This window comes from Aulonocara sp. 'chitande type north' Nkhata Bay, linkage group LG15 (genome assembly GCF_057382095.1).
Source record: "Aulonocara sp. 'chitande type north' Nkhata Bay isolate Kocher_YH1m ecotype deep benthic linkage group LG15, A_spYH_male_GT1.1, whole genome shotgun sequence".
Classification (NCBI taxonomy): Eukaryota; Metazoa; Chordata; class Actinopteri; order Cichliformes; family Cichlidae; genus Aulonocara; species Aulonocara sp. 'chitande type north' Nkhata Bay.
Genome location: NC_141358.1, coordinates 21,544,562 through 21,686,245, shown reverse-complemented (window position 1 = coordinate 21,686,245; position 141,684 = coordinate 21,544,562). Strand labels below are relative to the sequence as shown.

Below are 141,684 nucleotides of genomic sequence, written 5' to 3'. Positions count from 1 at the left end.
CATCTTTTGCCATCTTACAATGCTGTGATAGCAGCTATTCCCCAACTCTCTGTGAATGGTACTCATGGCCCTTGATCAGTGGTCCTTGATCAATGGCCATTGATTGATGGGCTTTTATCAGTGACTGTTGATCAATGGTCATAACAATTTGCATATTAATGATCAAGGAACTGACCTCCCAGCCCACTGTTCATTCACTGAGCTAGTTTCAGTTATTGTGCAATTTACTGTTTATGAGGTTGAGGAAACCTGCAGTCAGCTGAGGCTGAAGAAGTCCTTGGATGACTGATGAAAATTTTCTCCCATTGAAAACGCTACGTCCAGATGAACAGAATCAACCTTTTAGGATTTATTTAGTTGGATGACTGAGCATGCATGAAGACAACCACAGTTTTGGTTCTTGTGCAGTCATTTCCCTTGTTGGAGAGTTTAAAAAAATGACGGTCTTGATTTTTGTAAAGGAGTCGCTCTCATGACTCATCAAGTGACACCACTCACTGGCCAAATGGTAATATTGAGGAGGGGCTCAGCATAAAACCACTACCCTTTTTGTTAAAAAGAGCCAGCCAGTCTGATTCAGTTTTCTGACAAGTGTTCCTCCTACTGAGAGGAGACATCAGGCAGGATACTGAACACGTTGGACAGATCGACGTTTGGCTTGGATATGGTTTGGTATCCACCCTAAACAGCTGGAGGCACAGGTTTAAATCTTGGCTCAATACATACTTCCCCAAAGAAATTAAAGGAACACTCTGAAAACACATGAGATCTAAATGAGAAAAATAAAATCATGTTGGGTGTCCATACTGATATGAAATGGGTAAGGTTTTAGAAACAAAAAGAAGAAAACAATTTGATTGTTTGATAAAAATTGTTTGATAAAATTTTCATTTCATTTATTGATTGAAAATAAAAATTAGCAGCCTGCAGAGGCCTGACCTCAAAAACCCACCAAAAATCTGAGTGAAGAAATGATGCAGCAGCCTTGTAGCAATTCAAACTGGTACTCACGGTGTGACGTAAAGCGGCAGTTAGACACGGCATGGCGTAAATCTGCACAAACATTTACAAATACGCTTGTACTTCTTGAAGTCCACATATGAGTCACACACAGTGCTCCTGTACATGTTTTAACAAGTTTACACTGTATGTTTGTCTTGTGACTGTGCATGTATTTCTGTGTGTGCGTGTGTGTGCGTGTGTGTGTGTGTGTGTGTGTGTGTGTGTGTGTGTGCGTGTGTGGGTGCGCAGGTCCACAGGCAGCAGGTGGAGGCTCTTCAGCAGCAGTTTAAACAGAGAGACAGTTTGTAATCAAATGGCAGCTGCTGAGTGAAAACTGCCCTAATTAGAAAACTCTGTTATGCCACACTGCTGACTAGTGGTCAGATTATGTACTGCCCCATCAACTACTGAATGCAGACTGGCATACAGCAGACTGTAAAGTAAAATACAGTCTGTGACTTTGTCTGATGTAAATGTATCACATTCGAAACAGTTTTTGAGTATCCAGAACTGTGAACTATTGTTGCTTATCTGAAATAAAATATTTTCTGACAAAATAGTGTCATAAACTATAGCAATACAAAGCTCAGTATACAGGCCAAAAGTTCAGTTTCTTTCTTTAATTTTTCACCTGTCAACTGTGTCTCATCCTCACTGCTCACTATGAATTTAACCAAAAGTCCTTCTAAAAGCATGCCTTGCTGACCGGAGAGCATCAGTTTGAAAAAATAATTTTTAAAAACCACTCAAAGTTTGATAAATTAGCCTCAAAAGATTTCCTTTGGATGGCAAAATTCCACATTAAGGCTTCAGCAGCATGATCAACATATCTGGTTGAGCCCATTACAGCACATTGTGAATGTCGAGCAAGCAGGAAAGAGAAACTATATACAGACAACCACAAGTAATTAGCAGAGTAGTACGTAGCAGGCTGCTGGACCACAGATATTTATGTTACCACACAGTTTAAACTGGTCTGAATCTACTGTGCACGTGCACGAGTGCAACAGCACCATTTGCAACAATCTGCAGCATGTCAGAATTATCCATAGAGCTGAAAGAATTTCATGGACAAGCGGCCACAAGCAATAATCACCTTTAGATTCACCTCTTCAGATTGTTGAACCTGATTAGAGCCACCTGATCAAAAGCTCATGCACATTCACTCATTTGCACAATCAGCACCGCAACAAACTCATATAAGGCTGACCTTTCTGCTCCGTTTGTGAGGCGTTCATCTCACAAAAAAGGAGATTACAGTTTTTGCCCGTTGCCTGAACACATTTTGCAAAACTTTGCTCATTGTGCCAAAACCCTAAACACAAGTAAACATGACACAACACTGGGAAATATACCATTCACATCTGCACCAAATTGAAACTCTACTCTCAAAACCTAAACTCTGCTATCAAAACCTAACATTCCTTTGTCAAAATGTAACTCTGTTGACAAAATGACACATACTTGCATCATATGCAAACACTTACAGAGCAGGGGGAACACACTAGTCTACTTTATATAAAGCACTGCAGTCTTTGATTTCCATTGTTCATTCAGAAGGCATATTGGTACATATTCAGCTCGAAGTCCTTTGACCCTGTCACTGTTCCTCTCAAATGGGACTCTGTAGAGCTGCTTCATGGTGATGCTGTGTTTTCCCAAGATGCGTCTGATGGTGGTGATGCTCACATGGTTTATGCTGTTGAACACTTGCCTGTCTGCAAGTATTTGCTTTCGTAGCTGGTGGAGACGGATGGCATTGTCTGCCCTCACTAGGTCCACAACGGCAAGTTCCTGCCGTTGTGTGAACAGGCGTTGGCGTCCTCCCCCAGAAGGTCTTCGAGTCATTCTAGAGAAATACAACCACATATTGTCATCGGTTTGCTTATTTTTCTTACAGTACTTTACTGTATATACTGTATCATCCACTGTACAACACTGTACTTCAATATAAGTAATCATGGTACGTTTCACAGAAACTACCACTTTGGCTGCAAAAGGAGCATTAGCACCCTGCAGTACGCTGTACACTTGATATGGTGATATACTGTAGAACAGTACTATAAAACCATCTGAGTGGAGTAGAAGGCAGTGAGATGAAGACAGACCTGTTTTCTAGTCGGAATTTTCTTATTACAGATGCCACTGTGAAGCGGCTTAGATGTGGGTGGACTCTCTGCCCAGCTTCCCTCATAGTCAGGCCGTGGTTGATGACACCAAAGTTGCTCTTATCTTATCAGAAATATGGGTCTGTGCATGGCCTCTTTGACCTCCTACTCCTCTTCCTCTTGCTCTCCCTCCCTCCATGCTTGCAAAGTTCTTGAAATGGCTAAACTGAGGGCTTTTTGTGGTTGGCTAATTGGTGTTCAGTTTTGCAAGTAAGTGCCTTCAGGTGTATATTTGAGTGGTTGCAATTACCCGATGTGTTTTGTATTTTGGATACATGTGTTTTCCAAATGGCACCCTGAAATTTCATTTTTGAACGAAGTGTCTTATGTATGAAATAGAGTGTAGCATGCAGGACCATGTGTGTTGCATAAAGGAGTAAGTGTGTTGCATAATTGCAACCAGAGTGCAAAGCAGCACTTTTGTTTAAGGTATGGGTACATGTGTTTGAGGTATGGTAACAAAAGCTTCAAGTTGTGTTACTTTAGTCTAAGCATGGGTTTATAGTGTTCAAGCAATGAGCAAAAACTGTAAAAAGAATCTCACACTACAGGGCTTTAAATAGTTTCTGATCTCAGCAAGCAAAAGGATGATGGGATTATCAGTGCTGTAACATCTCTCTGCTTACATATTGTGCTTTTGTGCCTGTTCTCACCTTCGCCAAGTGCTTTTTCAGAGAGAAATGACTGTAGTTCAGATATCTTTGTTGATGTCTGTGTCTTGTGTAAAATTCATGCATACTGAGGCATTTTGCACGTGTTCCCAACAACAAATGGAACAATTTAAGAATTCATAGTATTAATCGTATTTAAATGTCAGATAAGAAATGAAAGTTCATACAAGTGGTTTTTATTCCTGGCATTGCAAACCCTAAAACTCAACACCAAAACAGTAGATAGCCACTCAGACAAGCTGTGCTTTGAGGTCACTTTTTTCTTAACCAGCTATTAACTGAACAAATGACATTGTGGCTTCTGTGGTACTGTTTTCCTGGTGCCTTTCAGACATTCATGTACTCTACAGAGACAGAGAAGGACTCACTTGTGTTGTTATGACTATTCTCCACGCTGCCCTCTGCTGATGCCACTTTCTCTGATAAAGAGAGATTTACTGGAAAGACAATTTTACATCTCAGAAATATATTAAGCATTTATTATTTGAGTAAGTATGCCTAACATGCCATGGAAGACAGGAAATGGACTGAGATATGCAATAATAGATTCCAAGTGTGTATCATGTTGCTGAATATGCTTGTTTTAATGTTTTTCCCCCCTTTACAACTTGTTTATATTGTACAGAAATTCTAGAGTCCACCTTTGTGTCTGCAGTGCAAATCTTGTCAGTATCAAATTATCCAGGTATATAAAGGACTGTTAAGTGGTTATTAAGCACCCCAGCAATAATTTATGTGAAAGGACAAAAGATGATGTCAAAGCACTGACTGACCTCATTATAAGTTCATGTGGTGCAAACTGATATGTTCCCTGTGTCAGTTCAGTCGCTGCACAAACTTGATTTTTACTTCCCAAAGTGCATTAGTTCCTCACATGGAGCATAAAAACATGATTTTAAAAAAAATTTAAATTGCAGCAGCATAGTGTAAATAAGTCAGTTGACTAACATTTAAGCTAACGTTTCAAACTAATACATCAGATCCTCCCCTCCCGTGTCCATTATGTTTGCATTCAAAAATCAAACCTAGTTGATTGTGAAAAACCCAGCCGAAGGCTTCATAAATGGGGTTTAACTAACCCAGTGATTGACCTCACGATGGCTGCATCTGTCTTTTATATACAGTCTGTGTGTAGAGCTGATCATGACACACATGTAACAGCTAGCATATGTAAGGTGGAGCTGTGGCAACCAGACACACTGTTAGTCACGTGGCGAGTCAAGGCAGATGTGGGTCATATCTGGGCCTTAACATTTATTGTTTTCTGCTTTATAGCGTAAACCAGAGAAATATCACCTACACATACAGTTTCCTTCTGATATTTGAAGCTTTGCACTGAGTTGTAACTCATTATTATGACAACAAGCAAACTCTACACAGAAAGTTCCCAGCCAGATGGTTGAGTAGAGCAGGGCGATATGACCAAAAATATTTATCACGATATACATTTGAAAGTTTGCGATAACGATATAACTGACGATATAATTGACACAAAATACTTCACAATTCCACAATTTTATTAGTGCAAAAAAAAAAGAAGAACCCATCAATGTATTTTCACTTAAACAAGCAGCTGTTTTTTGCATTAAAGTTATATAAAAATTTAACAGTGCAAATGCAAATTCCTTGCTGACAGTTTAACCAAAAGGCATTTCCGGTGGAAATTGGCCGACATATCCTCAGCATAACCATGTATAATATCCACAAAACTTAAAAAGAGGTTATACACACACAATACGCCGCCGTGCCTTTTTCGCCATGTGCATATGAAAACAAAGGCACTGCGCATGCACGTTTTACCCATATTCTATCGTGATATTTCATTTTCTTATCGTTGCATGAAATTATACCGGTATTATCGTGAACAGTATGACATGGCCCAGCCCTATGGTAGAGTCAAACTCAGGTCCTTCTTGCTGTGAGGCAATAGTGCTAACCACTGTTCCACTCAGCTTTAATGCTATATACCTGTCCTTCTGGCAACTTTGTAGAACTTTTGAAGCCTTAGTGATCTCCGTAGAAGTCCACATTTTCACCAGTTTTGTGCAGAACCAGATCAGATGCGTGAGAGCAGCAGAGTTCATGGCAAATCCCCTCTTTCTAATAGATGTTTTCAAAGTTTCAAACAACTTAAAGAGCCACAGTACATTTCAGAGCCACACGACAAAAATGTGTACATTAACTACTTTAATTAGAAAAGAGTCACTGTCTCACAGCCCATTAAAATATGTGTTCACGTGTGAGTCTGTCAAAGTCCACTACTAACCAATAACGCTTTTTTATAATCATAAAAACAATCAATCACAGATACGTTTGTCTAAAAGTTTCTTTAACAACCACAGGTTTTCGTGTGGGTCGTGTGTTCTAACATAAAAGCTAATCTTGTTCCCGTGACTACAGCATATAAAGAAACTCAATTTACCAGCAAATTTGATCATATTTAACATATAAATGAAATATGTTCTGATGCAAGCTACACAAAGGGCTGTAGGATCCTCACTAATGATGTGTTAGGTCAAATAAACAAACCAACCCAGAAAAAAACAGCCTATCAGAGCCTCCAACCCTAAAGAAAACAGTAGAAAAGCACCATGCAGTATAAGTGAGTATTCATTTACACCAGCTAGAGTATGCCACAGGTTAAGTTGATTTGAAGCATTGGCTGATCAATGGAGGATCTTTTGGTCCCCACAACAGCGAATCAAAGTCAGTATCAGCATCCTTATCTGCTGTCACCTTCTCTTCTCTCCTGCTCTTCATCTTGTGTCCTTTGCCTGAAACCAACTGTCCAGTTAGGCTCTGAATCTCCTGTAGGACTGTCCTTATGTCCAGTTCGTGCTGCGAGGCTTTCAGAGTAGCCCTGTTAAATGGAAACGTCCTTATGAAGTCTCCAACCTTCACTGGTGGAATATTTTGTCCATTCCCTGTGGTTTTCTCCGCAGTGATCCGAACTGGCTTTGTGCTGTGAACGTTTGAAAAGAGTCAATTGTCATCCCTTTTTAAAAAAATTTAAAGGTTCTCAAACTGGCTTCAGTTTTATGAATTTCAAGGCATAAAAATGCAATTTTCACCAAAATTGTAAAATATTCCAAGTCAGAAGTAATTTAAGCAATAGTAATAGGTCAAACTTTCCACTTTTAAAACCAACGATTTGTTCTTCGTTTGACATTTTGCAAATTTACAGTACCTGTAAATGTTTGGGAGCTTCCAGGACGCAGCAGGCCGTGTGAACGCTTCCTCACTCTCCTGGGTGTCAGGTGTCAAAGAGGAAACGTCTGTCTCTCCTGAGCGCTGCCTCTCAGCTTCAGTTTCAGAGTTGTCATGGTTTGTAACATCAGACCTGTAAAGAGACCCGTTGTTCATGAGGTACGATACAAGAGGCTGACGAGACTGTCTGTTCAACGCTGACTCATTTGTCCTTGAATCCTGGCCCAGTATCGGGTTTTGGGTCTGGTTGGTGTGGAGTTTGATAGCACTGGTGTTAATTATTCTGCATCTAGCTTCACGCATCTTCGATAATTCAAAAGGCGGAAGGCATCTTTGGTAGTTGGCTTCAAGGTCACGCTGTTTAAGCTTACCCCGTTTTGTCTTTTCAGGCTGATGAGACGTTTTTAGCAGAGGGAGAATTTGAGTGTGCGAGCCCTTGTTACCTCTCTTTTTCTTCTGATGGTTTAACGTTGAGAGCACAGGTGCAGACGGGTGGTTCGCCTTAAAACAAGGTTGCTTGTACCTATGTTTCCGATAAGCTCTGTCTCTTAAGCTGTCGGTCGATGTGTAGTTCATCATATCAATGACATCACTGACTAGCTTTTTCTTCACTGAAATATCAGCTTGGCAGTCCAGTGTGAGTGCAGGGCTGTAGTTGACCTCCAGCAGCCAGGGCTTAAACTTGGCATCTATGAGGATGTCAAATCCAAACAACTCCACACAGTTAGGACAGGAGGGCACTGATGTAGCAATGGCGAGGAGGGTCAGAGTGACAATGTTGTTGATCCTCTGCCACAGAAGCAGCTCGTTGATCTGTTGACTGTGGAGAAAATGTCTGAATTTGCTCATGGTCCACTTACATCCCCGGCCCACTCTTCCTTTTTCGGTTTTGTAGAAGGGACCGAACTTGTTGATGCTGGTGTTAGTGAGGTGAGCATACAGGTTATGCAGAGATGACAGGTTGAACTTCTCAGTGGCAAAACGCACCAGGCCTTCTTGATGAATGTACACAGTCAGTGGATGAAAGCTCTTCACACACACGTAAATCCTCAAGTCAAACTTGTAGCCGGAGATCAGCAGAGAGCTGCTAATGTACCTCTGAATGACAACAGAGCAATCATAAACCAAGTCTTTAATATCCTCGAAGATGAAGATCCCTCGGCCTCTGGAGAGATCCACAGGCTTAACTATCCAGTAGACCGATGTTCCTCTGGCCAGACGCAGTCTATTGTACTCAGCCAGGAAGCAGGTGTAGTCATTGGGGAGGATGAAAGTGGTGGGACTGAAGTCATAGAGAGCTGAACCAAATGTTGCTTTCATTCTCCTCAGGTTGCGTGCCAAGCAATCCTAAAGAAATCCGAAAGAAATGCAAATAATTCATTTGGTATAAATTCAGGTTTTCTTTTTAAAAATTACTTTGTTGAAAATGATGTAAAATCTTCCCAAATTAACTAAAACTATCAACAGAATGTGAAGAGACAACCACTGACTTTATATCACAAACATTTATGTGGTGTGCTGAAGATATTTCAGAAGTTGAAGTCAAAGGGCAGTAGATTACCACTTTGCACCACAGGATCATGAGAAAGTGAATCAATACAACCTGTATTTAACAAGGAAAGTCATTAAGAATGTTGTTAATTGCATTTTCCACCAGAAAAGACGAAGCCTGTTCAGGAAATAAGGGCAGGGAAAATAAGAAATATCAAAGAGAACAGCACGTCTGAAAATCAAACACTGGTATAATGCTGACCCCTGGTGATAAAAGTTTAATCAGCAGAGGGTAACGACAAAAAGTACATTTCTAACGGACCTGTTATGCTCTTCCTTGTTGTTCTCATGTACATACTATTACACTTGGTTGAAGTTTCAGATGAAGTGAGCGTATGTACAAGTAGTCAGAGTCTACTAATCATCCATTTACAATTTTTTTCTTTAATATTTTGCATTCCTGCCCAGATGGCACAGTGGTAGAGTAATTACCACGGACCCTCACTGCAGGAAGGTTCTAGGTTTGAATTTCCTGGTCCAAAATCATGCTTGTTAGTTGAACTGGTTGCAGATGTGTGAATCCCAGAAGTTATGCTTTGTGCTTTTCCAACATTTCAAGCACTGACACAAAAAATTTTAAACAGCTCAAGAGCTGAGTTTTGTTGTACGAGAGTCGTTTACATTTCTCGACGTAGGAATGAGATTCAAATGAACAGTTTCTTTTTCTGGTAATACGTCTGTCATGACATGAAGTTAAAAAAAAAAATCTATGTAGACGTGCACCTTGCGTGTGATGCCAACAGTTTTAGGATGGTGGTTGAGGCGTTGCCACGGCAGCAGGTTGTGATATTGTGAGGTCTGAAATAAAGAGCCTCTCCAGTAAAGGTTCCAGTCTTCCTCCTCACGCTCTCCTTCATTATACTCCTCCCAGCCTCGCTCCAGAAGCACCTCCCTCACCAGCTCGGGGCCTCTGTCGTGCAGTCTGAACACCAAGGATGCAGCCATGCAGCATCACCCACTATAGATACAACAGAATAACGTCAGAATTTTATTGTAACTTAATTTAATAACCTTACATTAGCATTTTAGCATTTATAAAATTGGAGGATGTGGTGTGATATAAAAGGAAATTTAGCATGATAAAGTGCCATATAGGAGAAATAGTCATCACTTTATCAAATATTGGCAGACCATAAAACGTGCACGGATATCATCCAAAAAAAACCAACATCCAAATGCATCGCAAAAACATAAGAGAACCTAAAAAAAATAGAGCTGTTTTCCTAAAACACTAACAGTTTAAGCTTTCCAGAAAGTTTTATTTACATTTGATCAAAAGGTGTCATGTCCAAAATTATTCATACCCTTTACAAACTTTCACAGTCTCTGGGAAAATCCAAAGTTCTATATTATTCCAAAAAATCCAAGATGTTCTAAAGCATCCTAAATACCCTGATTAATTGGGAATAGCTGTTTTAATCAGCTCAACAGGTGAAAAAGAGCAGTTCTCTGCAGTTGGCTTGTGGACAGTCATGGCTGGGACAAAGAAGCTCAGGGAGGACCTGCAGCTTTGCATTGTGGCTGTTCACAAGTCAGGAAGGGGCTACAAGGCCATATCTAAATGTTTTCAAGTTCCAGTGGCTACAGTGCAAAGTATTATTAAAAAATACAAGGTGTTCCACGCTGTGGAAAATTGCAGAGGACGTGGTTGGAAGCCAAAAATAACACCTGTGTTGGCGAGGAGGATAGTGAGAGAGGTGAAAATGAATCACCACCAAGGCCATCCTGGTGAATCTGTGCTCTGCTGGTGACAATGTCTCTAGGCAGGCACTCCAACGGACTCTGACACTGCTTGGTTCCATGAATGCAGACCAAGGAGGACGCCACTTCTCCAGATAAGGCACACAAAAGCCCGCCTGGCCTTTGTAAAGGGTCATCTGGACAAAGAAGACGACTTCTGGTCTTCTGTGTTATGGTCAGATGAAACAAAAATTTAATTGTTTGTCCACAATGATGTTTCCTTCATTTAGTGTGAAAAATGAGAAGCCTTCCACCTTAAGGAGACCATCCCCACTGTCATGTGGGAACTTAATGCTTTGGGGGTGTTTTGATGGACCAGGAACCCTAATCACAGTAAATGGCACCATGGAAAAAAGAGCATATATATCGAACAGGTTTGATTACACAGAGCTGCCAGATGTGCCAACTCAAATCTGCGTCAAAATATAAGCATCCATTTGCTTGGCATGTTGATCACAGGCACACCAGTGAGTTTGTGAGCAAAATTACTAGATTTTGAGTGGGAAAATTTCCACATCCTTTTTGTATCTTCTAGGCAAAATTCAACTACAGTTCAAAGGTTTCAAACAACGTTGAGCTGCCACTTAACAGTTTATCTCTTGGCTGGACACTCAGCACCTTGTGTGTAATCCAAAGCATTTACAAGCTAAATCTGAGACGCCCAAACAAAACCGACACTTTGTCCACCGTCTGCCAAGAAAGAGGGATCAGACTGAAGCTCCAGTATGCCAGCTTACCAATAGGCTCCTATTTAAAAGGGGGACTATGCTGCATTCCAGACTTTGAAAACCTCTTAAAAACATTTGAACATATGATTGCTTCTTCTCACACAAAACAAAAACAGTGGCAAGGATATTTCCTCACAATGTTTGCAGCAAAGGACAAAATGCAAGAAAGTCTTCATCTGCACTGCTTAAAGAAAATGCACTAATGGATGAAAATTGAATATAAATGTCAAATTTACTGAGCTTACCTTTAAACTGAGTTGACTTTAAAAGCCGTTGTTTCCTGACAGATAAATGAAAGGTAGGATGCAAAAGTCTTTCTTCTCTGATCACGTTACCCACAGCTTAATACCGACAGGCTTCCTGTTCTCTTAGCTCCTCCTACAGACCAAACTAGACTCTCAGCCTGCTACTGTTGATCGTTGTGGATATATGAAGTACATTTAGAATACAGCACTGGATGTCTATGTTCATATTACACAGTCTCCTTTTCAGACTGGACAAACTTCCCCACAATACCTCCATCACTCGATGTCGAGTCATGACTGATCATCATATACAGCTTTTCAAATGTCAATATTGAGCCTGAATCGCTCTAAACTTTTTTGCTTGCCCCTTCTGCTTTTACAAATTTCATCTTTTGATTCTTGCATGTGGCATGATGCTACTGTAGTGTTTCTGTTGTTCATAAGAAGATGACCATGGTGGCAACAAAAGTTATTGCAACACAGATAAATTTGACTACTTTGCTTAGGCAACAGTTGGATTTCCATTTGTACTGAAGCGAGACCTGCAAGACAGATGGGGTGGGGGTCCAGAGTCTGTTTCAAGTACTTAAAAAATTGGAAATCATGAAATAAGGATGACTTCAACTTACAGCGGGTAGTGCATTATAGAGCTGGGATCATATTTTAGGTTTTGAGTGTTTCCATGCTTCACCTTGAGGTTATTTTCTTTCCCTTTAAGGAAAAAGACAGTAATGGTTGAATAAACAGAACAAATGGCTCAGAAGTGCATTTTTTTGTTTATTGCTGCGCGTCAGTATCCCGATATTTAGCCTGCTCCGGCAGTTTGTTTTAGAGGAGCTGCAATACCAACCATCCTGGGATTTACAAAGGAGTAAAGAAAATTAAATTAGTAAAGGAATTCATATTCTACTAATGTAAAGTAATCCAAGTCACTCAATGAACACCAACCTGCAGCTGAGCTGGTGGTATTCACGGTTCTATTGTATCACAATAGAAGTGTTAGAAATTCTTTAAGTCATCATTGTGTTCTAGCAAATCTAAAAATAGTGCAAGTGCATTAACTGATCACCAGTCTGGAGCAGAGCTGGTGGCATTGTGGGTGCAATTTTAAACAAAAGAAAAACAAATAAAAGCATAATCTCATATCATATTAGAACTCTTAAAATAAGGGGAATTGCTGGATATTTCATACCGCATCCACTCTGAAATCTACATGCATGTAGTCTGCACCAACATCCAACCTGATGAGTATCTTTAGAAAAAAAAATAAAAGGACACCAACTGAAAGTTAAACTTTAAACATAAATACACTTTAAATGTTACTGATTATAAATAAAAATAACCTCTAGAGCAGTGGTGTCCAAACCCAGGCCTCGAGGGCTGGTGTCCTGCAGGTTTTAGAGGTGTTCTTGATCCATTACAGCTGATTTAAATGGTTAAATTTAAATCAGCAGGTTTGGCCATCACACACTAGAACAGACTCTTAAATAAAAATGAGAAAGGGCTACTTTAAATGCATCATGTTTTTAATTTGCAAGTTCATAAGCATTTTCCCTTTCCATTTCACAATCAATTCTACCCCCAGATCAGAAATAGGTCTGGGAAAATGTCCCTAATATAATATTATTTATAAATACACCCATCTAGCGGTTAATTGCATGGAGGCAGGACCTCACAGCAGAAGCATACTCCATAATGTGTTGTACATTATATGTACTGTGGTATTTTTCAATTATTGTATTTACCAACATCAAGAAGACATAAGCAAAGAAAGACCACACAATGGTGCATGTTTAAACAAGGAGAATTTACTGGTCAAAATTATTTATTAAACAAATAAACACTTTTTTTAAACCACCAACAAATACACGTTCAAAGCAACAACGGCAGCCCAATATCAGACAGAATTCCACTCTGCAGAGTGAGCAATCATTATGAAGCAGTTGGTTCTCTTTTGTGGATTCAAGCTGCTCTTCATATTTTTGGCCAGAAGATGTCACCAGAGAGGACTGTTGAAAAGCTTCGAGTAATGAACTGTTTTTTCCAATACAAGCTTCAGAAAGCTTCATTTGGCCATCACTAATTATTAATATTCAGCTAAAAATCCACACTTTGTAGTACGTATGTTTTTATGCTGTACCTGTTGACATGCAGAAGGCAGCCAGCAGCCGCAGAAGGCAGCAAGGAATCTTTTGAGAAAGAAAAGTTGTAAAAGCTTTTGTCTCTCGGATATATACATGTTACCATCTCCACAGGTGTCATCACTTCCACTGATTACAGCGTTGCAAATTACAATTAAACCACAAGATGCTACATTATTCCTGTTTGGCTGTGATAGAAGAGACATTTTACAGGGAGGAGACATACACTCAATCTTGAACTGATATTATGGGAGAGACAGCAAAATGTCATTTATTATGCATTTGAGCTGAAGGGGAAACTCCTGAGATTAATAATTGATTTTTTTTCTTTACCCTTCTGAACCAATCTATAAAATAATACGCTGGGTATAGAATTTTTTTGTGAAAGTATGTCTTTTTATTTTTTTAAATGAAAACATGTTATGTCATGTATTTGTTCTCTAATGCCCTTCCTATGTGGAAGTCATGGGAATCTAATGTGCTTGCAAGATGTGTATTCTCTCCCCCCCCCCCATCACCTGTGAATCTGTCCAGTAAAATCCAAATAAACAACTACCTCGAACTCTTCATATGTATTCTGGAGATATGACTGCTTAAATGAATATTTGAATGATTACTGGAAAAGTATTTTAAAATGACTGCTGTGCAGCATAGTGATGTAGTGATTAACACTGTTGGCTCACAGCAAGGTGTTGGGTTGAATACACTAGCTGAAGGATTTCATATTTGTGTGGTGTCTCTCCACTTCCTCCCATGATGCAAAGATTTGCCTGGGTTAGGTTATGGTAACAATAACAACAGTGTTAAGACAAACTACTCCTGTCAGGCAGGAGGTACTGCAGTATCCGACCTAAGATAAGACCTGAAAGAAATTTCAGGGTTGCTTTTGTCTGTGCCACATTTACTGTCAATTCAACATGTAATGGTTATAAAATGAAACACGCAATTGTTTAGTTTCACAATTTACCACAGCTGTAGAGTTTATTCAATCTTTCTATGTCCAGCTGGCTCAGATGTTTCCTCTGACCTATCTCCACACCACTCTGCTTAGGCAACACAGTTGGATTTCCATTTGTACTGAAGAAATCCCTGCAAGACCAGGGGGGAGGGTAAACTTATCTGGAGTCTGTTTCAAGTACTTTAAAATTAGAAAATAAAATGAGGAAGTCGTCAACTTACCGCCCGTAGTGCATTATGGACGCGAGATCATATGGTAGGTTTTGAGTGTTTCCATGCTTCACCTTGAAGTTATTTTCTTTACCTTTAAGGAAAAAGAAATCCAAAATGGCATAGTTGAACATGATGCACCTACTGTATCACAATAATAGCCAAAGTAATTTCTTCATACTCAAGTTAATGTTCCTTTTTTGATGTGCATTACAAGAGACAGTTATAGTTCTTGTTTCAAGAAGATGAAGGCTTTGACAAGGAGGGACTGAGTTGGCAGGAGAGGATCTTAACATTCATGTGCACAAAGTCATACTTTACATTCCATCAACACCACTGGGGGCATATTTTCCATTATACAAACCAAGAGGTCTCACTTTTACTGACCAAAGACTTCAATTGCATCCAAAGGAACTGGGCTGAGTGAACAATCTGGATACAACTTGTTTTTAACTGCATTACAACTAATGCAAAAAGCAAACAAGCTTGTGTACCTGCCACAATATTCTGCCAGTTCACTGTGACATATTTATCCCGGTCTTCACGAGTGTGTTCATGATACAGTCCCAGAGCATGGAGCAGTTCATGGCAAAGGTTCCCCACGGTGCACTCTGAAGCAAAGAAGAGCCGCTGGGCTCCTCCTTGACAACCAACGAATGAGGCACAGCTAGGTGCAAAATAAATAAATGTTAGAGTTCAACCACTCAGTTCTGACCTGAGATTCTCCCTTAATGTCTGAATATATGGATAATGGAGGCTGAAGCCAAAATGTACCAAATTGAATGGAACAGGCCTCAATTTGTGTCACAAACTAGTAATAAGATTAAATAATTGTTGGGTAGGCTTTAATGAGTGCCTACTTTATGGGCTTTCCCTTTTGCTGCCAAGCATGTCGTTTCCCCATCTATTAATCTTTCATTAAAGCTTTTCTTCCCCATCCCTTTCTAGTATCCAGTGTTCAAGTCTCTAGTGAAACCACCACAGTATAAAATGGGATTGAATGATTGAAGCCTTTAGAGACAGACCTGTAATAAAAACAGGAGTGGCAAAGGGCAGGCCCGCAAATGCTGGAAGTTTCTGATTTTCCTTACTGTTGCTTTGCCATAACAAATTGTTTCCAAGGAAACAATTTGTTATGGCAATTTCCTGTACTGCTTCATCTTTAACAAAATAACGAACCTACCCAGAGATAGTTGACTTCTTACCCATTGCCAGTCACAAGCTTCAAATAGCTCGACTCTGTGTCTCGTTTCTTAAAACGAATACATGTGACATCCGATATCATCTTAAAGGCAGCTTTAATTTCTGCCTCTCGGGAAACTGTTGGAGTCAAAACCAAATCAGTTATCATTCAGTAATCAAATATCTGGTCCTATTTGAGGGACAACAACCTACCCAGTTCATCAGTAATGATGTAAGAGGTGGTGGCATCCGGCCACAGAGTGTGTACAGCATTTCTGCTCTCCTGCAAGTTTAAACATACAGCAATCAGCAGTACCACACAAAACATAAATAAATATAAAACCCCTCCATCTTACCGGAATTAGAATATCTCCCTCCTGGACTGGCATGTCTTGATCAAACTCTGACAAAGTGCAGGATTTAAAAATCAGAAAAAGTAGTCATTGGACATGAAAATTAAGTGGTTTAGTGTGGCCCACTAATCAAGAGGCTGGTTTTTCCATCTGGAGTAAGGCTCAATTTTGTGATTGGCTGTTCCATGGCCATATGTGCAAGGCAAGAGGCAGCGAGATAAGAAAGATCCCACAACAGAGCCAGCTGATTGGACATCGATTAACTGAAATAGTGCTTGATGGGATCTGACTATCTCATCTGGGCTGGCTAAAGCATCTTAAATACTGTCTATAATAGGATGTTTATAAGTGCTAACACTAGCTAATCTGCCAGGATTGTGGCCAGTCTAATCTCATGCTATGCTCAAGTTTTACCTTTCAAAGTTTCTGCACTCTTATTCTTTGAAGATTCAGGTTCTGGAGCTGCAGCACCTGCAGACAGCCACATATTTAGAACACCTCAAACATAAAACCTGACAGTCTGAAGTCCTGTGAAAACAGACCTGGAGCAGAGCCAGTTGTATTTGAAGTAATGTGGGTGTCATTGAAAGATGTGGCGTAGTCTGAAACAGAAACGCATTCAACGTCCATCATGTTTCCACTTTTAAGCATGTACAAAATACTAATACTAAAAACTAATTGTGAAGATGTAAACCACAAAAATAATGACCAACCTGCAGCAGGACTGGTGGCATTCAGGGCATCAGTTAAAAATCGTGGACCAACTAAACCAACTACAAGTACGCACAATGTTTTTAAATCAAGAAGGATACAATTAATCTGCAGGAGCTGTCTGTCAATGTCTAATCTTAGAACAGTAGACTAGTGCAAGTGAGTCAAGCCAACACAAAACTGTAGCAGAGTCTGTATTATTGTGGGTGTCATTCAAATTTAAGGGATAATCTGAAACAAACATCCAATATTGACCATCTTTCCAATTTTTAAGCATGTACACAGTAAACTAACACTAATGGCCTTCCAATGACAAAGCAATTATTTGCACCAACCTTCAGCAAGACTGGTGATATTCAGAGCATAATTTAAAGGAGTTGCACCACCTGAAATATAAAGCACATCCAGGGTTTACATTGTGCAGTACAGATTCCATATAAATGACCGTAACAATACAAAAAAATAATAATAATCAAAGAATTTCACACACCAACCATCCTGGGATTTACAAGGGAGTTAAGAATAATGATGGAATTCATATTCTACCAATGGAAAATAATCTGAGTCACTCAGTGACCACCAACCTGGAGCAGAGCTGATGGTATTAAAGGTGTCATTTAAATATATGGCATTGTCTGAAACAAACATCAAGTTTCGCTTTTTGAACAGGCAGAGTTATATTAACACTGATGACTTTCCAATGACATAACCCACAGAAACACATTAGCACAAACGTTCAGCAAGACTGCTTGCATTCAGGGCATCATTTAAAGGAGCTGTGCCAACCGAAATGGAAGCAGTGTTTATAAAGCGCACGAAACAAAATACTAAATCTGTTCTTTGGTTATACATAACCATAGAAATGGTACAATTCCCAAAACAATTTTCTTAATTAGAGAAAGTAACAAATGTATAAGGGTGCTAGTGAATTAACCAGATGCCAACCTGGAACAGAGCTCGTAGCGTTCAGAGTGTTTTCTAAAAAAATATGATCTGAAAGGCAAAGACCAGTATTGACAATTTCCACTTTTAAGCATGTACAAAATATATTGGACAATAATGGCTTTCCAAAGACATAACTCTAAAATAATTCCGAACCAACCTTCAGCAAGACTGCTGGCATTCAGAGCATCATTTAAAGGAGTTGCACCCACTGAAATGAAAATCCAGTACATATATTTCATATAAATGACCGTAACGATACCAGAATCAAATATTCTGGGTTACTGGACAGCCATTGTATGCAGTGGTCCACACTAAATACTACCAGATGCACAACAACCACCCTGGAGACAGTTAAGTGGACTGGATTCATGATCTAGCAAATGAAAAATATTCTGAGTGATTCAGTGAGCACCAACCTGGAGCAGAGCTGGTGGTATTCATGGTGGGATTTAGAGAAAAGGCATAATCTGAAATAAAAATACAGCTAATATCAATGATGTTTCCACTTATTTTAAGGGTGTAAAGAACTTTCAGCATATGACACAAATACCGGGGACCCATGAAGCAAAAAATATTCTGTCTGTAGAAACTTCTATTGTATCAAGTGTTAGAAAATCTTTAAGTCATCATTGTATTCTAGCAAATCTAAAAACAGTGCAAGTGCATAAACTGATCACAAGTCTGGAGCAGAGCTGGTGGCATTGTGGGCGTAATTAAAAAAAAAAACATCACATCAAAAATCTATCATGTCACAAGTAAGGGGAACTGCTGCACATCTCACACTGCATCCACCCTGAAATCCACACACACCCCCACACCCACACAAAAATAGGCACTAACTGAAAGTGACACTTTCAATATCTTAACTACATTTGGAAATGTTATTGATTATGAATTAAAAAAACAAACAAACTCTGGAGCTTACCTCTTGGAGTCGCTGCAGTGGTGCTCTCATACCCACCCGTGGTAGTGGCATTTAAAGAAACATTACCTACAAAAATGTAGAATCCTCAGATTTGATATGTTGCAGCATATGCAAATCAAACATGCAAATGAATTTAATGAGCACCAACCTGCGAAAGGACCGGCGGGACTGATGGGAACACTGCCAACTACATACACACAAAAACATTATCACTATTAAGCTAAAAATCCATACTTTGCAGTACATATGTTTTTAGGCTGTACCTGTTGACAGGCAGAAGGCGGCCAGCAGCCACATAATGCAGCAAGACATCTTTTGGCAAAGAGAAAAGCTGTAACAGGTGTTGTCTCTCTGATATAGACATGTTACTGTCTCCACAGGTGTCATCACTTCCACTGATTACAACGGTCCAAACTAAAATTAAACCACTAGATGGTGCTACATTATTTTTGGTTGGCAGTGTAGGAAGAGACATTTCACAAGGAGGCGATATAACACTCAAACAATCTTGAATTGAGATTATGGGAGAGACAGCAAAATGTCATTTATTATGCATTTGAGCTGGATATCATGCCTTTTTTTAATGTGTCATATCATGTATTTGTTCTCTAATGCCCTTGCTTTGTGGAGGTCATGGGACTCTAATGTGGTTGCAAAATATATGTGTTCACCTTTTTGTCCACCTGTGACTCACCTGTAAATCTGCTGTCCAATAAAATCCAAATAAACAAGAACTACTTTTAAAGGACCCTCATAGCTCTTCAACTCTTCTTCATATATATTCTGGAGATCTATGACTGCTTAAATTAATTTTTTTTTAATGAATACTGGAAGAGAAAGTACTTTTAAATAAATGACTGCTGTGCAGCAGTGGTGGCGTGGTTAGCACTGTTGGCTCACAGCAAGAAGGTCCTGGGTATGAATACACTGGCTAAAGTATTTCATGTTTGTGTGGCGTCTCTCCACTTCCTCCCATAATGCAACGATGTGCCTAGGTTAGGTTGCTGTAACAATAACAGCAGTAAATACCTCAGATTGCTTAGCTGGCTCTGAACCAAGGTTGTCAAACACAGGGACCTGAACCAGCTTGCAAACAAATGTAATCTGGATATTTTTGCAAAGGTGAATATTTTTTGGATTTCATTATATCTTCACTGTTAATTTCATCCAAATCACAGGCCTGAATTATTGCTAATTTTATAGCCTTATTACTGACAGAGGCAGTACCCACAGCCTGGTATACTAAACTAACAAATAACAGATTAAATGTAATAAACTTTCAGTTTATTACTTTGTAAACAAGTAAGTCTGACACCTTTCCCAGTTTCGTTGCTCGAGCATGACCACAAGATGGCGCAAAATGAAAACCTAGAGAAGCTTATGTAATTGTATTTAATGTAATTTGGTCCTGAACTGCAGTTTAGTCACAGCTATGTTCGCTATCAGACTGAAGGATGTCTCACAGTAGAATCCTCTAATAAATGTTGTCAATGTTTCACGAGTGGAAGGTTAGAAGTCAATGAAGCGACTTCAGAACAGGATTGACCTGTAAGACAAACTTCAGGGGCTAAATACTTCGAGTCAACCTCTTGGCTATGTGTCATGAGAAATGTCGCATTCATGTAACGTCGGACATACAGTGACGTATTTGTAACTAGAAAAATTCAACTTGTTTATTCTGTCACTTGGAGAATCACAAGAGTGATAAAATCTTTTCTTGTTGTTAATTCATTTTTTAATCAATAGTGATGCATTGGGGTGATAAGTAGGTTTGATAGGTACATACGTTTGACAGTTACAATAGCTCAAGTCATGATTGTGTGACATGGGTTTTTTGTTAGTGAGTAGCACTGTGTTGTAAATTTGTTCTGTTGTGTATTTTCTTGATTAACTGAAAAAATGATTAAATCTAATTCAGCCCAATTACAGTTTGTTTATCTAAAACTACAGCCCAACAGTCGTCTCAAGTCATCAAATGCAAATATTAGCAATTAACTACGGTTTAGAGTTTGTGAAGTTTGAAGTGATGACTTGGAAAAGAATCTGGTTCAGCACAGCGCAAAACAGTTACAATAATAACAAATGGTTAAAAAAATATGTGTGATTTTTAGTTTAAAGTGGTTTATTGCATGTGGGGTTAAAAAAATATATCAATAAAACAACATCAGTAAGACACGTCATTTTTAGGATTTGTTGGACATCAATAAAAATATTTCAACACTTTAAAAAAATTAAAATTTTTAAAAATCCATATAATGTCTTACCCTTTAACACAAAAAATCATGAAAATGAAAGAAGAAGAGTTGATGTGACTGTTGTTACTGTTAATGCTACTTGTTGCTAGTTTCCACATTCATAAATGTAAATTTACAATTACTTTCTTGCTATATGTCCTCACGTATGATCATTTTCTCGTTATTTTGTTTGTCCTTTTCTGTTTGACACATTGCTTTTGTTTCTATTGTTTGTTGGTTTGTTTGATTTGTTTGGTGTGTGGTTTTTTTTTTTTTGTTTTTTTTTTCATTTGTAACCTTTCCTAATGGTTCGCTTGTGTATTGGCTTGCATGTTTACCTAACAAGCAGCAGATATCCGGGAGGAGACACAAATTCCTTCTGTGGCCACCTGTTGTGAAGAAGTAGGCAAAATTGTTTTATTACCCCTGGCTATTACTTACGTCACACTTGACACTTGACACTTTTTCACGCGTTTTCAGATGTCAGATTTTTCTCACAGACAGCGAACGCCCCTTCAGTCAACATTATGAGAGTCATGTGATGTCCTGTCATGTGATGAAGTCACTTCCTACTGATTTGGTGAGGAGCAGAGACACTCTGCTGTATCATGTCGTCTTAGTTAGGCTCCACAGACGTTACCCGGTACAGTAACCATTATGTTTGGGTATAAATGTTCTCGCTTCGAGCCTCTGAAGCTGGCTCTGTGGTTCGCGGCCTTTCTAGGCTGTTTGTTGGTTCGGTCCGGAACGACGGAGAACAACAGCCCGTGGTACCAGGACCTCTGCAGGTAACAACACACACATACACACCTTCTGGGGGTACAAACACTGCAGCTGCTGACAGATTAACAGCGTTAAAGGTGCAGCCGTTGTCCTCTCGTGTACACACATCGTCTAAATAAACTGAATTGAGAAATATGTCTACTAATGCTTATTTCCAGTCATAGGTAGTTTTATTTCTTATTTAGCAAACAGCCTAAATAAGTTTGATTCAGCTAGCAAACCAGTACAGCTGAATCAGACTACCCCTGAAACTCACATACCGTCGATGCTAGTTAGTTTTTCTTGTTCATCGAGGAAATAAGTGAAGCTTAGCTATAAATGCCGAAACGTGCACAAAACTGCCGTGCTTAATTGGGGAATGTTAAACCTTAACAACATTGCGTTTTTCTCACAGAGCAGCGGCGTATTTATATAAATAAACGCACCGGAAGAGAATAACAACATAAATATGGGAGTTAAAATAAAGTCAGCGTTGTCCTTCTTTAGTGGAGCGTTGTCTCAGTAGCTGCTGTTCAAATATTGACTCAGCAATAAAGCGCAAATGATAACCCGGTGACTCAACGCTTAGGTTCAGCCTGGGTTAATATTACCTCGATTTGGCAGCTTCCGAGGACCTTGGTTAGAAACACACATGGCTTACAGTTAACTTCTCCCTTAGTTTCTGTTCCTCGTCTGTTCCTTTACAGTCTGGTTTAGGTCAATATCCGTATTGATGTGTGGGATTACTCCTTACGTTCAGAGAACACGGTGTATTTGTGTATTTTTTAGGTTTTACAGCACCTGTTTTATTAGGAAAAACATAATATCACACAATACCATATCACGTTATACCCAACAGGGGGGAAATAATGATGCTAATGATCAATTCATATTTTAATAAAAGTGAAAATGACAAGAGCATTTCTGAACTGTTGGAATTTTTAGTATACAACCATTAAATACTGTCCTCACTTCTGTGTCATAAAAAGATTACTTCAATATTAGTTAAAAATCAGAAGTGAAACCGTGTGTGTGTAAGACTTGCACATGTGTTTTCCACACTCACTGAAATGGAAGCATGGGGCTTTTAAAAATTATTTTATGACCTCCTCCTTTCTTATCTCTGTTTTTAATCCCAGTTGGTTTAATCTCACTTAACTCAGATTAGTCCATTTTGTTTATTGTTATTGTTACATTTGTTTGTTAAAGAAAAGAATGCCTTAAATTTAAGTTTTAGGTATTTAGAGAAAGGCATCAGTTATTTTCTGCCAAGGATTGAAGTGGTAAATTTAGAAGAAGATCATTTAAAACTCGAAGGCACGTTTGTATTTCTTGTTTTGTCAAATCAGAAGTCAAAGCTTCAAATTTCCTCAAAGGTTGCGTGATGGAAAAAGCTGAAAAACGTACATTTGCAAAGCACGAACCGTAATTTTTACATAAATGCTGTACTTCTGTGAACCACTAGATATTTTAAACTGTCATTTATATGTCAGTGTGTTTTTGCTATACAGATGAGTGTGATTTATTTTATAGGAGAAATAAGTAAAAGAACACGAGTCACAGTATAAATTTTTAAAGATTCATTTCCCATTTGTTCATTGTAACTATTTTAACAATTTTCAAAAAAATTTACAGCCCAAAACAATGACTTATCTTTATAGTAGCAGTGGAAATGATAGTCATTTGTTGTCCCAGACTGTAATTTTGTGGGGTCGGGGCCAACAAGCTCATTTCCTGGGTATCTATTTGCTTATTGTCTTCTATTCCTTGTCTTGCAGATATAAATGGGAGGCAATAGATCAAGATAATAAAGTGAGATATACACTAAAGCTCTGTGACTCTTCACCACCAACCAGCTGTGGAGCTGACACTGCCATGTGTTTACGAAACCTCACAACCAACAAAGAGCAGTCTGTTGGTGAGTTTTCTGTCTGCCTTGTTCTTTATGTGGGTTATAGTGCCCACCAACCTGCCCACTGTTTGTTAGCTGTTCCTCCTCTTGCTGTCCCATCATGCTGAAGAATGACTGTTCTGCACAAATCATGATTCTGGTGCAGGGGGTAAAATGCTCAGTTCAGTGTTTTGTTTTGTTTTTTAAACCTGTCACTATCATCTTAAGCCTGAGATCCAGTATTAGTATCCATACAAAACACAATCATCATAGCAGGCTGGCTTCGTGTTACTAACTTTCTACATACACAGCAGACTAACCACAGCGATCAACTTCTCTTTGATTTCTTGTTGAATGGACAGGCAGTCATCTCACTCTCTCGGGTTATTTTCATGACTTTAGCTGATTAGCTGGCACTTGAAAAGTTTTTCATGCCAAACACTGCAAACTAAGCAAAACAACAAATTCACAATTCAGTTTGGGTGATGCACGATGTCATCCCCATTGAAAGTGGATGAGAGATGCTGATTTAAAGCCTGAAATGCATAATCCTGCATATGTTGCTCATCAAAAAAATGGATGACCTCTACCATACATTAAGATATGCTCCAGAAATGCCCCTAGAAGCACAAATGTGCTGGAGCGATGCAGTTAACTAATTTAAAGTAGAGAAGATGAGACCTACATGCATGTATCAGGACACCTGTCAGCCACAGCAGCCATGGCTTTAAAGCTTTAAGAAGATCCAAATGGAGAAGTTATTCCCTATATATACGGATAGACCGTAAAGATGCTTTTTAGTGCCGTTAGGTTGGGTATACAGCTTGATGGCTGTTGGCTTTGAGGTTTTTGTCCAAAGGATTTTGAAAACTCTCAACAGCAAAAAGGGTGGAAGATGCTTCATGTAGTAGAAAGCTAACACAAACAGTCTACTTCTTGAGTCAGACTGTTCTCACTACAACCTACTGAGACAGACATCCGCCCACCACTGGTCTGGTTTTATTTGGGATCCTTTCAACAATAGTGTAAAGTGCCCTGGGATGACTGATCTTATTATTTGGCTCTATATAAACAGCACTGAATTGATGTCAGTAGGACAGCGTCTTGAATCACAAATCAGCCAGGCATGGCAGCATCCAGATGGCTCATTATAGTAGTATAGTGCTAGTAATATAGAAACTCAGTATGTTGTCTTCAGCGTGAATACAGTGCAATTTCCATGATAGTACTACAGCAAGACGCTACGTTAAGTAACTTTCGCTGTTCTGAGAGCGATGTTTATTGTGTGGCCAGTGATAGCGCGCGTGTGTGTGTTTGGCTAAGAGTTAAAGGAAATGAGTTAATCTAATTCCTGCTAATTTGAGAGTTGAGTTTTAGGCGTTAGCTTTAGGCTTGTATGGAAAAACAAACAGGTTACTGCTGACTGAAAATCCTCATTAGTTGGTGTCCTGTGCACATTCAAGCATCTTATTGCTGTAAAAAGGATTTTATCTTACAATCATTTTGGTCTGTTTGCAAGCATGCTGTTAGCTGTGTCTCATGACAGTCACACGGCAGAGTGCTTTACAGATCGTTAATGGGGATGTGTTGAAAACGTGTACATCCTGTGGATGCTAAATATATTTTACGCACAATTTGGTAATATGTGCACTCTTCATTTTGTGTCTGAATGACGCATGAAACTGGACTTTGTCTTGAACCTTGAAGTCCTGCTAAAAGGCAAATGTTTTGTAGAGAAAAGTGTGTCTTCTGTAGAACTGATCTTTGTTTTGTTTTTTTGGTCTAGAATCCTAATATAACATGTGTCTTTACAGGGTCAAAATTGTGAAAAGTCAGAGGGAAGGAAAGTGTTTTATTTATGTACTTATTTAAAAAACTTTTCCTCATACAAATTATTTGCTAACTACAGCTTGCCTATATACAGTGGGGCAAAAAAGTATTTAGTCAGCCACCGATTGTGCAAGTTCCCCCACCTAAAATGATGACAGAGGTCAGTAATTTGCACCAGAGGTACACTTCAACTGTGAGAGACAGAATGTGAAAAAAAAATCCATGAATCCACATGGTAGGATTTGTAAAGAATTTATTCGTAAATCAGGGTGGAAAATAAGTATTTGGTCAATGACAAAAATACAACTCAATACTTTGTAACATAACCTTTGTTGGCAATAACAGAGGTCAAACGTTTACTATAGGTCTTTACCAGGTTTGCACACACAGTAGCTGGTATTTTGGCCCATTCCTCCATGCAGATCTTCTCGAGAGCAGTGATGTTTTGGGGCTGTCGCCGAGCAACACGGACTTTCAACTCCCGCCACAGATTTTCTATGGGGTTGAGGTCTGGAGACTGGCTAGGCCACTCCAGGACTTTCAAATGCTCCTTACAGAGCCACTCCTTTGTTGCCCGGGCGGTGTGTTTTGGATCATTGTCATGTTGGAAGACCCAGCCTCGTTTCATCTTCAGAGTTCTCACTGATGGAAGGAGGTTTTGGCTCAAAATCTCACGATACATGGCCCCATTCATTCTGTCCTTAACACGGATCAGTCGTCCTGTCCCCTTGGCAGAAAAACAGCCCCATAGCATGATGTTTCCACCCCCATGCTTCACAGTAGGTATGGTGTTCTTGGGATGCAACTCAGTATTCTTCTTTCTCCAAACACGACGAGTTGAGTTTATACCAAAAAGTTCTACTTTGGTTTCATCTGACCACATGACATTCTCCCAATCCTCTGCTGTATCATCCATGTGCTCTCTGGCAAACTTCAGACGGGCCTGGACATGCACTGGCTTCAGCAGCGGAACACGTCTGGCACTGCGGGATTTGATTCCCTGCCGTTGTAGTGTGTTACTGATGGTGACCTTTGTTACTTTGGTCCCAGCTCTCTGCAGGTCATTCACCAGGTCCCCCCGTGTGGTTCTGGGATCTTTGCTCACCGTTCTCATGATCATTTTGACCCCACGGGATGAGATCTTGCGTGGAGCCCCAGATCGAGGGAGATTATCAGTGGTCTTGTATGTCTTCCATTTTCTGATGATTGCTCCCACAGTTGGTTTTTTCACACCAAGCTGCTTGCCTATTGTAGATTCACTCTTCCCAGTCTGGTGCAGGTCTACAATACTTTTCCTGGTGTCCTTCGAAAGCTCTTTGGTCTTGGCCATGGCGGAGTTTGGAGTCTGACTGTTTGAGGCTGTGGACAGGTGTCTTTTATACAGATGATGAGTTCAAACAGGTGCCATTCATACAGGTAACGAGTGGGGGACAGAAAAGCTTCTTACAGAAGAAGTTACAGGTCTGTGAGAGCCAGAGATTTTCCTTGTTTGAGGTGACCAAATACTTATTTTCCACCCTGATTTACGAATAAATTCTTTACAAATCCTACCATGTGAATTCATGGATTTTTTTTTTTTTCACATTCTGTCTCTCACAGTTGAAGTGTACCTCTGGTGCAAATTACTGACCTCTGTCATCATTTTAAGTGGGGGAACTTGCGCAATCGGTGGCTGACTAAATACTTTTTTGCCCCACTGTAGGTAGCCTGTTAATGTGCTTATGATTTATTATTATTTATTGTCGGTGTCATTGTAATGTTGATGCCAGCTGTTCCCAAATGTGAGACTGCAGTGGCTCATTTCAAAGTCTGAAAACTTGCTGTGGCCTACCTAAACATTTAGTCACTAAACAATCGTTACAGAAACTTCACTGATTCCCTTCGATCCTCTAAAGATTTAATGGTTTCCATCACTTTACTTCTAGCCTCAGCACTGTGCCATTTCACTGCTAATGAAAGATGTAAGAAAAGTTCAGGAACAAAAAATACTTGAAAGTGGAGAAATTATTATAATTATTACTTTTTTCATTCTGCTTCAATTTTAAATGTCAACATTTCATGTTAATTAAACTTGAATGTTAAAAGTAGTTATGAAAGTCTACTTATTGCTAATAATGTCTCATGATCCATCTGCAGTACAGTCAAAGCCTGCACTTTGTAAGAATATATGAGTCTGTTTAAAAAAATTAGATAAGAGGGACACGAGAGGATGCTATCAAACAGAGCAACGCCAAAGGTTAAATACTGTTTACATATTAAAATGCCAGAATGAAACCCTCCTTTCACATAGTGCCGTTTGCTCATCTGTGACATTTAACTTCCATAAACTGAAAATGCAATAGTTCATCACGCTGTGAAGCGAATAAATTAATGCATAAACAGGCAGCTACAGCGTATTCTGCATGGTGTTGCCTCTATTGTCGCAGGAGCACTGATGGAGAAAGTTAATTTCAGATTTACTTTTAGTTTTTGAAGACCACAACCCCCCCCCAAAATGAAATCACAACATGCTTGAATATACTTTGGATTTTCCTTTCAATCATTTTTTTTTCCCTACAAGATGTCACAAAACGGTTTATAAATGCTCTTTAAAATGTGCAGTATTGTGTTTGAATATATTCAAATCACGTATAATAATTACTTTTCTGTTGATCGTGTCAAAGTATTAAAAAAGAAAAAAGGCTCATAATTACATAATTTTGAGTATAAATTTTTAATACTTTTGGAAGAGAGACCTTATTTGGTTTAGAAGGTGCATATATTATTGCACTTTCCTGTTTCGTAGGATGACAAGTGAGAACATTAGTACTGTTTTTCTTCTGGAAAATTTCAGTGTTGTTGCTGACAGCAGGGGTTACAGTGCTAATTGTCTTTCAGAGCTTCATCAGAGATCCCGTCTCTGTGCTGATCGGTCTGCTGATGCTGCCGATGCTGTGTGTCAGCAACATCCACAAACAGCATCTGTCTTTAAAGGCCTCTTGTGTCTCAGTGTCTTTATTCATCGTCCCCCAAATTGTTTGAGGGGTCCATCGTCTTTTTGCAATTCAGCCGAGCGAGTGGCTCTCCAACTTTTTCTGTCATGGTTTGTTTTTGGAAACAAAGAAAACGCTTTGTCTCAGGACCTGCAAAATTAATTAAGTTAAATAGAACTGGTGTAATCAAATGAAGACATCAAATCTATAAACTAGTCAAATAAGAATTACTTTGGAATCAATCTGATGATTGATGGCTTTATTAACCAAAAGTGCCTGTCAGGTCTTTTAAATGTGGTTCTTTGTTGGTTCTTCTAACCATTTAAAAAGTGACGTTGGGCTCTCAGAACTTGTAAGGTGATAAATCAAAACAAAAAGAAGTGTTATGAGAACTATTAGATCTCATAAAGTAGACATTTAGCAGAACAACACCTCTTTTTAGCTAAAAATGTTTTTAGTCTTTTAAAATGCCAGAATTTGACTTTCTTTTTTTCTATTACTTGATAATGAACTAAATATGTTTGTTTAGAGTAGTTCTTGGCCAAAATAAAACACTTCACCAGAGTAAATCATGAGCCACTAGAATTCATCACAGACCTTGTCGACCATTGTCTGTGTTATGCTCTGGTCTGCTTTGCTTTTCTGTTCTACTCCACTCCGTTACTTTTTTTTCCTGTTTACAGAACAAGTCTATTGTTCCTTTTACAGTCCAAGAAGTATTCATTCTGTCCTTCTGTTGAGAGGGGGAAAATGGTTTGGTACTCCTTAGAATTGATTCCAAAGTCAAGCTCAAGGAGTTGAATTTGTTTTCTGTTTTCTGGCCCAACACATCAGCTATTTTGATTCAAGATGATAACGATGATGTGAGATGAGACAATTTATCTTAAAAATTGTGAAGTTGTAGAAAAAGTGAAGATCTCAAAATCTAATATGATACAAAAGCTTGAATCTAAAATGAATGTAAATATTACAGGCTGAGGTGGTAACGATTTCCTGTATCTGCGACTAAGATTTTGGAGAGAGTGTTCAGTTGTATGGTCATTAAGTGGTGTTGAGGACCATCTGGACCCATTTATTATCCTCATCCATTCACACAGCCACAGTTGTTGGGATGAGCCTTGCATCAGCTGACAGAGGAATCCAAACGGTGTGTTGATTCAAACAGCAGCAGCAGCAATGACAAATTCCCTCAGCGAGTCACATGGATGCATTTCTTCAGCTTCAGTATTCAGGCCACAAATGTTTCTTTGCAGTAACATATCCAGGATGGCACCACGTTTCAATCACAGCTAGTGCAGTCTTGCCACATTCCTTCTTACCGCTCAGATTAATGTCCCAGTCCACCGGAGAAGCCTCGAAGCCATGTTTCGTTACACTGTATGAGTGTAGCATTGCCTCTTTGCAATGCTCAACAAAATGCATCAAACTGGACTCACGGTGCTGTTTAAGGCTTAATAAGCACCCTGAGAGATGCCTCATATTCCCCATGATGATCACTGAAACTTGTCTAGCATCGAAACCCCGTCATTGGCTGAGTAGCTCTTCGGGGAATAGTAAAGAGACTCCATTGCCAAGAACATGAGGAAAAAATTAGCATAAGCATACTCCTAATACTCAACTTTTATATGACTTACAAAACAAAGGATTTCCATTTCACCTTTGTATAAAAAACAATAAGCAATTAGTTTTAACTTCATCAGGAAGTAAAGTTATAAAAAAAAGCAATGGGAGCTGCTGCCGCAGGCTGTAACTCAGCAGATATGTGAAAGTAAATCTCAGACAAGATGTGTTTTGTCTTAATATCCTCACTTCATGTTTGACGAGTGTCACTTCTTTCCTTCTTAAAAATCCTCTAATTGATGAGAGGATTGAGATGGCATAAACAGCAGTTTATGCCATCTCAATGAATCTTGCAAGCAGGCGTGAATGCTCTCTTTCTTCTTTATTGTTCCCACATCAATCAGATTCATTCAGCTTTGGTTGTGCTCCACATTTTTTTTTCTCTCCCTGTGAGTGCAAACAGCCCAAAGCATTGGGCCGTCTGGGAGGAGGAATGCCCAACTGTTTAGAAACCACTAATAAAAGGGTTTGTTTGGACCAGGTGACCAATGTGCTGCTTCCATCATCGTTCATTAACAGACACGTTTGTGTTGCATTTGCACCTTTAATAAAGGGTTAATTAACACATGGTATTTAAAACCAGTTCTTTTCACTGAAATATTTAAAGAGATATTTATTTAATAAATCGCATCTTTATAGCCACTGTCGCTGATATGATGACATAAGCTCGCGGTGATTGTTTGAGGATTTTTCTCAACCTCAGTTATATCCCTGCCTTTGTTTTTTGTCTGGCTGCCAGACAGATTTATTTCAGTCCCACAACAACAACTTATCCTGCAGCTTGAGGTCATGACCTTCCTCTGGTGACAAAGTGGTGTATGGTACTGCTCGTCTGACTCCTGAGTGCATCTGTGGCCTGCATTTCCAGCTTATTTCATTAGATTGTCTTCATTAAGCTTTAGTTATTTTTCTTATGAGGAAGCGCCCACGTGTAAAGTGAAAAAAGACAAGCATGGACAACATGAAGTGCTGATCAGCTGAGCTGAAGTTCAGTCACATCAGCTGATTTATCACATGACCCGGGAACACATCATCAGGCATTCACGCTGACTAACACAGACATGACTCAGGCTTCCTCTCCCCCTCCTTCTCTCTTGTGCTGTTTACTGCCTGCTCGAGCCTTTATCCATGCTGTCTAGTGACTGTGCTCAGAAACCACGCACTGTTCTCTCACACACTTTGACATTCTCGTCTCCTGTACTTCCTGAAGTCAAAATCTTTGGAGCAATGAACGCTTCCTCCACTCTATAAGAGGAAAGTAGCTCTTAGGCTGATCCTAGGGTTTCACTGTCTTTTACTATTGTGTTTGCAAGGCTTTCAGCTTCTGTGTGTTCAATGTCATCTAAAAGACTGCCAAGAGAAATTTCCTGATACTTTGCAGAGAGGTAGACCGTGGACAAATAATAAAAATAAATAAATCTGTTTATTACAGTAAACTACAAGGAGAAAGCATTGCTAATTTTGTTGCTTTTCAAAATATGTGAACATTAATTTTCTTACAGCCAGCTTCTAAGCAGCATCTGAGCTCATCTAATCAAATTATGTAGATACATTTCTGTTAAATCCATACATGCTGCATACTGAATTTCATTGCTTCTTATCTATGTTGTGCCAGCTGCTAAAGAACAACAGATAACCACTGTAACTGAATATTACAGGCAGGGACGTGAGCCGTGTTTCAGCCAAGTTCAGTAGTTTGAAGACCTGCAGTAGCTGTCAGTGTTAGTAGGTCACATGGTTGTTTAGTTACACTCCTTTATTGTGTTCTCGTGATAGTAGTCTTATCAGAGCGTTCAGAGATCACGCTTTAATATGTCGCATCTAATGAAAACCTGTAAACCAGCTAAACTAAACCAATAAAAAAGTGTAAAACAACTAATTAAACCAGAGGAAGTAAAGGAAACCGAAGTCCCGGAAGGCAAAAATGAGGATCAATAAGCATTATATCTTGATTGTTTTATTTTAGTAATCGATGGAAGCTACAAGTGTTGCTAAATTTTCAAAATTAGATTGATTGCCCTAAACTCAAATGATCAATTAAACACACACAGCTCATCACTGAGGTCTTTGGATGTTTGATCCAGATTTGTTTTTTGAAGCTACACAGCATTTTTCAGCTTGTAACATTTTATTATCTTAGCTTTTCGTCTGCCTGACTTGCGGTGAGTTTATTTAACAGGCTGAGTCTTAAATCAAGTCAAATTCTTAACATGCACAAGACTTCCCACTGCTGCCAGTTTTCTGTTTTGTAGTGCTTTGAAATGATTAATGACAGTGTACAGACACCAGGGTCAAAATGTTAAGGTACCGTCTGGTGATTTGGAAATGCGATGCAGAGTTTACATTGACCTGCTGGGTCAGTGGATGTTGGAGGGCAACAACAACAACATTATTCTGCCAAACTGTCTCAGTGACTGTTTGGGATGAATGGTCTGAGAACGAGAGCCTGTGTATGTATGTTTGTTGTACCAACTGAACGATCTTTGTCATACCTTTTATTAGATAAATGTTTTCGTGCTGGCAAGCTCAGTGATCTATGTGATCTGTCCACATCAAGTTAAATGAATTTACATTGATCTAAAGGAAAGCTACCATTTCTGATGTTAAAATGAATCACCACTTCAAGGTTTCTCTGACCTGTTGTTATATTATGTAATTTAGGGTTTAATGATTTTCAGTCATTTAACTCTTTACATGCATGTTATTATTTTGTAATGACTGTTTTCTTTGTCTTTGCCAAATGTACAGGTGACCTTTCGCTGCAGAAGCTCTCTGACACTGTGCTGGATTTCAACAGCACGCAAACTTGTCCTGGAAGCAACAACAAGATTCAGACCAGCATCAGCTTCCAGTGTGGGAAAACCATGGTAAGACTGACAATCAGTAGAATATACCAAATATTCTTAGATGGATGATTACCTGTTGTTCAATAGCTGCGTTAATGGGAATGCACAGAAAATATCAAACTAACTGTTCGATGTTCTACATGAATTTCCTTTGTCCACTAACACCTGGTGTGTGCTGACGTGTTGTGCAGCAGCAGTCTCTGCAATCGTTCAGCCACTGATGTGCTGCAGTAACATTAGATGTAAACTTTTGACATAGTTTAGTCACATTGTGTGTTATATACATGGGTCAGAATGGAAGCATGGCATAGTAAACAGGTTCTGAATAATAAATCTTACTTGCAGCATGAATCATGGTGTCCACCAATTGGCATGTGAACTACTATTTTGAAGCCTTGGCTTCATCTTTATGGACACCTTTTCTTTTTTCATCTCTCGCTCTCTTTTTAACCTTTATGAACGATGAAGGGAGAAAGCAGAGCTCCCTGTGTAAGGAAAGCTACATGCAACCATGCATTGCTAATCACACTGCCACCTTGGCACATGCTCCTTTTTTAGGAGAGAGAATTCACCATATTTGGACAAGTTGAGTGTTAAGTTTTAGCTATAACACTAGCTTGGTGTGCAGAGTTTATCCATACACTTCCATACACAATGCTGATTAGTGCATGGAAATAACATACAAGTAAGCTAAATACATGGATGGATGGATCAAAAGACATTGTGTGTTGGCATTCTGTTGTTGCTCTTTTAATCCAAACATCATTAGTAAAACATAACATTAATCTTTAATAGCTGTGTGATGCATAGGAAGGTGGCAAGTGGAAATGATCTGTCCAGACTCTGTATTTGAATCAGGTTTTACACATGTCATTTTCAGCTCATATGTTCAAGGGCTTTCAGCAGGGGAGTCTGTGGAGTTAGCACTTGACATTGACATCATTATTTAGCCCCCAAAGGTTGCTGCTGTGCAGAGTGATTGCACAAATGATGGGTAATCCATTAGAGGAGGTAGGACATTTGTGATATTGTGATATTTGATTTTACGTAATTGTTCCTAAAGGCAGATTTTGTCAGTTGACACAGAGAGAGGGAAAAATGTTTTGGAAGATTATCTGTATTTTACAAACAGTGCAGCTCACCTATTCAAACAGACTTTAGAAATATGTTAAGTTTATAACAGGAAGACAAGTACAATCCACAAATGAATTTGAGGTTAATTACCTTATTTATTCTAAAATTAAGATGCACAGAAGGTCAAGTTTATTGCGTGTTTTTGCTGACACTTTCGATGTCTTTTGGATACAAAGTATTAAACATCCTGTTTTTCAACACAGGAAGTTAAATGGCGCTCTGTTGTTTCATCAGGTATTTGTGTCTGTGTGGAGAAATGTGCAAAAGACAAAAAACTAAAACACTAAGTTAATTGATTGAAAGTGAAACAAACATTTGGAAGTCGCTTTTGCTAAAACGAAACGTAACAACTCTAAGATGATGATTGTTGGATTCCTGTCGCTGCTTGTCAGTGAATCTGTGACTGGAAATGATGTAGAATAATGACTGATACCTCATAGCGTGATCCTGCTCGCTGCGTTGTGTGTATCTGTGGTTTTGATGGGGTGGGTGAGTGGTGGGTTGAAGTATCATTTCCTGTCGAGAAACAAAGAGGAGTTTTCTGTTTCAGAGTGTACGACGGGGAGAAACAAAAGTGGCTTCCACAATTTTTAGGGCAAATCACTAAATGCTGAAAAGAAGTGATGACAGCAAAATGCAGATTATAGTAGACGTTATCTTAACAGAACTGTGCCTTGTTTCAGACATGTTGCAAAAGAGTTTTAAAAAACCGAGCGCTTTAACGTTATTCCTATATTTACTTTGTTGTTGTAGTTTACCCCTCCTTTTTAAGTCCGGTCTAAATGGTAATGTTATAGATGTTATAGTTAAATCCTCTATCTCTATTTTTATCAGTACATTTAGGAAAATAAATAAAGGTTATTGGGCTAGAAGTTAATCCTTGATGTGTTTATTATTAATCACTTTTGGAATTTTCTAGCAAACAAATTATGTTCCTGTTTCCCTTTACTGTCATATGCCCAATATATATGTCTTTAAGTTTTTAAGTTTTTAATTTTACCTCTTTTTTTTACTACTTTTTTTTAATTGTTATTTATTGCTGTCTGAACAGGTCTCTCCTGTAAATGAGAAGCTGAGTCTCAATGGGGATTACCTGTTTAATAAAGGTTAAGGTTGCAATGTTCAGCATTGGCTTGAGGATCAGTGAAATGGAGTGACGTCTTGTGAAGCATTCAGAGATGTCCTTTCAGTCCACTAAAAAGGACTGCTAGAGTAGCACTGCACGATTCACAGCTCAAAATAATCCTGGTTTATCCAATACTTAGTTCACACCCGTTAATTCATCCATTGTCTCCAACAATTTTAACTCTTTACCTTTCTTCGAACCAACCAAACAGTGCCTGTGTGGGGGTATCAGCTCGCCTAAGGTGGCCCTATTAAGAATATCTGCTCTCATGTCACACAGCTATAGGCTGGCATTATTTGTACATGCACTGATCTTTTATGTCGTCATTTGAAATTTTAAGCATTTGTAATATTAGAATACACAATTATGACAGTAAAGTAAAAGGGATTAATGGGAGAAAATGTTGTTGTTTTTGACTCTGTAAAACAGCAGCTAAAATGTGGAGAATACCTGGAATTTAAAAAACAATGCTGCTGTCAAAGAGTTTTTGAGAAACTCTGAATGAAGCACTGAACCATCAGCAAATCCAGAAGCAGCAGCAGGCTGTGGTTGTGTTTGTTTGAGGCTCAACACTTACTTAGAAGTTCCTCCCCACAATATAACGACAACAAAGGTTAATACTCTGTATTTCTCTGTGATAATGGAAACAATGACACATTCAGCATCTTAAATGCTTAAATCTTTGATGTCATGGACGATGATGTGCCGTATACTTTAGCATGCATTCATCACCTGTGTCAACATGAAACTACCTTTCTTACTCATGTTCCTGTCTTTGTTCTGCAGGGGACTCCAGAGTTTGTGACCGTGTCTCAGTGCGTGCATTACTTTGAGTGGAAGACCTACGCTGCCTGCAAGAAAGACAAATTCAAGCCACATAAAGAGGTGCGGTGGAGCATCTGATGGGGTCGCTGACTCATTCAACAGACTTTTACATTTAGAAGAAAGAAGGAATGAAATCTTCACTGTGATTAAACACAATGAGCTGAAGAGGAAATGGAAAGCTGTATAACCATATTCCATCACTGCGAAGATGTTTACAGCGTTTATCTGTGCAGAAAATGGGTCACATGTTGTGACAGTGATCCTGTTAATGTGGAAACATTTGAAAAAATGTGTGAAATAAATTTGTTCAGGAAAATGTTAAAAGCAACAAAATAAACCAAAGAGTATGATATATCCATGATCACAGTTACTAAGTTGTGTATTATCAGATAGCTATAAACACACGTGCAAAGTTTGTGGTAACACAATAGTAAAACTGTTGAGGGGGGGCTTTTTTGTGAATGCAGCATAAAGTGGTGCACGAATACATCTGTATTGTAGAGTTAATCCAGCTCTTCTTTGCCCAGGTGCCCTGCTACGTGTTTGACTCTGATGGGAGGAAGCATGACCTCAGTCCTCTGATAAAACTGAAAGATGGCTATCTAGTGGACGACGGCGAAGACAGCATAGACTTCTACATCAACATCTGCCGCAGTCTCAGTGAGTACTTGAAGGAAAGGAAGTGATTGGATTCTGTAATAATGAGGGTTTTTTTTGTTTTGAGGAACACTACATTGACAAAGTGTGCACAGAGCAGAAAGGGAGCCTGTTTAAAGGCCCTTCTTCTTTGTTTTCATGTATTCCCTAAATCTAGGTCCATTCCTTGAAGGTCTATAGATGGTCATTACTATAACGTGGCACAATAAAATATTGCATAGCGTCGCCACATTGTATGTTAAACAAAGCAATTACTGGAAAGCAATAGAAATAGAAGCAATAGTGGTGCTTTTGCAAATTAAAATTTTCAATTTAAATGTAAAATAAAAAAAATCAAGGTGTTAAAATTAAATATATAATTACTTGTAGTTTTCATGTTTCTGTCATTTCATTTACATGGATTCCAGATTCCACTATTTACATGGTTTTAGCTCTGTGTTTGGCTTTGAGGGCTTGAAAAGAAGGCAGCTGGACAAAACTTCTGGTGTTAATAAGATGTTTTTTCTCTCATTAAGAGCCCGGTTCAGTTCTAAGACGACTGATGGAGACTGCCGGGTATTTAACCACTAATAGGGGAGGGCTGTCCCCTTGATTGTCTTGAAGGTGGTTAACCCACTATAAGTTGTCAAATAAGCTAAGGTGTGCAAAGGCATAGGTGATTATTCTCACTGGGGCCAGAGTTCTATTGAAGAGATGATTCTAAGTCTCTCACTGTTGAATTTAAAAACTGACATTCACAGAATTGACAGTGCTAAACAGGCCAATCACAATGCATCCTACTGAGTGGTTGCTTGGGTTCTGTTGTGTAAAAGTTGCAGCATTGCTCACTGCATTGCATAGCACACACTGTTGCCAAATTTTCCACGACATAGTCACTGTTTTTACGTTTATGCTGTTTGGTGCGGAGCAGATGGTGTAAAATACTCTTGAGGCTTTTTTTCTTTTTTCCCACTGAGATCAAGCTGTTTGCTTCAGTCAAAAAACAAAACACTAACACATTGGTGAGGGTGAACCAAAGAATTGTGTTCACCAAATGACACCAGTAGTGATGTGAAAAAATGTTGCTCGGAGGAACACCAAGCTCAGTGCTGTTTAACACCCGTTAAGCAGCTGTAAACAAAGGGGCAGGGACTTGTGACTGTTTACATGCTGTCCTGCATATCGTCATCACACTGAATTAGTTTTCTAACAAGAAGAAATTTAAGAATCTTTTTTTTTAAATCTCATGTTCTCCTCAATCGTCTCTCAGACCTTCCAGACAAAGGCTGTACAGAGGGCTCTGCAGCCTGCCTCGTCACACAAGATGGCTCATACAACATGGGTTTTCCTACCCAGCAGCTAGAGCTAATGACTGATGACAGGTACTTTCTTCATGTTTGTTTATGACAGTGAAGTTTGCAGGTATGGCTCTCCTGAAGCTTGTTTTTGGAGCTGTCTTCTAAGTCTGGTGCTTCAGGTTTAGAGTTGAAACTTGAAGTTAAATTCTAATCTTGGCAGTCTAAGAGGCAGTATATGCAGGAATAAAAGATTATCAGAAGGTCAAGAATGTGCAGATGTGCTATAGTCATGTTTTTAAATACATGTATGTGTTGACATAACCTTTGGTAAGTTTGAACACAGGTTAAGTCAGCACAGATTGGTTATATGAAAAAATAAACATGAAAAGAAGACCTTTTCTTAGTAGTTTTTCATACTTCTTGCACTTTTTCCTCTCCAGCTTGAGTTTACAGTATTCTTTAAGTGACGACTCGAATCCTCCAGCAATCTGTGGATCAAGCAAACCAGCAGTCAACATCACCTTCAGATGCCCATCAAGCAGGCATTTGGTAGGTTACGCTACAGTCTTCATGATGAATTGTTTGTTTCACTGCTTAAAATGTATTCATACTCATTGTTATCATTGTTATTATTGTTGTTGTTGTTTTTTTGGGAGGGGGGGTGTTTTGTTTTTGTTTTTTTGCACAGCTAGCAGAATGAACCATAACCCCTAACTTTACTTAATTTTCACATTCACAGAGCAGCCCTCCTACGATGATAGCTAAGCCAAACTGCCATTACGAGGTGGAGTGGGTCACTGAATACGCTTGTCACAGAGACTATCTGGAGAGCCATACCTGCAAACTGACCAGCGAACAGCATGACATCTCCATAGACCTAACTCCTCTCACTTTAGCCTGTAAGTTTTTGTTCCTCTAAAACATCTTAAACAGCTTAAACAACCTTTTATAAGTTATTCCTTATAGTTGTATGAAGAATGAAATGTCAATGGGGGAACTATTAAAATCAAATGCAAATAAAAATAAAGTAGTAGTAAACCACACTCAGCTGATGTCAGATTAACATGACGAGTTATTAGCTTTACAAATGCTGCCATGTGACAAATACATCCTTGTTCCTCAAACTGGTTTCTACAATTAGAAAAATAAGGTTGTAACTATCAAAGGGCTGCTAGTAAAAACAAAACTGTCAGTTGCCTTAAGGCAGCTGTTGTTTATATAAATAAAACTGAATTAAATTGAAGAAGTGTAGTGTAAAAGCAAAATAAAGCTCAAACATTGTATTTAGTTTTTTGGCAGTTACACAAAACTTGTTTTACATATTTAACTGTCTCATGTTGCTGCTTTTTTTAGGCCCATTTAGAGGAAGTGACTTTATGACTAAATGGTGTATGAACCTCCTGGTTTTGTTAGAAATGTGAAAGGTTTTTCCACTCACTGCCACAGTCCATTTGAAGTCTGTGTGCCACGATGCAGTCTGCAGTTCGGGACAAAAGGATAGTTTCAAGTGAAAAACTTAAGGAAAAAGATGTTTTTCTCATATTTGTTTTCAGATCTCGGCCTGCTTCATTTTTTGGTGTGACTGTATAAACATTTTTCTTGTTCTTTAAATTGACAAACTGCTTATTTCAAATCAATGGCCATCAGTGATTTTCTTCCCCCCCCCCTTTTTTTATGGATAAGATAAAAAGGCATCACATTTTCTTTTGTACACTGCTCAAAAAATTAAAGGAAGCCTATTAAATGTCTGGAATATTGACCTACTCAAATAAGTAGCAGAGGGGGTTGCTAATCATATTTGATGTCATGAAATTAAGAATAGGTGTGCTGGGGGCAATACGGTGACAACCCCCAAAACAGGAATGGTTCTATAGGTGGAGCCCACTGACATTTTTCTCCCCTCATCTTTTCTGACTGTTTTTTCACTAGTTCAGCCTCCTCAATGATGGCACATCAATATGTACCATTGCCACTAGGTTTATTGTGTTTCCAGCACAGTTTCAAGAGCATAATAGAGATTCCAGGATATAGACAGTTACTCCAGGAGAGCTGGACAAAGCCATAGAAAGTCCTTAACCGATCAGCAGGATGAGTATCTGCTCCTTTGTGCAAGGGTAGAACAGGATGAGCTCTACTAGAGCCTTACAAAATGACCTCCAGCAGGTCACTGGAGTGAGATCTGATGAGTTTTTTGAGCGCTGTGCTGAGATGCAGCCAGTATGCTTCCTTCATTTTTAGCTTAATAGAAAAAGTGGAAAAACCTTAAGAGGCTTTGATATTCTTCAACATTTTCAGGGTCCAGGAAATTCAAACATAGGTTTTATTCGACGGTTATTTAAAAACAAAACAAAACACATATACCAGGTGTTCGCAAATTCTTACATTATGTCCTGTTTTGATCTTCCACATATTAAGCAACAGTTTGTACAGTTTAATAAGAGTTTTAGAAGAGCTGCCTCCAGCCTTAGCTAAGCTAACTATCATCTAGCTATATGTATTATATATGTATAAACAAACATTATACACATACATATATGTGTAGTTATCATGTTGTCAGAATTTTGATATTGAAAAGTAGTTATTGGTTCTGTTGATATTCCTAATAGGTAATGTGCAGTAAGATAAAAATCAGTAACATGTTGACTGAAACTTTCAAATGCTTTCTTGTGTTTGTAGCTTCGGATCATCCATACTATACACAGTCTGGGCCCAGTGGCACACCTGACAGCTACATCTACTACCTGAACATATGTGGTAGGGTTCCCACTCAGGAATGTGGTGACGGGCCGTTCATATCATCCTGCCAGGTGAAGAATGGCGAAGGAAGGAAGATTGTGGCTGGACAATATCAGAACCAGACATTACGGTAATTTCTGTGTGTTTGTGAAGTGTGTGTATAGGAGTATGGGTGTGGAATAGTCCACTGGCCGTGATCACTATTCGTCAGAGAATCACGAAATACAAAAGGATCAAAGATGGTTTTATTATTAAAGTTGTAAATGGTTTTGAAAATAAGTTTTCTAATTTGATTTAATAAACTTGCTTGTTGAGATGTGTAAATTGTCAAAATGATATCCTGACATTGATCCATGAGCATGGAACTGTAGAGCAAATCTTGCTTTTCCAACCCCCTTACTTCCCCTTTCCATTGTTTTTCCTCCTCTTCAGTTATTCAGATGGAGATCTGACTCTGATCTATCCAGATGGCCTCAAATGCTCCTCTGGCTTTGAGAGAATGACCATCATCAACTTTCAGTGCAACAAGACTGCTTGTGAGTCAACTTGTTTCTGCTTTCTCACAGATGCTGAAATTCTTGGCACCACCTGGCAGTAGAATAAAAAACGGAGCGGACATATCTGTATAGTAAAAGAGTTACACGGTGTTCTGCCTTGTAAAACAAAGCAAATTGCACAGACAAGGCAAATAGGAGGTCAAACTCCAAAAAGGGAAATCGAAATAATATTTAGTTTTCATGAGCATCGTTGGAGTTGATCTCTAAGACAACTCTAATAAAATTCACATTCATAAAATAAATGCACAATTTCCATTTAAATAAATAAGAAATGATTGTAAGGCTCACCTTGTATAATTTGCACATTGTTCCTTTAATGTATAAATATGGAGTTTCAGGTGAAGTTCAGTCTTTATTAACTACTTCTATATTATTTGCCTTTAATTCTTGCAGCCCACGGCGGGCGAGGGAATCCAGTGTTTGCTGGGGAAACCGACTGCACTTATTATTTTAACTGGGATACGGCGTTTGCCTGCGTCAAAGAGAAGGAGGATCTGTTATGTCGGGTCACAGATGGCAACAAGCGTTATGACCTTTCACCCCTCACAAGATACCCAGGTGAGTTTTAACAGATCAGTTAAATTTCTCTTCCACTAATGGTTTTGCTTTTCCACCAAAAGCCTAGTTTTTGGCAGGTGGTGCCTTTTTAAATTCTTAATTTAGTGTTTAGCGGTGACTTGAGCACAATTTCTTCCCTGGTGCAACTTTTGGTGACTGTTAGGTTACATATGAGTGACACGGGATGATGATGATGATGATGAAATGACATAATATATCTTGGAAAATTAAAAGTATTGGGATTTATTATAATTTTTCATGTCGTTGTCGTGCAGTGATGTTGGTATTAAGTTTGGTTCAGATTGGCCGACCTGTTAAGGAGGAAATGGGGTACATAGCTACATAAATACATGTATATACCTAACTACAAATACCATATGCTTAAGTTTATTTACTCAGCATAAAGAATTTCTGTATTTCACTTTGAAAACTGTCGATCTAGCGTGTTTTGTCTCTTTAGGTTTACACACAATAATTTACTATGTGGTTCTAATTAAAATTATATTACTCTGTTTTCCCTGTTGCTTTTATTATAATTACTGTTAATTCACTTGGTTGTGCTCATAGCTTCTCATCGTAGCACCTGTTCAGTACCATGCTTTCAGGTGTGACTGAAAAATTAGGGGGAAAAAACAACTTTTTTTTTTTTTGTATGTTTGTTTTTTCTTTCTTGATTCAGAGTCAGAGGGCAGTGAGAACTGGGAGGTGGTGGATGATAAATCGTCAAAGGCAGACTCGCGTTACTACCTGAATGTTTGCCACAAAGTCATCCCTACAGGAAGGGCAGCTGGTTGTCCAGTGGATGCCGCCATGTGTGCCGTGGGTAAGAATGTCCACAAGGAGGGCGTTCTTAAAGATTAATCTGGTTGAATCTGAGTACTTTAATAGATTTGTTGACAAGTTATAGTATTTTGGTCCTCATGCATACTTCCCCCAATAAGTATGAGACAAACCGTATTTTTCTTGCAGTGAATATGACCATTGTGCTTTATGTATTGTCTCTTATTCAGATAAGAATAACAGAACTATCAGCCTGGGAAGCTTCCTCTCTTCTCCCCAGAAAACCAAAACTGGAAACGACATCAGGCTGGTGTATACTGATGGAAGTTTTTGCACCCAAAACAAGACAAGGATCAAAACTATCCTGACTCTCAAGTGCAAACCAGGTTTTTTTTTTTTTTTTTTAAACCCTCTTCTCCTCTGTTTTCTTAGTTATGTTTCTGCTACTTTTGACTCTTTTGCGTTTCTTTTTCCTGTACTCCTGCAGGAGATCTCGATAGTGCTCCTGTCCTTCTTGGCGTCTCATCTGATGAGTGTATTTATGAGTTGGAGTGGTACACAGCCGCCGCCTGCGTCCTCTCGAAGACGCAGGGAGACAACTGCAAGGTGGAGGACCCTCAAGCTGGTATGACACGCTCAGACAACTATAAAATATGTGTGGGCTTTTCCTCATTCGTTTTTAATTTGAGCAAGAAAAGGGATGGAAGAAAACAAGGTAGCAACAGGGTTAATAGAGGCTTTTAGGAAGGAGAAAATGGTATTTCTCAGCCACAAATCCATAAATACGTTTCTGTGTAAGTTTTTCCTTGAAAGATAAAAGAGGGTAATCATGATCCTTCACGTCTCACTTGGAAATCTGATCGTATATCTTTCTGAGCTCTTAAAATTTATTTCCACTGGCTACAGTCATGATATAGTTTGTTTTGGCTGTGAACTGCTAGAAAATGGTACAATTAATCCCGCACTTATATTGAATTTAAAAAATGATAACAAACAGAAACACATTTGTAAAAGTGCAAAAATCAGACCCATAAATCAGTTGACTGTCAACATCTCTGTAGAGTTACAGATTATAATAAACACTAACTGACTGCAGACTAAGTTGTAATTTTCTTCACTGATTCACACAGTAAAGCTCTTTAAAGATTTGCAAAGCAACTCTGGGCTAGTCTGCTTTACCTCAGTAGACAGTGAATGCATTGATCACATTTGTTTCACCCAGTTGTCCTTTCCAAGCAGGAGAACATAGTGTTGTATTTGAAAAACACTGCTGTTTGTAAAAGTCGGGGTAAACCTCTGTCAGTCGATAAGATGACTTAATGCTGACGTTAATGTCTCGCACTGAATTCAGTTAAGTTTAAATTTAACAGCAGTGAATTGAGATTAACTGACTACTGATTTTAGCTCTAATTAACACTGTTGCCTTCAGTGGGGCGCACCTACTCTGTATTTGTCTGCCAGCGTCAACATTCTCAACACAATCTGACAGTCTGTGTCAAATACAGCTGATTGTGCTTTGCTGTCAAATATACTTTACATGTGGAAGAAATGAAGGACAGGCAAAAAAATCACAATTCAAAGTTTTAAGTATTTCTTGATTTACAATTTTTTTTTTTTTTTTTTTTTTAAATCTGTTTTTTTTTTTCATCATCTTCCAGACAATTCAGTTTAGAGCTCATTGCATATCTTGTAGTTTTTATGCAGTTTAAATGAACTGTTATAAAAGAAAATAAAGAAAACACCTGTTGTCTTCTGATACAGTGGGGCAAAAAAGTATTTAGTCAGCCACCGATTGTGCAAGTTCCCCCACCTAAAATGATGACAGAGGTCAGTAATTTGCACCAGAGGTACACTTCAACTGTGAGAGACAGAATGTGAAAAAAAAATCCATGAATTCACATGGTAGGATTTGTAAAGAATTTATTCGTAAATTAGGGTGGAAAATAAGTATTTGGTCACCTCAAACAAGGAAAATCTCTGGCTCTCACAGACCTGTAACGTCTTCTGTAAGAAGCTTTTCTGTCCCCCACTCGTTACCTGTATGAATGGCACCTGTTTGAACTCATCATCTGTATAAAAGACACCTGTCCACAGCCTCAAACAGTCAGACTCCAAACTCCGCCATGGCCAAGACCAAAGAGCTTTCGAAGGACACCAGGAAAAGTATTGTAGACCTGCACCAGACTGGGAAGAGTGAATCTACAATAGGCAAGCAGCTTGGTGTGAAAAAATCAACTGTGGGAGCAATCATCAGAAAATGGAAGACATACAAGACCACTGATAATCTCCCTCGATCTGGGGCTCCACGCAAGATCTCATCCCGTGGGGTCAAAATGATCATGAGAACGGTGAGCAAAGATCCCAGAACCACACGGGGGGACCTGGTGAATGACCTGCAGAGAGCTGGGACCAAAGTAACAAAGGTCACCATCAGTAACACACTACAACGGCAGGGAATCAAATCCCGCAGTGCCAGACGTGTTCCGCTGCTGAAGCCAGTGCATGTCCAGGCCCGTCTGAAGTTTGCCAGAGAGCACATGGATGATACAGCAGAGGATTGGGAGAATGTCATGTGGTCAGATGAAACCAAAGTAGAACTTTTTGGTATAAACTCAACTCGTCATGTTTGGAGGAAGAAGAATGCTGAGTTGCATCCCAAGAACACCATACCTACTGTGAACCATGGTGGTGGAAACATCATGCTATGGGGCTGTTTTTCTGCCAAGGGGACAGGACGACTGATCCGTGTTAAGGACAGAATGAATGGGGCCATGTATCGTGAGATTTTGAGCCAAAACCTCCTTCCATCAGTGAGAACTTTGAAGATGAAACGAGGCTGGGTCTTCCAACATGACAATGATCCAAAACACACACCCCGGGCAACAAAGGAGTGGCTCCGTAAGAAGCATTTGAAAGTCCTGGAGTGGCCTAGCCAGTCTCCAGACCTCAACCCCATAGAAAATCTGTGGCGGGAGTTGAAAGTCCGTGTTGCTCGGCGACAGCCCCAAAACATCACTGCTCTCGAGAAGATCTGCATGGAGGAATGGGCCAAAATACCAGCTACTGTGTGTGCAAACCTGGTAAAGACCTATAGTAAACGTTTGACCTCTGTTATTGCCAACAAAGGTTATGTTACAAAGTATTGAGTTGTATTTTTGTCATTGACCAAATACTTATTTTCCACCCTGATTTACGAATAAATTCTTTACAAATCCTACCATGTGGATTCATGGATTTTTTTTTTTCACATTCTGTCTCTCACAGTTGAAGTGTACCTCTGGTGCAAATTACTGACCTCTGTCATCATTTTAGGTGGGGGAACTTGCACAATCGGTGGCTGACTAAATACTTTTTTGCCCCACTGTATATATAAATACAAAAAGGGGATAGAAAAGTGGATCTTGCTCCATTTAATATGTGATCGTTTTAAAAATTGATACTTCCAAATCCAAAATGAATTATGTTTTCTTAGCAATTAATTCCAGCTGTGTGCATCTGTCTGTGCATGTGTGTGCACACGCCAGGAATGACAAAATAATAATCTTGAAAAAGTTAATTAATAAAAAGTTATCTGATACCACCATGGTTTCACTACTCTTGCTCGATACTGCCACCTAGTGGAGAATGTAACACCTGTATCATGGTAGGTTACACGTGTGCCCTCTCACATGTTACTTTCATGATGGCAAACCAGGAAGAAAAAAACCTGTGGTTGCCTTTTTCTTGTCTCTTTACTTTAAATCCTCTTGTTAACCTCTAACTAACCTTAGCTTCTCCACAGGCTTCTCTTTCGACTTGTCGCCTCTCTCCAAGCCTCATGGTGGTTTTTACAACCTGACTAAAGGCATCTATCAGTATTACATCAACGTCTGTGGTCCAGTCAGTGTTTCGTCGTGTCCTGAGAAGGCCGGCGCATGCCAGGTGGAAAAGAAGTAAGACTACAGGCTACAAACATGCAAGAAGAATCGCACTTCTTTATTCTGTTCTGCCCCACTTTCTCAACTTTCACTCCACTTTTAAGCACTTTTAAAAACAACCGTGCTTAAAAAAATGAAGTGACGTGAATTTTCTCACAAATCTGAGAAATCAATGTAAATTATCCCTGAAGTATTCGTAGTGTGCTTTTGCTGTGTTACCTTAGTTTGCTAATTTTAATACCAATTGGATCAAGAATTCAATAATAATCTGCCTCCATCTGATTGCACTGCAAATTCCTGCTGTATTGAAGGTGTAGTGGAAAGAAGAGGGATAAATGAGCGTCACGCGTTGTGCAACAATGTATTTAGTTTAGGATCTATATTTTTTTGGAAGCCTAAGTTAAGCATTCCTTCTATCAATCTGCATTTTGTACATTATACTGGTCATTTTACATCCCAACACACAACATTGTGTGTAAAAAGTTTAGGTCAATATTGAATAACACACTCATTATTAAATTAAAGATCCTGAAACCGAGTGATTTAAATACACTCAGCAATGAAGAAACATGAATAAATTACAGCATATTTTTTCTTTAGTTTTTGGAGTCTTGGGGAACAGAACTCCCGTCTGTCGTACTACGATGGGCTGATTCAGCTGAACTACAGTAACGGCACCCCATACAACAACGAAGAGCACACTCCCAGATCTACGCTCATCTCTTTCCTCTGTGACCCACAAATTGGACCAGGAAACCCAGAATTCCAGGTAAAATCCTCCCTACCTCTTTGTCAGATTGTTTAAACAGTGTTTGATGTATTTTGTGTCTCCTGTATGATTTGTATATAAACATCTGTTTGTTAAAATCTTCGTTCAGATAGAAGACAAGTACACGTACAACTTCCGCTGGTATACCTCCTACGCGTGCCCTGAAAGACCCCATGAGTGTTTGGTGACCGATCCAGACACACTGGAACAGTATGACTTATCCAGGTAATGCTTTTAAAAAGCATTGTGCAGCAACTGCTTTACCAGTGTCTAAATCCAAGGCCATGAAAATAAGTACATCCAGTCCAGCACTGAATTGTTGCCAATCTGCTGTCCTCCTCGTCAAGCTTTTCTTCTTCAATTTCAGCCTGTCACACACCACCTCCAACTGGCAGGTGATGGACTTATCCGACAGCAATAATCTGAAGAAGTATTACATCAACGTATGCCGCCCCATCAGCCCTGTACATGGCTGCGACCGCGATGCATCCATCTGCGAGATGAAATATGTAACCAAACAGGTCTGTAACATTAAACACCTCCACTGAATCAGAGAGATGCGACATTACTGAGGAAGAACACACAGCTCATGTCAGTCTTCTGGTGAATACCAAACTTTCCCTGGTGGAGACCAGACGGTGAACTGCAGTAACACAAAGCATAGCTTGAGTATCATCCTCAAAACACCTTGTCAAAATCAGAATCTGGACACCAGTGAGTCCAGCCATACACCCCTTTGCCAACTCTGATTGGGTAGTCGAGGCCTGGATGGGATGCGTTTTTCAAAGGTCTTGAGGCAAATTTGACTTTGAATCTTTTCTCATTGCATTGAAATCTTGTGTATATATAGCCTGACCAGAAGGACTGTGAAACTGACTTGAAAGGGGGCCTTGTTGCAAATCCACTTCGGGTTTATGATTGATTGTGTTAATTTTTCTTGCTGGTTTTAGAGAATTGTGACTATACCACTATGGGCCAGATTTACTAATGTATTGCTCATGAAAAAAGAACTATCTGTATTTGCAAAGAGAACAGTGAGAGGTATGACTTTACCACTGGTTAAAGGAATTCAACCAAGAAGCAGTTTGCAGAGTGGACTGATTTGAACTTTAAATTTGTCTGGCTTTGTCTCTAACTACCATCCCTACATGTGTAATTGACAGTTACAGTCAACTCTGACAACAGAGCTGGCAACAACAAATTCCTCTTTTTCCATCATATAATTTATATTACAGTTGACAGAAACAATAATACTTATTTTGCTACACTATTTTTAATATGTTAATATTTATTGATTAGTCTAGTGTGCCTTTAGAGATGGAAAGATCTGGACATGAATATAGGCGTACCAAACATTTAATAACCCAGAAGAAAGTGACACAAAATATGATTTGCTATATTTTTGTAAACAAAGTCATTCGGCAAATGTTTTTTCTGTGTTGTTGCTGCTCTTTTTTTATTTTTTAATATTGCTTCCACCCATTTTATAATAACATGCTCAGGGTGAACATTTGAATAAGAATCTCAAAGTAACTGCAGAGTGTAACTGGTGTCTGATACTCAATTATTCACCTCTTCCCTCCTGCCTCCCCTCAGGGCTCTGTAGAGGAGGAGGTGTCAGTCAGTAACATGGGCATTTCAAAGCGAGGGCCGATCATCGAAGCACGGGACCGCCTTATGCTGGAGTTCACAGATGGCTCTGCCTGTGATTCGGACGGTCAGAAACTCTCGTATACAACGCGCATTCACCTGGTCTGCTCCAGAGGGACTCTCGTGAGTAAATGCAGTTTTGAGAAGAGAATGGCTTGTTGGCTGTCTACAGTGGTGGTTTGAGTGTAACAATGTTTGCACTCCGCACTATTCAGGTTAAGGGACCGCGATTCCTGATGTACCAGAACTGCACTGCCACCTTTATGTGGGAGACCAATGCAGCCTGTGCCATCAGAACCATCACAAACAATGTAAGTGTACTTGCATGGATCTTAAGTCTTAATTTGACTTAATTGTAATTGATACACTGTGGTAAACTTAACAAAATACTTGAAATGGTTGTAATCTGTGTGGGGTTTTTGGGTTGTTGTTTTTTTTGGCATATCAGACATGTGCTGTGGTGGACCCCAACACTGGCTTTGAGTACAACCTAACGCCCTTGGCTTCCAAGACGGGATACAATACAAGTGGGAATGGCAAGAAATTCCTGGTAAGACACTTCAACAATATTCTGCCAGCATACATAATTTCTGCAAATTATAGCTCTCAAGTGTTGCATAGAAGTGTCGCAGTGCTATGGAAAACATTACATTTTTGCATTTCAAGTGATATTTTCCAAATGGTTGTATTAAATTCTAATCAAATAAAGCATTGTGAGGAGGGAATTTAATTGCCAGCCGTGTAGGGTAACGATTAGAGCTATATAGCGCATTACGTAGCACTAAAACATGGCAGATGAAGCTTTCTGATTGTAGTTCATGAAACTTCAGAATAAGATGAAAAATGTTTATTGTCCTTATTTAGTTTATCTTAAAAAATGTGAAAGTATGAAACAATGTTTTTCTTTTAAATGCTACTAAAAAGGGTAATGAATTATATTAACGGATAAACCTTATGAATGCAGACTGATGAAAGAACAGTTTCAGCTTTAAAATGATTGCACATCATTTAACTTTGGGTGTAACTAGCACTTTTTTCTTCTTCTTTTAATTTTTTAACCTCTGCAGAGGTTTCTTCCTGTTGAAAGGGACGTTTTCTTTCTCTCTGTCGCCAAAGTGCTTGCTCATTAGAGGTTGTCTAACTGTTGGGGGTTTTTCTGTATTATTGCAGGGCCTTTACAATATAAAATGATTTGGTGCTATATAAATAAAATTGAATTTAACATTTTAAATAAAAATATAACCTATAAAAAAACAAACAAAAAACATTAAAACTATAAAACGTAAACACCAACATTTATAAGCTTTGGCAGGCAAGTGACTAAAATGATCCAAAATATTGTCTTTATACTGCTGATTTACCTGTTGTTGTTTTGTATTCTTTTTAGTTTTTGAATTGGCTGTGTGATGCTGGACTACATCATTCGATTGTGTATTCACAGACTTTGTCGTTAAGATGTTTACTTATTATATGGTATGAAATATCGCATAAAGCACACAAACTCAAAGTGGTATCCCACCTACCTGCAGGTAAACATCTGCTCAGATGTAGCTGAATGTGGTCAGGGAATGGCCGGCTGTGAGCTGGAGAACGAGCACCCCATCAGCCCTGTGGGGGAGGAGAAGACCCTCCAGTATTCAACTGACGGCATCCTCCAACTAACATACAGGGGACCTGTTGACGTTCCAACAGGTAGCAAAAGCACAATAGAAAATGTACAGAATAAAGCAGTTCACGCTGGATCTTGAAATGTGTCACACAGTGAGATCTGATGATGGACATGGCCAAGTGTCCATTCATTTTGTATTTTGATCAAACAACACTATGGTTATAAACAAAAATACTGATGCTATTTTTACGTTACAGTGGTGCACTTTTTGTGACTTTCCTCCATTTTTTTTATTTTTTTTTAAATTTTTTTTTTTGCTTTTTCATCAGCAACTCGGGACACCTTCCGGATTAATTTTGTGTGTGATCCAAAGTCTTACCCTGGATCCTTAAAACTGGTGCGAGAGGACATGAGTACTTCCCCTAAGCATGTGGTCCATGACGTCCTCTTTGAGTTCTCCACCGCTTTGGCCTGCATGCCTGCTCCAGTTGACTGCAGGATCACAGGTTTGGGCACACACACACAAATTATCATGGCTTCTTTTTTTTCAGGTGTCCCTTTTTTTTAGAATTTGTTAGATTACAAAAAAGTTTACTAACTTGAACATGTCTTCATTAATTAATGAAAAATCTGATTTATTTTTTTCACTTCTAGATTTGCATGGTAATGAGTATGACCTGAGTCACCTGATCCGGGATGAAGATGACTACCCGTGGAATCCCATAAACACAGATTCAGGCACATCAAGGAGGTTTTATATCAACGTCTGCAAACCCCTCCCACGTGTAGATGAGTGTCCAGGTGAGAAATTAACAGGTTTAGATAGACATAAGAGGATTTGACGTTGACGAGGATTTGACACAACTAGGGCTGCAACTATTCATTGATTATTTTTGAATAATTTGTTTATAAAAAATTCTCGATACGAAGTCTTCGATGCTTTGTTTGAGGCACGGCTCCGTAGCTCGCCATTGTCACCATGGAAATGCTAATGTGAGCGTTTCACCCACATTTGCGACTAAAGCAGACGTGCAATGCAAACATGTTTAGAGCAGCTAGTGAATAAAAATTCTGACAACATTAAGCCCACACAGGGTGCAGTTTTAAACAGAAACACCAACAACAGCAGCGGAGACTATGACGTTGGCACAGTTTAATGTGAAACCAGAGTCTGTTTACACACTGCAAAGAGACTGAGCCAGTGCTGAGAAGATGAGCGCAGGTAGAGTTAAAGAACACGTGTTTCTAGCGCCCAAAAAAGCTGCTGTTCTGGTGACCACCATTTAAACTTTTACTTTTACCAAAGCCCCTGATCAGCAAACTCCAATGTGGAGAAGACAAGCAAACTTTGTATCTGCTCCTTCCACAGCCAAACAGCGAAAAATCAGCAGTAAGCCTCCAGAAGTTGTATTAAAATATGCAGATGAACTGTTAACCTAGTCTGATACCACATTTAAACTGTACAGGTTGCTGGTTAACTGATTTGCCTTCATTTACAATTTATTGTTATAAAATACACCCAGTTAAGTCTGACATATGTTTTTTGATAGTCTTACTTCATTTACTTGGTGTAAATAAGCAGAGCAGAGAATAAGAAGAGTCTTCCATTGGAGATCGGTGATTAATATTGCTTTGAGTGGAACGGGTTAATGAACCCTAACTGATGCAGTGAGTAGCTTCTCTCTTTGTAAACAACCACGTTGCCATTCTGTGGGCGTAGAAGAGATTTTTCTCCGTTTCACAAGGGTCAAATTATTGGCCTGCATCAAGCAAAGAAAAAACGAAGAATATGAAACTACAGAAACTCGTTTAGAAACTGTGCAATGCATTTATGAAAATCTGTAACCAAAGTGGGGAAATGGAATCTGAGGAACTGATGCGGTCCAATTTAAAAAAAAAAAAAAAAAAAAAAAAAAAAAAAAACCAAATAATTAATAGAAATCAACATTTGAAATCACAGCTATGTTTAACATTCAGAGAGCACTTCTACTTACAAAGTCAATGACCAAGTTTTTCCACAAATGGAAAAAGCTTTATGCAGCTGTCTGACTTTTCCATCATCAATACAAGTTCTTAACATTTAATTCAGTTCTGGATGTAAATAAATGTTGTGATGTTTATAAAAATGATCTCATAGCAAATGCATGTTGTCATCAAAGCTAAATAAAAATATGAATGACTTTTTTTTGTTTTTGTTTTTTGGAAAGGCATTTTCCTAAATGCTAGACTGTAAGGATGGCACGGGATATTACTGGAAAAATGCAGGCAAATAGTTAGAGTATAACATTTTGTATTGTCTGCAGTGGGCTTTTTGGGATCCTGCGTTGTCATTGATGGCAAAGGATACAACCTGGGATACATCCAGTCCAGCCCACAGGCAGCAGAAGATGGCTCCATCAGCGTGGTGTACCAGAATGGAGACAAATGCGGGTCTTCGTCCCAGTACTCAACTCGCATCATCTTTCAGTGTGATGAAAACCCGGTGAGTGTTTTTAGACTCTTGAACTAACCCAGTCATAATGTTCACAAGATGACTATTTGATATTATTATAATATAAATGTTTTAGTTGTGTGGATCAGATTTGGTAGGAAAAATGTGATGTTTATTTTCTAGTTTCTAACTGCGATAGAGGCTAAGTGAGAAAACGTGTACTGTTTATTTTAGTGCTTTCTTCAGTAGCACTGTTAGACTTTAACTCACTAACTGAAAGCTACATTTTATGGTTACTTTGTTACCAAAAATACATAAAATAAGTTCCCCTTGAGGTATTTGCAAATGGATTTCATGATAGAGGCATACCTTCATTTTATTTGTTTGAGATGTGTACCGAATTAATCTCTGAATACCTTTTGTAGCTTTTTCTGGTCTTGTCTGTTTTAGGCAAATCACAAATAAAAATTCATTTTTGTCTTTTAAATGTTGCATGTTCAACTCCAGTAGCAATTTCTTTTAATCTAAATTTTGATTATTTGTGTCCATTTGTAATTACTTCAAGGGCTCTCCCATGTTTGACCGTATAGATGGTTGTGAATATGTCTTCATCTGGCGGACGTCCGAGGCCTGCCCTATCAGGAAGTCACAAGGTAAAAACGTCTGTGACAGTGGACAGAAACTGTTCCTTAAGGTTAAACATAGAGACAAAATCTGTACATTTTAGCATTTGATCCACCATGGAAATGGACAATAAATTATCCGAACTTTCCCTCATAGGTACTGACTGTCGAGTTCGTGACCCTAAGAGTGGCTATGAATTTGATCTGAGCTCTCTGAAGGGTAGAGATTACTTCCTAAATGCTGCCAAGTACACTTACTATCTTTCAATTTGCGGCGGACTCCAAAAAGATGTTTGCACCCACAAAAAGACAGAAGGTGAAACTGTCTCCTCCTGCCAAGTTGCCGGAGGAAAACATAAGATCGCAGGTATGAAAAGACAGATTAAACATTACACTGTATAAGAAACTCTGTCATTTTTACAGTACTCGTGTTTTTAAATTTTCGCTCGTGTGAACACAGGAATGGCAAACCAGGTGCTAACTTATGTTGGAGACCAGATCATCCTGAACTACACCAGTGGAGAGATCTGCCATAAAGTTTATGAGAGGTCTACCAATATCTACTTCTCCTGCAACCCTGACAGGAATCCTGTAAGTTTAACACACACAGAAATTCTGCTCCTCCTATGTAGCTTTGAAGGGGTTGTTAACAGAGAGCAACAGATCAGATATCTGTAAGACTGACTGGTGACTGAGTGACAGTTTTGCACTTGGAGATTTGTGGTTGAAAGAATCATCCTGTGGTTTGTCTCCACATAAATGACCACTGTGTTTCAGGGCCTGCCTTCTGCACACATTACTGTTAGTTGCAGAATTGATCTCTGAATAGATAAAAAATATAAACAAGATGTATACGAAATAAAAAAAAAAATTAACATCTCTCTGATTCCTTTTTTTTTTTTTTTTTTTTTTTTTTTTTAAACACATAATGTTGGGCCGTTATTTTTCACAACACACAGAGGTCTTCTAAGCTCTTAAGCAATTGTGTCTAATGCTACTTCACTTTTTCAGGGAGAACCGGAGTATATTAGGGAGACTCCAGACTGCACCTATTTGTTCAACTGGCCCACTGCACTGGCCTGTGTCCCAGTCAAGACCACCAGCTGCTCTTACAAGTAAGTCGTCCTCGTGTCATTATTGCCTTCCAATTTTATGTTCTAAAAGATAAGGCTGTGTGTGTGTGTGTGAGAGTGTGTGTGTGTGTGTGTGAGAGTGTGTGTGTTTGTGTTTGGGGGTGTGTGTTTGTGACCTCCTGCTCACCAAAAGGATCATAAAAGCAGGAAGATTACTAAGCAACAAACAGAACCCTCACATAGATGCCTACAATAAAACACTTCAGCCTCCCCCAGCAACAAACTGGCTGGAGAGGTGACAAAGGAACATCTTTGATCCTACAGTTTGAACTAAGACTTACAAATTTAAGTAACACAATGACAACATTTAACAATTTGACTCCAACACACGGACTTCTTTTTTTCTTATAGTGTATGTAGTTTGTGTAACTCAGTAGAATTTAATTATCATTTACAGAAAGGACCACAGTCCAGAATTTTCTCCTTTTTTCCTTTTCTCTTGTCAGTGATGATCAGGGTCGCTCGTACGACCTCTCACCTCTGGCTATGGACTCTGGGAACTGGGAGGCGGAACTTCCCACTGGGGACACGAATAAACAGTATTACATTAACGTCTGTAGGTCGCTGGTGAAGCAGAAAGGTTGGTGTAAAGGATACAGTAATGTCATTACATCTACCTCTGGTTTAGAGTTTAAATATAATTCTGGCCCAAATTTCTATGTCTTGAAATCCACTGAAAATCCTTCTCCTTGCTACAGACCCATGGAAGTGTCCCTCCACTGCAGCGTCATGCCTGAAGGTTGGAGATGAATATTGGAGTCTGGGTCAGGTCCATTCTGGTCCTACGTGGGACGGAAATGTCCTAATGCTGCAGTACACCAGCGGCCAGGCTTGTTCAAATGGAAGCCGCAACAGGATCAGTATCATCCGCTTCCAGTGTGACAAAAACAAAGTGGTAAGAACTGTACTCAAAAGATGGTCAGCTAAAATGTTTGATGGCAGTCAGGCTGTAAAACATGCAGTAAACAGTTTGAGCATCAAATGGCTTTCTAAACCACACGTGAGGTGGAATGTAGGATCCATGTAGAAGAGGCTCACTGCTTTTCCCCCGTAGGGTCCAAATTTGAGTTATTTTAAAATATAAAAAAAAAATAAAGAACAAACATGTATTTATATGCCCCACATAGAACTCTCGGCCTACTCTGATCTCTGACATTGAAGACTGTGTGTACACCTTCATGTGGAAAACAGCTGCTGCCTGCCCTCTAAATAGTGTCCAGCATGACAACTGCAGAGTCACCAACCCTGCTACAGGTCAGAAACACACACTTTCTCCTCATATCATCTTTGTTTATTTTGATATACCTGCTGGAGTAATAAAAGGAGAATGTTATGGTAATATGCATTTAAATTTAAGTTCTCAAAAAGCATCTGCTTTCCCTTTTTATTCCTCTTTATGTCTGCTGATCTCTGGTATTCTCTTAAGAGTGTGTAAAGATGTGCACAAGTTAAATATCTATTTCTAAATAGCCGCAGTGCTAAACCATGACATCTTCCATAGGTCATTTATTTGACCTGAACCCCTTGAAGAAGGATGAGGGTTACACTGTGCACCATCATAAGGACCAGAAGATGGTGTTCCGCATGAACATCTGTGGATCTGTGGCCAACACTGGTTGCAGCCCTGACACTGGTACGTCACTGCAATCGGCAAGTTGTTAATTTAGCCGCACCACATTTCTGGATTATATTAGCCAATTTCTCATTACAAAAAATGAAAGATCTACCAAGTTGAGAAGTATACTTGGATTATTTTAATTCTATGAATTGTGAAAAATCAGCAGTGGTGGTAGCTTTTATTTGGTATGCTGCTTCACATATTTCTCTGGTCTAGGGCCTCTCTCAGTTGAATATTATACAATTTGGCGCAGCAGATAAATTTGACTCTGTTGTGCAATCATGTCGATGGAAGTCTAGCAGATCATTTCTCTTCAGTCACTGAGACGATCAGAGGTCTCTGTTATGTCATCATTGAATCAGAGTGTATACAGGAGTCACTTTCAGGCAATCGGTTCTGCTTTTAACCAGTCAGTTACTTTATAAAGAAAACAAAGTGCCTCTGTAGTTAGGAGAGATTGCTTTCTTCAACTTTAATCTGGTTACTGTTTAGTCTTGATAGATATTCAGAAACTTTATGAAACGCCAAGAACGTCATAACTGTTTGTCTGCAACACAAGCAACGACTGAAACCCAAACAGACACTTGAATTTCCAGGTTCTCTCAAATTATTGACCGCTCGCTTACCAGAGAGTTAAAAAATGGTCTGGATTTGTAACTTATGATGGCTATGCTAAGAATGTTTAATCAGCATCAGATACACAGTGGGAGAGAATAATATGTGGCAATACAAGTGCAGTAAGGTCATGGTTCGAATGCTCAACAATGGGATATATTTGCAGTCCTGAAAAAAATACTATTAATTAAAAAGTAATAATAAAAATGAATCCCAGAGTCTGAGCTGAATTTGATCACTCACTCGCTAAGAAATATAAATATTTCCCAAAAAACTTTGAGCGTTCTGCAGATTTCCAGCTGGTAGAACAGATCTATGGAATATTTATATTTTTGTGTTTTACATTTAAAGCTTTCTGAATGATCTCCATGAATATGTGTTATAGCTGTGTGCATTAAGGAAGGCAGTGATGTGGTCAGTGGTGGTAAGGTGAGCAATAAGCTCTCATACAAGGACCATGTTCTGGAGCTCACCTATGAAGAAGGAAGTCCATGCCCTGCAAACCGTAGCCTCACCCACAGCACCGTCATCAGCTTCATCTGCAGGTACATTTTCCTCCATTTGCATCTTAATTTTCATCTATAACTACGTCAAGCATAGAGCATTCTCAGGAATCACATTTTCTCAAACCTGCGTTGTTCAGGAATAGCAAACTGAGATTTAAAGTGCCCCTTAAGAGAAAATTCATACCTGTATACATCGTGATACTGTGTGTCATTTGTTTCCTCCAATTTTCCTAAATATAAAACTAACTTGAATTAATCCTTTATTTCAGAATCTGGTAGTGATGGAAAAGCTAGTGTGAGAGCTTTATTGATGAAGTAGTGCTTCATCTTTTAAATAAGAGTAAACTCACTACAAGTATTTACAGATTTGTTAAACGCCTTTTTAATGCAACCTTGGTGATTTTAATATATTTATTTAGAATAAACGAGTGAATGTTGTTTGTTTGTTTGAATGTTTTGTGTTTGTGCAGGCCAGCTAGCATGAGCTCAGCCCCCTCAGAGCCAGTGCTGATTGGCTCAAACACTGAAACGTGCACGCACTTCTTCGCTTTCCACACACCGTTGGTTTGTGAGCAGCCTGTAAGTATGTTTGTGTGAGAGAAGACTCACCAGTCCATCACAGGTGGAAAAGGAATGTACTTTTGTAATAAGATTTAAAAATAAATAAAGTTAGTGTTTTCCCTTGTAGTAAATTAAGTAGAAAAGTGCTGTATAAAAACTACTCCAGCTCCCATGAGTACTCAAAGCGCTTGTCTCATTCACCCATTCATACAAGCACCTTAAGTGCTTTCTAGCTAACAATTAGCACACCAATGGATGCAACCGAATGAACCTTGGTGTCACTACCTGCACACATGCAGACCCCAACCTTCAGATTAGTAGACGACCTGCTCTACGGCCTGAGCTACAGCCTCACAGCTGATGAAAAATCATAAATGATTATAGCGTGTTTGTGTTTGCTGTGATATAACCAGCTGCTTACTGTTCACTGCACAGATGAGGGAGAAAATTGTTTAGACAGAAAGACTGCATACAGTCAATACAGCCTGTTGTTGCAGTGCTTCCTTTATGTTGAAAAGCTGTTTTGACATACTGCAGTTCAGTTGGAAAACAGGGTGTGCTCTTTCCTAATATGGCACATAATTTCCCAGAGAGAAGCAAACTTAAGTTAACAGAGGCAGACAGGTCACCTGAAGTCAGCTTCTTAGTCATCAAAGGAGCGGGGAATGTCCAATGATAAGCAGATGTCCCTGAAGCTTTTGTGTAGTCTCTAAAAGTTTGGTAACATTAGAAAATAAACATGGTTGAACTCCTGGACTCTAAAGTTGTAATTGTTTGATGGCTCATGACTTGCAGTACAGTTTTGTGCTCTAAAAAGGGATTTTTCTTTTCTGCTTTTCCTTTAATAAAAAGGTAACTTGTTCAGTCCAGAACGGCTCTGCTCTCATAGACCTGACTCCTCTGATTCATGTCAGCGGATACTACACAGCAACAGGTCAGTGAGACACAGGTTCACCTCTCACACCTATAGATATAGCAGAGTTGCATCATTTTGAGTTAAAATGACGAGTCCCTGTACAACAATATGCACTGTGTCAGTCCTTAACAGTCTGCATGTTCCTCCTTTGAGAATAGATGATGACATTGACCCGGATAACCCAGACTTCTACGTCAACATCTGCCAGCCTCTAAACCCCATCCCTGGGGTCAACTGCCCACCTGGAGCCGCTGTCTGCATGGATCCAAATGACGGACCACCTGTGGTGAGTTCTTTGACAAATGCTGTCCTTTACACTATTTAAAAAAAAAAAAAAAAAAAAAAAGTTTAATTGCTTTGATCTGCCTTACCAAGGCAGTGACATCACAAGGACTTAATGTTAATAAAATAATAAATTTCATTATTGTCTCTTGAAGGAAATTGGTCGCACCACCCGTGGTCCAGAGCTCAACAAATTAACAAGGGAGGTATCCATCACCTACAACAGCTCAACAAAGTGTGCTTTGGACCCTCTACAGAACTACACTTCAACCATTGTCTTTACCTGCCGGAGAGGCCTCGAGCTGGTCAGCAGAGCTATATAATAAGAGTATTTTACTTTTTGCCTGTTCTCTTTATCCTGGTTATTTTTTAACTACTTTCTATCTCTGAACAGGGCTCTCCGCAAATGCTGAGGCTGCAGGGCTGCGTCTATTTCTTTGAGTGGGCAACCCCGATAGTCTGTTCAGATGCCACTAACATCAGCGGCTGCCAGCTTACTGACTCTCAGCTCCAGTTTACATTTGACCTGTCAAACCTCTCCAAGGAAGTCCAGGTGAGCTGATGATATACTGAACACTTTCTAACCAAAGGAAGTCTATTTGATTCAAAAGTTTCACTGTAACAGAAATATTCTTTGTTTAGAAGCATAGGAAGGTCAGAGCTCTGTGTGTATGTCTAGGTAAACGGGAACTCGGGTACGTATCACATCAAAGTCTGCGGCTCAGTGGAAGTACCGGCCTGTGAGCAGAGTGCAGTGTGCCACGTTTCTGGTTCAGACAAGTTGGGGTTATCATTTGGCATCAGTAAAGCCATGACAATGGACTTCAAACACGAAGAGCAGGCTGTGCTGATGCAGTATGGTGGAGGATATCCCTGCGCACTAGGTAAAGTCTTCTGTAATTAGTAAAACTCTTATAGCTAGCTCAAAAACAAGGTATGATGTTAATGGGAAAAATGCTTCAAAAGAAAAAACTGAAAGAAAATGACGTTTTATTGTTCACAGCCTCAAAATATACACAATATGTCATACAAATTCGCAATAATGATATTAGTATTTATTTAAGAAAAATGACTGAACAGCATTTTTATTGGTCACCGCAGCTTGCAAATAGCAGCATTTATCAGAAGAAACAAATTAAGGAAGTTTTCCCTGCATGTTCTCCCTGCGTTTGCATGTGTTCTCTGTGGGTAGTCCAGCTTCCTTCCTTCAGTTGCTGAGTATTTTGAGGAGTTGATGTGAGAGGTTTGTTTCTTTTAGACATAAGCTGGGACATGGCAACACGAAAGCTGGGTAATAAGAAAATAAGCACACAAAAAAATATGATGGCTACTATAAAATATGAACTTTAACGTTGGTATTTTTTTATTTTAACTTCTAACTGCAGTTGTCACTATCAGTGGTCCAAAGCACAGATAAAAGTTTTACAGAATAGCTAATCTTGTGTTGTGTCAGCAGTGCAACACACATGAAGGAAAGTAATGATAAATTTTGTATAGGTGCAATATTTCTGATTAGAGCAATGCTTAGATGCACTTGTGAAAAGATTAAACTCTTTCTTTCTTCATGCATGGCGAAAACATTTTTATGTGTTTTAGCAGTCAGATTTAGTTTGTTTACTTTTAGAGAAATGACTTATAATCAATTGTGGCTTCATGTTGACGTGGGAAAAAATACAAAACTAAGAACTGTATATAAAAGATGGATGTCGCCTCTTTGATGATACCTGTTTAAACTCGAAATTATTGGAGGTGAGGCCAGAGGAGAGCTGCCCTTAACAACACACCTGAACCAGTTTATTATAAAGGGTAAAACTAAAGTCCCAGTCCTTACACCTGTTATGAATGAGGAAAACAAAACAATTTTTTTTATCAAGCTGTAAATGCTCATTTTTGGGCAACTTAGGATGGGGGTGGGCTTCTCGTTGTCTTCTTCTTCTGTCTAAATAAAGGCATTAACTCCTTCCTGATAGTTTAACATACTTATCCTAATGCTGTGTTGTCTTCACTTCCAAAACTGAAAATCTTTTGTTTTTCTTTTTATTTCCCTCTCTCTCTCCCAGCCTCGGCTAAGCATCAGTCCTCCATATTGTTTACATGCGACCATTCTGTAGGAAGTGGTTCTCCAGAGCTGCTCTCAGAGACAGCAGGTTGTACAGTCACTTTCCAGTGGCGCACCAATGCAGTTTGTACCCCAAGGAAGATGGAGTGTAAGCTCGTCAGCCAGCATAAGACCTTTGACCTCCGAGCACTTTCCTCCCTCACTGAGCCGTGGAAGTTCAGCTACAAAGGAGATTCGTAAGTGTGGTTTTGATTCCTTAATCGAAGGCAGTAAATCCACAGTTCGATTCTGGAGCTCGGCAGTCATTCTGCACACACTTTTGATGCTTTTCCAACTTTTCACTATTTATTAGATCTATTTATATTTAGCAATGCATATGCCTCATATAAGATGCATTAGCCCTTTCTTAAAAAGAATTTCTAAACTCATGCTGTGGTCTTATGATTCCTCACTCTTTAAAATTTGGCATCTTTGTTTCTGTGGCTTCAGGTATTTCATCAACCTGTGTCAGGGTATCCATGGTGGGCTGCCAGGCTGTCCTGAAGATGCAGCCGTATGCCGCCGCACAGCAGCAGGAAAAACCGAAGTCCTGGGCCGAGTTTACACGCAGAAAATGGAGTCCAGTGGTGTGCAAACCATTGCAAATACTTTACATTTATTTGGTGTCAGTTTGTGTAAAGGATATTTTATATAAATGTTTTTTACTACCATTATTATAAAAAATAAACTGAAAACAGTGTAGACTAAGAGTTAAATGTGTAAGCAAGGATCACTGATTAGACATTTGTTTGCCTTTAGGTCTTGTTTTCTTCTCTCACAGGAGTGTTTTTGATGTTAGAGAACTTTATCCCGACAGTCTCAAGAGATTTCCCTTCCTCTACAGGTGGGAAGATTTTTGTGAACTATTCAGCAGGAGATGAATTATGCCCTAAACACCAGAAAGCCAAGACCATAATCCAGCTGAGCTGCGGCTCCACAGTGGGACACCCCAAAGTTATCAGGTAACAAAACCTCTTTTAGAGATTTTTTTAATGTTTCCCTTCAGTAGAAATTTGATTAATTCATTTAATACAACATTGGTATTAAATTACTGTATCAAATTAACAGAATGTTTAAACTTTGAATCATTTATTATCCTGTTTATTTGTTTTAAGATTATAGCAAATTTTTTTAGCTATTTTTTCTTTTTTTTCTTGCTTTATTTCATAAACTTTAGTTTTAGTTAATTGAGTAACATAACATTTCTCAGCAGACTAAATGTTGTTCAGTTGCATCACATTGTCTGAAATTAATGCAACAAATGTTTCCTGTTAAATTGTCACGTTGTTTTTCCTGATCTGTATCTCTGTGTATATTCACATAAAAGTTGTGTTTACATTGCCTATTTTAAAACAATTTTAACTTGTGTTTCATTTGTCTTTTTTCCCACAAGTCTCAGTGCCCTTGTTTTGTTTTTGTTATTTTGTTATTTGAACTGGTCCTCTGCATCTTAAAGTAGACCTGTTATGCTTTATTCTTATTTGAATATCCTATATTCTCTTGTCTGTGCAGGGTTGATGAGGGTTCATGTGAGTTCTTGATAGGCTGGGAGACTCTGGAAGCTTGTGCAGTGAAACCAACGGAGGTACAGATGGTAAATGGAACCATAAAGGTTCCTAAAACTGGAGTCAGCTTCAGTCTGGGAGCACTCTACTTCAGGTAACAGAGTTCACCTGTGTCATCCACTCATTACACTTCACCTCATATAAATTTCAGTTTCAATCAGCAAGCAAAAAAACGCACTTCTAAAATTCTTTCTGTCATAAAAGTTTCATTTGGGTTTTTTTCTGCCTTTTAGCCACCATCAGGCGTCTGGAGACATTCGTAACAACGGCGACCGCTACATCTACCACATCCAGTTGTCTGGTATCACCAATAAATCCCTGTCTAAATGTCTTGGTGCCAACATCTGCCAGGTGAAACCGAATGACACCTACGGCCGCAAGATTGGCTCATCCAACAAAGCCAAGTACTACATAAAAGGTAAACAGAAGAGGATTTTGATCTATCATTCAAAACCCTTTGCAAAGCATGTGATTGACAATGACATCAGTGCAAAAAAAAAAAAAAACCCCACACCTGCATAAGAAACAAAGTGCCATTTCATTTTAGCGTGAGTCCTTCCATTTGGAGGTCACAGCATCTTAACATGTTTTTGTTTTTCCATCAGGAGGAAATGTGGATGTGATAGTGCCTTCTGAGTCAGAGTGTGGCCGCGTGAAGAACAAAACGGTTTCATCCACAATAAGGTTTCACTGTAACCCGTCAGCAGGTGTCGGCATCCCGGAGTTTATGCTGGAGACGGACAATTGCCAGTATCTGTTTGTGTGGCACACAAACGCTGTGTGCGATCTGATGTGAGTCCTTTTTTTTTTTTTTTTTTTTTACAATCTGACTTTAATCCCAAGAGCACAAAACACTAGATAAATATGTTGAAGTCTCCTCTCTGGATTGAATTTCAGGACTGTTGACAGGCAGATAAATGATGACGGTGAAGACACTCCGTCTCTGTCTAGGCGGAGCCAAGCAATGGGGGTGGTGCTGAGCCTCCTGTTGGTGGTTCTAATTGTGTGTCTGATGGGGCTTCTGCTGCACAAGAGAGAGAGGAGGTGAGACCATGAGTATCCATTTTTGGTACATATAAATATATATATATATTTTTAAAAATATATATTTTGTATGAAAGCCTCTTTCATAATCTCACCTGTCTGTGTCCAGGGAACTGGTGAGGCAGAAGATCGCTGGTTGTTGTAGGAGAGGAAACCAAGTCTCCTATAAATATTCCAAGGTTGGTTGAGCTAATGAATGAACGAGTTTCAAAGTTACTTTGTATTTTCCCCGGTCTAAAGATCAGAAAGCATAACGCAAGGAAGAGTCACGAGTGGGTTACTGGCACTGACAGGGAATAAAGCTGCTGCTCAGGGTGAAGCCAAGGCCAAAATAACAAATGGCACAATAAAACAAAACAAACAAAATAATTCAAAACTCCGACTCCAACATGATCCCTCATGTTATTTAAAGGGTTTCTGTAACTTGTAACTAGAGAAGGAACATGTTATGCTGCAGCCACTCCTAGGCTAATAATGGCTGGAGAAAGCAGCACAACCCAAATGAGTTCAACTTGGAGCAATTAACTGTCAGTCTTGTTGCCTTTGAAATGGTTGCTTCAAAGATGGGGACCAGTTGTGCTACCACTCGCAGTTAGTTTCTGCATTCAAAGCAACGTTGGTGCATCAAGGCTATCTGCTTGTGATTGAATGGGGGAAAGCTAGCAAATGCCTGGACTCTGACAATGATAAACGGTGATAAATCAGCGAAAATCACAAATCTGTTGCTGTCTACATACTCAGAAATTCACATCAACTCCTTAAAGAGTCAGAGTCCAGCCAGAAGAAAAATTAACAAATGCCTGCACAAATGAAGCAGCTGCAGGACATGGATTTAAATACAAATTGCCAAATGACAAAGCAGCTTTATTTTTGTGGCAACTTTGGTTTTATATAGAAATCTAACCAGAGTACAACCAGTTGGTAACCAGCGGAGTCGAGTCTGCGTTTACAACTAAATTTGTGCGAGAATACACTATTCCAATTTCAGCAAAGACATCTGAGTATTCACTGGTGCAGCCACGCCCACTTTGAAATGGCTGTATGAAGCTGTGGTAGCCGTGTCATATTCTAGCTGTACCTGAACTTGGACTTAAGTTTTTCTTAAGGTAATAATATAAAGTGATAAAGTAATCATATTAATAAATAAAAAAAGGACAACTTAAGGATTACATGTTACATCACTAATGATTAAACACTAAGATTATTTTTATAGCTTAGCGAATATTCAAAAAGCCATAGCATGCTACAAATCAGATACTCTAGTGAAGCTTTTTTTAAACAACCATGTAGATGAGTAAAAACTTAATATGCATCTTATTGTTTGTGCCTTTTAAATACTCAGGTCAGCACAGATGAAGAAGGAGGAGAGGAGGAGATGGAATGGCTGATGGAGGAGATCGATGCTCCTCCCACATCTTCATCGTCTTTGCACCGTGGCAAGAATAACCAAAGCAACGGTCACATCACGACCAAGCCTGTGAATACAGAGGGTCTGCGGTCGTTCTCGCTGGACGATCAGGATGACGACAGCGAGGACGAGGTGCTGAGTGTCCCCGGGGTACGTGTGATAAAATCGTCAGGACTCGCTAAGCACTCTACGGCTCATCGCAGCGCCTTCTTGCAAGTCAGTTCTTTGTCTTTTTCTCTGGTATCCTCTCAGTCGTTCATGGTAGCAATGATTGCACCCATTGCTCTCAAAAGCTCACAGAAGTCTTTCATTTCAGGAGGAGAGCGACGAGGACCTGGTGGGCCTCCTGGACGAGTCAGATAGGAAAAGGAAGAGCAGCAAACCTCGCTCTTCTGGCCTTAACCACGGTAACAACACGGCAGCGAACAAGAAACGGGAAGAAGACGACAGTGACGAGGACCTCCTCAGGGTGTGATGTCACTCTGTCCTTCCTGGTTCTCTCCATCCAATCCGAACTCTTCTCTCTCAGTGAATGTCTCCATAATAGCAACAGTGAAATGCCAACAACACACCGAAGACAGAAACCTTTCCTTTCTTTAGGGATATATTTTTATTGGGCTGCACCTTCATTCGGCTTACACCGACTCAGTCCAGTTCACCGTCCACATATAATTTTTATTTGACAGCTCATTTAAAGTGTTCTTAAGGTTCTTTTGAACTCCACCATATTGTCTTTCATAATCCCGATACTTCAGCCTTGCCACATTTGTCTGATGAAGAACGAACAGGCCAGCTCTTAAAATCGACTCTGGGAGCACACAAAGCTTCTTTCTAATGTGATTTCCAGCTTGATGTGTCAACTAGACATGTCACCATAACCATATGCACCAAACAGTAAACAATGATACCACAACACTATCATTACAAGAAGGGAAAATCTGATATCATCACTGAAATGAGGCATGATAAGATGTGAATGAAAATTAAGTTATATATGTATCTTCTATTTTCTTCTGGTGTTTTGAACTGAAGCTGTTTTCCTACCTTGATTAATGGTACTAACACTGGCTGTGTGTCTGCTTGTGGACTGTGTGAAGGTACTTAATAAGGAAGACTTTTTTTTTTTTCCTGTTTGGAGTTGTTTCTTTGCTCTCCATTGGCCCGCAGGTACTTTATGAAAAAACTGTCATGATATTTATTCCCATAGCTTAGGCAGTGAAGGTGCCAGCTTCTTTCTAAAAAGGGAATGAAGACACCAGTTTGTTTTCGTGCTGTTTACAGTTGCTTTTATAGCAGACCCGTTTTCCCCTTCTTTGCCCTCGAAAAGAAAGCACGATGCCTTCATACTGATGAATTTACTTTGCATTTTCATCTATGAATCATGTCCAGCAACGGATTGAATTTCTTTGATTGTCTTGATTTGATCAGAGACGTTGTAAATAGATGATAATGTTCTATAATATGGACGTTTCGTTTAGTCTTCACCGGTGAATTGTTCACACGTTTGTTTTGGTGATTATTTAACGGCTCGTCCGAGCTGATTACGTTTGTTTCTCTGTTCTGTGTGAAAATGGAGATGGCCTTAAGTATGAATGGATGGTTGAAGAAAGTTGAAAGTGAAACTGGAGGCGTTCCTTTGGATTGATTTGGTCCCCTCCCGTCCTGTTAAAGCCATATTTCTACTGCCACCCTTGGCACTAATGTAGGGAAATCGATTTTTATTTTTTTTCCCTTTTCATGCTCGTGTGCTCTTGTACTTTACAGGCTCGGTTGTTGTACTCAGATCTGATTGCTGCGTGAAAAGTGAAGCCAACTTTTCGTAGTGCTGAAATCCGCCCTGTTCAGCCAAATGCATGATGCAAAAGATGGTAGTGAAACTAAAATGCAGGCTGTTTTGCTTTTTCACAGAGGATGTCAGTAATAATGGAAACCTACTTTATGCCATATTTCCACATGAGAGTAATTAAATCTGTAAGCTTGCACAGTGTAAACACAGCGTGATTGAGATTGATTTTTCTACAACAGTTAGAGCTCAGACCGGGTGATTTTACAAAACAAACACACCTCAAATACGGTGATTTTATGGACACATGATCATCACAAAAAACAATTAGGTTGGATTATTCTGTTTTCACTTCACTCTTCTTTCTGATGTGCAGAGCAGCTGAAAACCAATAAAATAGCTCAATTTTTTCCAGTTAATTGGTTTAGAGAAAAGTAGCACACCCTCATAAAGGAAGGTGGACTTTTTGAAAATCGTTTAAAAAAACAAACAAACAAACAAACTGAAAGTCTATTTGGTAGGTTTCCACTAATTAATCAGATTTGGTTGGTTGGTCAAATTGACTGAAATGTCAGTTTAAAACTTTGCAAACTCCCTGAAGACATCAAGTCTAAAGATTTAGCCTAATTACTGCTAACAGGGAGGCACATTTAAAGCTAAAACGATTTTTTAATTAAAATAATCTGTACTATTCTTTGGTTTTGACTCCTCTACTATAAACAACTGTTTGCTTTCACTGGCAATAATAAGTTTTGAGTTTCAGCCTTGTAATTGGAACAAAAAATATATCTGAAAACTGTGTTGCTGCTTGTATAACCAGGAAGGGGTGAGCTGCAGCCCTTGGTAGCATAAATCTTTATCTCTGTACATCAGTAATAACTTCTCATTTTCTCCAACTGGGGAAAGGAGGTGAACAATCCTGAGCTTAATTAAATCACTTTGCAGTGCATTTGTTGATCCATAGCCAGACATTTACTACCATAAAAAAACGTGCCCTTGATCGTATATTCATCACATTAGTTGCCGTTGCATTGCTGGTGTAGATTAATATTTGTGTTTTCTCAGTATTCAAATGTGAGTTTGTTGCTAAAACCTCAATAACAAAGATTTGCCATTCAGGGTATTTCTAAAGCTTTGTACACATAATTGTTAAGCGCGTTTTTGTACGATGCCACGTGCCCAAAAAATACTGATAAAATAACGAGAAACAGCATTTAATAAAATAATTGTCATTTGCACTGTAAACTTCAGTGTTTCACAGAAAGGGGTTCGAGGAGTGTTGTGATAGCAAAGAGTAGAAACAGATCGCACTCCTCCTTTTACTTTTTCTGTTTCTCTCTGATTACAAACTGAACATTTCCAAAGCAGCTTTTGACATTTTAAAACTCTCTTAATAAACTCTCTTATCATATAATCATATTATTGTGCTACTGATCTGAAATTCTGAACAGTGCAAGTGTATCTACCTTTAACAGCTTAAAGAATGAGAGTACACGGCACATGGTCAGGTTTCCAGAAACATGACAATGACATTGGTAACAGGTGAAATATTTATGATCAGTATTTATCATAAAATATGATTGTAACGAAGACTTTTTATAAACTTTCCTTTTACGTGTTCGTTCATTCAGCGTGTGGTTTTGCTATATGAACTTGAGCTGTTCTTCTTAAAGTTTTTTTACCAGAATCCTGACCCTGTTAGTCTGAGAGGTGAATTGAAAGTGTCTGTGTTTGGCACTTTGTAGTCATCTCTCCCGAGTCTCAACATTGTAGCACTCCTCATTTCAGAGTAGCAGGAGGTAAAGTTTGTGAAGTTATTTGTTCATTGTTGCATTAAATTTGTTTCTGCTTTGCACCAAAGTTCCCGTGGCTCATCTGCATGGTACTGTACTGAACCATCTCTTTCTTGAAGTTATTACTGGACATTCTTGTGCTTTTTTTGTTTGTTTGTTTTTGTCCACAGTCGTGGAAACATTTGGGTATGATGAAACAAATTTAGTATGTGAGACTGACATCAAGCAGCACACAAACCAACTGAAAAAAGAGGGGAAAAAAAGCACAAGAAACTTTCTTCAATGATTTGGTATGATGGGATATCATCATTATGTTTTAGTTGATGTAAGGTTATGTTTGATGTTTTCAGCTCTTTGCCTGTTTTCCTATTTAAAATAAAAAATGTGTAAAATAATGCATTATTTGAATAAATAAGAGATCTGCTGTTTATTACTTTTGTGGTGTAATCTCATTTTATGTCTGACAAAATTTCTAAAAGAAAGAAATTATTTAAAAGTCATCTTTGGCAACATTGCAATTAAGTTCTTATTTGGACGAACTTGAGATTTGACCTGAAGACGTCCTGACATCTGGCTTGTGCTCAATAATTTGAAACTTATTTTTGTCATCTCATCTTGTCTGGACTGACTTACCGTATGAAAGAAGAACGAGCCTTGAACGTTGAATGAAATGAACTTGTCTTGAATGAGACTTCCTAACATCTATTCTTGGGTAAAATGAGGTTTTATCCAAGAATAGGTCTTAGGTCTTTAAAATTTGTCTCAAAGAAGCTGAGACTAAAACCTATGCAAATATTAAAATATTTCAGGTACAATGTGGTAGGAGAATTTTGGGTGGGGGGGAGAATCCTTTGCTCTTGTTTTCAATAACTTGATCCTGTCTCGGGCTTCAAGTTGCTTAAAAATGATTTCACACTAGTTAAGACTTGAGTCTTAGTTTGATCTGTCTTCAAAAGGATTTCCAGCAACACACGAGCTTGTCTTGAAGATTAAATCTTGATCCTGTTAAGTCAAGATTCAGGCTTAACTTGACTGACTTAACTTTAAGGCACGTTTAGTGTCAGTCCAAGTTCTTTAGACTTGTCTGAAAAGACTCAAGAAACTCAACTTTCTTTCAGCTGATCTTATCTTTCTCAGTTCTTAATGTCTAACAGATTCCAATGAAGTACCTCTTAAATGTTAACTGATTAAACATCATCACTGTGTCACCGTCCAGGCCAATGTGTCCACGCTGATGAATTTATGTAAATTAATCCCCAAAGCAGACGTTCTGCTGGGCTCTGACGTCAGTAAATTGGATAGCAAACGTCTTTTAATGCTCTATGGGAACAGGCGGTGCAGTACCAACGCATTTCTATGGACCTTTGCTCCTTCTTGTGCTGTTTAAAAACCCAGTGCATGTGCATTTCAATGGGCACTCTGCAGAGGGAAGCTCAGCATACAAATTAGACTCCGGCTGAGTGTTTTTTGCAGCTGGTTAAAGTAAAGAAACCCTTCTACAATCATGACCACTTTTGATGATATCTTAGAAGAAGCTGGGAAGTTTGGCCGCTGCCAGAAGCGTATCTTCATCCTGCTGTGTATGGTGTCCATGCCATGGGCAGGTGTGTATGTCGGGATAGTCTTCCAGGGTTTCACCCCTGATCACTGGTGTCGAGACCCTGCAGTGGTGGAGAGGAGAGAGGCATGCGGTTGGAACCTGGCAGAGAGTCGCAGGCTCACAGTACCTCTGGACAACAGCTCTGGTCAGCAGAGCAGCTGTGAGCAGTACGAGGTGGACTGGAATGCCACTGAGCTCACCTGTGACAAACAGGAGCTGGAGGACCTCAGCAGAACTCCCACAATCAGCTGCAAACATGGCTGGGAGTACGACTACGAGGGAAGACGGTCTTTTGTTACTGAGGTGGGGAACAAGAGGTCACAGCCAACACACACAGACCAAAAAACAAAACATAGACAAAATATTTTTTGAGTAAAAAAACTGAATTCAACAACATGACGCAGCTTGGAATATAGAAAACAGAAATAATGATTTGTTTTTTAAAAAAGGGGTCATTCAGTCTCGACTTAAAATAATTTTTTGCTTCTTTTGCACCTTGAAATCTGCGGCAGTGTCTGAACATGAATATCTCAAATAATATTAAAGGTAAAAGCCTGGAACTGTAATTTGGGGCAAATGCAAAAAAGGTCTGTGTTGGCTAATTAAAATATGCAAAAACAATTCAAGCCAATCTGTAAAGTCCCACGCTGATAAAGATATTTATATTTGTCTATATTTAAATATATTTATTTTGTTTTTTTAGTTATTTTATTGATTTATAATTGGTAAAATTTAGATTAAGTCTACTGCTATTGTTGCTTTTGTGGGGCAGCTTGTCATATTTGCTCAATCCAACATGAAAGTTGAATGAAAATTGCATTTTCTTTATTTTTGAGAAAGAATTTCTTAAAAAGATTCTGCATGCTTTATTTTTGCATTATAATGAAATGTAACTATATATCATTCAGAAAGCATTCTCTGGCAATGTGAAGTGTTTTTTAATTGGGTGCTCAAAGATTTTACAGAAAAATGTTCAGGCTTTTCTATTTAATAGATTTTAATGTGTGAAGGGAAAAAGTGGGTATATATATACATATCCATCTATCTTGTATGTGCAGATAACATTTTACAGCAATCATTGTAAGTGTTCTACTTTTCCTGTAATAAAATTGTTATGCATATATATATATATGACCTATGGGACCGGTATAGGAAATGAATGGGAATCCACTAATTGGTTATGAGAAGACCTGGATTGATTACGAGAAGGCCTGGATCCTGGGATGCCTAGATCTATACAAGATCAAAGGAAGGCTCTCAGGGGGCAACACTAGAGGCCAACTTCAAGCCCATAGCACAAGTCACCATCAAGGGATGGTGCGGGATCTACCAAGGAGATGCTCTGTTCCCACTGCTGTTCTGCACAGGCCTGAACCCCTGAGATCATTAACAAGACTGGCTACGGATACCGATACAGTTGTCAGCCATCTCCTGTACATGGATGACATCAAGCTATATGCCAAGAATGAATGAGGCATTGTTTTACTGATCCACACCCCCAGAATATACAGCAATGACATTGGAATGTCAGTCGGACTGGAGAAATGTAGTTGGATGATAACAAAGTACTAGAAGGCAACATTGCAGACATAGAGGACAGTTACAAGTACCTGGGGATTCCACAGATGAATGGGAACCATGAAGAGGCCGCTAGGAAAGCTGCAACCACCAACTTCCTGCAGAGGGTCAGGCAAGTCCTGAGGAGTCAGCTGAATGGTAAGAACATGATCCGGGCTATCAGCACCTACGCCCTGCCCGTGATCAGCTACCCTGCTGGGATAATAAGTGGGCCAAAGGAGGAGATAGAAGCCACTGACATCAACATCAGGAAACCCCTGACCATGCATGGAGGGTTTCACCCCAAGTCATGCACCCTGAGGCTGTACACTAAGCGGAAGGAAGGAGGCTGGGGACTAATGAGTGTCAGTACCCCAGACCAGGAGGACGCAGAAAACATCCAGGAATACATCAGGAAGATGGCCCCAACTGACAGCGTGCTCAGTGAATACCTCAGGCAACAGAAACCCTAGAATGACGAGGAAGAGGAGGAACCATCATGGAAGGACAGGCCCCTGCACGGTATGTACCACCGGCAGATAGAGAAGGTGGCTGATATCCAGAAATCCTACCAGTGGCTCCAGCAGATCCCAGGAACGACATCGGAGATCTCTGTCCAGCTAAGAGCTCAGATACAGCTGAGATACTGCGCAAGCCTCTCAAGCCCCCAGGCCTCTGGTAGAGGACCCGAGCTTGAAGGATTGACCGCCCGCAGGGGCGAGAGGGAATTTGTTTTTGTACACGTGTGTGTGTGTGTGTGTGTGTGTGTGTGTGTGTGTGTGTGTGTGTGTACACATAAATAAATACATAAATAAAAAGAGAACTGTGTTGCTCAGAGAATCTGACTACTTTGGTAAAACCTAAATATGTCCATATCCCAAGCAAAGATTTATTAATGACTAATATGGTAATTTTGTGTTGTTCATAAAATGAACAAAAACATGGGCAGCATGCCATACAATTTGTTTTGACAGATTCAGGACATTTTTCACTTTGTGTTTTCCCAGTTTGACCTGGTGTGCTCGGATGCATGGTTGGTGGACATGTTTCAGGCCACTCTGAACGTGGGGTTCCTGGTTGGAAGTATTGCCATTGGCTACCTGGCTGACAGGTTAGGCTATGATTGTGACAGTGATTGAAAATTGACTCAAAATACATTAAATTACTATCTATTTATATTTTTTTCTTGTTGTTTTTAGCACTTACATGACCAAATAATTGACATTATGTGAGACGGACTTACAGCAATGTGATGATTGTTGATGTCTGACTTCAGGTTTGGCAGGAAAATGAGCTTCCTCATATCCAACTTGCTGAATGGGGTTGCAGGGATCCTGGTGGCCGTGGCTCCAAACTACATATCTTTACTGGTTTTCAGGACTCTCTATGGGTTTGGAGTGAAAGGAGGCTGGGTAGCTGGATATGTGCTGAGTAAGACCACCTTATAACCTTTACCTTTGCTTTTCACCACAGTCAATCAAGGATAGTCATTCCCTGAACAGCTTTTACTTGCTAGCAAGGGAGACTGGTCAGAACCAGGGTTTTGGAGCTGAACGCCTTTTATTGAAAACAGTTACAGTACACACAAGCACCTCCCATAGTAAACCCCCCTATGGTTACAAAAGGGTGTGTGTGTGTGTGTGTGTGTGTGTGTGTGTGTGTGTGTGTGTGTGCGTGTGTGCGTGTGTGCGTGTGTGCGTGTGTGCGTGCGTGCGTGCGTGCGTGCGTGCGTGCGTGCGTGCGTGCGTGCGTGCAGGGTCATAAAGGCAGGAAGGTTACTAAACAACAAAACAGAACCCTCACACAGGATGTTCCATTAAATAAAACAATGCAGCCTCCCCCACCGTCCAACAGGCTGGAGAGGTGGTCAGAGACAAAGGCATGTCTTTGATCCTGCTGCTTGAACTAAGACTTACAAATTTAAGTAAAACAGTGACAACATTTAACAATTTGACTCCAACACACACCTTCCTCTATTCATCTCAGTCACAGAGATCGTGGGCGTGGAGTTCAGACGTACAGTCGGAGTAATTTACCAGATGTTCTTCAGTATCGGCATCCTCATCCTCCCTCTGCTCGCCTACTATATAACAGACTGGCGCTGGCTGCAGGTCGTCATCACCATCCCCTACATCCTGTTCCTGTCCTACTACTGGTAAGAGTCACCACAACCACATACAGCAGTATGAATGAAGTTTTATTAACCCATCTTTCAACTTTTATTTAACATATTTATTTGGGCTGTAGCCAATTTCAGTGACATGTAGGTGATTTTAAAATGTTAGAAATCTGTGTCTTGTAGTCATTTCCAAATGTTTTATAAAAGTGAGTAGTCTTCTCACTTATGCTAAAAAAAACATTATCCAGTTATTATATACATATTAATACATTTTAAATGCAGGTTTAGAATAAATGTTTTCTTTTGTAGAGCCAATGAGGGTATATTACACCAGAGGTACTGTGGAGAAAAGATATTATTACCTTTAGTTTTTTGCCGCTATGTCAACCTGTGCACCTTTAGCACTATATTTTATCAGATGCTACCCTTACGTGGGTTGTCTGTTTTGCCTGTTCTTTCTTTGTACGACCCATTAAACCTTAAAATAAAACCCAAAAATCTCTTTGTCTTAGTGAAAAAATACACGCACCTACTGATAATTTGTCATTATCAATTAAAAAAAGAAAGAATTTGTACCTTTAAATAGTTTTGTATTTAACAACAGATTTGTTGTTGACATTTTACATTTCCAGGTTCATCCCAGAGTCTCCGAGATGGCTTCTCTCTCAAAACCAAAACTCCAAAGCAGTGAAGATCACAGAGGACATAGCCAAAGAAAACAAGATGACTCTTTCCAACATCGAGGTAGCCATTGGACACAAAATCTCTGCATCTGTTACCTGGAATCAAAATCTATCAGCATATAACATGACAATTTGAAGTCTAATTCATTGTGACTTATTAAGTGAGATAAAACTTACCTTTTAGGAAATAGAAATAGATTTACATTCCTGTAAATGTGTGAGAACTGAAAATACCAGTTTGTGGACTTTGGAGAGAGAAATGTTGTCCCATTTGTGTCTGATGAAAATGTAGCTCCTCAACAGTTCTGGGTCTTGCTTGTTGTGTTTTTCATGTCATGATACACGAGATGTTTTTGGTTGGTGAAAGGTCTGGACTCCAGGCAAGCCAGTTCAGTAGCTGAACTCTTCTACTTTGAAGCCATGCTGTTTTAAAAGGTGCAATAAGCGGTTTCAAGCCTTCCATGAAAAAGACACGATCTGGATTGGATTAGACTGCATTATTTTTTGTGAGATTTTTTTTCATAGAGAAACATAGTAAAACAGGCTGAAGCTAAGGCATAAAAACAACCAGAAATACTTTTACTATGTGATGTTATATAAATGATCCTGCAGACCCTGAAAGATGATAACGCAGACTCAACCACCGCTTCCTTCATGGACCTGATCAGAACGCCAAACATGCGAAAACACACTTTTATCCTCAGCTATAACTGGTAAGGATTCAATTAAAGCAGGACACAACTGTTATTATAAATGACTCTTCTTTATCAAAAAAAAAAAAAAAATCTATTTAGGATAAAGTCTCCCAATTGCCAGTCTTGGTAGCCGGGAATCGGTCCGCCAGGACCTCCGCCTGACGCACATTGCACCAGACCCCTACGTGTGTCTCCTGCGGGTGGTGGGACTGCAGGAAGATGGGCCCATGTCCCTTTTTCGGGCTGTGCCCGGTCAGGCCCCATGGACTAAGGCCCGGCCACAAGACGCTTGGCCTTGGGCACCCTCCCCAGGCCCCTGTAACCCTATCCCGGGCAGGGTAAACTGTTCCCTTGATGTTTTCCTCACAAGGGTCTTCTGAATCGCTCTTTGTCTGGTCCCTCACCCAGGACCAATTTGCCATGGGAAACCCTACCAGGGGGCAAAAGCCCCCAGACAACATAGCCCCTGGGATCCCTTGGACAGACAAACCTCTCCACCAAGATAAGGTAGCGATTCACGGAGAGCTGAGTGTAAAAGCGAAGCTCTCAATTTACCGGTTGAGCTGTGCCCCTATGGCCACGAGCTGTGGGCAGTGACCGAAAGAACGAGATCGCGAATACAAGTGGCGGAAATGGGCTTCCTCCGAAGGGTGGCTGGCCTCTCCCTTAGAGATAGGGTGAGAAGTTCGGCCATTCGGGAGGGGCTCAGAGTAGAGCCACTGCTCCTCCACATCGAAAGGAGCCAGCTGAGGTGGTTCGGGCATCTGACAAGGATGCCCCCCTGGGCACCTCCTGGGCAAGGTTTTCCGGGCATGTCCCACTGGGAGGAGGCCCCGGGGCAGACCCAGGACACGCTGGAGAGATTATATCTCTCGGCTGGCCTGGGAACGCCTTGGTGTTCCCCCGGATAAGCTGGAGGAGGTGGCTGGGGAGAGGTAGGTCTGGGCTTCTCTGCTTGGGCTGCTGCCCCCGCGACCTGGCTCCAGATAAGCGGAAGAAAATGGATGGATGGAATTTAGGATAAAGATTCGAAGTTAATGAGATGTTTTTTCTCCCAGGTTCACCAGTGCTGTCGTCTACCAGGGTTTGATCATGAGGCTGGGCATTCTGGGAGGAAATGTCTATATCGACTTCCTCATCTCTGGCTTGGTGGAGTTTCCTGCCGCCTTCCTCATCCTGTTCACCATTGAGCGCATCGGCCGACGCCTCCCCTTCGCCACGGCCAATTTTGTAGCTGGAGTCTCCTGTTTCATCACTGCCTTTATTCCTGACAGTGAGTGATTTTATTTGGTGCTCTTGAACGTTGATTTCCAAGTTTTCTTTTAATGGTTCTGTCTGTTCTTGCAGGCATGTTTTGGTTTAAGACGGCAGTGGCATGCATCGGCCGATTGGGGATCACGATGACCTTTGAGATGGTGGTGTTTGTTAACACTGAGCTCTACCCGACGTTTGTCAGGTATAATACAGAAAATGTATTGTGTTTGGGATGAACAGGTATAATTTATACATCAACTAAGGTAATCAGTAAACAACAGTAAATTCTGTGTACAGTATAACAAAAGAACATCACAAATCACTATTGATAGAACTGTGCTCACAGAAAGCTTAGACTGCTGCCAAATCCGTTTGAAGCTGTACCTGGTAATATAAGTGTGAAACTGATCAAAATATGAACTTTTATCCTTTTCTTTTATGTCACAGTTTCAGAACCTGTCCAAATCCAGCTGTTTTTGTATTTGTATGTAGATAACTAATGTAACTGTGGATATTTAGCCTTTCAAACATGTCTTCGCATCAAAAGTTTAAAAAGTAAATATACTTTATTTTAGTAGATTAAAAGAAATGCTGTTTTTATGTCTTTAGGAACCTGGGAGTGTCTGTTTGTTCCACTCTGTGTGATGTTGGAGGCATTGTGGCTCCATTCCTGCTCTACAGACTGGCTGTGATCTGGCTGGAGCTGCCACTCATCATCTTTGGTGGGTTTTCTGAGAGTAAAAGTCAGATAAATCTGACTATCAAAGCTTAAATGCATTATTGAATTGTGTTGTGTAGGGTTTCTGGCTTTCCTGGCTGGAGGTTTGGTGCTGCTGCTCCCTGAGACCAGAGGCGTACCGCTGCCCGATACCATCGACGACATTGAGTTCCCAGAAAAGTGAGTAGTTAGTGCAGTAAGAAAATTAAGCCCCTTTAAATCCCGTCATATCTCTGTTATTGTATCTATAGTAAGTACAGATTGAGAGACTTTTTTCCCCAACACAGCACATTTAGTATTTTTGCTTAAACTGACTAAAACATATAATCAGTTATCAGAAAAGCTGTTGATTTATGTTCTGATTGACAATCAGATTTATGAATAATAATGCATGGGTGTTTTAGACTCGTAGCTTTGTAGTTGATGTGCATAACGCGACTTTGTGTTTTCAGAGCAAAGGAGAAAATCGGACTGAAGAACCAGCAGATGGTGAACCTGCTGCCCAACTACCAAAATACAGCGTCCAACAAAGATCGGGCAACTGTTTAAGCTCCTTTGCACACCAAAGTATTTATTTATGCTGTTTAACAGTGCTGCTTGTGGATATATTAGTTACTTCCTTGATTTTTATTTTAGGAGCCAATTTTAACAATTTCTCAGTTTTTCTTTGTGCACAGTGTTTAGTGTTTAGACTAACTTGTGTCTTTTTATGGAACCACGTCATACAGTTATTAAAGTTATCTTTAATGCAACCGAGCTTCAAGTATTTTCATTTAAAACATTTACTGTTATAAGATTTAAAGTGCGCCATCATCTGTGCCTTCACTTAATTAATAACCTCAGTAAACACTTTTCATATGAGTTTATGTTTTCAGTTGTCTCTTTCAACTCTTTTGTAAGCTGATGTTAACCTTTTGCATTTAGGTTTCAGAGTTTTCCACGGTACAGAAACCGTTTTAGTGAAAGTTACAAATGATCTTCTCATGGCCTCTGACAGTGGACTCATCTCTGTGCTTGTCCTGTTAGACCTCAGTGCAGCTTTCAATACTGTTGATCATAATATTTTATTACATCAATTAGAGCGTGCTATTTGTATTACAGGTACTGTGCTGCAGTGGTCTAATAGACTCCAATTTGTTCATGTTGTGGAGATCAGGGAAATATTTTACTGCTACTATTCATAACCATTATCATTAACCATTGCATTAATTCTTATTCTCATCAAAAACATTGATTGACGCTGTTGGTATTATGTTATAATTTGTATTACTGGTGTTATCATAATCACGTACTAACCTTTTCATTACAGGTGTAGTTGTAATCATTTTATATACACTTTGCATTTCTGTGCTTATTTAAAGAGTTGAAGCTCAGTCAGGTAGTTGAAGGTCGTGAACTTTGGCGCTATGATCAGACAATACGTGGTGTAAGGGATGTTGAGCTATGGAAAGAACACACAACACATATTTTACATTCTAATGGTGAGTCCTCTTCACACACACTAAGGTTAATTATGGATTTCCACAGGATTCTGTGCTAGGAGCAATTCTGCTTATACATGCTTCCCTTGGGCAGTATCATCAGAAGGCATAGTATACATTTTAACTGCTATGCTGATGACACCCAGCTTTATCTATGAAGACAGATAACACACACCAATTGGTTAAACTGTAGGAATGTCTTAAAACTAAATTAAGTCACACACAATCAAGTAGGAAACAACAACTGAATCTTTATCTTGTATTTCACTCAATGTAACCACAAAGAAGTAGATTTGTAATGCATTTTCTGTAAAGCATGGCTTCTAAAAAAAAAAAAAAAAGTTTAACCTGTTACAGAAACATTTTCATTGCTTTTGAAACCAGTAAGCTGCTCTGCTTTTAGTCTATCCACTTCAGGAGAGAATAGAAAACCGAAAAACTCCATGTCATGAAGTCAATCATTGCCAGAGCAGAACAATATATACAGGTTAAGACATCCTCAGTAAACACACTGCAGATGATAGCTTTTAGTTGGCTTTGATGGTTGTGTCTAACCAGTCCTTAAACTTAGACACTCGAGCGTAGACACCAGGTTTCATGGCATTGGCGCAGCCCAGACCCCACGATGTGACACCCTGCACGACGAACTTGTTCTGCTCATAGCACACCAGAGGACCACCGCTGTCACCCTACAGGAGGAGAACACATGTGTAGAAATAACTACAGTTTTTGATTATGTTTAAGTTAACAGCTGCTGAAACCAGCCTAAAAAAGAGCAGGAAACACGAAGGAAGTTGGGTTTTTTTCTGCATTATTGTGTAAGCAATAAACTAGTGCATATTTGCCAAATAAACAAACTATTTGGAATATTAAAAATCTCTTTCTTAGAAAGTAAACATATTTGTGTTAAAATGATGGGGGTAAAAGTGAGAATGGCTCAGGAAATAAGCCAAATACCTGAAACTACAAAAACAAAACATTCGTATTTAGTTATTTCCCATCCATTTTAGAAGCAACACAAATTTTCTATGTCTACAGTCCACACTGTAAATATTTGGGCTTGTTTTTCCATGTTTCCATGTCTAATGAATGTGTATGTTTAATCAAAATATGTTTGTGCCAATACTGAAAGTGATGTGTGCTGTTTAGCCTTTTTAACACACAATAGACAAAGTCAAGTGTTTACTTAAATCCTCAAGAGTGTTGATGACACTCTTTGCAGCCATGCAAATAACCTTTGATCTTTGTCTTTAAATTGTGCTACTCGGGTTGACTGAAATTCTCCAACATTTCTATAATAATTTTCTGGAAAGAACCCCAATAACTCTGGCAAACCAAAGAACTTCCTCTGTGAACTTTTGCAGAATCACCTGACAAAAAATGTCTGATCTTTAACCTCCCAGCTAAATAGTGAAAAGTCTGTTTGTTGCTCGAGTGAAATTGATGTTTGAATGACACAAACAGCTGACCACTGCATTCACCAAAGTGAGTTTACTACTTTCTGTATGCTCCATCAAAGCAGCTCTTTCACCTCACACACTTGAAGAATTTTCAGTATTTGAAACTGCTTGCCTGTTGAGTGCTACATGTAAGAAAGGACAGCTGTGAAATATAGCCCAAGCCGGTTTTCCCCAAATGCATGTGTAAGAAAGCAAATTCATAATATTTGATTCTTATATTTTTCATTTGCATAGCCACATCATTACTCCTCATACTGTTTGACAACTTCAGCTTGAAAGATGTCAAACTATGAGTGAGCTCTTTTTAATTTTCTTTTTCAAGGACAACATATCCCTGCAACAAACCCTTGCAACTGGGTACGCCATGTTAAAACTGCCATTTTTCCCACACAGTTCTTTCTATGTTGATGTAAACCTATTCATATTAAAGCTACGACTTGGAATGTTAATGTACTCAGAAAATCCTTACTGTATAAACCACATATGGAAGAACGGATGTAAAAAGTTAAAACAAGTATGTGTAGTTTTAGCTGGACTAACAGGTTTTATTTAATATAATTAAACATTCGTATCAAAAGCATAAATTACCTGTTATACAATCAGATTTTTCCAAGTATTGGATTATTGTACAGTTCCACATGCAAGTTATTTGATTTTGGTCATTTTATCTGTAAATTTCACAAATGTCAAAGCATCTTTGAGTTTATATTAAATTACATTAACGGGCCATTCGATCCCTATACAACCGTTGCAAGAGCTTGGTTCGCATTGCCGGCAATAAGTCGGACTCGTTCCCGGTGGGTGATGGGCTCCGCCAGGGCTGCCCTTTGTCTCCGGTTCTGTTCATAATTTTTATGGACAGGATTTCTAGGCGCAGCCAAGTGGCGGAGGGCTTTCGCTTTGGTGGCCTCAGAATCTCATCTCTGATTTTTGCGGATGATGTGGTTCTGTTGGCTTCATCGGGTGAGGGCCTCCAGCTCGCACTGGAACGGTTCGCAGCCGAGTGTGAAGCAGCGGGAATGAGGATCAGCACCTCCAAATCTGAGGCCATGGTTCTCAGCCGGAAAAGGGTGGAGTGTCCACTCCGGGTCGGGGATGAGTTCCTGCCCCAAGTGGAGGAGTTCAAGTATCTTGGGATCTTGTTCGCGAGTGATGGGAGAAGGGAGCCGGAGATCGACAGACGGATTGGGGCTGCAGCTGCAGTAATGCAGACGCTGCACCAGTCCGTCGTGGTGAAGAGGGAGCTGAGTGTAAAAGCGAAGCTCTCGATTTACCGGTCGATCTACGTCCCTACCCTCACCTATGGCCACGAGCTGTGGGTAGTGACCGAAAGAACGAGATCATGAATACAAGCGGCGGAAATGAGCTTCCTCCGAAGGGTGGCTGGTCTCTCCCTTAGAGATAGGGTGAGAAGTTCGACCATCCGGGAGGGGCTCAGAGTAGAGCAGCTGCTGCTCCACATCGAAAGGAGTCAGCTGAGGTGGTTCGGGCATCTGACAAGGATGCCCCCTGGGCACCTCCTGGGTGAGGTGTTCCAGGCATGTCCCACCGGGAGGAGGCCCCGGGGCAGACCCAGGACACGCTGGAGAGATTATATCTCTCAGCTGGCCTGGGAACGCCTTGGTGTTCCCCCGGATAAGCTGGAGGAGGTGGCTGGGGAGAGGGAGGTCTGGGCCTCTTTGCTTAGGCTGCTGCCCCCGCGACCCGGCCTCGGACAAAGCGGATGAAGATGGATGGATGGATGGATGGATGGATGGGTGGAGAATAATTAACTGTTTGAATTTACTATAGAAACATTATTACTATTACTAAATTCTATGTTGAACTGTTGTAAACAAATGAAACATTTATATATCTGATTTTTTCAGTCATTAGTTTCTGGAAATCTATTCAAATATGTCAGGTCAGTAAGATGAAGTAAAACACACACATTTTATAAACATTCCCCAGTTTTCATAGGTTTGTGTTTTTCATACCCGGCAGCTGTCCGCTCCTCCCTCGATATATCCGGCACACATCTCGTTGTTTTGAACTCTGCCATTCAGGTATTCTGGTAGATTACACACCTTGTTCTCGATAATCGGAAAACCCTCTTCTTTCAGGACACCATCGCCTCCTGTACCTGCCAACACACCTGTGTGCAATTACCTTCCTCCTCCTCATGGCCATCATCATAAGATGTGTAGCAATACATGTACAGTGGAGTTGACCAAACTGCTAAACCTCCCTGTCCAAGATGTAATGTGTTTAATTAACAAAGAATCATTAATTAGAAATTATGTTCAAAAATAGTAATTATTGCTGGTCGATATAGAGCCACAGTAAAGCTTATTGTTCAAATCCTGCCACTTGCTGGTGAAAGGTTTTCATTGCACTCAATGATTTTCCTTCTGTGTCAATCATCTCTACATTGGCATTTCTAAAGTGTGCGAATGAGTTTTTCAGCTTACAGTGTATCATGAGTTGTAAAGCAACTGTGAAAACATTTCAAACATTTGTTTTAAACATTTTCTTTAATCAAGAACAAAAATGCTAGAAAAAGATGTGAATGGGTATCACTATAGCACTAATACATCTTTGTTAGGAAAAAACTAACTTCAAATGAAACAGAAGAAAATAAAACTTGTGAAACAGTGGCTATTATCAACAAGAAAATCCTGCCTACTTGATGTCCCACCTATGTTTATGAGGACCAGATGTGGCTTCAAACAAACTTTGATTAAAAGCACATAAACGTGTGATTTGTATCAGTTTGTATCAGTCAGTTTTTACTCTGTCATTACAATAAGATCCACAGACATTAAAAAAAAAGCACACATCTATGTGACGTACCTTGAGTCTCACCCCATCCAGTTACAAAACACTCTGCTGTACTGGAAACTATATAGTCCTTTTCTGGGAGACAAGCTGGCTGCACGTTATCATTTATTATAGCAGGGCTGAAAGAAATGCAAATATCTTTAATGGCATTCACAAGATTAAACTCGTGTCAACAAGTTACTTATTTTTCTGCATACTCCGTTCCAAAAAGGTTGGGACACTGAGCCAAATGTAAATAAGTTAATATCACATAATATAATATAACAATTTTAATGCATGGGTGTTACCATTTTATTGCTAGTATGTATCATATTGTTACCAGTTTGTCACTAAGCTATTGCTAATTGGTTTAACTCATGGGGATACTTTTGCGCCTATATTATTACACAATTACATACATTTTAATGTAATATTATTCCAGTATGATTACTCTTCATACAACATAACACTTATACATTACTTCCACATTATTGGCTACTCGTTTCCACCTTATTACCCCACTATTATGATAGTATAAGCAAGCTGTAATAGACGGTGCTACCCATTCACGGCTAATTATAGATGAATTTGACTGAATTTTTTTCACACTTTCTTTTCATAGATATTGTGATAATTGTAATATCAGATGGATAACTAAATAATTAATAGACAGTATCTGTATGCTGGATTAAAGTATGAGAGCCTGTTTTCTAACAAGTCTGGTAGCTGAGTCTCAGTGTTAATACTTTCAAAAACACATATTTCATCCATGCTTCAGTCCTTCAGGTTAGCTAAGATCAAAGTTCAGATCTGCACCAAGTTGTTTGTGTAATATCATTAATAGCTGACCCAGGATGATTAGACCCATACTGACCTCTCTAGTTTAAGCAGAGCAATATCTGCTCTGTTTGGTCCCATTACTATTTTCTCAAGTCTCCTCTCTTGTTTCGATGGCTCATTGCCTCTCTCCGTGTGGATACCCAGGAATACCTTGTAGGCTGAAGGCCAAATGGAGCTGGTGGAATAATCAATCACTGTTTGAGTTATTGCAGAATTTGATTTTAATTGTTAATGGTGGTCCTGTTCCTACCTCTCAAAGCAGTGAGCAGCAGAAAGGACCCACTGAGGGTCGATCAGAGTTCCTCCGCAGACATGTTTTCCTATACTAGTAGAAATAGAAACAGGTGTTTCTTTCACAATACAGACGAGATGCAGCAGCAGCTTGCTTTCAAAAACAAATGAACTAAAAAGTGAACAGACAAACAAAACCCAGGCCAAAATCAATATAAAATACTGTAACATATCACTATTAACATTCAATGTATTTATTTCTATAACTACAAGAACAAGTCTTTACAGTATTTACAGTTAACAGTCAAAAGTATTTAAATTACTCTGTACATGTTATATTATGAATGTAAGTCCTTTTGGTGTTATTTTCTCACCTGGTTCGGAGGCTGATTTGCCAGGGCCATGAGTGAGGATTCGACACGCAGCCGCCGACAAGACGACTAAAACAACGTTTTGGTTTGATTACTGGTGTTCCGCACTTCATTTCAACTATAAAGCAGTAGTTCATTGTCATGAATTCTCAGAAGATGAGTGAAACAAAAACACTGAATTAGTTTAAACTTTAAACTTTATAGTCTCATTAGCAACAAGCCAATGGAAAAGTTTGCACAAAAATAGGTTTATTAATCCATTTTACTCACTAAATGGATTTTATCTGGTATCTCTAGCATGTCTTGGTTAGCTGGACAATAATTCAGCAGCACCATGTATTGCCTCACAGTGTCAAAGTCATGTGCTGGGATCCATCAGCTGGCTGTGTGAACATGTTCCATTGCATTTTAGGTTACTGTAGATTAAAAAGACTGGACATCTCTATGTGGTAATCCTGCACTTTTTACCCTCTGAAATCTGGGACAGGCTCCAGTCTCCACACATTATTGAGATCAAGAGATTCTGCTCTTTTGGTTTGGCTTTGGCTCTTATGGCCTCATTTAGCATCACTCTATGCCTTCTATTTAGGTATAATTTAACAAATACGAATGGTTTGTGTTTTTGTAAGCAATTTTTTACTGTTAAATTAAGTTTTACTTTTGTGTATTTACCACTACTGGGGAGAACAAACATGGGGTTTGAGGCCTGGACAGAAGTGTTTTGTTTTCCAGAGTGGAAAATAGCTAGAGGTCAGTGGGTATCATCTCAGTCAAGTCCTAATCTGTTTGTCTGGGGTGATTTGTTTTGGTTTGAATTGCAAAAAGCCATGGTACACCTGCAGCAGAAGTACAGCTGCACAGACTGTTGAACAGTTCTGAGAAGTATTTTTAGGTTTGTTGTTGATCCTGCTCTGATGGATATTTTCATATGTGTACCTGGCCTGTATCACTACACTCACTGGCTTTAGAAAGTCTGCCCACTACCATCTTTCCCATGATGGTATGATTGTGTGTCTTTGCACATAGTGTGCCGATCAAAATAAAGTTCCAACTCTGTCTGCCTGGATTCTCAGCAGAGCTGAACAGGATTTGGCTCTCCCAAACAAGTCAGCTCTTCACATTCACTTACTGCCATTTGTCTTTATCTTTAATTATCTGAAGTCCAAAGAGAAAAAAATATTTATTATCATCACTGGCACCTACTAGCTGCAAAGAGGTATTAGTCCTATTTCCACTTCTAAATAATGGGATTTATAGTAGCATGATAGAGCGGTGCAGCATAGATAGAGACAGAGATTTTTTATTGTTGAGACAATGTGTGAATTTCTCTGACCAAAACAATATTTGTTTGATAGTTGCTAATCTCATTGAACTAAGTGAGATATTCACTGTTGTTAACATGGTTAGAATACCAGAACACATGTGGATAGAATCAGACCCAGGTTGAGATGAGTGAATAGAAAGCAAGGGTTACTACAGTCTGCAGTTCAGACTGAGCATCATTCATGCTGATAGAGTGGTTAAAAAGGTTGGTAGATGGTAACAAATTAAAATAAAACACACTGAATCTGAATGCCAACACAAACAATGTTCATATACCACAGTCAGGGATCTGGCAGTGTTCCCATATCCTGTCCCTATCAGTAGTGTAGCACCACGGTCCAATTATATCGTTGTCTGGATTTCTGCAGCTCTGATAGTGGACAGAGAAGTTAGAAGCTAGAAAAAAAATCTGTTCTTACCACAAAGAGTTTTTATTGCAACACCCACGCACTTACATTGCCGTCCAGACCCTTGGTGGGGTGAGTCTCTGGGGTGAAGCTGATGTGACTGTGAGGAGTCTGAGAACTCCACGCCTGGCATGTCACACCATTCGCAGTAACAGAGGTTGGACCTCGGTATGTCGCTCCATTTCCGATCTTGCAGTCTAAAACAGCCGCAGCGAAACAGGGGAAGTAAATGAAAGGTCAAACAAACTGGCAAGGAAGCACAACATGTGACACTTAAAGCTGATTCACCTTTTTCCGGTGGAGTCTGGATGGCAATGGAGGTGATGTGTGGCCGAGGAGAACTGACTTCTGAAGGTCTGACAGAGCATCTCTTCAAGTTGCAGTGCTCCCAGCGGACTGCGGGGTCTGTAGTGAAACACCAGGGAGCTTGGTCCCCGTCAGGGTTCCTGCACAGATTCCCTCTGAGGTCCCTGTTGTAAAAAAAAAAAAGCCCCTGAAACTTTAAGACATCAACCTATTAAACAAGATATTTTTATAGAGTTATAGAGTTACATATAGAGTTAAGCCCAGAGAGGGGGCTTAATAAATAGATGGATCTAATTGGGGTTGGAAAATTTGTTTTTTGTTTTTTTGCCAGTCAGAATTCTGACTGCTAAAAATTTTCAAAAATTAAAATTCATGGATTTTACCACATAGGTTTAAGGTACATCTTCAGCATACTAACATTCTTCTTGTATGTAGTGATGAATTCCTGGTTCATGTTTGTGTTAGAATATAGTTTTTTTTTTATAATTTTTTTCCCCCTCTCAAGGTCAGCTGTCTTATCCTCTTGTGTCATCCTGTTGTGTTAGCCATAAAAACTGAATGTGTTTAATACTTACGCATCAGGGTAGGCTTCTGGAGTTTTGTAATGTCTGTGAGGAGTCATGGAGCTCCAACTTTGACATTCTTTTCCACTGATGGTCTCTGATGTTATGCCCCGATAACTGAAACCGTTCCCTTCATAGCAGTCTTCCTCATTTGGGGGGATCACTGGATCACCTGCAGCAAGGGATATTGAAAGGGGGGAGATTCACTCATTTTTGAAACACAAGGACGAGATAGATTAACTAACACTATACCTTGTGTGCGTGCAACCCCACACCGTGGCACGTTGCAGTACTCCCAGCGTTTGCTGGGGTCAGTTGTGTAGCACCAGGGCATCAGTTCATTGTTGGGGTTACGACAGTAGTTATTATCCAGACCTCTGACAAAGAAGATGAAAACATATTTGCACTGAAAAAATAATTTTGAACAGATTTCTTCTTTCTTTTCTCATATTTTTCTCATAAATGTTACTGAATAAATTCAATGAACATTTCAAACCATCTAATGTAAAGTAATATTAAACATTTTCTTTTTTGTTCTTTTTACAGTTCTTTTTAAATAAAAAGTATGCAGTGTTTACTTAATATAAAAATAAGTCAAAGGAGCTTGCAAAGAAAAGCATCTGGACTTCTTTAAGTTACTTGAAGACGTTTCACCTCTCATCCGAGAAGCTTCTTCAGTTCTAAGGTCAAATGGTGGAGAGTCCCAGATATAAACCTAGTGGGAGTAACCCCCCACAGAGGGACAAAAGGACCCCTGATGATCCTCTAATCGCCTGAGCCAAGGTGTGAAACTGGGTGTGGGTCCCAATCAGCCAGAGTTTCGGGTGAGCTCATTGTGAAACCTGGCCCCACCTTATCATGCGAATTCCTGAGGTCAGATGGCCCAGGATGTGAGTGGGCATTAAGACGTCTGGGAAGGGATCTCAAAACTGGATTATAGATGGCAGAGAGTTGGTGTCGTAAACCCCCGCAAAGATGGTCGCTCACAGTGGACATAGATGGCTTCTTTCACTCCTCTTTCAAACCATCTGTCCTCTCTGTCCAAAATGTGAACATTGGCATTTTGGACAGAGAGGACAGATGGTTTGAAAGAGGAGTGAAAGAAGCCATCTATGTCCACTGTGAGCGACCATCTTTGAACAGAGGCGGTGGTTTACAGACAATCACACACACACACTCCTCATCGGACGGACTCTGTTGCAATACATCCGTTTGTCATGGACCCCACCGGTAACATTTGAACTTAAAAAGACTAATCTTTTACTTGTTCACAATTTTATTTTTATTCTATTTTTTTGCTACTTTGGGGGAAATTTTTATACTTGAAGTTCTGTTAAAACCTGTTGTAATCCTGTGTTGTTCACAAATTTCTTTTAAAAGGCTTAACATCACTGAAGTACTTTTAAGCCACACAACAGTGTTTGTCTGGTTCCTCTGCTGTTCATGTACCAGAGCTCTAAGGGTCGTTCTTAATCTTCTGATACTAGCCCAAAATTACTCATATACAGTACCAATGGATAATAATAATGGATTGCATTTATATAGCACTTTTCAAGACCCTCAAAGCGCTTTACAATTCCACTATTCATTTTACAAGACGAACTGCCAACTCTTGAGCCACGATTACCCTAATAACCAAGGTAATGACTCCACGTAGGTGCTACACACACTAGAGCTGAAAACTATTGACAAAAACTCCCACTAATATTTGGTTCACCACGTTAGGATGGACATTAATTCCTGGATACAGCTCTTACTTGCAAGGGTAGTTTTCTGGGGACTGGTTGTGTTTATGTGGCACCTGAGCCGACCAGCTCTGGCACGTTTTGCCAGACTCAGTTACAGCAATTGTTCCTCGGTATGCTACACCTTCCCCGGTGACACAGTCGACCTCTGGGACAATGGTGGAAGGTTCAGCAGCTGAAGACGGAAGAAAAGATGTATTTCATGTACAATCCAGCAAAAAAAGAAGTGAAGCATATTGTCTGTATTTTGTTGTCTTTTATACTTTCTTACAACTTCATTTATATAAAGTCTCCTTTAGTTCTATTCTTCCTTTTCTGTTATTCATTTTACTTATACTTTTAAGTAGTTTCTGGCAGTGGATGATGGTAGCTTGAGTTTATCTAAATATATATATTTCAATGTTTATTCAACATGGATTTCTGAATGGGCTGTTGTGTTTTGTCTACAAGCTGCTGAATTGGGATTTTGCCATCAATAAAGAACACCTGAAATAAATGTTGCCTGCTTAACTCTGCACCTTGATTGGATTTAATCATGGTACTTAAAATAGCAGGTCACTATAACATTAGTTGAACTTGAATAAACTGAATTTAAATACTTTGCTGCCTGTAAATAGATTGAGCAACAAAAACTATGAAGTTTGAATGTCTGGTTTCATTGGAACATGAATATATTTGTTTGTCTGCAACAACTCTTGCACATGACATTCTTAATTTATGACCATCATGCTAATTGTGTTGCAGAAGAACACGCTGGGCAACAAACAACAGCTGTGAAAGCCTTTTTGTGGTTCATTAATGAGGAAACATTTAAAAATGGAGACTTACTGCAGCGCGGTATGGCGCAGTAGTCCCACCGTTTGGATGGGCTAGTGGTGAAGCACCATGGTCGGGGATCTCCATCTGGATTTCTGCAGTAGTTCTCCTCAAGATATTTTTGTGGTAGACTGCACAGAGTATAAGAAGAAGTATCCAGAAAGTAATCCAGAAAAGGCTTGTTAAACTCACAAAGGTTTTGCACTTACCTGCTGGGATGGTAGTCATGGTTGTGAGGTTTCTGAGAGTCCCAGCGTTGGCAGGTGAAGCCGTTTTCAGTGGTGGAGATTTTTCCTTTGTAGTCCTCACCATTGCAGACTATACATTCCTCTGGGAAGGAAAATCCCTGATGTATCTGATATGCTGGGCCATGGATAGCAGATAATGTTGTCCCAAATTATATATTAGTATTAAACCAAATGAAGACCATTGAATGTAAAATAGCTGCTAGAGTATAATTAGATATGTGTGTGTGTGTGTGTGTGTGTGTGTGTGTGTGTGTGTGTGTGTGTGTGTGTGTGTGTGTGTGTGTGTGTGTGTGTTACCAGAGCAGCTGGGTACGTTGCAGTGCTCCCAGCGTTTCTGGGGGTCAGTGGTGTAACACCAGGGTCCCCCTTTGTCCCCATCAGGGTTTCTGCAGAAGTTGGACTCCAGATCTGCTCGTGGGTGGCTCTGTGGCGTGAAACTGCAGCAGAAACATTAACAAAAATTAATGTAATCAATAAAATACAAAATTTTATTGATGACTTATAAAGCACTGAATGGACAGGCTCCAGAATATCTGTCTGACTTACTGCAGCGTTATATGCCCTTTAGAGCTCTTAGATCTTGGTCACATCTAAGTCGAGACTGGTTCACAGAGGTGACCGGACGTTTGCGGTTGTGGCGCTGAAATTGTGGAATGATTTACCTCTCCACATTAGAAAGGCCCCGACCGTCAATCTTTTCAAATCCAATCTTAAAACACATTTTTACTCATTGGCTTTCAACACTGCATGAGAGTTACTATCTATCTACTTACTCATCTGTTACCTGGTATTCGTTATTTGTTATTGATGTCGTTTGTTATTGATGTCATTTGTTACTGTGCAATTTTTATGTTTGCACAGCACTTTGGCCAACATTTTGTTGTTATTAAATGTTCTATAGAAATAAAATAATAATAAAAAGATAAGAAATGGTTAAGTTAAATCAGTTGAATACATACTTTGGCCTGTGTGGGTAGCTTGCGTCCCATCTCTGACAGACCTGTTCTGATTTTGTTCTGGACTTTGTTCCTCTGTAATCTGTTCCTATCCCATTTGCGCATTCTAAGAAATATTCTAGAAAAGAAAAGAAAAAAGAAACAACAGGACTCTACTATTGTGTTGTATTCAATCAGATTGAACCACAGTAGTGTTTAACTTGCAATCCAGCTCCACTGTGTTTGCAGACACAGTCCAAACATCATTGATCATGACACATTGGCTAAAAATTAACCACAATGTTAGGAAAACTAAAAAGATCACACAAACCAGAGTAGAACAGTCACCAGAGACAAAGAAAATAAAATGCAAAAACAGACATTTCAGTCTTATATCACTTATATCAGGAATTTGAAGATCATTACCGTTTTTTTCATATAAAGCTGTGTTTCTTCTGCGCATGATATTCTCTGTTTTAGAGTTTGCAGCTGCTGTCCAGCACTCGCTGTCGTTTTCATCATACATAAAAGTCCTGTTTTTAAAAAAAGTACATATGTATATAAATGTAGTGTGTGTGCGCACTGTTTAATACCCAAGATGAAAACAATTGGGAGTGTGAGGTATGAACTTACCTGCATGTGAAGAGGGTTTCAGTGTTGCATTTGGTAGCACATTCGGCCAAAGTGCTGACTGAATACATTCGTTTATTCAGTGAGAGGATCCATGCCCCTTCAGTTCTGGAGTAGCCCTCTATCTCAGTAGCACCAACTGCAATCATACACACACACAAAAAAAAATCCCCCAAAGCTTTATTTATTAACTGATTGATTTGTTAGCTTATTCTTTGCTGTTTGCCTGAACATTTCCAAAATTATTTAAGCTTCTGTTACATTACTGGGATGTAATTAAGGTAGATAGGATAAAAAATGTAAGAAAAATCACTTTCTTTTGTTGATTTGACCTAATCTTGAATCAGAAAGTCTACATTATTAGTTACACTGGTGGATACTCTTATTAAGCATGTCGAAATTTTCAAATGGGGATGTCAATGTATTTACAAATGATCCTACTAAGGAAAAATTCACGCTTCCGATTCCTCTAAACACTAGGTTTCAGGATTTTTTTTTCTATTTTTTCATTCTGTATGATGGCATTGAGAGTTGATATCTCTATTTTGGTCATCACAGCCACACAGGTGTGTCTATTAGCATAGAAGCCCCGCCTACCTCCACTCAAACCTTCTGTTTGCAAGAGATAGTCAATCAGATAAAAGACAGCTAAAGAAGGTCGTTTTAGACCATAGATGGGCTGAGAGAAATTCCATCCATTACATCCATTATATAAAACATCTTTGCTTTGAGCCCACAGTTAACATCATCTATCAGTTGTAGACATGAGGTTTAGCTTTAAATTGATTATTCAATGCTGTCTGTTCTGACCTGTTTCCATTACATTTATGTGGCTGTGTGAACAAAAACTCTGCATTTAAGATCCTAATACATATCGATGAGGCACTCTCACAGTGAATCCAACAACTGCCTCTTCAATGGCTATGATACATTTATTAATAATTATCATTCAAAGATGAATATCTTACCACTGCAGAGCAAAGCTCCAAGGAGGAAAGCTGCTGTGTTCAGGTCCATGGTGAGACCCTAATATGATCAGATACCTCCTGGTTTATTGTTGGACTTCTTTTAGCATGTTGGGAGGACCAATAGGACAGCTCAGTTATTAGTTAATCATTGTCCTGACAAGGACAGCAAAAGGGCAGCAGGTCGAAATCCTTGTTTATGAGAGATTTTGGAGCAAAACAGAAGAAAAAAAATGTGATTAAAAACACAGCAATTTAATTATTTTCTGCTGCATCGTTATGAAACACAGCTGGAGTGCATGTAACACCTCAAGAATTTATCTGTTCTCAGATGTAACGACTGGCCTTTTGAACTAATTATTCTTCGGCCAATCCTGTAAAGTTTTGGAAACTTTGACTCTTCAGGTAGCACGTGAAGAAGATAATAAAGGTTTATTATCTTAATAAAGGTTTATTATCTTCTTTTTATATTTCACTTTCATCTCTTTTGTATAACAAAATATAGGCTAAAGGTTTGAGTCAAAGCAAGAATAGTTTTGTGTCTTTATTATTTTTTGTTTTGAATTCTGTTTGGTTGCAGTGTTTATTTATTCATTTTAGTTTAGTTTTTATTAATTGAGTGATAGGGTGTGACTACTTTATCATTGACAAGATGTTGCTGTGCAGCAAATAATGAATTCGAGACTGTGGAAAAAACCCAACACTTTCTGTTTCCTGGCTATGTCCATCTTTTCTATACAGTCTATAATGGCGTGGAGGCAAAAACAGGAAGAGGCAATCTTTCTAAAACTGGCTGGATGTTTGAAATCTGTTTTATTAAAAACTTAGGAAGATGAGACGATTTCTTATTATAACCAAAGAAACACAGCCTAGTCTTTGGAATTAATCAGGCTTAATTTAATTTTGTTCAAATCTGTGATATAAGCAATTTACAAATATGATAGAAGTAAGAGTTGAGAAATCTTACATGAGCACAACAAACAGCTGACCTTACATGTGACATACACAAGACAATGGTAGTAATGTTTCTGAAAAACAAAGCATGTAACAGAGGACAACTCATGAGACCATATGATCATATGATGATCCTAATGCTACCTAAGAAAGGTTAAAGTAAGAAAAACACATCCTATCAAAACCCTCATAATAATAATGATATTTCAGTAAAATCAGGGTTCTCCACGCAGCTTCCAGCTTCAGTCTAATTGTATCATAAAAGTCAACAATCAACTGTGTGTCATTGTTTCTTTCTACTGTGGTGCAGGAATAGCAGACACTGCCATTTACAATGAAAATAGATGAGAAGTTGCTTAATATAAATGCACTGACAGATCACTGCACAATAGTAACATTTTTAAGGACATGAAATGTACATGTCTTTAACTGAACCCTGGTTTTTCTGAAGGACTTAGAAAATGCTCATAACCTTTATTAATATGAAGACCATTCAAAGGTGGTTTTGATCAAAATCACTACATAGAAAATGAAAATGATGGTGAGGATGTGTTAGTAACAATGTCAAGTTTGAATAACACACACTGCACACTACAAAGATGCAACAATTATAGAAGGAAGAAAATACATTTTTTAAGTATTCATAAAAAATTTTCAGGTGTCAGTCTTTTAGAAGTCAAAATATTTTGGCTGTCATTTAAATGTCTCTCTTTGAAGAATTAGTTTTATAATGTAAGATAGAATTCATTTTACATTAGTGTTAGGGTTTGGCACTTACTTGTGAAGGTTAAACTTTGGGGTTAGCGGGTTGTGAATGCCTTGAAGTCAATAAATGCACTTACAACAATATCCACAAACATGTCTGTGTATTTATCCACGGTCCCTGGGCCTAAACACAGAGTCGGGCACAGAGCAGCTGCTCCAAGGTGAAGAAGGCCAGACAGAGATTTCTCTGATTTGCTCAACTTCTTTTAATCAAGTTAATTTTTCTCTAAATTCTATAAACTTCTTTGATTTCGGTTAAGAAAATAAATATGTACTGTTTAATGTAACACTGTTCTATATATACATTTTTTTTTTTTTACAAATTCCAGGAATACAGTGGATGGAGGCAGAGTGATTCAAACACAGTCATTTTTATTGTGTAGTTAATACACGTCACACCATTTTCTTAGAAAAATAAAAGACAGCTGACCATCCGTGTCATGTGATGTGATGATCGTGCATAAATATTGAAGCTAAGGCCATTCAAGCATTCCTTAAGAAGACATACATTTAATGATTGCATAATCCTGCTTTCTTCCTGTGTTTGACTTTATTAAACAGTAACACGCTGTTACCCAGCTGTGTTTCATCTGGCCCCTTTGGACTTGTGGATCGACCAGTGTGAGGTGCACGAGGTCTAAGCACCCCTGAAGGGACTCTGATAGTTTGCACTGATCCATGGTTTGCTGAACAGAACAAGATTTGACTTGATTTCTTAAACTTTGCGACAGTAAGGATGACCTTTGATGACCTCTTGGAAGAAGCCGGGTCATTTGGCCGCTGTCAGAGGCGAATCTTTGCCCTGCTCTGCCTCTTGTCGTTGCCCTTTGCAGGGGTATACGTCGGCATCGTATTCCAGGGTTTCACCCCTGATCATTGGTGTCGGGACCCTGCAGTGGTGGAGAGGAGGCATGCATGCGGCTGGAACCTGACAGACAGTCGCAGACTGACGGTGCCTCTGGTCAATAACTCTGGACTGGTGCAGCACAGCACCTGCGAGCAGTATGAGGTGGACTGGAATGCCACAGAGCTGACCTGTGACACACAGGAACTGGACCTGAGTGGAGTCCCACTTACAGCATGCAAGGTCAGTTCCTATATGACTGTTTTTCACAGTGTTTATGTATAATTTTCATATAGTTTCATGTATAGTTTCATATGCACAGTTTACGTAGATAAATGGGTGATGTTTTATAATTTAACTATAGTTTTATAGTTTAATAATGTCAGTCTTGAGCATTAAATAATGGATTCAGTGCTGTTATAGGTAGTAGAAACAAAAAGAAGACTGAAAATGTTTTTTTTAATGTTTTTGTTCATCAGTGACGTTATGGAAAGGCCAAAAAACCCCAAAACAAAACAAAACAAAACAGCCTTTAACTACTTTTACACAAGATAAAGTGTTCAAGGTACAGTTTTTTGGTTGGTAGATTGTTCCAGCATGTTAGAGAAATTCACAGAGCTGTTCTGTGTTCTGCTCTCTCAGCCGCTTTTGATGTAATCAGTCCCACACAGACTCCATGATGTTGATAATACGACTCTGTGGGGGACAGACCATCTGTTGTAGAACCCCTTGTGGCTGAAGATAGTTTACACTATTTTTACTTATGAGACTGACTGGATGTTAGGACTCGTCGCTTTCCTTCTGCGGATGAGTCAGAGACCAGATATCTCCCTGAGCACTGCGTTAAAATAATTTGAATCAGCGCAACAGACATTTACTATGGTTTTAGATTCTACACATTGTTCTTGCTTGTTCTGTGCTCAGGGCCTACTCTACCCCCAGTGCACTTCTTTTAGTTTTCAGCCACTGGTGACTGAAGAAAAGTCATCCATGAAGAAAACAAAGTGCCAAATACTAAAGTTCCTCTAATGGACACTTGAGGCTGGCTCCAAAATGCCACTATGAGTATGAATGAATATCTCTTGCTTTCTGTTAATCTTCATATATTTTAATTCATTCTACTCAGTAGCACCTGAGTTGGCAATGTTTAATAATGGGTAGATAATAAGTTATTAAGAATACAACCAAAGAAAACAATTTTCCTTGTCCATATACACTGGGGCAAAAAAGTATTTAGTCAGCCACCAATTGTGCAAGTTCTACCACTTAAAAAGATGAGAGAGGCCTGTAATTTTTATCATAGGTGTACCTCAACTATGAGAGACAAAATGATGAAAAAAACGGAAAATCACATTGTCTAATTTTTAAATAATTTATTTGCAAATTATGGTGGAAAATAAGTATTTGGTCACCTACAAACAAGCAAGATTTCTGGCTCTTACAGACCTGTAACTTCTTCTGTAAGTGGTTCCTCTGCCCTCCACTCGTTACCTGTATGAACTTATCAGCATAAAAGACTCACTCCAAACTCCACTATTGCCAAGACCAAATAGCTGTCAAAGGACACCAGAAACAAAATTGTAGACCTGCACCAGGCTGGGAAGACTGAATCTGCAAAAGGTAAGCAGCTTAGTGTGAAGAAATCAATCAAATCCTGTAGTGCCAGACGTGTCCCTCTGCTTAAGCCAGTAAATGTCCCGTCTGAAGTTTGTTAGAGAGCATTTGGATGATCCAGAAGAGGATTGGGAGATTGTTATATGGTCAGATGAAACCAAAATTGAACTTTTTGGTAAAAACTCTACTTGTCATGTCTGGAGGAGAAAGAATGCTGAGTTTCTCCCAAAGAACACCATACCTACTGTGAAGCAGGGGGTGGAAACATCATGCTTTGGGGCTGTTTTTCTCCAAAGGGACCAGGAAGACTGAAACATGTAAACAAAACAATGAATGGGGCCATGTTTCATGAGGTTTTGACTGAAAACCTCCCAAGGAGGCAAGAGCATTCCAGATGATGCGTGCCTGGGTCTTTCAGCATGACAATGATCCCAAACACAGCGCCCGAGTAACGAAAAAGTGGTTTCGTAAGAAGCATTTCAAGGTTCTGCAGTGGCCTAACCAGTCTCCAGACCTTAACCCATAGAAAATCTTTGGAGGTGTCATGGTCCTGAGTCTGAGGACTCGGTGTTTTGTGTTTCTTTATATTATTCTTTGTTCTCGGTTATTCTGTTTTGTCTTTTGTTTAGGTTTGCTATGTGTTAGTGTTTTTGTTTCATGCCTGCCTGTGTTCTCTCTGTCTGTCTATGGTGTTATTGTGTCTGCTCATGAGTCTGCCTGTCAAGTTCAGTGTCCTGTCTGGTTCTCTGTGTCTCTTAGTTTCCTGTTTTATTCTGAAAGTTCATGTCTCATGTCAGTGTGTTCAGTTTTACCGCTCCCCTGTCTCGTTAGCCTAATTGCTCCCAGCTGTGTCTCCCTCCTGTGGCCCATTCCCTGATTACTCCCTGTGTATTTAAGCCCTGTGTTTTCCTGTGCTCTCTGTTGCGTTGTCTGTCTAACGCCATGTCTGTCTGCATTACTCTGTGTAACCCGGTGTTCATTCTGCGTCTCTCCGCCATCTTTCTTTGTGCATTTTGTTCCTCCTCCCGTGCGTGTTTGGTTTAAGTTTAGTTCTTTAGTTTTCCCCAGTTTAGGTTTGTTTACTCCCCGCTCTGCTCTTCCTGTTTTTGTCACCTTATCACCTCTGTAAATAAACACTCACTCGCACCCCAGCCAGTGCCTGCATTTTGGATCCTTTTCTCAATTCACCACACGACTGCTGCCCAGCCGTGACAGGAGGGAGTTGAAAGTCTGTGTTGCCCAGCGACATCCCCAAAACATCACTGCTCTAGAGGAGATCTGCATGGAGGCATGGGACAAAATACCAGCAACAGTGTCTGAAAATCTTGTGAAGACTTACAGAAAACATTTGACCTCTTTCATTACCAACAAAGGGTATATTAAAAAGTATTGAGATGACCTTTTGTTATTGACCAAATACTTATTTTCCACCATAATTTGCAAATAAATTTTTTAAAAATCAGACAATGTGATTTTCTGGATTTTGTCTCTCATATTTGAAATATACCTATGATGAAAATTACAGACCTCTCTCATCTTTTTAAGTGGGAGAACTTGTACAATTGGTGGCTGACTAAATACTTTTTTGCCTCACTGTATTCAGTACGGATCAACAAGAAAAAGGTAAGACACTGTGTTGTAAGCAACACAAGGCTTCTAAAAGTGCGAAACCTTACAGTTTACAGAGTTACTTGTTAGTTGGAGCCTGTTCCCATTGGGGAAGACAAATGTCCGAAAAACAATTCAATTCAATTCAATTTTATTTATATAGCGCCAAATCACAACATAAGTCGCCTCAAGGCGCTTCATAGATACAGAGAAAAACCCAACAATCATTTGACCCCCTATGACCAAGCACTTTGGCAACAGTGGGAAGGAAAAACTCCCTTTTAACAGGAAGAAACCTCCGGCAGAACCAGGCTCAGGGAGGAGCGGCCATCTGCTGCGACCGGTTGGGGTGAGAGAAGGAAGACAGGATAAAAGACATGCTGTGGAAGAGAGACAGAGATTAATAACAGATATGATTCAATGCAGAGAGGTCTGTTAATACAAAGTGAATGAGAAAGGTGACTGGAAAGGAAAAACTCAATGCATCATGGGAATCCCCGGCAGCCTACGTCTATTGCAGCATAACTAAGGGAGGATTCAGGGTCACCTGGTCCAGCCCTAACTATATGCTTTAGCAAAAAGGAAAGTTTTAAGCCTAATCTTAAAAGTAGAGATAGTGTCTGTCTCCCGAATCCAAACTGGAAGCTGGTTCCACAGAAGAGGGGCCTGAAAACTGAAGGCTCTGCCTCCCATTCTACTTTTAAATACTCTAGGAACAACAAGTAGGCCTGCGGAGCGAGAGCGAAGTGCTCTAATAGGGTGATATGGTACGACAAGGTCATTGAGATAAGATGGGGCCTGATTATTCAAGACCTTGTATGTGAGGAGCAGGATTTTTAATCCAATTCTGGATTTAACAGGAAGCCAATGAAGGGAAGCCAAAACAGGAGAAATATGCTCTCTCTTTCTAGTCCCTGTCAGTACTCTTGCTGCAGCATTTTGGATTAGCTGAAGGCTTTTCAGTGAGTTTTTTGGACATCCTGATAATAATGAATTACAGTAGTCCAGCCTGGAAGTAATAAATGCATGAACTAGTTTTTCAGCGTCACTCTGAGACAGGATATTTCTAATTTTAGAGATGTTGCGCAAATGGAAGAACGCAGTCTTACATATTTGTTTAATATGTGCATTGAAGGACATGTCCTGGTCAAAAATGACTCCAAGGTTCCTTACAGTGTTACTGGAGGCCAAGGTAATGCCATCCAGAGTAAGAATCTGGTTAGATACCATATTTCTAGGCTTTTCAGGGCCGAGTACAATAACCTCAGTTTTATCTGAATTAAGAAGCAGAAAGTTAGCGGCCATCCAGGTCTTTATGTCTTTAAGACATTCCTGCAGTTTAACTAATTGGTGTGTGTTATCTGGCTTCATGGACAGATAGAGCTGGGTGTCATCGGCATAGCAGTGAAAATGTATGCTATGTCTTCTAATGATACTGCCTAAGGGAAGCATGTATAATGTAAACAGAATTGGTCCTAGCACTGAACCCTGTGGAACTCCATAATTAACCTCAGTGTGTGAAGAGGACTCTCCATTTACATGAACAAACTGGAGTCTATTAGATAGATATGATACAAACCACTGCAGTGCAGTACCTGTAATACCTACAGCATGTTCTAATCGCTCTAATAGGATATTATGGTCGGCAGTATCGAATGCTGCACTAAGGTCTAGCAGGACAAGCACAGAGATGAGTCCACTGTCAGAGGCCATAAGAAGATCATTTGTAACCTTCACTAAAGCTGTTTCTGTGCTGTGATGAGCTCTGAAACCTGACTGAAACTCTTCAAATAAACCATTCCTCTGCAGATGATCTGTTAGCTGTTTGACAACTACTCTTTCAAGGATTTTTGATATGAAAGGAAGGTTGGAGATTGGCCTATAATTAGCTAAGACTGCTGGGTCTAGAGATGGCTTTTTGAGTAAAGGTTTAACTACAGCTAGCTTGAAGGCCTGTGGTACATAGCCGATCATTAGAGATAGGTTGATCATATTTAAGATCGAAGAATTAATTAATGGCAGGACTTCTTTGAGCAAAATACAACTGAAAAACTTTGTGTGAAGTGTTTAAACTGTCCGTATTGGATTAAATGTTTACTTTTTTTGTCTTTCAGGAAAGCTGGGAGTATCAGTATGAAGGCAGGAAATCCTTCGTCACAGAGGTGAGAAGACAGTTTGCGTAAACTTAACAAAGTTGATTTAGATTTAAGAGAATTCCCTAAACTTTCTCTGTATTAATTGACTAAACTGTGCAGGTATGTAAGTGAAATTGGAAGTTTTCATATAGACATGAAAAAATGTCTTTGTTCCTTTTTCAGTTCAATCTGGTGTGTTCAGATGGATGGTTGGTGGACATGTTCCAGTCTACTCTCAATGTGGGCTTCTTGGTTGGCAGTTTCGCTTTTGGATACTTTGCTGACAGGTGAGGCTCCAACAACCATCAAGTTTACTGTGCTGGCCAGGTAACATATACAGGGTGGGCCATTTATATGGATACAAAATGGGAATGGTTGGTGATACTTAAGTCCTGTTTGTGGCACATTAGTATATGTGAGGGGGCAAACTCCTCAAGATGGGTGGTGACCATGGTGGCCATTTAGAAGTCGGCCATCTTGGATACAACTTTTGTTTTTTCAATAGGAAGAGGGCCATGTGACACATCAAACGTATTGGTAATGTCACAAGAAAAACAACGGTGTGCTTGGTTTTAACGTAACTTTATTCTTTCATGAGTTATTTACAAGTTTCTCTTTGTTCACAGCCATTGACATGTCGAGGTTAACACGTGAGGAGCGGATTGAAATTGTGTTGATATCTGGTGATCGCAGTAACCGGGTCATTGCAGCAGATTTCAATGCAAGACACCCTTTTCCAGCAGGATGGTGCACCACCACATTATGGGTGCCAGGTCCGAGCATTCCTAGATGAACAGTTTCCTGGAAAGTGGATTGGTTGTCATGGGCCAGTTGAATGGCCCCCAAGGTCTCCCGATCTGACCCCCTTAGACTTTTATCTTTGGTGTCATCTGAAGGCAATTGTCTATGGTGTGAAGATACGAGATGTGCAGCACCTGAAACTACGGACACTTGATGCCTGTGCTGGCATTTCTCCTGCGGTGTTGCTATCAGTGTGTAAAAAGTGGGAGAAGAGGGTTGCATTGACAATCCAACACAATGGGCAGCACATTGAACACATTTTATAAGTGGTCAGAAACTTGTAAATAACTCATGAAAGAATAAAGTTACGTTGAAACCAAGCACACCATTGTTTTTCTTGTGACATTACCAATAAGTTTGATGTGTCACATGGCCCTCTTCCTATTGAAAAAACAAAAGTTGTATCCAAGATGGCCGACTTCTAAATGGCCACCATGGTCACCACCCATCTTGAGGAGTTTGCCCCCTCACATATACTAATGTGCCACAAACAGGACTTTAATATCAGTAACCACTCCCATGTTATTACGGTGTATCCATATAAATGGCCCACCCTGTATAATTACAACTGTGTTTTATAGAAAAATATAACTATAACACCCCTGAAACACATGAAGGCATGTTTGTGTGGTATGAATAGGCACACTCCTGCAGGCCTCTTGTGGCTAGACTTGTGGCTCTGATGTGTCCTGGAGTGAATATATTATTTTCAAAATAATATTCATTCAACAAATCCCCACCTGATGTATTTTCCATTTCACTCTGCAGGTTTGGCAGGCAGATCAGTTTCTTGGTGTCCAACATTTTGAATGCAGTAGCAGGAATCGCAGTGGCTATAGCGCCAAACTACATCTCCATCCTTGTGTTCAGGACCATCCTTGGCTTCAGTGTCAAAGGAGGCTGGATGACCTCATATGTGCTGCGTAATCATCTCCATGTTTTCTGAAACAGATTTTTTCTCTGAGGCATTTTCATAGCTAACTGTGTAGAAATGACACGGCCTAACTTTTGATCATACATTTTCAAATTATTTTTAGGTGAATAATGCAAGAATTTTCTTACATTTGTGGAATTTATATACTTGTGTTATTTTTGCATGTCACATTGTTTTGTTTCTAACAAAATTGTCTTACTTTTAATACCATTCCTGTCCCTCTGTTAGTCACAGAGATTGTTGGTGTGAAGTACAGGAGAACAGTGGGTATCTTGTACCAGATGTTCTTCAGTGTGGGTCTCCTCATCCTTCCTTTGCTCGCCTACTTTATCACAGACTGGCGCTGGCTCCAGGTCACCTTCACTGTGCCCTACGTGCTCTTCGTGTGTTATTACTGGTAAAAAACCAAACAAACAAAAAAGAAAAAAAAAATCTCAATGTTGTTTGACATTGTCATCGTGTACACATGACAATGTCAAACAAAAACAGACATCTGTCTGTGCCTGCCTTTGCGCTCATAAATGACCAGTGGCATTTATGACAGTGCGTCACCTTCATATATATATATATATGTATATATGAATATTCCAGTGTTCAGCATGCTGATCGCCTGATCTCTGAGGCAATCATTGCATCACAGTAAGGGTTAGGGAGTCGGGGGCAAGGCATTGGACTACCAATCACGCCATGTGGACATGACAGTCCACATGGCGTGATCATCCAGAAAAAAATGCTCACTTGAAATGAACTACTAGTCACTTTTTCATCACTCTTATGTAAAATTTTAGATCTGTACTTGTTCAGAAATGTCCAACACTCTATGTCATTTTTTCACATAATAGTGTTATCAATATTGTCCATTGGCCAGAGGGGCCGATGGCGCGAGATGGCAGCCTCGCCTCTGTCTCGAAAAGACCCTCAAACCTGTTTTTGGCTTTCCTTGCACACACATTTGGATACTAATCAATTGGATACTAATCAAGGATTTTGTGCACTACTGCAAGTTGTTTGGATAATTGCACAAATAGGCATATATGCAGGTTACGTAATAAAGTGGTATGTGAGTTTGGATCAGGAAACAAGACTTACAGTACTTCTAGCATGAGATGGTGCTTCCCTTTTAGATCAAAATAGATTTTCCCACTAAATTTATTATAGTAAAAGGAAAACAAAAACTGCCCATTATCTTTGGGACTATGGTTTATATATGATGTATCTCATTGCTTTTGTTCTGTGCTGATGCGGGAAGCACTCTGGCCTTTAAATAGTAAAGCAAGAAGTAAGGTTATGGAAGTCAGCAAGGTGGACGGAGATGTAGTACTTCTTCCTCTCCTGCTGTGGTTTCAGAGTCAAGATTCAAAGTGTTTATTGTCATGTGTGCAAAGAAAAAGCTTCTCTCTGTACAATGAAATTCTTTCTCTGCTGTCCACACGCAGATGCCGGTTAACATGTACAAATAGATAAAATAAAAATATCATGAATAAATACATGGAGACAAAAAAATTTAAGTATTAAATAGATTTATGTGCAAAAGAGCTATGAGCTTAATATGCTGGTTTAATTACTTGTTCCATAATAATAACCATTTTCACCTTGCATATTTACCATAGTCACTTTCCAGGGAGTTAAAAAGCTCCTCATCTCCTAAATAATGTATAAATCTTTTCAGTTAAGATTTTTATCTACAGACTTGCACCTTTAGACACTTCTTTGTTTCTCAGGTTTATCCCAGAGTCTCCGAGGTGGCTCATCTCTCAGAACCGTTCCTCCAAAGCTTTGAAGATCACTGAAGCTGTGGCCAGAGAAAACCACAGGACACTGTTCAAGAATACGGAGGTAGGCCGATTAAATAGTTCACTTACAGAACAATTTAAGAATTTATAGATAGCAATGACTAAAGGAACAATATATTCACCAAATATGTTTATCAGTTTACTGCTGATTTTAGTATTTAATGGAATTTGTTGACAAAGATAAAGAAAATCACCAAAACTATTCTCTAACATTTCATTTCCACTAACAGGAAACATTAAGACCTATTAACTCCTTATTTCTACCATTATTTTATGACACTTTTTAATCCTGCTTTAATCTCACATTTCCATGTTTTTATTTCCCAGTCACTGACTGATGGTGAAGGTGAGTCTACCTCTGCCTCTTTGCTGGACCTAATCAGAACTCCAAACATGAGAAAGCACACCTTCATCCTCATGTTCAACTGGTGAGACTTGCCTGAAATCACACACGTTTTTTTTGCCTACATGCAGTTGATGCTGAACCTCTGTGTTTGTTGTGCACAGGTTCACCAGTGCTGTGGTTTATCAAGGCCTCGTCATGCGCTTGGGGATAGCAGGAGGAAACGTCTACATTGACTTTCTCATTTCTGGCTTGGTGGAATTTCCTGCCGCCTTCCTTATCCTCTTCACCATTGAACGTATTGGCCGGCGTCTCCCATTCGCCACTGCGAATATCGTAGCTGGAGCTTCGTGCTTCATTGCTGCTTTCATTCCTGACAGTGAGTTTTATGCATAGACTGTACAGAAAACACAGACATGGTCACCACCCTGGTACCCATTGGTTATTGACTTCCTGTGTGTATCTCAGGCTTGTTCTGGTTAAAGACAGCGGTTGCCTGTATCGGTCGGTTGGGGATCACCATGGCCTTTGAGATGGTGGTGTTTGTTAACACAGAGCTCTACCCCACATTTGTCAGGTGAGGAAACTAATTATAACCTGCTGAAGTTATAACCAGGAAATTGTGTTTATCTCTCCATCATTTTGACTGAATACAGGAACCTGGCAGTGTCTGTTTGTTCTACTCTGTGTGATGTTGGAGGCATTGTGTCCTCATTCCTGCTGTACAGACTGGCTGCTATCTGGCTGGAACTGCCACTCATCATCTTTGGTGGGTTTATAATGTTTACCAGTAAGCATGTATATGAAAAAAAAAAACGTTAAATACTAGATGAAAGGTGCAAAACCTCATATTTATGTCTTCTCAGGCTGAATTCTTAAGAATGTTAAGGACTGTGCTCTACATTGCCACTAATATATTTTGGAAAAGGATGAATCTACAGACAAAATACGTACAAAAAATATTCTGTATTTTATGTACATAGCTCAACTAATGTGAATGTGCGAGTGAATGTGAGTGCAAATGGTTGTCTGTCCCTGTGCGTTGGCCCTGCGACAGACTGGCGACCTGTCCAGGGTGTACCCCGCCTCTCGCCCTAAGACAGCTGGGATAGGCTCCAGCACCCCCCGTGACCCTGAAAAGGATAAGCGGAAGCGAATGGATGGATGGATGAACTAATGTTAGAGAAATGTATCTATTTTGACATTTGCTTTAAAGGTGTTTACTCTCACCAAATCACATAGATGTTACTAGAATTAAAGAGTACAGATGCAGCTGAACAAGCAGGTTTAGTCTGGATTTCATCTCTTGAGTTTTCCAATTTTAGATAAAGATTCAGCTGTTTGTTATTTATTATATTTATAAGAACGTCCCTCTCCCTCAAATCAAAACAAAACCAAACAAACAAAACCCCTGAAAGCATAATATTACTTTGCCGATGGGTTGCCAGAAAAATACTGATAAAAAATTTTAAAATTAAGATTTGGGGGAAATATGTCAGAGATTTTCCGTATGGGCTGTATAGGATTTCTTCTGTAGAATGTATGTGATAAATAAAACACATTTACATGGATAAAAGCTACACAATTACCTAATGATATATTCAAACATGCATGTAATGTAATAGTTAGGCTTAAAATGGCAGAAAAGTAGTTTTGTTCATTGTAATTAATTAATAACATATTATATATTTTATCCATATTTAATATAATAAAAATAAATAGCAACTATTACTTTTTTTTTTTTTTTATAAAACTAGTAACTGGGTTTTAAAAGGTAACAAATCAAGTTCATAGATTTACCTTTTCAAAAACATCCATAAAATGTTAATAATGTACTCTTAATAACAGATCCTAACAAGGAAAAACAAATGGATCAGATATAATTTCACAAAGCAGTGACACTATTTATGGAATAAAGTAGTAAGTAGTAATCTAGTAGTAATATAGCATCACTATGTTTCGATTTGCCATATTTGTCCTTAAAAACATTTAAAACTTTTTTAAAAAAGTCTACTGCTGCTGTAAAACCCCTTCATCACTTAATGTGAATTTTTACTTATGTAAAACTACAAAGAAATTACAAAAAATATTTTGGCACTCACAGTGTTGTTGAATTACATCAGTTATAGAATAATGTTCTTGCAGGTTTGAGTAATGGTTGTACTGGCTGCTGACTGTGAATGGTCCTTTTTTGTCACCCAATTTTAGCCAGTATTTTTTCGACAACAACTTCAGGATGTTTCCTGAAGCAGTAAACTAGAATTTAACATCTTATAGGTTATTCAAAGGAAGTAATCTGTTAAATTACAAGTTTCAGTTCATTTTATAGAGCCCACTGTCCAGAGTTTGAGCCATCCACACAGTATAATACAATGTTACTAACTGCCTGTGTAACTATTCTTTGGAGTGAATAATTCAAGTAATTCATTAAATGCAATATTTTAAATGCTCAGAGAATGTTTTATACTGATACCAGTTCCTTTAATGCTTTTGTAGGAGCTCCTGAGTGTTTTAAAAAGTGATAATTGTTTATTCATTCGATATTTTATTTATTACAAAGATGTTAAAAGCTTTTTATTTAGTTTTTAATCAACAACAATTTGAGTCAGAAATATATATTTTTACTAGCCTACGTGTGATTATGACACACTAAATTTAAAAAACAGAACAATATCGGAAATTGAAAAGTCTTTAGCTTTTTTTGTAGGAAATAATTAAAATAATTTTGCAATTACACTGACATTATCTGCATCTTGTTTTGGTACAGGCGCTGTGGCAATCATAGCTGGAGGTTTGGTGCTGTTACTTCCTGAAACCAAAGGAGTACCTCTCCCTGAAACCATTGATGATATTGAGTTCCCTAATTGGTAAAATGTCCCAGTTTTTTCAGTCATAACACATTCAGAATCCCGTTTACTGAGTACAGCTAAAGTATTAGTCCAGAGGTCCATATGAAGAGCACTATAACTTGTTATATTAATGAGTAAAGTAATCCTTCTTCTGAGTTCATATTACTTTTTAAAGGCATTACAATTAGCATTTGTTTTTCATCACTTCTTTTTGTAAAACTTACGTAAAATTCAAAGAAAGTCTGTACTAAAGTTTCATTGTAACTGATAAGGAAACTTATCTCAATAGACATTTACTATGCATTATTTGTGGGTGTAGTGTCAAAATGTTTTCTCTCTCTCAGGAAAAAGCGGAGCCACGAAGAAAATCATCAAATGAAGAATCTTCTGAAGTCTGAAGATCAGATGAAAAACAGGGAAACAACTACTGAATGATTACATTTTATTTCACCCAAACACAAGGAAGTACGTTTTTAATATTTGTATAATTTCCTTGTTTCATTTAAGTATTGTTTTTCCAAATTTCATTCATTGTTCATTGTCCTTCTTTTTTTTAAACCAGTAACATGCGCTGTTTATAGTGTATCCACATCAGTCAGCAGTGCTTGTAATATCAGAGCAGAACAGTGTACATATGTTAAGATCCTCAATAACCACATTGCAGTTTAGTTGGTTTTGATGGTTCTATCTATCCAGTCCACAAACTTAGACACTCGAGCGTAGACGCCAGGTTTCATGGCATTAGCACAGCCCAGACCCCAGGATGTGACACCCTGCAAGACAAACCTGTTTTGCGAATAACACACTAGAGGACCACCGCTGTCACCCTACAAGGAGAAAACACACACATATACATATATTTTACTGTTCAATTCACACACTAGCTGCTTTTGATGCCATTGAGGTTAACTGCTGGCAAAACTAACAGAGAAGAAACAGAGGAATTGTTTGGACAGTGGCTCATTTAAAAAATATAACAGAAGACTAATTAAGGCATTGGAAATAGCACATCTACTGTATTTGTTGTTGACTATATACATTGAAAAAGTGGGATACTAAGATGTATTTAACACATTTGACTTGAGTCCTTTTACCTTTTAGGCAGGCCAGACAATAAAACAAAATAAAAAAATAAAAAAATAATAAATTAGTAAAATTACAGAATTTACTCTAGACCCCAAAACAGGAACTTTCCTCTTATTTACTTGTTCCTGTTAGTAAATTATGTTGGTGTACTATGAATGGCAATGGGGGTGAGCAGTCTGATTAAATTACAGAAGTTCAGAATTGATACACTCGTTCACATTTTCTATCATTGTCCAGTGGGTTGGGTTTGAGTCTTCTTCAGGACTATCCTGGCCCCCGTGCCTTATGTTTGACACCCCAGAACTAAAGATCACTGATAACATGAGTGTGCCATAAAACACATTCATGTTAATATAATTTTAAAATTGGGTCACTTTTTCCATGTTTAATCAATGCTACAAATAAGTGGAGGTTTAATTCAAACAAGTATCAGAGAAATGTTTAGTCAATATTCCAGTTACTAAAACAACCATCAGGTAATCATTGTCAGCACAGTTCTTTATATCTCGATTTAAATCATCTAAATAACCATCTAAATATTTACTGTTAATATGGAAAATTTACATGCATAACAGATAAAAGAAGTTCAAACATCTGTCTAGTGTTGATTAGATTTTTTTTGTGTGTGTGATAACAGAGGACTCAAAAAACTTTAACATGTTTGTAAAATCAAATTTTTCCTGGTTTGAATGTTTGATTTGATTTGATTTTGGTAGCTTTAATTTATCAGTCTGCAATTTTAATGACTTTTAATGTGTTGTGAGTTTAATAGTTGATTGTTGAAAGAACTTCTAAATCCAAAGTACTCTAACTTTATGAAATCTTTTCTCATGTATGGTGAACTGTTCTACTGTAAACATATTTTAAAAAAAATTGTACCTGGCAGCTGTCTGTTCCTCCTTCGATATTTCCAGCACACATCTCATGATCTTTGACTCTGCCGTTCAGGTATGCTGGGCGATTGCAGACCCTATTCTCAATCACAGGGAAACCAGCTTCCTTAAGGGTGCCGTCACCTCCCGTACCTGCAGACACAATTCTCAGCGGTTATCCTCCTTGTCATTATGATAAGACATGTTTAAACCAGTGGCTGTTGTTTGCATAAAAAAATAAATAAATACTATTATCAACTTCTTGTATGTTGGTTCTATTGCACTGGTCTTTATGTCTCCTTAAAGGTAATTTTTGTCTTAAAAAAGCTACTTTGTTTGAACAAAGTGGAAAACATTCTATAAATGATTAAACAGCTACAATGTTATGTCCAAGGCACCTGTGCATTGTATTTCAAAGTGACATACAGTATCAGCACCATTCAAGCCAGAGTTTACTCAACATTTGTACATAATAATGATGTGGGGTATAGTTAAAAGATCACAAACTTATTTTTAAAACTAAACATAGAAGAATTGTTTATAAGTTGTCCTGTAAGGTAGGAGTACACAATTATTTCAATCAGAAGATTAAAGTGCTGGTTGGGCTAAGTAAAAACGCTCTGATTAAACAGTGCCACTTTGTGGTGAAAAGCTTTCATTACATCTTGCAGAGGATTTTACAAAACAAGACCTGATTGTATTTCATATTAATCTGCTCAGTGCTGAATTTCTAAAGCTTGTAAATTAGTTTTTTAAGTTTATTATCTATAATGCATTGTGAGTTAGTAAGCAAAAATATGTGATCAAAATTGGTTTAAACAACTTAACCAGACACTTTGCATTGTATTTATGTATTTATTTATACAAATTTATACAAATTGACGAGGAATTCAGATAATTCTCACAAATAACAACAATAGCACACATAAATGTGACCTACCTTGAGTCTCTCCCCATCCAGTAACATAACACTCTGTTCCACTGGGCACTATGTAGTCCTTTTCTGGCAGACAAGCAGGCTGTACTTTGTCGTTTATTAGCACAGGCCTAAAAACGCACACACAACATATATTCATACATTGAGAAGCATCAAATTTCAGTCCAATAACATATGGGGGCCACTATGAAGCATGAAGATGGGGTATTCTTCTCTGACACATAGCAATAGGACCAAATGGTGGACATACGAAGGTAAGAGTGTCCTAGTTATAATATTTACTGTGACATAAAGAGCAAATCAAAAACACATGAACACGTGTAAGTGTAAAAGATGTAGACAGTGTTTTTGCTAGATTTTATGAAGTTTTTAAAATTTTGCGTACATAGAAATCCACTTTTTCTTTTCATTGCCTCAGCACAATGTTGTGCTGTAAGGGGTACTCTTGAGGAAGACTTTGCTGACAGTGTGTTTATGTGTAATTAAATTTTATTTCATGTATTTGTGCAAAGATTTGTACACATTTCACATGTTGCTGATGTGATGCCTCTTGCGCAGTGAGAGACCATCAAATATTTTCTCTATTTCAGGGACAACAGCTGCCAAGCCACAGAGGATATGGGTGGTGAGACAAGATTTGGCCCTCTTCTAAGTCACAACAATATTAGACGGCATTCACAGCTTTGAAGTCTACCCTGGGAAGGCTGTCCAACCACCTGAGCTTCCAAGTGAATGGGCAATGTGGTCCTACATACAAAATTGCACGAATTCTGTGCAAATCCAAAAAATAAAGCAGCCAGTGATGGGATATCTCCAAAGTATGAAGAGAAGGAGAAGATACAGAGACCCACAGTTCCCATTCCAAACTGGGAATGGGTAGCAGGTCCACTAAGTTGCAAAAGTAAAGAAAACAATACACAAAGAAGAAAAAGCAATATGTATATATATAAAGTGGCTTTCAAAAGTATTCGGCCCCCTTGTGTCACAGGCTGGGTCTCCGACCCAGCACTTTGAGCTTTCTTTGTATTGTTCTCATTTTTTGAGATGTTGTTAGTTTTGTGGTATTTCCTATTTGCCTTTAGTTTAGGCAGTTATTGTTCCTGGGTTTTCTGTTTGAGTTCTTGCATTATTCATCACGTATTTGGTATGTTAAGTTTGTATTGTCATGTCTAGTTTTAGTGTTTCCTGTTTTATTCTGACAGTGTCATGTGTTCTTTGGTCATTGTATTTAGTTTCACTCCTCCTGGTCCTGTCATTAGATTCATGTCAGTCAGCTGTTTCCTCATGTGTCGCCACTTCCCCTGATCACCTCATGTCTGTATTTAAGCCTTTTGTTTTCTTCATGCCATTGTCAGTTCGTCTGTTTATTCTCACCAGAGTCATAGTCTGTTTATTTTTCCACCTCGGGCATAGTTATAGTTTTTGGTCTTAGTACCTTTAGTGTTTTGTTTCTTAGTGTTTTGTCAGTTCAGTGTTTTGCTTGTTTGCTTTGGTCTCTTGGTTCATTTCCTGCCGTCATCGCAATAAAGGTTCACTTTTCTGTTAATCATTACTATTCCTCGTCATCATCTGCTTTTGGGTCCTGTTTCCGCACACATCGGCGCACCCCGCCGTGACAGAACGAACTGACCAGTCATGGACCCAGCGGATTCTGCTCTCACCGAGTGTCTGGAGGAGACTGCTCGGATCCAAGCGATCCTCGACCGCTTCTTTACAGCGCCCGATTTGAAGAGCAAGCTAGTAATGATCAACGCTGCTGAAGCTATTATGGAGAGGGATCCCCGCCTTCTCCAGCTCCCGGACTCACCTGCCATCGTTGATGCCTTTACGAGGATAAAGGAGATGCTGCAGGCCCAGGGACTGTCGAGTCAGGAAATGGCTTCCAGCACCCACCAGTCACAACAACCCCACAATCAGTCATCTCCATTGCTGCCTCCGGAACCTGAGTGTGTTCGTGTCGGTTCGCTGAGATTCGCCGCAGCGTCACCACCTCTCAGCTCACCAGTTTCCACGCCCTCATCACAGTCTCGCCATACTCCTGTCACAGTTCAGCGCGAGGAAGCGCCGCACACCATAGACTTGGACGACGACGAGCGCCAGTCTATATTCTGCGCTCTCTTGGAGGAGGAGCTCCGGTGGAAGCCGTGGCTCATTCCGGAGCACGAGCACTCTTTCCGGGGAACTCGACTGGCTCTCGGGGGACCTCGGAGTTACCAGGGACTTCCACCCATCGCTCCGCCGTCTTCCACTCCTAAGAAAAAGCGGCGTGCGCGCCACCGACGCTCCGTATCACAAACGCAAGTGAGTGATTACATTTTGGCTCCTCATGTTTTCTCTCAGGAAGTTGTTGAAATTGACACTACTTTTCCGGTTAATGAGCCCGGCTATACAGAGACTGTTTGCCCTGGAAAAGCTAGCCATCAGGCTCAGCTAAGCTGCTGTGGTACTGCTATCCAGGCCGGTCTGGAGCCAGAGACGGGGGTACAGCTGGTGCGGCCAATTTCAGTGTCAGCCGGAGGGCCCGGGGAGCCCGTCCGGCCTCATGCTTCATCTGCTGGAGGTTCAGGAGAATCCAGCCAGCCTCATGTTTCGTTTGCTGGAGGTTCAGGAGAACCCAGCCAGCCTCATGCTTCGTCTGCTGGAGGTTCAGAAGAATCCAGCCAGCTTCATGCTTCATTTGCTGGAGGTTCAGGAGAACCCAGCCAGCTTCATGTCTCGTCTGCTGGAGGTTCGGGAGAACCCAGCCAGCCTCATGCTTCATCTGCTGGAGGTTCAGGAGAACCCAGCCAGCCTCATGTTTCGTTTGCTGGAGGTTCAGGAGAACCCAGCCAGCCTCATGCTTCGTCTGCTGGAGGTTCGGGAGAACCCAGCCAGCTTCATGTTTCGTCTGCTGAAGGTTCGGGAGAACCCAGCCAGCTTCATGTCTCGTCTGCTGGAGGTTCGGGAGAACCCAGCCAGCTTCATGTCTCGTCTGCTGGAGGTTCGGGAGAACCCAGCCAGCTTCATGTTTCGTCTGCTGAAGGTTCGGGAGAACCCAGCCAGCTTCATGTTTCGTCTGCTGAAGGTTCAGGAGAACCACATCAGCCTCGCCATGTCCAGCCTCACGCCACGTCTGCTGGCGGGCCCGAGGAGCCCGTCCAGCCTCACGCCACGTCTGCTGGCGGGCCCGAGGAGCCCGTTCAGCCTCACGCTTCGTCAGCTGGAGGGCCTTCTGCTTCACCACCTGTGGCTGCCTCACTGTCACCTGGTTCTGCCTCTGCTACGCCAGGACCAGCTCCAGCCTGTGCTTCGTCAGCCGCAGCTCCAGCCTGTGCTTCGTCAGCCGCAGCTCCAGCCTGTGCTTCGTCAGCCGCAGCCTCAGAGTCTTCGTCCTCGCCTGGTCCGGCTTCAGCCTCAGAGTCTTCGTCCTCGCCTGGTCCGGCTTCTGCATCAGCTGCTCCTGCTCCACCTGGTCCGGCTCCGGCTTCAGCCTCAGAGTCTTCGTCCTCGCCTGGTCCGGCTTCTGCATCAGCTGCTCCTGCTCCACCTGGTCCGGCTCCGGCTTCAGCCTCAGAGTCTTCGGCCTCGCCCGGTCCGTCCTCGTCAGAGTCTTCGGCCTCGCCCGGTCCGGCCTCTGCCTGTGCTTCTGCTACGCCCGGTCCGGCCTCAGCCTCTGCTTTAGCGTCACCTGGTCCTGTGCCCTCCAAGCCTCGGCCGGTACGCCTGACACTTGGGCGCCGCCGCCGCCTTCCGCACGGTCGGCCGCCTGAACTGTTTCTACGCCGTTGCCGTCCGCACGGTCGGCCGCCTGAACTGTTTCTACGCCGTTGCCGTCCGCACGGTCGGCCCCCTGAACAGTTTCCATGTCGCCACCATTGCCGTCCGCACGGACGGCCCCCGGAACTGTTCGACCATGGACTTCTGTGCCGTCGGCCTCCGGGCCGGCCCCCTGATCACATGAACTATGATTTTCTGGACCGTCGGCCTCCGGGCCGGCCCCCTGATCACATGAACTATGATTTTCTGGACCGTCACCCTCCGGGTCGGCCCCCTGAGGAGTCATGAACTGTTCCCTGCGCTCCTGTGATTTTGATGGACGTTTTGTTTTGGGTTTTTTTGGCCTTGTTTCTGAGTGCAGTCAGTTGCCCATAGACATTGCCTGATGTATGCTAATGACTAAATAGAGTGCACCTGTGTGTAATCTAATGTCAGTACAAATACAGCTGCTCTGTGACAGCCTCAGAGGTTGTCTAAGAGAATATTGGGAGCAGCAACACCATGAAGTCCAAAGAACACACCAGACAGGTCAGGGATAAAGTTGTTGAGAAATTTAAAGCAGGCTTAGGCTACAAAAAGATTTCCCAAGCCTTGAACATCCCACGGAGCACTATTCAAGCGATCATTCAGAAATGGAAGGCGTATGGCACAACTGTAAACCTACCAAGACAAGGCCGTCCACCTAAACTCACAGGCCGAACAAGGAGAGCGCTGATCGGAAATGCAGCCAAGAGGCCCATGGTGACTCTGGACGAGCTGCAGAGATCTACAGCTCAGGTGGGGGAATCTGTCCATAGGACAACTATTAGTCGTGCACTGCACAAAGTTGGCCTTTATGGAAGAGTGGCAAGAAGAAAGCCATTGTTAACAGAAAACCACAAGAAGTCTCGTTTGCAGTTTGCCTCAAGCCATGTGGGGGACACAGCAAACATGTGGAAGAAGGTGCTCTGGTCAGATGAGACCAAAATGGAACTTTTTGGCCAAAATGCAAAACGCTATGTGTGGAGGAAAACTAACACTGCACATCACTCTGAACACACCATCCCCACTGTCAAATATGGTGGTGGCAACATCATGCTCTGGGGTGCTTCTCTTCAGCAGGGACAGGGAAGCTGGTCAGAGTTGATGGGAAGATGGATGGAGCCAAATACAGGGCAATCTTGGAAGAAAACCTCTTGGAGTCTGCAAAAGACTTGAGACTGGGGCGGAGGTTCACCTTCCAGCAGGACAACGACCCTAAACATAAAGCCAGGGCAACAATGGAAAGGTTTAAAACAAAACATATCCATGTGTTAGAATGGCCCAGGAAAAGTCCAGATCTAAATCCAATCAAGAATCTGTGGCAAGATCTAAAAACTGCTGTTCACGAACGCTGTCCATCTAATCTGACTGAGCTGGAGCTGTTTTGCAAAGAAGAATGGGCAAGAATTTCAGTCTGTAGATGTGCAAAGCTGGTAGAGACATACCCTAAAAGACTGGCAGCTGTAATTGCAGCAAAAGGTGGTTCTACAAAGTATTCACTCAGGGGGCTGAATAATTACACACACCCCACTTTGCAGTTATTTATTTGTAAAAAATGTTTGGAATCATGTATGATTTTCGTTCCTCTTCTCACGTGTACACCACTTTGTATTGGTCTTTCACGTGGAATTCCAATCAAATTGATTCATGTTTGTGGCTGTAATGTGGGATGGTAATTCCACTAAGACAAAAAAATATTGCACAGAATAAGGAAAGACTGAGATATTGCACATGTCACATTATGACATTTAATCATTAAATAATCTTGGACTAGTCTGTTTCTACAGTTATGCTTACATGCTTACAGTTATATATGTTGTGTCCAGTGACCAAATTTATGGATGAATTTGACTGATCCAGTTTTCCAATTGCTGTAGTATTTAACACAATTTCTATTTGTAGTTGATCAGGGATAATTAGACCTATACTGACCTCTCTAGTTTGAGCAAAGCAATGTCCGCTCCATTTGGTTCCTTCACTATTTTCTCAAGTCTCCTCTCTTGCTTTGATACCTCATTGGCGAGTTCTGTGTGGACACCCAGGAGTACCTTATAGGATGAAGGGCGGCTTGACCTGTATTGTATAACATGTAGAAACATAGGCACTAATTATTTAGGATTTGAGTTTGCAGAATTTGATTTTAGGTTTCAATGGTGGCTCTCTTCTGACCTCTCAAGGCAGTGAGTAGCAGTCACGACCCACTGAGGATGGATCAGTGTTCCTCCACAAAAATGGATTCCCGTACTGGTAGAAAAACAGACATTTAGTTCAAAATGTACAGATGAACTGTAACAGCTTGCTTCAAAAAATACAGATATTAAGAGGCAACAATGGTAAAACAGTGAACTGACAAATAAAGAAAATTATCAGACAACTGATATAAATCATCTCTAATTTTCTGCTTCTAAATCTAAGGTTATTGTATTCATCATGCAAGGTACACCATGTTTGGTTAGACACCACATTTCATCTTGTTACCTTGTCCATCAGTAACACTGTGAAGAATCTTGGAGTCATTTTTGACACACTCATTAAACAAATACGTAGGACTGCCTTCCTGCATTTACACAATATCTCTAAAATTAGAAATATCTTGTCTCAGAATGATGGTAAAAAACTAGTTCATGTATATAATACTTTTAGTCTGAATTTTAATAATTCATTTTTATTATTAGTCAGACCTAATACCTCAGTAAAAACAAAATCAACTAAACAAAAAACAAGTGAACAAAAAAAAACTTGTGTATATTTTTCGATCAAAATAATTTAAATTTCTGGATAACTCTACATATCTGTTAGGGAAATTCAGAGTATTTTAAAAATGTAACTCTTTGGTGTTATATCCTTACATGGTCCGGAGACTGATTTGCCAGGGCCACGAGTGAGGCTTCGATACACAGCCGCCGACAATACGACCAAAACAGCGTTTTGGTTTGACAACTGGCGTTCCACATTCCAGTCCAGCTGCAAGGTAATGATTTATTGTCATGAATTCTCACAAGCCCAGTGAAGCAAAAAAAGACAAAGTTAGCTTCAAGTTTTGAGGAATTAATTAATAGACAGAAGTCTTAACACCCTTGTCAGCCACAGGAAAATTGAACGGACAAAAAAAAAATTCTGTTGAAACTGAAAGAGTTGACAAGAGTTATTACCAGTGATGGGAATAACGACGTTACTAACAGCATTACTTTTTTCAGCAACGAGTAATCTAACGAATTACTATTTCTATCGTTACAACACTGTTACCGTTACTAACAACAAAATGCAGTGCGGTCGCGTTACTATTTTTCAACAAACAGACGGTTGAAGCTGTGTTCAGCTTACCGCATCTTATATCAGTTGCACGGAAGTAGCAATCTGGGCGCTACAGCTTTAAGCAACTGCGCGCTCCTGCGGACAGCAATCACTTTCTGCTCGACGATCACTTTTTGGTACACCTGGAGCTAAGCAGGTGTTTGACTGAGGAAGAATAAAGTAGTCGTGGTAAGCCAATCACATGACCACTTCAAGATGACAAAGCAACAAGGTGATATATATACCTGTTTTTAATTATATTGATAGGCCATGTAAAACCAGAGTCATGATAAATAATATATACTCGGCGTTTTTCCTGAATAGTTTCGTCACATTTACTCTCTAAGCACAGAGCTAGCAAGCACTCTGTGCTTATGACCAAAACAAAACAAAAAAACAAAAAAAACCCTGCCCTTTTGTGTTGATCGACCAATCAAAAAATGATATGGCAACATGACATTTGGTTGTTTAGGAAGACGGGGCATTTTAGGAGTGACGGCGAGAGAGAGAGAGAGAGAGAGAGAGAGAAAGAAAGTAGAAAAAGAGAGAGAGCGAGTTTTGAGATGTGAGAGATTTGTGACATTTAGCGTGTTTGGAGTGTGTAGTTAATGTGTTGTCTTGTGTAGTTAGTGTGTAGTGTTGTGGATAGATTTGTGTTGTGTGTCAGAACAATGAGGTGACTGCTGTCTGCAGGTGTCAGGCTGTGATGTTCTCCTTTATAGTGGACAGAATTTACTTTTTAGGAGTGGCACAAATAATTTGTGTGGTATCTTATTGAATGCAGAACGCCTGATTGTTCTGTAAATAGTTTGAAATGGTTATAAAAAAGAGGGTAAAAGCTAAATGGCTGCAAATAACTTGTGGTTTGTGTTAACCCTCTCCAGGCAGACGTTGCAGATTTGCAACAGTTAAGACCTAACAACCTGATTACCCCACATACATATTTTATGAGTTTTTTTACTCAGAAGTACCACTGCAGGACAGGAAACTGTGACGGCCTCAGAGGTTGTCTAAGAGAATATTGGGAGCAACAACACCATGAAGTCCAAAGAACACACCAGACAGATCAGGGATAAAGTTATTGAGAAATTTAAAGCTTAGGCTACAAAAAGATTTCCCAAGCCTTGAACAGCACTGTTCAAGCGATCATTCAGAAATGGAAGGAGTATGGCACAACTGTAAACCTACCAAGACAAGGCCGTCCACCTAAACTCACAGGCCGAACAAGGAGAGCGCTGATCGGAAATGCAGCCAAGAGGCCCATGGTGACTCTGGACGAGCTGCAGAGATCTACAGCTCAGGTGGGGGAATCTGTCCATAGGACAACTATTAGTCGTGCACTGCACAAAGTTGGCCTTTATGGAAGAGTGGCAAGAAGAAAGCCATTGTTAACAGAAAACCACAAGAAGTCCTGTTTGCAGTTTGCCACAAGCCATGTGGGGGACACAGCAAACATGTGGAAGAAGGTGCTCTGGTCAGATGAGACCAAAATGTAACTTTTTGGCCAAAATGCAAAACGCTATGTGTGGAGGAAAACTAACACTGCACATCACTCTGAACACACCATCCCCACTGTCAAATATGGTGGTGGCAACATCATGCTCTGGGGTGCTTCTCTTCAGCAGGGACAGGGAAGCTGGTCAGAGTTGATGGGAAGATGGATGGAGCCAAATACAGGGCAATCTTGGAAGAAAACCTCTTGGAGTCTGCAAAAGACTTGAGACTGGGGCGGAGGTTCACCTTCCAGCAGGACAACGACCCTAAACATAAAGCCAGGGCAACAATGGAAAGGTTTAAAACAAAACATATCCATGTGTTAGAATGGCCCAGTCAAAGTCCTAAATCCAATCGAGAATCTATGGCAAGATCTGAAAACTGCTGTTCACGAACGCTGTCCATCTAATCTGACTGAGCTGGAGCTGTTTTGCAAAGAAGAATGGGCAAGGATTTCAGCCTCTAGATGTGCAAAGCTGGTAGAGACAAACCCTAAAAGACTGGCAGCTGTAATTGCAGCAAAAGGTGGTTCTACAAAGTATTGACTCAGGGGGCTGAATAATTACACACACCCCACTTTGCAGTTATTTATTTGTAAAAAATGTTTGGAATCATGTATGATTTTCGTTCCACTTCTCACATGTACACCACTTTGTGTTGGTCTTTCACGTGGAATTCCAATCAAATTGATTCATGTTTGTGGCTGTAATGTGACAAAATGTGGAGAAGTTCAAGGGGGCCGAATACTTTTGAAAGCCACTGTATGTGCGTGTATGTTTGCAGGTGCATGTATAACTTGTACATATCTTTCTTATGTAAATGTAAATTTGTCTGTTATTGTGTAAATACTTACGCTATTGTGTACTCCACACACATGGAGAAATGCCAAACTGCTTTTCATTGTTCTTGTAACAGTGACAATAAAAAGCTATTCTATTCTAACTTGGCCAACACTGGTTATCACTGCAGTCTGCAGTTGTGACTGAGCAACTGTAGAGTCACAGTGATGGAGTATTATTGCGAATACAAATAAAATATACTGAATATACAAACCACAGTCGGAGATCTGGCAGTAATCCCATTTTTTGTTTCTGTCTGTAGTGTAGCACCATGGTCCATTCACATCACCGTCTGGGTTTCTGCAGCTCTGAGAGTGGACAGAGGGGGAGAGTTAGATGGCTAGAGAAAAAAACAAAGAGTTCTGCCCTTTCCCCAAAGTGTTTATATAGCAACACCCACACACTTACATTGCCTTCCAGACCTTTGTTGGCGTGAGTCTCTGGAGTGAAGCTGCTGTGTTCGTGAGGAGTCTGAGCGCTCCACGCCTGGCAGGTCACACCCAGCACAGTAACAGAAGTTGGACCTCGGTATGTTTCTCCATTTCCAGTCTTGCAGTCTAAAACAGCAGCAGAGAACCAGGAAAAGTGAAAGAACTGACAAAAAAACTGACAAGCAAGCAAAATGTTGGCAAATCCACATTTTTAAAAAAGTTGATTTACCTCTTTCTGCTGGTGTCTGGGTGTTAGTGGAGGGCTCCTGTGGTTGAGGACGAGTGGTTCCTGAAGGTTTTGTAGGGCATTTCTCCAAGTTGCAGTACTCCCAGCGAACTGTGGGGTCTGTAGTGTAACACCAAGGAGCTTGATCTCCATCAGGGTTCCTGCACCAATTTCTACGGAGGTCTCTGTTGAAAGGTAGATCTGGAACATTAGGATATCGACCCACAAAACAACATACTTTTTTTCTCCTGGAGTCAAACCTCAGGAGGACTATAAATCTCTGCTGGCTCATTTATCATATAACAAATCAACTGGCACATCATGCTTAGAACAAATATTAGCCTTTGTAGCCTTTCTAGCTGCTACTTTTTTTTTACGAGTATTTGTCATCAGTATATTTTGACCTACAACACCGTAGGTGTTCAGAACAGTTTTGTCTATGGTTCTTAAGTAAGTTGAAGAAAAAAGTTATAAAATTAAAGATAAACAGAACAAAATGATTTGCAAAAATGAATCCCAATCCAGATAAGTTCAATATTTTATTTATAATAGGACATAGAAAACACACTGAATATTTAAACTGAGACATTTTTCTATTTCGTGAAACAAAACAACTCACTTCAAATGTATCAGGACCAACATGGAAAAGCAAGTGGTAGAAATTGTGGCACAACTTAAGGATAATATTCCTTGAGTAAAATTGTGAAGACTTTCAATATTTCATCATCTATAGTAGATAACATTATCAAAATATTTAGAGAATCTGGAGAATCCCTGTTTATAAAAGGCAAGGCCAGATAAGGGACCTCCCGGCTTGTTATCAGCACTCAGTTCAAAGGCCTGCATTTCTGATGGTGTCGGGGTAAATCAGTGCCTATGGAATTGGCACCTTGCACATCTGGAAAGGAGAGATTTCACCAACATTTTGTGCATCAAGAAATGAAGACTTTGCCAAAGAAGACCCAGGGCTATTGAGTAGCTAGAATCCTTAGCATTCCTCTCCCAAAAGTCCAAGTAAAGTACAATAATTAATCTCTAGACAAATTGTGGATTGTTTTGTCATTATGCAGTAGGCTTCTCAAAAATGTTAGGACGCTCTTCTGCATGTATAGAATTCTGCTGTGTATAAAATGTATTTGATCCTTACGCATTTGGGAAGGCCTCTGGAGTTTTTTCATGTCTGTGAGGAGTCATGGAGCTCCATCTCTGACATTTTTTCCCACTGATGGTCTCTGATGTTATGCCCCGATAACTGAAACCATTCCCTTCATAGCAGTTTTCTGCATCTGGGGGGATCACTGGATCATCTGCAGCAAAAGGTAAAGAAAGGAAGAACATTCCTGGCTACATTTTGAGAAGATGAAGCTGACTTTAAAAGAAGGAATAAGTTGACTAATATTATACCTGGTGCAGCTTCATTCCCACACCGTGTCACATTGCAGTACTCCCAGCGAGTGTCAGGGTCAGTTGTGTAGCACCAGGGCCTCCTTTCATTGTCAGGGTTGCGACAGTAGTTATTGTCTAGACCTCTGACAAAGATAAACATAGAAAAACACAAAAATGCGTGATCATCTTTCAGATTTCATGTGATACTTTTACCAGGGTCCTTAAACCAAAAACAGGTTATTGAGTAAGAGTCAACAATAGACATTCTTCTTTTTTTTCTTTTTAGTACAAGCACAGTGGTCATACTCCATAGTTCTGAGTATTGTGCTGAGTGCTGAGTATTTGATATACAGGATGACTGTTCCTCTCTCAGCAGCATGCTTTCTGTAGCAACATCCCATTTACAGTGCTCTTTCACAGCATGAAGCCATACTGCTGCTGACTGATCCTCGACTCTCTTTTCTTAACCTAGCACTTTCCCATAGCTTCATGAAATGGCTGATCAACCTTGCACCACTCCAGCTGCTACAGCTCTGCCCATAGTCCTTGTTCTTAAAAATTAGTACCAGTAAACATCTTCATTCCTCAGGCATCATTTTACCCTCGATCATTTGAGTTAAACAATCTGGTTAAAAACTAATCTGCCTTCTCACCCTAGGCCTCTCCATACCTCAATAGATATCTGGACTAAATGCCTTTCCACTCTTTATCCTCTTTCATAGCTGCCTTCATTTCTTTGTTTCTATTTCTCTGCACTTCCTTATTCACTTACTGCCCTCTTCTCTCTCATTTTCTACCTTTATCATGTGGATCATGAAGTTCTACAATAGATCTAAAAGCTATTAATGAAAAAGTTGAACTGTGCCACTAATATTTTGTTTACCATATTAAATCACTAAAGGCTGACACTGGTTTCAGGTTTAGCTCTTACTTGCAGGGATAGTTTTGTGGAGTTCGGTTGTGTATTTGTGGCGTCTGAGCCGACCAGCTCTGGCACGTTTTGCCAGTCTCCGTAACAGCAATTGTTCCTCGGTATGCTAAACCTTCATTGGTGACACAGTCCACCTCTGGGATGATGGTGGGAGGTTCAGTAGCTGAGAAAAGAAGACAAGATGGATTGTATAGAGAAGTCATAAAAAAAGATGTCAAACATCTGCACTCTCTTTATTATCTGTAAAAAGCATGTTTTAAACTCGATTCTGAAAGATGCTATAAAAACTGTTTATTGTTTTTACATATTTAAATTCTTTTTCTGTTATATTTCCACTGACTTGTACTTTTAAAGCTGGTGGGTTCTTGCAGTGGGTGATGTTGCTTTGAGCAGAAATATTCATTCAACATGGATTTCTGAATGCTTTGTTTACATTGTTGTCTAGAAACTGCAGGTGCATTTGAGGTTTACATCAAAGAAGGAAACCCCTATTAAATGGTGGAAATTTCAGTTGTATTTAAATTGATTTTCTGAAATAAATGAAACGAATATGAAATTAATATTGAGCCAGTTTTGATTGGTTCTGTACAGGAAATGGGATTAAACAGGCAGTCCCCTAGGTATACAACAGTGCATTATGTTGATTGTTAAGAGAAAAAATTTTTCAATCACATGGCAGCAACACAAAGCATTTAAGCATACAGATATGATCAGTGTGACCTACTGAAGTTCAAACTAATGATCAAACTTTTTTTTTTCTGAACATGTCGATCTCCTTATGATCACAGTGTACACTTCTTATCATGGTTGCTTCCAGCAAGATAACACACCATGTTACAAAGCTCAAATAATTACAGACTGGTTTCTTAAAGCTAATAAGGAGTTAGCTACATAAATGGCCTCAACAGCTATCAAATGTCAATGCAATAGAGACCTGTGGGGTCTGGCAACAAACATCAGTGGTGCACCAAATTTTCCAATATTGTGAAATTCTTATCCTCATTAAACGTGAGGACTTACTGCAGCGCGGTATGGAGCAGAAGTCCCACCGTTTGGATGAGCTAGTGGTGAAGCACCATGGTCGGGGATCTCCATCTGGGTTTCTGCAGTAGTTCTCCTCCAGATACTTTAGTGGAAGACTCAACAAAGCATAAATAGAAGTATTTAAGCTTTAGCGTAGCTTCTGGAAAATGTTTTCAATGTCCACAACAAGCTCACTGAAGTGTTGCTCATGTTGTCTTACGTGCTAGGATTGTAGCCATGGTTGTGAGGTTTCTGGGAGTCCCAGCGTTGGCAGGTGAAGCCATTTTCAGTGGTGGAGATTTTTCCTCTGTAATTCTCACCATTGCAGACCATACATTCCTCTGTGAAGGAAAAACACTGATTTATCTGAAATATCATAGCATGATAATTACCGTTCTTCCATATTGCATATCAGTATTTCAGAACATTGTGTAGTGCCTAGATTGCACATATTAGCTACATTAGATAATTTAAAAACCAAATGGCGATTGTTGAAAGAGAAATGGCTGCTAGAGGACAATTAGACATGTATGTTGGCGAAATAAAACAAAACAAAACAAACACAGAGATTTATTAATCTTACCAGAGCAGCTGGGTACGTTGCAGTGCTCCCAGCGGGTGTTAGCATCAGTAGTGTAACACCACGGTCCATTGCTGTCCCCATCAGGGTTTCTGCAGAAATTGGAGTCCAGATCTGCTAGTGGGTTGCTCTGCGGCATGAAACTGCAGCAGAAACATTATGAAACGTTTTAACAAAGGCATAAAAGGATATGAAATGATGATGCAAAATCAAACGCAAACACACACTTTGGCCTGTGTGGGTAGTTTGAGTCCCATCTTTGACAGATCTTTCCTGAGTTTGTTCTGGACTTTGTTCCTCTGTAATCTCTTCCTATTCCATTTACACACTCCAGAAGATATGCTAGAAAAGAAAAGAAAAGAAAAGACTAGAAATAGATTTATTGATGTTTATCACGCATTATCTATAGTAAAAAATGTATCTGATCTGAGTTCTGTGATGTTTTATGAAACTAAATTAAATTACAGCAGTGTTTAACTTTCAGTCCTCTACTGTGTTTATAACATTAACTACAATGTCAACAAAAAGCATTGGAAACAAAAAACATGTAAACTAGAATAGACTAGTCACTGTAGCTGACAGAAAGGACAACATGAAAACAGAAGCTTTAGTGTTAGTTTTAGTCATAGAGAAAAATTTGGATCATTACCATTTTTTTCATATAAAGCTGTGCTGCTTCTGCGAAAGACACTGTCTGTTTTAGAGTTTGCTGCTGTTGTCAAACACTCTTGGTCCTTTTCATTATAGACAAAAGACCTGTGAGGAAAAAAATGAGGTGTTGTTTGATTTCTTGCAAGTTGCTATACAAATCTAAGTTAAGTACACATTAGGAGTTGAGGTGGCCACTGGAACATACATGGACAAGGATTGATAACATGGTATTAATAGAAAGCTATTAATACCATGCTATTAAAGCTATATTACTACAAGAGAAGCTGTTATCAAAGCTTGAGATCCAGAGTCTACAGTACAATGGGAAAAGCAGTGAGCAGTATGGAAATATTGAGCCAACCCTCGTAGAAGAGAGCAGTGAATCCAAACTAAATGTTGCCCAGCCACCTGCAACGGCAGATGCATCTACTGAAATGAGAAAATATGTAGCCAAGGTAGCCACCCAAGCAAAAGCACGAGTCTCCTGGTTAACAGTCCCATCAGAGGAGATGCTTGCAGATGTGATGTTATGACATTGCTTTATACCCCATCCCCACCATCAGCATCACTGATTATGGGGATGATGAGCTCATATACACTGCCACAGTAATCTTAGAAGCACCTGCATAAAAGATCAAGGATGCAAGTAGAGGAAGTCTCCAGTGGAGAAAAAAAAGAAGCCAATCCAGGACGTACTCCCAACTACAAGAGAATAACAACATGGGCCAGACCCACCCAGAGTTGAAACTGAACAATACTGAAAAAACATCTGTGAGAAAGAGGTGCCACACCACACCAATGCCAAGTGGCTGGTGGACCTACAGTAACACCAGACCACAGCAACCTTCCACAGACATACGGAAGCTCCTCTCAAGCATCATAGCAACTAAACTGAGTAGAAACATGAGTCAATACACAAGAATAGCTCAGAAAGGCATTGGAAATACAACAGACAGCAGAAGCATCAGCTCCTGGTCTATAGAGCTGCAACACAGGACTTTACAACTACGCAGACCACCCTGAACGCCGCCTGGATTGACAACCTACAAACTCAATTCTTCACACAACCATATTAGAGTGCCTGCACTGTACAAGGCATAATGGTAGGAATAAGATCCCAGTCAAAAACACATACGGCTTACTGGTCATCAGATCCCCAGTGTGAAAAATACACTGGCCACACAAGGCAATAGATGCAGCTGATGTCGAGAAACAAAAACTCCACGCAGTGCATGGGGGTGTCCACCTTGCATTGTGAGGCACCTTCAGGTTCTACAAGCAGTGGAAAGAGTGTAAGGATCAATGAGTTTCAGAGCCACAACCTGAATCATGGAGCATCCACAAATACAGCTGAAGATAGATGATGATGAGGAACAGTTGTGATAGATGTGGCAATACCAGTGCAGAGCAACATCAGGAAGAAGAAGCACAAGAAAACTGAAAACCACCAGGAGCTAAAGGAACAACTGGAGCAGATGTGGAGGGTAAAATGCGGCCCTATGGATAATGGCAGGAGTAGGAGCTAAAACTGGGAAAAAAAATGTATTTGCATATACATAACATTCTATATATGTGCAGCATTTTGATCCACAGAGCGAAATGAGATGTGAACTTACTTGCATGTGAAAGATGTTTCGGTGTCACATTTGGTGGCACACTCAGCCACAGTGTTAACTGAATACGCTCGTTTATTCAGTGAGATAATCCATGCACCTTCAGTTTTGGAGTAGCCTTCCACGTCATTGCCACCAACTGCAATCAATCACATCCAAACCCCCCCCCAAAAAATCAGTTACATCATTTATCAATGTTTTCTTTGTTGTGTGGCTCAAAGATGAGTAAAACTTGACTTCACATTTCGTTTTTTAAAATATAAAACAAAAGAATCTATCTATTATATTATATTCAATTTGTATCTCGATGATCTTTCTGTTGTGTAAAATGAATGTAAGACTGCATGTATGGTGGGTAACCTTCTTATTAATCATTTAATGTATACTGATGATTTGGCCCATTTTGTTTCCCTACAGTGCTGGTTTTGTCATGGTCTTCGTGCCTGCCCGGTCGGCCCCACAAGGCTACATTTGCTGTTTCTGTTCTCTCCCTCTCTGCCTGGGCGGAGCTCACTGTGGGCTCCTGCCCTTGGCACACACACCTGACAACAATCACCTGTCATCACCGGGAGCACTATTTGAGGCTGGAACACAGATCCTCTCGTCGCTGGATGATTGTACTACTGACGTTAGTGTTCTCACAGCTCCTGTGGACTTGTGCTTCATAATTCATAATTCGTGATTTGTGATTAGTTGGTGACTTTCCTTCTCTTCTGCCTCAGATCTTCCCCCCCCCCCCGGACCTGCGACCTCCCTGCCGTGTGAACGTGTGTGAGTGTGAGCAAAGAAGACGTGAGCGAGTGTGAGAGAGCTACCCTGTGATTCCCCGGAGTTTTGGATCCCTTCACTGTACATATATTGCACTGGCACTGTAAATAAACTACACCTTGGAGACATCTAACCGCTCTGCGTTTGAGTCCCTGTAACCAGATCGTGACAGGTTTGAAGCAGGGACTTAGAGTGTGTGCTAGTTATAGTCCCCAGTATAATACTGCTTTTAACCCTAAAAAGAGTGAGTTATTGTGATTGCTACAACACCGTCTGTGATGATGATGTGAACTTAAAACAGTGTTTTAAGTTGCACATGTAAGCTAATAATAACAACAACTATTATTATTATTATTATTAAGATACAACAAAATAATATAAAAAACCTTTTTGTGTATTCAGTTATTATTCAGTCAGGTCTTTGGGATTTAAGCTTTTTCACTGTCATAGGCTGTAGGCAGTGGACTCTGGAGTCATAGAAATGTTAGCTAGACTTACATGTATAAAGGAGTAAAAGGAAAAAATATAATCATTCTGTTGGACACATAAATTAAATCTTTGCCTATTAACTCATTAAACTAACATAAAAATGAATCCAGTACACTTAGGAACACATTTTAGGAAATCTGCTAAATTTGGGAAATTAGCAATAACACAAGGAAACATAAGGGTGGAAGAGAACAAAACCAGCATCTCGAAAGCTCAACATTTCTTATTTGTTAGATCAATATAAAACCCAAAGTGCAAGTCACCTTTAGACTCCCACATCAAGAGTGCTATTGGACTTATCGTCTGTTGCTATTAGATACATTTCATTACAAATCTAGCAGTTCTCATAACAGCAAAATACAAATGCTGTCAGACTTAATTTTAGATAAAGGTTTTGTTTTTTTTTTCCACCTTGCGCAGCAGCTAAATAATATTAATACTAAACAGTGATCTAACATGACTAACTGTCCTTTTTGTTATGTACCCAAATGTTATATTTTAAAAGAGAGTATATATTCATTGTCAATAAGCAGGTTTTGTCCAGTCAGTCAGTCAAGGTTGCTGATTAGAGGGTTTATCGGGAAATCGTGTAGCCAAACAATCCATTTTACGTCATCTGACTAAAAGGAACCAGTGTACAGGCTACAAAATTATTACAAAGTCATCCTTGACACTAATTACACAACTTTTTGAGTCTTTATAAACTAAATTACACAGAATTACCTGCAATTACTTTAATGTAAACTTACATTTATCAAATTCAATTAATTATTCAAGTCTTGAACAACAGTATAGCTTTGAATGTGCTGACGTGGTCTGTCACGACCTGTTTAGACCAACAAGTTTTCCATTATTTAAACTAAATGTAAACCAAAATGTAAATGTAAAAAACAACAACTTCATTGCACTGCCTGATCTTATTCCAAAAACCCACATTTAAACAAATTCTGTATTAATTTGGATTAGACCTGCTTTAACTAATGAGGATATATTTTTCTACTTTGGCTGAGTTATTTTTATTCTTCGTCATCTGAAAGAGGAAAAAGTGCTAGTCAGTCATTGTCCTGTGCTGTAAGGGTTTAGACCTCAAACCCTTGTTTATCTTTTAAATGTAAGAAAACAGAGCTAAACAAATAACAAGAAAAATCATCTTTACATGCCCTATAGTAGTTGTACTACTTACCAGTGGAGATCAAGGCTCCCAGGAGGAAAGCTGCTGTGTACAGGCCCATGGTGAGACCCAAAAACTAGCAGTTCATCATCGACTAACTCAAAGAGACACCTTGTGGTATATTATTGGGCTTCTTTTAGCATGTCGGGGGGGAAAATAGGGCAATTCAATTACTTGTTAATCATTGTCCCAACAAGGACAGCAAAAGAGCTGCTGGTCAAAATCCTTGTTTATGAGCACAAGCAAAATCATTGCATCACAAAGAAAAGCACAGCATTTCATTCTCAATTATGTTGCATATTGTTAATTTTTTTTAGCTGCAATTAATTTCCAGTTTTATTTAATTATTAAACCACATCAATTAGAGAGTGGAGAGAGAACTTTGAAGGTTTATCTGTTGTTGGATGGAATGATCAGCCTTCTGCCAATCACATAATGTTTAAAAAAACTACCCCTAAACTCTGACTTATTTAGATATCATGTGAGGGTTTGTGTCTTCTTTTGTATTCCAATTATGCTCTTTGTTTTAAGCATAGCATTACTTAAGCTTTGAATTAGAGCAATAACAATTTTAATTCAGTTTAATTCAGTTAGTTCACAGAGTGGATTTGCTCATTGCAGTTTAGTTTTCATTATTGAGAATGTTTACTTTTATTTTTGGTTTAGTCTTTAGTAGTTTGAGTTAATCTATATGTTTTTATTAAGTTAATATTAATAACGAGTTGTCAGGAGCAAAACTAATCACTTTCTGAAGGCAGGTCGTTCACACTTAACTAGATAACCCAGTCTAAATGAAGCATCAGTACCAAGTAATTCTTCATGTGTTTGCAAACTGAGGAACAAAGACATTTGTGACACATTTATTATAGTTTCATAATCAAACAACATTGCTAAAATTATCTCTCATTTTTAAAATTATCCTTCAATTTTTAATTCACTCAGCAATACTTCCTTTTTGGTTTTCTGCAATAGGTTTTAGTTGAATAATGAAAGTCATCTAAAATTATAAATCCTGTTTGTGTTTGTTAATGAAAAAAGATAGCAGAATGTTCATTCTACAGGTAAATAATATGTGATCTAGATACAATGAAATCAATATCAGTGGTTAATCTTCAGCTAAAATGGACCAATGCCCCTCCACTGCAAACACTGGATTACCAAACAACCTACTCTAGACAGATCAGTGTACGACAAGAACACGTGTTCAATTTTACTTCATTAAGAAATATAATTATTCTTGTATTTTAGAGCATTTTTAGTCAAATTCGGAATATGGTTGCAAGAACAAGTAAATAACTCCTTAAAATGTGATCGGATCTTCATCTAAATCTCATTTGAGCAAAAACGATTGAACTAAAATACAATCCAGTTCCAAAAAGCTGTGAAAACTGTAAATGAAAACAGAACTTAATAATTTTAAATCACTGAATGAACCCATAATGTATTAACTGTTACTGTACTTTTATTACAAGTGTTATACTGTAAAGGCAACAGGCTGTACTCTGCTTCACCTCCTGTGCAGAGTATTAACATTCAGGGTATAAAAAAACATATCAAACGTTTAAACTGAGTCCTTGTACTGTTTCATGAACAATAACTATTTAAAAAAACGTTGGACTGGAAGTTGCTGTAAAACTAAGTGTTACTAAAAAGAAACAGCTGTAGAACATTTTGTTACTAGTTATTTTGTAACTAGTTAAGTAACAGCTCAGTAACATGGTTGGGTATAAAAAGCTCACAGTAAAGAGGCAGAGTTCCCCTAAAGTAAAGATGGGCAATTGATTAGTGATGGTAAGTTTGATTCTTTTGACTGAATATAGTTTGAATGAGTCACTCACCAAAGTGAATCGTGTTTTTTGAGTCATTTGAGTCACTGAGTCAGTTGCCCAGAGAGTGCAAAAAATGTACATTTTCACTCAAACTTAATTTGTTTCTCTTTTCATGTATATCCTACTGCTAAGATGAGTGACTGCAAAAGAAAAACAACTGTTTTATATTTTATTTTTTTGATATATGTCCACTGAGCTGTGAGCCAGGGGGCGGTAAAGCGCCTTAACATTGGTTGCCAACCAAGAAGAAGAACCTGTGAGCCAGTAGGGAGGGGACGAGATTCGTTCCTGCTATGCTTTATAACAGGAAGGGAGGGGGGGTGAGTCCTGAGCAAGGAATGTAGAAAACATGGACGATGCGACAGCTCCCCAAAAATGAAGCCAAAACGTCTCTATTGCTCCCTAGTGTCTGGCTGCAGTATAGGTCATAAACCCTGCCTCCTCCATGTTAGTGGATGGGACTGGGGTCAGACTAAAATAAATTAATTCTCCTCAGATAATTTTTTTTCCCAAAGATTCTTTCTTTTGTTATCAATAGTTCTCATGATGGTGCTTTATGTCCAAGGAGTCTCCTTTCCCATCCATCCATCCATCTTCATCCGCTTTATCCGAGGCCGGGTCGCGGGGGCAGCAGCCTAAGCAAAGAGGCCCAGACCTCTCTCTCCCCAGCCACCTCCTCCAGCTTATCCGGGGGAACACCAAGGCGTTCCCAGGCCAGCCGAGAGATATAATCTCTCCAGCGTGTCCTGGGTCTGCCCCGGGGCCTCCTCCCGGTGGGACATGCCTGGAACACCTCACCCAGGAGGCGCCCAGGGGGCATCCTTGTCAGATGCCCGAACCACCTCAGCTGGCTCCTTTCGATGTGGAGCAGCAGCTGCTCTACTCTGAGCCCCTCCCGGATGGCCGAACTCCAAGTCCACAAAACACATGTAGACTGGTTGGGCAAACTCCCATGCACCCTCAAGTATCCTCGAGAGGATAAAGAGCTGGTCCAGTGTTCCGCAACCAGGACGAAAACCGCATTGTTCCTCCTGTATCCGAGGTTCGACTAGCGGACGAACTCTCCTTTCCAGCACCCTGGCATAGACTTTCCCAGGGAGGCTGAGGAGTGTGATCCCCCTGTAGTTGGAACACACCCTCCGGTCCCCCTTCTTAAAGATGGGGACCACCACCCCGGTCTGCCAGTCCACAGGTACTGCCCCTGATCACCACGCAACATTGCAGAGGCGTGTCAACCAGGACAGCCCTACAACGTCCAGAGCCTTCAGGAACTCGGGGCGGACCTCATCAACACCAGGGGCTCTGCCACCAAGGAGTTGTTTAACTGCCTCAGTGACCTCGCCCCCGGAAATTGGCGGGTCATTCCCCTCATCCCCAGACTCTGCTTCCTCCTCGGAAGACGTGTCAGTGGGATTAAGGAGGTCCTCGAAGTATTCCTTCCACCGCCTGACAATTTTCTCAGTCGACGTCAGCAGTGCTCCGCCAGCACTATACACAGTGCAGGTAGAGCACCGCTTTCCCCTCCTGAGACGCCTGACGGTTTGCCAGAATCTCTTCGAGGCAGTCCGAAAGTCTTTTTCCATGGCCTCTCCGAACTCCTCCCACACCCGAGTTTTTGCTTCAGCCACTGCCCGAGCTGCATTCCGCTTGGCCTGTCGATACCTGTCGGCTGCCTCCGGAGTCGCACAGCCTAACCAAGCCCGATAGGACTCCTTCTTCAGCCTGGTGGCTCCCTTCACCTCTGGTGTCCACCATTTGGTTCGGGGATTACCACCACGGCAGGCACCAACCACCTTGCGGCCGCAGCTCAATGCAGCAGCTTCGGCAATGGAGACGCTGAACATGGTCCATTCGGACTCAATGTCCCCAGTCTCCCTCGGAATGCTGTTGAAGCTCTGCCGGAGGTGTGCGTTGAAGATCTCGCGGACTGGGGCCTCTGCTAGACGTTCCCAGCACACCCTCACTACGCGTTTAGGTGCACCAGGTCTGTCCAGCGTCCTCCCCCGCCACCTGATCCAACTCACCACCAGGTGGTGATCAGTTGACAGCTCAGCCCCTCTCTTTACCCGAGTGTCCAGAACATATGGTCGCAGGTCTGGTGATACGATTACAAAATCGATCATCGACCTACGGCCTAGAGCATCCTGGTGCCATGTGCACTTATGGACACTCTTATGTTCGAACAGGGTGTTCGTTATGGCCAAACTGTGATTAGCACAGAAGTCCAATAACAAAGCACCGCTCGGGTTCAGATCAGGGAGGCCGTTCCTCCCAATCACGCCCCTCCAGGTCTCGCTGTCGTTACCCAAGTGAGCATTGAAGTCTCCCAGCAGGAAAACAGAGTCTCCAGGTGGAGCACCTTCCAGCACCCCCCCAGGGACTCTAAGAAGGCTGGGTATTCCGAACTGCCACTCGGCGCATAAGCGCAGATGACAGTCAGGACCCGTTCCCCGACCCTAAGGCGCAGGGAACAAACCCTCTCGTCCACCGGGAAAAACCCCAACGTACCGGCAGCAAGCCGAGGGGATATTAGAATACCCACCCCAGCCCGCCGCCTCTCACCAGGGGCAACTCCAGACTGAGACAGAGTCCAGCCCCTCTCCAGGAGACTGGTTCCAGAGCCCAAGCCATGCGTAGAGGTGAGCCCGACTATATCTAGCCGGTACCTCTCAACCTCACGCACTAACTCAGGCTCCTTCCCCACCAGAGAGGTGACATTCCATGTCCCTATTGCCAGTCTTGGCAGCCGGGGGTCAGTCCGCCATGGCCTCCGCTCCTGGCCGCCACCCGGCACACAATGCACCCGACCCCTATGGCGCATCCTGCGGGTGGTGGGCCTGCGGGAGGATGGGCCCATGTCTCCTCTTCGGGTTGTGCCCGGCCGGGCCCCATGGACTAAGGCCACCAGACGCTCGCCCTCGGGCACCCTCCCCGGGCCTGGCTCCAGGGCGGGGCCCCGGTAACCCTATCCCGGGCAGGGTAAACTGTTCCCTCGATATTCTTTTCATAAGGGTCTTCTGAATCGCTCTTTGTCTGGTCCCTCACCCAGGACCAATTTGCCATGGGAGACCCTACCAGGGGGCAAAAGCCCCCAGACAACATAGCCCCTGGGATCCCTGGGACACACAAACCCCTCCACCACAATAAGGTAGCGATTCAAGGAGGAGGTCTCCTTTCCCATGAATTTGATTCTAATTCCTGCCGCGGTGATGTTAAATTGGGGTGAAACGTCATCATAGCAACTTTGACTGACAGCTGCAGTCACAGAGAAACAGAGTACCTCTGTTCGGGAATACAGATAGAGCGTAGGCTCTGAGAGGAGGGCCAGCGTTTACTTTTCGGAAACACGCCTGACTGTTTTACCCTGACAGCCTGAGGTGTTCTTCGGTAAACTGGACTACCCGACAAAAGGACCCGCTGCACTTTTTTGGTAAAGCTTTGGTACTACACGATGCACCACGCACTGTGCGATTTTTTTCAGTCGCGTTAATCAGCTTCTGCTCAAACTGCACGATTGACTCGCAGAGGTTATAAGTTCGTAGGTCACGATGCAGGGTCTCACACTATACGGCCCGATGCTCTGATGTGACCCGAGTGCTCACACTGTGCGTCCATAAAATGAAGGTTATAACAGAAAATCTGTCGCTTGCTCTCCCTCGCTGTCTTTTACTCACACAGCACCACCATCAACTTTGCTACATTGCTAATGAAAAACATTGACCAGGCAGCTGTGTTTGAGCAGCAATGTAAATCCAACTATTTTCACGGTTGTTGTGGTCGTGATAATTTTGTGAGGCCACATCGAAAAGGCTCGGATGAGCTTTCCAAAGTTCTACAAGTTGTGCCTCCATCGCTTGTGTCCAGATAACGCTGCACTGCTGTGCTACTCTGTCTTTTTCACCGACGTTTATGTGTTTGTGCGTGCGCAGTGTGAGCGGCTGCGGTGACACCCTCACAACGGTCGTGAGGATTTCAAACATGTTTGAAATACTCCCGACCAAGCAATTTCTGATCGGGAGGTGTTAATTGCTTCTCGTTACACCACGTATACTACACGATGCACCACGCACGATGAAGGCCAACCTCGGGCCGACCAACAAAACGGTCACACGACTCAAAAATCGGCTCAAAATAGGCCAAAGATCGCAAAGTGTAAGCCCGGCATTAGTTAAACGTGTTTGCAAGCTAATCCGTAACTACTGTGCTTAGCTAGGTCCTGAGACCTCGCTAGCTAAGATGAACACTCAGCTGTCGGGGAAACTTGCTTTGTAAAGTTTGTTTAGCTAATCCGTGCAGGTAAATGAATTTACACCGACTAAAGAAATCAAGAGAAACGCCCCGGGGTGCTCAGTCACTAATTATCGTTACTGTACTTTCATTACAAGTATTATACTGTAAAGGCAACAGGCTGCACTCTGCTTCAGCTCCTGTGCAGAGCTGATTATTAAATATGTGCAAAGACCAGCATGTTTTCAGTCTCCACATGTGTAAAGACAGTAACACTATTTTTTTAAGCTTGTACTTCAGTAACTCCTCATTAATCTGTAACTATGGATTAAACTGTAGAATTGACAAAATGTAAGATCCTGAGTGTGTGGGACAGAGAAGGATCAGCTTTATTTCAGATTTGAGAGATAAACATTATATTTCAGTTTGTGATGATTCTGTTCTCTTTGTGATTACAGGAGCTGCCCTCAGATTCAGACCTCAGCACCACCGAGTGACAGCAGACAGATCATCCAACATGTTCACATGTTAACTGCAAAAATAACTGATGAAAACAGTACAAAGGTTAAAGTACCACATGTGCTGTCAGTGAAAGCTGCAGCTGTTTTATTGATAAGGTTAAAGACAAAAAGTCAAAAGTATTAATCACCCCTGTAACTGTGTCACTGTATATCAGCATTACCAGGACCTCAGTTTGGTGTTTCCGAAAGCTGCTGATCTCAGACCTGCACAGCTTCCATTGTAAACACTTGATATACTCAGCTGCATGAAGAGCACGTTTGAGTTTCTCTGACACAATAAAATAAAACTTGATGAAGGTCAAAGGTCGTCACTTGTATGTTTAACTATAAACTTGTCATCTGGAATTCCTTTAGAGTTTTTTGCAGATAGTGTGTCATTTACCATAAAGTGATTCAGCTACTCATGTCATGGTCCTGGGCCATGTGGGCCCAGTATTCTCAGTTTTTGTGTGTTTTGTACTTTATTCCCTAGTTATGCCTTGGTTCCTAGGATTATTTAGTTAAAATGTATCTGTGAGCCCTCGTCTCTCCTTGTGTTTTATTCTATGTTTTCCCCAGCCCGTTATGTCTGTGTTTTCCCCGTGCTCTCTCTCCTCCTGTCGGAACCGCTGTACTTCCTGTTTTACTTTGCCCGTCTCCCGTCAGTGTTGCGTTCACTCCTGCAGTGTCTTGTTATGATTATCAGTGTCACCTGTGTTCCCCGTGTGCTCCCACTTCCCTCGTTAACCCTCTGTGTATTTATGTCTGCGTCTCCCTCAGTTCTGTGTCGCGTTCTCCCTCATGACTGTGTGCCCCTCCGTGTGTGTCCTCGTCAGTCTGTTCCTTAGTACTTCCCAGTTTAGTTTCATGTTATTTTGTATCGCCGTTATCTTTTGTCATCTTTTGTCAGCAATAAAGCTGCATTTTGAGTTCAGTCCTGTTTTCCCGTGAGTTTGCGTTTGGGAACTATTTCCTGCCTGCCACACAGCCAGATCATGACAACTCATACCAGAGTAACAAGAGAGGAACATATATTTTAAAATATATAACTTTCTACATGACTGAATATAATATCTTTATTTAAAAGTCCAGAGCCTCTGGGGAGTATCCGAGTATTTATAACATTACACAAACCAAAGGTCTCCATCACAGTGTTCATGAAATGCTGGGTTTATCCATCTTCTGGGGCAGGCCTACGGTGGAGGTCTGAAGATTTCCCTGTGAGGGAGCTGCTGGTCAAGATCATGAGTCCTGCTTGATCAATGCCATGAGCTTCAGTCTTCCTGTTGTTTCTTAAATGGAGTTGACGTCATGCCGCAATGCATTGTGGGAGCGCGGCGCCATTTTCGGGGTCTACAAATCAAAACGAACACACTGTGTTGGAACGATGACTACAAGAAAGATAATTAAAAGCAGCTCAAAAGAGAATGGACTGTATAGAGACCGATTGCGTTCAGAGGCGAAACAGCGGTACTTACAGAAAATAGCGTGCATTGGAAATGAAATACGGCGGTGGAGTAGAAACCCTGAAGACCAACCGCTATTGACGTAGCCTGACATATTTTCGTACCTTGTCTGTGGAGTCAGCGCGTACAAGTCATCATTCAAACAAAGGTAAGTCAGCTCGAGTACTGCGTGTGAAATGCGTTTGATTTCCCTGCAAACATTCAGATTAGTGCAGCATAAATTCATTCATGAGGGGGAAATTACAGTGAGAACATGTGGAGGCTGTTAGAGGGATAACATAGTGAGTTCAGTGCATTGATGTGACATTGTCCTGAAGGATTTAGTTATTCTTTATGGTTAAAGAAATTGCAATAATTTATTCATATTTATTATAAATAATTCTAATTATACATCTTGCTTCCATATTTGTATCTTGTGTCACTAAAAATACATTTTGTTTTTTAGTTTTATACATTGATTAATGACCTGCAGAATCTCCTTATCATATTAAGTGATTCATAATTGTCACTTTATGCTTTCTCCATCTTGAAAGTGATTACATCCTTGCATTACATACTTTAGGTTCATTTTCTGCAGGCAGGTTTCTGAGAGAGAACAGGCAGATTTACACTATAACATGCAGCGTTCTATAGATGGACACATAAAAAAATGAAAAATTACATGTATGTGCTAACTTTCTAAACACTTATCTACATTTATGATAAAGTAGATAAAACACATTTGTGTCTGCCTTGGCTCATAGTTCTTGTCTTTAAATGAACTTTGTGTGTGTTTCAGGTACTGCACTCTAAGACTGAATGAACCAGCATTGCAGCCATGGGTCACTGTGAGCATCACAGGGAAGGTTGAAGCCGCCCACTGCACCTGTAAGGCCGGAGTCGGAGAGACCTGCACCCACGTCACTGCTCTTCTGTTTAATGTAGAAGCAACAGTGCGGATCTGTGGCACAAGGAGTGTTACAGATGAACCTGCACACTGGGTTTTGCTGGGTAATATGACCAAGATACAGCCAGAGGTTGGCCATAAGATAGACTTCTCCTCTTCAGCTGCCCAAAAAAAGGCTCTTGATCAAAACATAAACAGACAATCCGTAATGAAAGGTCAAAGGAGCCGTCCTCAAAAAAGAAAAATCCCACCTGCTACTGTGGAGGAGTTGTCACTGCTATAATGCCATAATGTTTTATCTAGGGGTCTAGATTTATGCCTGTAGTGCACTGCCGTGTAAATAATTTGCATTTACGGAATATGTACTGACTGAGTACCACTGTTTAAAAATTGAATAAAGAAACAAACTAATTTTTGCCTTTTTTTTTAAACCACTTTATAGAACATCACATCAGTAACAGTGTAGAATCCATGTCATTTATAGTTTACAAATGACAAAATGTTTACACCAAATCATGACAGTGTTTACATGATATCAGCCACTACTAACACTACTTTATTTACTGTATCTTTTAAAAAATACCGCTATTTATACAGCAAAAGACTTAAGAATATTTAACAGGAGCAGGTTTCATTCTCCCCTGGTTTTATTATCACACTGTTCACCAAACGCAGCAAACCTTCACCATCTTATCCAGAAGGGTCACCCCTTCACCCTCACATGGAAGAAGTAATCTGCTCTGAAGCCCTATTTTGACTTCATTTTTGCACAATGGGAGGAGGCGCTGTCACGTCGTCCATGTTTTCTACAGTCATTGGTCCTTGTCGCTACCTGATCCGTACCGGAAACCCGATCGGTACCCTACATGCGCGAAAGGTGTCCACTTCCGGTCGTAGCGTTTTACGATAGTTGTGGGTTAGAGTATCTGTTAAGATGTTAAGAATAATAAGTATATCTTAAAATGTTTCCAATAATGAAACATTTCAATATAATGTAGACAAAAGCGAAAAATAAAAAGATAGATCATGAAAAGTTGATGTATAACCTATATATGCACATCGAACATGTTGCGCTTTTGCAGATAATTTATCCTCATATAACTGTCTAAAAAAATAGAAAAATGAAGTTGATATGAAGCCTTGACGAGCTGGTGCTGATGTTCGTAAACGAGAAAAGTGGGAAATGAAGATTGTGGTTCATCCGTTTCTCAGAGAAGACAAAAGCAGGGATAATATTATCGTTTGATCCTGGTGTTGAAGCTGTATCACGGCTTCCTAATGCATTGTTGCCAAATGCATTGATCTGATTAGTCTGATTTGTGTATTTGGATCCGAAACATCTGAAAAATCGGTTTGAATTATATGCACAAATTCGTCCAGTGAAATAACACGGTCGGGGCGGAACGCCTGCGTTAGGAGGCGAGTCTGAAAAATAATTTTAAGGGCAAGAAGCTGAACCAGGGCAAGCAGCAGCAGAGGAAGAAGAAATATGGTCCAAAGCAGAGAAGGTGATGGGGTCAGACAGCAGAGGGAAGGAGAGACAGCCTGAGTTCTCTGTGTTTATTCAAAGCGATCCCCATGGTAAGATGTCTATCTGAATCTACCAGAATGGTACAAAATACACCCTTGGTTGGAATATTCCCAGAGTAGAGACTCTTGTTACTGTTTTGCTGCAATGATTGCTTGGGCAGCGAATAACAAAATGAGTGAAAAAAATGAAACTCTGATGATGGCAATGGATGACCATCGCCAGAAACAAGTGCTTGAAAACCAGACTTACATTAAGTCTATAGCAGAAATTCTAATCTTGACTGCTACAGAAAATATAGCTCAACGTGGACACAGGGAGTCTGCTGACTCAAATAAAAGGGGCATTTTCCTAGAAATGTTGAACATGGTAGGCAATCATGATCTTGTGGTTAAAAGGAGACTGGAACAACAAGCCAAAAATGCTTTGTACACCAGTAAAACCATCCAGAATGAAATTGTTTCATGTTTGGCTGAAATGGTTGCTGAGGAGATCATGCGAGAAGTTAAAGACAGTGCACAATTTTCAGTCATTGCAGATGAGACTAAAGATGTCAATCAGAGCAAATTTCTTTTATAGTTAGATACTACTATAATGGTGCAATACACGAGAGTTTCTTAGGGTTTCAAGAGGCAGACAGACTGGATGCTGTTGGGCTGACCAGCAAGATTATTGGCTGTTTAGAAAAACATGGGCTGGACTACAGACAGAACCTTGTTGGCCAAGGGTATGATGGAGCATCTGTGATGAGTGGGTCACATTCTGGTGTACAAGCTAGGATAAAGGAGGTGGCAAAGTATGCTTTCTACATTCACTGTAGTGCCCACTGCTTAAACCTTGTCATAGTAGATGCAGTGCAAAGGGTGCCTGATGCAGGAAATTTCTTTTCTTTGCTAGAACGATTGTACACATTCATATCTGGATCTTACGTCCATCAGAAATGGCTGACAGTGCAGCAGGAAATGTTTCATGGGGTACCAAGAGAACTGCAGCGCCTTAGTGATACACGTTGGTCTTCTAGACATATAGCATGTCGCAATATCATGGACAGGTTGCCTGCAATTTTGCGTGTACTAGAAGAGATATCATCAGAGAACAATGCACAGAGAGCTGTAGAAGCAAAGGGCATTCTGGTTCAAATGGATCTGAATTTTGTTGGATGCCTTGCACTCTTCAGAAAAGTATTGAGTGATTCTAATATGTTATCAGAAATGCTTCAGTCCAAAACTGTTGACCTTTCTAAGGCTATAAACCTAGTTGAATCGCTTAAGAAGACAATGGTTTATTACCAAACTGAATCCTTTTTTGATGACCTGCGGACTGATATTGTATAAACATGTGAAAAAAGTGGCATTTCAACCCAACACATCCCAAAACGATCAATACAGAAAGCAAGAAAACTTCATGATTCTCTTGTTAATTCTACCCTTGGACAGCATGTAGACCCAGACAGCAAACAAATGTTCAGAATCCAAGTATTCTATCCAGTTATAGATTGTATGATGGGAGAAATGGAAAGACGCTTTTCTAGGCTGAACTGTAATATTATGAAAGGTATTCAGGCATTAAATCCATCAAGTGGCACATTTTTGAGAGAGGAGGATGTACTATTTCTTGCCCGTGCTTATGACTCCAATACTGATGATCTGAAGCATGAAGTACCTCAGATTAGGCGAGTCTTAGAAAGACTTGCAAAGAGTGATGAAACAGTTCCTACCACTCTCCTAAAATTTGTGAGTTTCTTGGAGTCGTATAATGATGTGTTTTTTGAACTGTTTCGGCTGTGCAAAATAGCTGTAGTGTTGCCTGTCAGCAGTGCATCTTGTGAAAGGACCTTTTTTGCTTTGAGGATAATTAAAAACTATTTACGATCAACTATGACAGAGGAAAGACTGTCCAATCTGTCTATACTCAGTATTGAGTCCAAACGCACAAAAACATTGGATTTGGATGAGTTTGTCAGACGGTTTGCTCATCAACATGGAAATCGCCGCATTCAGCTGTTGTAGACACAATATTCTTCAACGTGGCCTAATGTAATGAAAAATAAACTTTAAGTACTTGACTAGTGAATTTTGATGGTGAAAAATGTTTTTTTATATTATTTTGTTCAGTGTTTTTTGTAAAGTGCAGATTTCTGACCTTTTGCTGTAAATGTAAGGATGTAATACACTTTTGAATGTATTTCCAACATAAAAAGAGTGTGGAAACTTAATTAAAAATACAAGTCCAACTTAATCCACCTTGTATTGTGTAGGTTTCTGGATTTTGTACTTATTGGGATATATGCTTATTTGTTGTATAGGCTATACAGTACATAAAATCCAAAATATTTTTTAATGTAACTGAAATATTTAGTTATATCGGCTAATGCCAAAAAGAATGTTAGGCTACGTTATATTTTTTTTAAAAAATTGATGTATTTTGACTAT

At 40.0% G+C, this 141,684-nt stretch overlaps 8 protein-coding genes across 15 annotated transcripts; 4 read left to right on the top strand and 4 right to left on the bottom strand.

Moving 5' to 3' along the window:
- Positions 1–5,183: 5,183 nt before the first annotated feature.
- Positions 5,184–11,408, bottom strand: ttll2 (tubulin tyrosine ligase-like family, member 2). Of its 2 annotated transcripts, XM_086263969.1 has the most exons (5): positions 11,313–11,398; positions 10,268–10,504; positions 9,323–9,557; positions 7,029–8,395; positions 5,184–6,803 (listed from the first exon to the last, which is right to left on the bottom strand). In XM_086263969.1, the coding sequence occupies exons 3-5, from the start codon at positions 9,542–9,544 to the stop codon at positions 6,482–6,484; spliced, it is 1,911 nt and encodes a 636-aa protein (XP_086120095.1). In that variant the 5' UTR covers positions 9,545–9,557; positions 10,268–10,504; positions 11,313–11,398; the 3' UTR covers positions 5,184–6,481. The 2 variants fall into 2 exon arrangements, with proteins under 2 accessions (XP_086120095.1, XP_086120094.1); XM_086263968.1 differs by lacking the exon at positions 10,268–10,504 and having other exon boundaries at positions 11,313–11,408.
- Positions 11,409–14,399: 2,991 nt separating this feature from the next.
- On the bottom strand, positions 14,400–19,084 carry LOC147312995 (zinc metalloproteinase nas-7-like). The gene is made up of 17 exons (XM_086263882.1): positions 19,000–19,084; positions 18,885–18,923; positions 18,737–18,802; positions 18,228–18,278; positions 17,969–18,019; positions 17,812–17,859; positions 17,451–17,501; positions 17,202–17,252; positions 16,869–16,928; positions 16,698–16,757; positions 16,570–16,626; positions 16,159–16,205; positions 16,016–16,085; positions 15,826–15,940; positions 15,115–15,287; positions 14,633–14,714; positions 14,400–14,542 (listed from the first exon to the last, which is right to left on the bottom strand). The coding sequence occupies exons 1-17, from the start codon at positions 19,046–19,048 to the stop codon at positions 14,410–14,412; spliced, it is 1,203 nt and encodes a 400-aa protein (XP_086120008.1). The 5' UTR covers positions 19,049–19,084; the 3' UTR covers positions 14,400–14,409.
- A 2,466-nt stretch (positions 19,085–21,550) lies between these two features.
- igf2r (insulin-like growth factor 2 receptor) lies at positions 21,551–69,292 on the top strand. 2 transcript variants are annotated; one of them, XM_086264942.1, is made up of 50 exons: positions 21,551–21,758; positions 23,511–23,650; positions 32,794–32,912; positions 35,938–36,036; positions 36,504–36,636; positions 37,883–37,994; positions 38,351–38,459; positions 38,650–38,809; positions 40,587–40,776; positions 41,079–41,182; positions 41,597–41,761; positions 42,441–42,584; positions 42,772–42,927; positions 43,029–43,166; positions 46,323–46,473; positions 47,059–47,227; positions 47,337–47,452; positions 47,595–47,748; positions 48,824–49,000; positions 49,093–49,188; positions 49,326–49,427; positions 50,407–50,569; positions 50,816–50,992; positions 51,141–51,287; positions 52,790–52,968; positions 53,483–53,570; positions 53,698–53,907; positions 54,001–54,131; positions 54,552–54,655; positions 55,120–55,253; positions 55,372–55,568; positions 55,801–55,927; positions 56,175–56,306; positions 57,292–57,451; positions 57,883–57,991; positions 58,826–58,907; positions 59,048–59,175; positions 59,327–59,476; positions 59,566–59,724; positions 59,851–60,055; positions 61,232–61,466; positions 61,720–61,856; positions 62,114–62,231; positions 62,782–62,928; positions 63,068–63,252; positions 63,440–63,626; positions 63,732–63,878; positions 63,988–64,057; positions 65,221–65,436; positions 65,603–69,292. In XM_086264942.1, the coding sequence occupies exons 1-50, from the start codon at positions 21,628–21,630 to the stop codon at positions 65,759–65,761; spliced, it is 7,248 nt and encodes a 2,415-aa protein (XP_086121068.1). In that variant the 5' UTR covers positions 21,551–21,627; the 3' UTR covers positions 65,762–69,292. The 2 variants fall into 2 exon arrangements, with proteins under 2 accessions (XP_086121068.1, XP_086121067.1); XM_086264941.1 differs by having other exon boundaries at positions 65,221–65,502.
- A 975-nt stretch (positions 69,293–70,267) lies between these two features.
- Positions 70,268–78,212, top strand: LOC147312993 (solute carrier family 22 member 2-like). The gene is made up of 11 exons (XM_086264940.1): positions 70,268–70,765; positions 73,027–73,130; positions 73,296–73,450; positions 74,006–74,174; positions 74,771–74,882; positions 75,434–75,534; positions 76,575–76,789; positions 76,864–76,972; positions 77,380–77,492; positions 77,569–77,668; positions 77,941–78,212. Exons 1-11 carry the CDS (start codon positions 70,367–70,369, stop codon positions 78,035–78,037), a joined length of 1,674 nt encoding a protein of 557 aa, XP_086121066.1. The 5' UTR covers positions 70,268–70,366; the 3' UTR covers positions 78,038–78,212.
- Positions 78,213–79,200: 988 nt separating this feature from the next.
- LOC147312992 (plasminogen-like) lies at positions 79,201–92,722 on the bottom strand. 3 transcript variants are annotated; one of them, XM_086264937.1, is made up of 19 exons: positions 92,612–92,722; positions 91,647–91,782; positions 91,440–91,546; positions 91,038–91,152; positions 90,376–90,515; positions 90,040–90,193; positions 89,843–89,961; positions 89,027–89,189; positions 87,522–87,646; positions 87,282–87,441; positions 86,689–86,870; positions 86,449–86,597; positions 86,270–86,363; positions 84,674–84,788; positions 84,319–84,393; positions 84,103–84,243; positions 83,262–83,368; positions 82,406–82,551; positions 79,201–79,658 (listed from the first exon to the last, which is right to left on the bottom strand). In XM_086264937.1, the coding sequence occupies exons 1-19, from the start codon at positions 92,658–92,660 to the stop codon at positions 79,497–79,499; spliced, it is 2,439 nt and encodes an 812-aa protein (XP_086121063.1). In that variant the 5' UTR covers positions 92,661–92,722; the 3' UTR covers positions 79,201–79,496. The 3 variants fall into 3 exon arrangements, with proteins under 3 accessions (XP_086121063.1, XP_086121065.1, XP_086121064.1); XM_086264939.1 differs by having other exon boundaries at positions 84,319–84,388; positions 84,674–84,739; XM_086264938.1 differs by having other exon boundaries at positions 90,040–90,160.
- A 2,228-nt stretch (positions 92,723–94,950) lies between these two features.
- Positions 94,951–111,039, top strand: LOC147312991 (solute carrier family 22 member 2-like). Of its 4 annotated transcripts, XM_086264935.1 has the most exons (13): positions 94,951–95,414; positions 100,508–100,555; positions 100,712–100,815; positions 102,098–102,252; positions 102,492–102,660; positions 103,985–104,099; positions 104,384–104,484; positions 104,564–104,778; positions 104,868–104,976; positions 105,056–105,168; positions 107,167–107,266; positions 107,593–107,713; positions 110,734–111,039. In XM_086264935.1, the coding sequence occupies exons 1-12, from the start codon at positions 95,064–95,066 to the stop codon at positions 107,681–107,683; spliced, it is 1,671 nt and encodes a 556-aa protein (XP_086121061.1). In that variant the 5' UTR covers positions 94,951–95,063; the 3' UTR covers positions 107,684–107,713; positions 110,734–111,039. The 4 variants fall into 4 exon arrangements, 3 of the variants coding, with proteins under 3 accessions (XP_086121061.1, XP_086121062.1, XP_086121060.1); XM_086264936.1 differs by lacking the exon at positions 110,734–111,039 and having other exon boundaries at positions 102,600–102,660; positions 107,593–109,598; XM_086264934.1 differs by lacking the exon at positions 110,734–111,039 and having other exon boundaries at positions 107,593–109,598.
- LOC147312989 (plasminogen-like) lies at positions 107,677–129,007 on the bottom strand. The gene is made up of 19 exons (XM_086264933.1): positions 128,829–129,007; positions 126,392–126,527; positions 124,774–124,880; positions 124,352–124,466; positions 124,128–124,267; positions 123,765–123,885; positions 123,542–123,660; positions 122,522–122,684; positions 121,609–121,733; positions 121,352–121,511; positions 120,208–120,389; positions 119,956–120,104; positions 119,762–119,855; positions 116,770–116,884; positions 116,090–116,164; positions 115,853–115,993; positions 110,147–110,253; positions 109,214–109,359; positions 107,677–108,075 (listed from the first exon to the last, which is right to left on the bottom strand). The coding sequence occupies exons 1-19, from the start codon at positions 128,875–128,877 to the stop codon at positions 107,914–107,916; spliced, it is 2,406 nt and encodes an 801-aa protein (XP_086121059.1). The 5' UTR covers positions 128,878–129,007; the 3' UTR covers positions 107,677–107,913.
- LOC147312990 (uncharacterized) lies at positions 111,637–114,187 on the top strand. The gene is made up of 3 exons (XM_086264366.1): positions 111,637–112,555; positions 112,619–113,426; positions 113,793–114,187. The coding sequence occupies exons 1-3, from the start codon at positions 111,779–111,781 to the stop codon at positions 114,185–114,187; spliced, it is 1,980 nt and encodes a 659-aa protein (XP_086120492.1). The 5' UTR covers positions 111,637–111,778.
- Positions 129,008–141,684: the final 12,677 nt, after the last annotated feature.

Excerpts from the sequence above, each read along its gene's own strand:
- ttll2 (XM_086263968.1), bottom strand. The coding sequence starts at position 9,544 with ATGGCTGCATCCTTGGTGTTCAGACTGCACGACAGAGGCCCCGAGCTG. Across the intron at positions 8,396-9,322 it reads CTGTTGGCATCACACGCAAG|GATTGCTTGGCACGCAACCT; the intron begins GTGCACGTCTAC and ends GGATTTCTTTAG. Across the intron at positions 6,804-7,028 it reads AAGCTCCCAAACATTTACAG|CACAAAGCCAGTTCGGATCA; the intron begins GTACTGTAAATT and ends AAACGTTCACAG.
- LOC147312995 (XM_086263882.1), bottom strand. The coding sequence starts at position 19,048 with ATGTCTTGCTGCATTATGTGGCTGCTGGCCGCCTTCTGCCTGTCAACA. Across the intron at positions 17,502-17,811 it reads CGCTACGAGCTCTGTTCCAG|ACAATGCCATATATTTAAAT; the intron begins GTTGGCATCTGG and ends TGTTTGTTTCAG. Across the intron at positions 16,758-16,868 it reads TGCCACCAGTCCTGCTGCAG|ACTACGCCACATCTTTCAAT; the intron begins GTTGGTCATTAT and ends TTTCTGTTTCAG.
- igf2r (XM_086264941.1), top strand. The coding sequence starts at position 21,628 with ATGTTTGGGTATAAATGTTCTCGCTTCGAGCCTCTGAAGCTGGCTCTG. Across the intron at positions 50,570-50,815 it reads ACCTGTTGACGTTCCAACAG|CAACTCGGGACACCTTCCGG; the intron begins GTAGCAAAAGCA and ends CTTTTTCATCAG. Across the intron at positions 62,929-63,067 it reads CTGGGAGCACTCTACTTCAG|CCACCATCAGGCGTCTGGAG; the intron begins GTAACAGAGTTC and ends TCTGCCTTTTAG.
- LOC147312993 (XM_086264940.1), top strand. The coding sequence starts at position 70,367 with ATGACCACTTTTGATGATATCTTAGAAGAAGCTGGGAAGTTTGGCCGC. Across the intron at positions 76,790-76,863 it reads CACTGCCTTTATTCCTGACA|GCATGTTTTGGTTTAAGACG; the intron begins GTGAGTGATTTT and ends CTGTTCTTGCAG. Across the intron at positions 77,493-77,568 it reads GCTGCCACTCATCATCTTTG|GGTTTCTGGCTTTCCTGGCT; the intron begins GTGGGTTTTCTG and ends TGTGTTGTGTAG.
- LOC147312992 (XM_086264937.1), bottom strand. The coding sequence starts at position 92,660 with ATGGACCTGAACACAGCAGCTTTCCTCCTTGGAGCTTTGCTCTGCAGT. Across the intron at positions 91,547-91,646 it reads GAAACCCTCTTCACATGCAG|GACTTTTATGTATGATGAAA; the intron begins GTAAGTTCATAC and ends TTTTAAAAACAG. Across the intron at positions 90,516-91,037 it reads AGCTACCCACACAGGCCAAA|TTTCACGCCACAGAGCCACC; the intron begins GTATGTATTCAA and ends TTTCTGCTGCAG.
- LOC147312991 (XM_086264935.1), top strand. The coding sequence starts at position 95,064 with ATGACCTTTGATGACCTCTTGGAAGAAGCCGGGTCATTTGGCCGCTGT. Across the intron at positions 95,415-100,507 it reads TCCCACTTACAGCATGCAAG|GAAAGCTGGGAGTATCAGTA; the intron begins GTCAGTTCCTAT and ends TTTGTCTTTCAG. Across the intron at positions 102,253-102,491 it reads GATGACCTCATATGTGCTGC|TCACAGAGATTGTTGGTGTG; the intron begins GTAATCATCTCC and ends TCCCTCTGTTAG.
- LOC147312990 (XM_086264366.1), top strand. The coding sequence starts at position 111,779 with ATGGACCCAGCGGATTCTGCTCTCACCGAGTGTCTGGAGGAGACTGCT. Across the intron at positions 112,556-112,618 it reads AGACTGTTTGCCCTGGAAAA|ACGGGGGTACAGCTGGTGCG; the intron begins GCTAGCCATCAG and ends CTGGAGCCAGAG. Across the intron at positions 113,427-113,792 it reads GCCAGGACCAGCTCCAGCCT|CCTCTGCTTTAGCGTCACCT; the intron begins GTGCTTCGTCAG and ends GTCCGGCCTCAG.
- LOC147312989 (XM_086264933.1), bottom strand. The coding sequence starts at position 128,877 with ATGGGCCTGTACACAGCAGCTTTCCTCCTGGGAGCCTTGATCTCCACT. Across the intron at positions 123,661-123,764 it reads CATGGCTACAATCCTAGCAC|TCTTCCACTAAAGTATCTGG; the intron begins GTAAGACAACAT and ends TGCTTTGTTGAG. Across the intron at positions 120,390-121,351 it reads CCAGAGGCCTTCCCAAATGC|AGACCTCCGTAGAAATTGGT; the intron begins GTAAGGATCAAA and ends ACCTTTCAACAG.